The sequence below is a fragment of the Gobius niger genome (assembly GCF_951799975.1).
Source record: "Gobius niger genome assembly, chromosome: 17".
In the NCBI taxonomy this organism is placed as follows: Eukaryota; Metazoa; Chordata; class Actinopteri; order Gobiiformes; family Gobiidae; genus Gobius; species Gobius niger.
Genome location: NC_136868.1, coordinates 590,817 through 734,995, shown reverse-complemented (window position 1 = coordinate 734,995; position 144,179 = coordinate 590,817). Strand labels below are relative to the sequence as shown.

The 144,179-nt window shown below is 41.8% G+C and overlaps 3 protein-coding genes across 3 annotated transcripts in view; all 3 read right to left on the bottom strand.

The window, feature by feature from the left end:
* Positions 1-3,238: 3,238 nt before the first annotated feature.
* Positions 3,239-4,507, bottom strand: irx7 (iroquois homeobox 7). The gene is made up of 2 exons (XM_079575053.1): positions 4,291-4,507; positions 3,239-3,963 (listed from the first exon to the last, which is right to left on the bottom strand). The coding sequence occupies exons 1-2, from the start codon at positions 4,501-4,503 to the stop codon at positions 3,241-3,243; spliced, it is 936 nt and encodes a 311-aa protein (XP_079431179.1). The 5' UTR covers positions 4,504-4,507; the 3' UTR covers positions 3,239-3,240.
* Positions 4,508-27,794: 23,287 nt separating this feature from the next.
* On the bottom strand, positions 27,795-75,179 carry LOC306977263 (uncharacterized protein). The gene is made up of 16 exons (XM_079575468.1): positions 75,043-75,179; positions 62,193-62,254; positions 60,529-60,732; positions 50,456-50,512; positions 45,166-45,267; positions 44,643-44,708; positions 42,698-42,764; positions 41,120-41,331; positions 35,224-35,331; positions 34,854-35,057; positions 32,993-33,079; positions 31,488-31,490; positions 31,171-31,239; positions 31,013-31,085; positions 28,859-28,954; positions 27,795-27,981 (listed from the first exon to the last, which is right to left on the bottom strand). Exons 1-16 carry the CDS (start codon positions 75,173-75,175, stop codon positions 27,809-27,811), a joined length of 1,716 nt encoding a protein of 571 aa, XP_079431594.1. The 5' UTR covers positions 75,176-75,179; the 3' UTR covers positions 27,795-27,808.
* A 25,039-nt stretch (positions 75,180-100,218) lies between these two features.
* plekhg5b (pleckstrin homology domain containing, family G (with RhoGef domain) member 5b) overlaps positions 100,219-144,179 on the bottom strand; it is a gene marked incomplete at its 3' end in the record, with an annotated part of 209,891 nt that continues 165,930 nt past the window's right edge. Inside the window, exons 9-20 of the mRNA XM_079574864.1 lie at positions 121,040-121,237; positions 113,173-113,343; positions 109,863-109,958; positions 109,549-109,749; positions 108,036-108,146; positions 106,637-106,786; positions 105,524-105,661; positions 105,328-105,447; positions 103,260-103,392; positions 103,037-103,152; positions 102,798-102,949; positions 100,219-101,230 (exon numbers count right to left, since the gene is read on the bottom strand). Coding sequence (XP_079430990.1) covers positions 100,219-101,230; positions 102,798-102,949; positions 103,037-103,152; positions 103,260-103,392; positions 105,328-105,447; positions 105,524-105,661; positions 106,637-106,786; positions 108,036-108,146; positions 109,549-109,749; positions 109,863-109,958; positions 113,173-113,343; positions 121,040-121,237 — 2,598 coding nt within the window. The remainder of the gene's footprint in view (positions 101,231-102,797; positions 102,950-103,036; positions 103,153-103,259; positions 103,393-105,327; positions 105,448-105,523; positions 105,662-106,636; positions 106,787-108,035; positions 108,147-109,548; positions 109,750-109,862; positions 109,959-113,172; positions 113,344-121,039; positions 121,238-144,179) is intronic.

Sequence of the window (144,179 nt, the reverse complement as noted above, 5' to 3'; positions counted from 1 at the left end):
CAGATATCAATTTGAAACTGTTGCTGTCGATCACTGGCATAAATGTGAGAAAAAAATACATTGCAAGTTTTCTGTCATTTTATCTTTTCATATAAGAACAAGGTGTTTTATGCCTAAAAATGCCCCAAAATCTGAATAATGGACAGAGCTACATTCAAATTTATGGTTTCATTTTATTGATGAATGAGTTGCCAAGACTTTCTCAGAGGGGATTTTGGATTTCTTGTTTAGTTTTAAAATAAGCTGTTTTTGGAAAAATGTGTAAATTTTTTATTTTTGCCTCATTTTTTGACATTCAAAACTCAATAAATGGGGCTTAAGGGATTAAATAATAAAAAATCCCTCTGAAAAAATCTTCCGAATATTGTTCAGTCCGAGGCTGGAAAATGTGAAGTCTTTAGGTCCGACTGACGTGGACATAGTGTCGCCACAATGACAGAAACATGTGTTTTGAGGAAAAGGCCCTTGAAATTGCATTCTCCCATATAAGTCTATGGGGGAACATTGAATCAGCGCAATATTTAAACATGTTATTGTGAAGATTAGGCATATTTTCTGTTTCCGGGTGAAAGCTTGTATGTTCAGAGAGAGATTTGGCCCAAAACCTGAAAACTTTTGCCTGTAGTGTCTCCACTTAAGGGGCTAAAAATGTAGAATATCAAAGTATCAGCATTGGCAGTTTACAGTCAGTGCAGGTGGATTAGACATAAGTTTTTTTACAGTAGCCTATAGTTGCATTCATGGTTTAGAAATGCACTTACGTTAGGTGTTTTCTCTGGTTTACACCCAGGTTAGACTGGTGGTCCTTGGAAAGTCAAATGTTTTATGAGGAGATGCTTTGAACAGCGCTGCATCACAGGCTCCATGACCATCCAAGTGGCTCCATGTTTCTCACTTTTATTTTTTCATTGTGTCTCATTTAAGATACTTCATTTAAAATTGCTACTGTTTCAATGCAGTTTGAAAGAAAATGAGCAGAGTGATGTTCAATCTGATGATGCCTTTGTAAACTTTACATCAGTCTGTTGTTTTGTCTTTGTGTTTTCACATTACAATTATATCAGTACGAGAGTTCAAGATTTTGCAATGTGAAAAAGTTGAGCAGAATTAAGTTACGTTATTGTTAGTGTGGCCCTCTGGCTATTTAAGGTTACTCCTGTGTCCCTTTGTTAAAAAAAAATAAAAAATAACCCACCCCTGCACTAAGACTATGCTGAAGGAACATGTAGTCAAAGTAACTTATTCATTTTTTTGGTGTTGACGAAATTAGAACATTATTTGCAGTGTTAATGTCGTCGACTAAAATATTTAGTCTTAATTTTAGTCAAAGTGATATTTTTGTGACTAAAATTGGACTAAAACTAAATTAAAAGTTTCTCATGAGACTAAAACTGTGACTAAAATGTCCAGATATTTGAGTCGACTAAAATCAGACTAAATAAAAATGAAAAGGAGAGACTAAAATCATCCAAACTTGTATTGAGCGTCTGAAAGAGCCTCAGATCATGTTTAAAGGATCAGCTCTGAGCTTTGTTCATGTGGAGCAGAAACATGAAGCAGAGGAACAACATTAAACATGATTAGAATCAATATTATCAATGAAAGTCCACTAAATTAGTCTGACATTTAGTCGACTAAATCTCGACTAAAATTAAATTACATTTTAGTCAAAAGACTAAAACTAAAACTAAAATAAAATATGTTGTCATAATTAACACTGATCATTTGTACTAATTACGTTCACACTTGTGAAGGAGGCCGTCCTCAGTCACACCCTCTGCCTGGGCCTGAGCTGCTGGAGCTCCTTCAGCCGCGCTGCTGTTCGATTCCATCATGATTATTGCTGATGTAAACGTATTATGTTTTATATTTATACTTATATGACCTGTTCTAGTTTTTATCCTATATATTTTTATTGTTGCTGCACCTGTTGTTGTATTTCTGCTGCTTGTTGAACATGGGATGCCTCGTTTTTATTCTATTTAACTGTTTTTTCTCCCTCCTCCAGGAGCTTTTTGAACACAGGAAAAGTCAGTACAACCTCCGAGGAACTGCTATTTTCAAAAAGCAAAAGCTAAAAGGAACAAAAAGAGTGGATGTGTTTCTGTGAGAGGAGTTAATCTGTGGAAGATCAGTCAAAACTGTCCCAAACAGTCAAAGCTTCAAAAAGTTGTTTAAAGCTGCTAAAATTCAAGATTATATAAGATTAGGATGAATAAAGTAAGAAAAATATATAAAAATTAACAATGATGACATGATTTAGTTTCAACTAAATGAACTTAAAACAAATGTATGTAACATATTTGTTGGAATATTGAACTTCAATAACTAACTTCAGATACAGGATTATTTCTCTTCTATTTAACACTTGATATTGTTCGTTATTAATGTTTGTGTTTTGTTTTCTCTGGTGAAGTCTGTAAACTGGGTTATAAGTTTTCACTTCAGCCTAAACCCTTTCGGTCGTGTTGTTCACAAAGAATTGGAAATGTTTTTACATTTAAAGGAATGAACTGACCGAATAAACTACTACTATTACTGCTACTACTACTACTACTACTACTACTACTACTACTCCTCCTACTCCTACTACTACTACTATTACTGCTACTACTACTACTACTACTACTACTACTACTACTCCTACTCCTACTCCTACTACTACTACTACTTGCACATGTTCCTGTCTGTTTTTGCGCAACTCTGAGTGATCTTCTTGAACGCCGACTGTAACAAGTGAATTTCTCCTTTGTGAGATCAATAAAGGATTATCTTTTCTTATTTATATGTATTGTCTTTATCCAACTAATGGACTGAATTTCCCCTCACGAGGATTAATCTATCTTTCTAGAAGGTGGATACAGAACACTATAGATGTTGTAAAATAAATCAATAAAATCTTGCTTTGGAGATACTAAGCTGCAAACAATAATAAAAAAATATTCTACTCACTCTTAAAAGTCCACATGACCAGTTTCAATAAAGACTGAGACAAAGTTGCTCATTATTTTTGCAAGAAATATTATTTTATTCAAGACAAAAAAAAATACTTGTCAGACAAAAGATAATTTACAAAAGGCTGATGGAAAAATACATCTACATTTATTTACAATTCATCTTTGGCGCAAAGAAACGTCGGGATAAAGTTCCTTCCCTGAGCTTTTCATTATCATCGTTCTACATGTGGATAAAGTGCATCACGTGTGTTTTTAAAGAGTCTGTTCTGGCTCCGTGTCCGTGTCATAGGACCTCAGGAGCGGGGTACATGGTCGGCACGAAGAGGCCGCTCCTGGAGGCCCACTCTGCCCACAGCTTCCCCATGTGCGCGCTCTCCGCCGCCGGTTTACGCACCACCTCGGACGTGGCCGTCTCCGCTAACGACCAGATCTTGGGCTTCTGCGTGACGGCGCTGCCCTTGCTCTCTGTGGGGGTCCCGGGGGCGCTGCTCTCACTGTCCTTCCTCTCGGGCGATGCCTCCGCGCGCGGACGCTCCGTCTCCAAAACATCCACCGACAGCGCAGGCTTCTGCTCTGCCTCCCCGCGCCGATCCGCGTCCTCCTCGTCGGGGAGACTTTTCTCATCCGCGTCGCTCTCCCCTTCCTCCTCCTCCTCCTCCTCCTCCTCCTCGTCCTCGGACTTGCTCTTGGTGGCCCAGCTCACGCGGTTCTCCTTCTTGAGCCGCCTCCTCGCGTTGGCGAACCAGGTGGAGACCTGCGTGAGGCTCATCTTGGTGATGATGGCGAGCATGATCTTCTCGCCCTTGGTCGGGTACGGGTTCTTCAGGTGCTCGTTGAGCCAAGCCTTGAGCGCGCCCGTGCTCTCTCTGGTGGCGACCTTGGCCACTCGCGCGGAGTCCTCGGGAGTCCCGGGGCGGTACACGGTCTGGTAGTACGGGGCGGCGCGGGCCAGCATCGCGGGGTGGTACGGAGAGGCGGCGGCGGCCTTCAGGTCAAAGGCACTGCCCTGGAAACAACACGAGGGACGCGGTCAGACTGTTGTGCGTAAAACAAACACACGCACACACAAAACACACAGAGAACACACACACACACACACACACACACACACACACAGAACACACACAGAACACACACAGAGAACACACACACACACACACACAGTGAACTCACCATGTGCGTATAACAACACACACACACACACACACACACACACACACACACACACACACACACACACACACACACACACACACACACACACACACACACACACACACACACACACACACACACACACACACACACACACACACACACACAGTGAACTCACCATGTGCGTAACGGGCCTGGCGTGCGCGTACGGGATGAAGTTATATCCCTGGAGTCCGGAGAACGCGAGAGGAAACCCCGCAGCCATCGCCGCGAGCTGCTGCGGCTGCACCCCGGGAGGAGGGCACCCCAAAACGGGCATGTGGCTATATCCAGCGGGAGCCATGGCCCTCTCCACGAAAAAGTTTCCAAATCCAGTCTGCGACGCGGGCATGTTTCCCCACTGTGTCCCCTCTGGCTCATGTACTTCCTTTCCTGAGGGTGTGAAGAGTTTGACTGGTTCCTCGGGACGGTCCCGGGCGCGCTTTTATACCCAGCCCGCGGAGAGGAGGGGCGCGCGGGGGTGAAGGGGGGGGAGGAAGGACGGCCAGGGTCTTAGTGTTGATTGACAGCTTCGTTCAAAAGACCTGCTGCAGCTTTCACTCGGGGCAAATCCCATCAAAAGAGGCTCTCCGCTGTTCCTTTTTCCCTTTTTCCTTTTTCGGACCGCGGTTTGTTTCCGTGTCCTTCCTTAAACAAGTCCGCGGCCGATTTGCAATTAAAATAGGCTTTTATTTTCTACAGTAATCTGGTTAATTCACACTAAACATGCGATATAGATTTGATAAAATGTGCGCAAACTTCCAAGCAGCCGTGCGTAATCGTATAGAGCTCTTGGCACTTTTACGCACGCCTTTTTATTTATATGTCTTTCCTTTTCTCTTTTACGCACCCAACGCTGATTAAAAACGCGTTTATCTTTGTGTATTGGTTGAACAGAGCGCCCCCTTTAATCATCCTTTAACAAGCGCCTTGACACAAGTTTGATGTCGTTACACTGGCGAATGTAACACCTCGCGCGTCTAGCACTGATCCATCAATCCCCCTGGAGATGAAATGTCCTGCCACGGCCTCAACTCTTTAACACGTCTCTGTATGAACCAAATCTAAAAGCTTCTGGATCTTACAGCCTCTGGGCCGGAGCAACCCCGAATGTGTCATGTTTTAGTTCATGCTCACTTTTGCTCGTTGATTTTCTGTCGCTCTTTAGTCACGTTTTCGTTGCTCTTTTACCGCGTTTTTCTCACATTTTGGAAGTGTTTTTGTTGTTATGTCCTCGTTTTTTTTTTCGTCGTGTGTGTGTTTTTTTTTCCGCCTTTTCATTGTGTTATGGCCACTTTTTTTTTGCATTTTAGATTTGGGTAAAGCCCAGGGGCGGACTGGCCATATGTCCTGTATTCTGGAAGTGCACAGAAGGGCCACTGGCTCTAGGGCCGCCGGCCTCTCACTTTACCCTCACCCCCGGGCGTAACCGAGCTTTACCCAAATCTAAAAGCTTAACCTCTTAACTCCCGCCTGAACCGAGAGGATCTTTTTCCTCACGTCACACTTTTTTTTTTCATCTTTCATTCATTTCAATCTTTTTTTTGTTGGGTATTCAACTCATTTTAGTAACTCATTTTTTGTCTTTTTTTGTCAATTTTTTGTCAAATTTTTGTCACTTTTTTTTCATTTTTTTTTCATTTTTTTGTCAATTTTTTATCAAATTTTTGTCATTTTTTTGTCACTTTTTTGTCATTTCTTTTGCCATTTTTGTGACATTTTTGCCACTTTTTCATACATTTTTCGTCACTTTTTTGTCACATTTCCATCATTGTTTTCGTCTCAGTTGTGTCGCTCTTTTCACACCTTTTTTCCAGAAGTTTTTGGATTGGGGTAAAGCCAAACTGGAGAAAATGTGCTCGGTTCAGGCGGGAGTTAAGGGGTTAAAAGAAAAGCATCCAAAAACAAAAACGCGCTGGAAAAGCAACAAAACGTGACGACAAAGCGATGAAAAAAGCGATGAAAAAACAACAATAACATGGAAAAAAACCCGAAAAACAAGAGACGAAAATATAACGAAAAAGTGACAAAAAAGAGACGAAAACACGACAAAAAGCCACAAAAAAGTCATGAAAAAGCAACAAAAAAATGAGCCGTTACAGTGTTGCTCTCCAGTCACGAAGCCTTTAGATTTGGGCAAAGCCGAACTGGAGAAAATGCTCGGTTTAGGGTTTAAGGGTTTACATTTAATCGTCTTCTGTTGGGAAATGAAAGAAGAAGCTCATTTATCAGTTTGAGAATCGCTGTGGGCTAAAGTCAACAACTGCCCCTCGCACCTCTCCCTTGTCTCACTCTCCTCTTGTCAAAATAATGTCTCTGGAATGACCGCGGTCCGAGAGGGGGTGGACTCTCATTCTCATGCGTAAAAGACAAAACACACAGAAAAGAACTCTTCGGGTTATCATCTCTTTTTACGTGTTAATGCGCGCGCGAACCATAACAAACTGGCCTTTTGCGCATTGTTCAATGGCCCTAATTAAACGAGGTTAAGCGAAACAGGTGTTGACTAATGTATATGATAATTGTGAGATAACAGATGCTAATGCGCGTGGGGGGAGGGCGCAGATAAAGAGCGGGGCAGATTACACTTCTGATGCGCCCCTCGTGGCCTTCAAAGGGCGGACAATCCCGTCTTATCGCGCACACATTTAATAATGATATTAGAGGGGCTGCGGGCGGGCACGAGGCGATCAGGCTGCGCTGCTTTTGGGGTCGTTTTGGTGGAAGCGACGTAGACAGCGTGGGTGCGTAAGAAACGTAGACATGACACGTTAAAGTGTATTACAGGGATCACCGAGTGTTCCATTACGCACACTTTACGCACGGTCAAATGTGCGTTACACCCCTTAACCCCCGCCGTGTTTTCTCCAGATTCACCCATATTTAAAAGCTTCTTGACTGGAGTTTACAGACAGGCCTGTGAGTTGAAAGCTAAGACCTACAAGACTCATCTAAGCTTCATCCTTGTTATTTTTATCCTCATGTTCTTGATGCGTTTTTTTAATCATGTTTTCATTTTTTTTTTAATGCCACAATTTTATTCACAGTTTATAATTTCATTGCTTTCTTGTGCCATTTTTGCCGCATCATTGTCACTTTTTTTAAAATCACTTTTCAATGCTTTTTACAATCTTTTTTACATTTTAAAACATGTCAAAAAAGCCACAAAAAAATGACCAAAACATGTCAAAAAGCAACAAATAATGATCAAAAACATGTTAAAAAAAAGCCACAAAAAAGCAACAAAAACATGACCAAAAACATGTCAAAAAAGCCACAAAAACATGTCAAAAAAGCCACAAAAACATGATGAAAACAAAACCAAAAAGGACAAAAATGTGACAATCATAACGAGGAAGAAGCTGAGATGAGAATTGTCGGTCTTAGCTTTCAAATGAGGCCTTACTCTGGCCCATATAGGCTAAAGTCCAGTCAAACCCTTGAGACGACACATCTCGTTTGCAAGAGGGACCAAAACATAAAACAAATACAACACATCATTTCACAAACAAGTAACACAACACACAACATAATCCACATAATACAGACAAACACTAAACACAGGACACACAGCCCTCTCCTTTTCACAGTCATCTGAAAACAGAACTACAAGCAGTGTTGGGCAGTTACTAAATATGTATTTAGAGTTTGTATTTAGTATTTCTCCAAAATCATGGATGTGCAGCTGCAGTTTTATACTCGTGTTTATTTTTGTGTCTTTTTTCTGTTCAGTCCAGTGTCTGTGACTGTCATTGTTTTCTCGTCCCGTTTTAACCTTTTAAACCTTTTAAACTGTGTTTTTAAGCCCATAGAGACAAGTGCTGCACAAGGACAAGGACTACAATACACACATTAGACTTATGTTACAATTCTGTATCTGTCCCTATAAAATAAACAAAATAAAAAATAAAAATAATAATGCTCATTTGAGTAACTGGCAAAGTTCTGTTTTCATTTGTGAATATTTAGAATCGGAATCGTTACTTTCCAAATACATCTCTCATGAAACAGTATACGCCATATTTATACATAAATATAAGCACAATCAATTTGATAGTATTCAAAAAGTATTCAAAGTATTCAGAACAGTACTAGTAATGGAATACATCACTGAATACATTTTAAGGCAAGTATTCTGTATTCAGTAACTTAAAGCAGTACTAAGTAACTCCCGCCCCTAGAGGCCATAAGCGCAACTGCAGGTGTCGTAGCAAGTTACGATTTTTTAACTCATTAATTGTCTTGGAGAGAAAATCCTACGCTGACAGAAAAGGCAAAGGACAGAGGGATATTGTGCATCCAATTACACTATGGAAATATTTATTTTACTCAAACTTGGCTGTAAATACTGTTTAAAGTGACGCTAGCCCACAGTTAGCTTTGCCCGTTAGCCTGTTAGCTTCTTCTTCGTGATTCCATTAGTGTGTATTGGTGACTCCGGACCGGTGGCAGGAAAGGTGCAAACATGGTTTTCTGGAAAGACCCTTGAATCATCCCATAAACACTTGTATCACCCCCACAGGGACGACGGGGGGTTTATTAAGGTAAACACGTTACTTAGTGCTGCTTTAATACAATTTCAAAGTGTTCTCCCCAACACTGACCACATGTACATGGTGTTATGTCACAAACTGTCTGTCTGTTTTGAGGTTGGTGTGAGATAAACATGAAATACATTCCTACTTCATTTGTTTATATAATCATTAAGGTCTGTTGTATCTTTTTACTATAGGGACAGTTTTAGTTTGAAGACATGGGTCGCACCATCATTTTGCTATTTTACCTTTGAGAAACAGAAACTTGATGGACAATGAGAAGAGTAACTAGTTTTATCCTGTTTTAATATTGCTATAAAACCTTCTTATTGTAACAGATTAATCAGAACTCTCTCTATTTTAAGTCCGAGAATGAACAATATAAACCCACATCAACAGCAGTGTTAATGTCGTCGACTATAATATTTAGTCTTAATTTTATTCAAAGTGATATTTTTGTGACTAAAATTGGACTAAAACTAAATGAAAAGTTTCTCATGAGACTAAAACTGTGACTAAAATGTCCAGATATTTGAGTCGACTAAAATCAGACTAAATAAAAATGAAAAGGAGAGACTAAAATCATCCAAACTTGTATTGAGCGTCTGAAAGAGCCTCAGATCATGTTTAAAGGATCAGCTCTGAGCTTTGTTCATGTGGAGCAGAAACATGAAGCAGAGGAACAACATTAAACATGATTAGAATCAATATTATCAATGCAAAGTCCACTCAATTAGTCTGAAATTTAGTCGACTAAATTGACATGTAATTTTTAAAAAAATGACCAAAAATGTGACAAAAATGTGACAAAATAATTACAAAAAATTGATAAAAAATTGATAAAAAATGACAAAAAATGACAAAAAAATGACCAAAAAAACGACAAAAAACGACAAAAATGTGACAAAAAAATTATAAAAATTGATAAAAATTTGACAAAAAATGACCAAAAATGTGACAAAAATGTGGTAAAAATTTGAAAAAAAAACAACCCAAAAATGACCAAAAAATGACAAAATGTGACAAAAATGTTACAAAATAATTACAAAAAATTTATAAAAAATGGATAAAAAATGACAAAAAAATGACAAAAAAACCACAAAATGTGACAAAAATGTGACAAAAATGTGACAAAATAATTACAAAAAATTGATAAAAAATTGACCAAAAATTGACCAAAAATGACAAAAATTTGATGAAAATTAAAAAATAAAAAACAAAAAAAAAAGATAAAAAATGTGACAAAAATGTGACAAAAAAAATACATATACTTGCAATTTTAGTCGACTAAAACTAGACTAAAATTGAAACTTTTTTTTTGACTAAATCTCGACTAAAATTAAATTACATTTGAGTCAAAAGACTAAAATAAAACATGTTGACAAAAGTCACACTGATCAGCAGCGTGTCTCTTAACGTGACGTTCGCGGCAGTGGATTTGTGAATGAAAGGCCCTGCATTTGTTCACATACAAAAACATGAGGCCGTGATGTCGAGCGAGATAAAAAACTTCCTCTGGGACAGAAGAACCTGAGACGGTTTGTCAATGGCTTCACAATGGCCCCATTTGGCCCACACATAACATTAAGTCCGTTTCTCTCCTTTCACTTAAAGCAGACTTTTATTTTACCGTCTTTCTCCTCAACCGTTTAATCCACTCACAAAGTCCCGTTCTGCTGCGAGAAACCTTTAAGTCTGTAGATCATAGTTTATGCTGATTGTTCTTCCAAAGAGAGGGATGTTTATTACAAGTGTGAAAAGTTGTGTCCAGTGTGTTCTCATGCAAATTCTAACACTCAGATCAGTCAGACTCATTTGTGGGAAGGAGAATTCTTCCTTTTCATCAGTGTGGCAAACGTTTTGTGTTTTTATGCATAATTCTAAACTAATACAGTGCACGGGTTCATTAGTTTAAAGGAAGAACCTGCAGGTAAATCGTTTTTCCCCCAAACCTCCCGCCTTTGGGCCCAGGTGTGAAAATGTAAATCTCACCTGGAAACAAGATCATCAGACCAATCAGATCAATCATGTAGATTCATGTTGGAAACTGTCAATTCAAAAGGCTTTTTTTCCCTTCTCACGATAGAGATCAATCTCACAGCAGCGTTTGTCAGTCTTTAATCAACATATTTCAGATGTTTTGTTGAACCCGATTTCTTGCCTGATTTATCTGAGCGATTAACCCGAAAAGGAAACGTGCTGTTTGGTGAATGTTTGTCAGAAAGACAGAAATGTTTTGGATTAACGACAAATTTAATTTGAATGTGTTTAAATAACTTACTTGTTTATTTCAATATTTATTGTATTTTACTGTCTGGCAACTGGTCCTTTTGTTGTTGTTTTAAGTGTCTGATAAAGCCATAGGGGCGACAGTGTGCAATGTTCTAATGTTCTATTCATTCAATTCTATTTATTCAAGCTAAATCTTCTTCTTCTCCTCCTTTTTATTCTTCTACTTCTCCTCGTATTTTTTTTTCTTAATATTTCATGTTCTTTAAGAGCAAACGTTAGGAGCAAAGTGGAGTTTCTACATTCACAGAAAACATGACTTATTTAAATGGATAAAATCAGTTTTAAGAAGTATTATCATTTTACTTCAGTGAAGCAACAAATTAATGAAGAAATGTAGAGAAGAAACGTTATTTCTATTTGAATTTTTAAGTCATTGACCGGAAGTGACACAGATTAAGGTAAAGCAACGGTTAAAAAATAAGGCAGTGAAACTACAAACATTATAAAAATCAAAGTCAAACGAAAGAAAACGGGTTATTGTTTTTGTAAAATCTTAAATATAATTGTGTTCATGTTTTAGCATTTAATGTGTCAATGCACGTTTTCCTCTTACTCTGGGATTGTTTTGAATCTTATATAAGGAGCCTTTTGGATACATTAAACTGCATCGTTGTTACTGCCAAATAATCCAGTACAGTTTGATTAAATAGTAGTGAAAGTGGGACAGGTCATGTGACACGGCCATAGAGGAACAGACATGAACATCTATTATTATATATAGCCTAATATTAAAGGAGCTAAACCTGACTGGACAAAGAAACAGGGTCACTCAGATTTCACATTGATATTTTCTGGTCCAAACTCATCTCAATCTTTCCTAATGCATTTACAACGTCAACATTTTAGTTCAAACCAGGTTCCACAACTTTCAGGAGGAAAACTGTCACTTCACTGTGAAAAAAAAAGCCTACTAGCCTGACATTTATGGCTTTAAAACCAGTGTTTTTTGGATAAATGTCGGCTTTTACCATCAACTAAAGGACAAAACAATTTTAATCCAATAACAGAAAATTAAAAAATTCAAGGAGAGCTTCTATAAGTGTTTCCTTTAACATTTTGGTCAGAAATCACACAGATAGAAATAGGCCACAAATATACTAATCTGGGAAGTTAGGCACCAGTATTGTACATTTATCATTTTGAAAACAATGGAAACACTAGAGCAGGGGGAGGCAACATCAGGTCCTCCAGCACAGAACCTCTGGCCCACAAGGTGATTTTGAGAAATATTGCTTTACAAGTAAGACTTCAAGTACCTGTTTTAAAGTACTCTGAAATGTGGGAAATTCTGTCAGTATTTCTTAAGGGGAGACACTACAGGCAAAACTCAATGTTTCCAGTTTTCAGGTTTTGAGCCAAATCTGTCTCTGAACATACAAGCTTTCACCCGGAAACAGAAAATATGCCTAATCTTCACAATAACATGTTTAAATATTGCACTGATTCAATGTTCCCCCATAGACTTATATGGGAGAACGCAATTTCAAGGGCCTTTTTCTCAAAACACATGTTTCTGTCATTGTGGCGACACTATGTCCACGTCAGTCGGACCTAAAGACTTCACATTTTCCAGCCTTGGACTGAACAAGATTTGGAAGATTTTTTCAGAGGGATTTTTTATTATTTAATCCCTTAAGCCCCATTTATTGAGTTTTGAATGTCAAAAAATGAGGCGAAAATTACATTTTTACATTTTTTCCCCACTAAAAAACAGCTTATTTTAAAACTAAACAAGAAATCCTGAATCCCCTCTGAGAAAGTCTTGGCAACTCATTCATCAATAAAATCAAACCATACATTTGAATGTAGCTCTGTCCATTATTCAGATTTCGTCGCTGAAAAGATGGGAAATTTGGGGCATTTTTAGGCATAAAACACCTTGTTCTTATATGAAAAGATAAAATGACAGAAAACTTGCAATGTGTTTTTTTTCTCACATTTATGCCACTGATCGACAGCAACAGTTTCACATTGATATCTGTAAATATACATTTTTTCCCTGTTCACCTGCAGTGTCTCGCCTTCAGTTTCCTGGTTGAACATCCCATTATGTCGTATATAACGTAAAACATTGGCCTTTGCAGGAAATGGTTCTTTGCAGTGGTGAGGTTCGGCCCTTGGTGTTTTGGCAATGATGAAAAAGCAAACTTGCCCCTGCACTAGAGGAAGGAACATATCGGGCAAAATAATAGTGTAAAACGGACAAAATAAATACTGTATTTCAACAAAGCAGCAGCTGCTTTGGATGGTGGATGCACTGCAACAAGTATTTAACTAGATCAGTATAAACATCTCAATCTGAGCACAATAATCCACATTTTAGTTGTTTTGACTGGTTAAGAAGTTGTTGGGCATTTGTCCCGGATTATTTCACTTGTTCTGAGATGTTTCTGACTCGTTTCGATACATTTCGTCCTTATTTCAGGTCATTTTCTTTGCCAATGGGGAAAGAAAACTGGTCTTTTCTCATTGGCAATTTTACTTTCTTATTTCAAGCGAGATTTACCCTAGAACTGGTCTGAAATGTCCTCAAACAAGCAAAGCAAACTCGGTCCGATCAGGAAAAGTGTCTAAATGAGTGAAAACCGCTCAAAACAAGAAACATTTCCTCAGTTCAAGTCATTTAAGCCAGTGTTTGATATTGACTTTTTGCAGTGCCCTGTGTCCTTATGTAAATGTGGCTTCATAGAAAGAGTGGGACAGTGCGCTGAAAAGAGGGACAGGTGGTTCCTCCTGATTTCCACACATCAGTCGCTGAAGGGAGAGTGTTGTGGATGTCGTTGTCGCTCGAGGGGAATTCACTCGGGTGCGGTCGCCCTGAGCCTTTAGCCCCAGAGCAAATTTGTGCAGCGGCAACAATGGGCTGAGAGAGAGCAAAGAGCGAAGGGCTTAAGCCTCAGAGCTCGACACCTCTGCACAAACAGCTCAGGGCGGCGGCCATTGTTCCCCCTCAGTCCTGACGCTGTCCTGCTGCATTCTCCTTCCTCTCTGCTCCGACAACACAACACAGGTGTTGGTCCGGCCGCTGTTTGCTCTGAGGATGTCCACGGAGAAAAAAAAGTGGAAGAATGGATCGTTCCCCCAGAGATAAAAGCCAGATTAGACGCTGGTGCTGCAGGAACGGACCAGTCTCAGCGGGAAAAGACTGAAGATGTATCTCTGATAAATGTAGAGACAGCAGTGAAGTGTTCCTCGTCTGTTTTGGTGAACGTGTGGTGTTGTTTTGGTCAGACAGTGGGGCTGGAGATGTTTTACTGACATGTTTCGTATTCTGGATTATTAACCCCTTAACTCCCACCTGAACCGAGAGCATTTTCTCCAGTTTGGCTTTACCCCAATCCAAAAGCTTCTGGAAAAAAAGCTGTGAAAATAGCAACAAAACTGAGACGAAAACAATGACGGAAATGTGACAAAAAAGTGAGAAAACATTGATGAAAAAGTGGCAAAAATGTCACAAGAAATGGACAAAAAATGGACGAAAAAATGACAAAAAAATAACAAAAAAATGACAAAAAATTGATGACAAATTATGAAAAAATGACAAAAATGACAAAAATGTGACAAAAAATGGAAAAAAAATGGAAAAAAATGAAAAAAAATGGAAAAAAAATGGAAAAAAAATTACGAAAATGTGACAAAAAAATGACCAAAAAAATGACCAAAAAAATGACCAAAAAAATGACAAAAAACAACGAAAAAATGACAAAAATGTGATAAAAAATGACTAAATAAATTGACAAAAAAGAAGAAAAAAATGGATGAAAAAATCACGAAAATGTGAAAAAAATTGACAAAAAATGACCAAAAAAAATGACAAAATGTGACAAAAATGAGTTGAATACCCCCCCCAAAAAATGATGAAAAAAAATCTGATAAAAAAAAAAGATCCTCTGGGTTCAGGCGGGAGTTAAGAGGTTAAAGTTCTGGTCTGTAAGGGTTTTTCCTGTAACATGGACTTCAATAAAAATCCACTCCATGTTCAACATGGCCTTTATCAGAGTCTTTGTGTATAGACTTTGTGAGTTTTGTTGTATATATTTTTTATAACATTCAAAACATAGTAGTTTGAAATCCGTGCAGTAATCTTCACTTTACTGCGCGGATGCCAAACTACTCCTGGTATTATTACGCCTTACAATATAGTCCCCCCTTTTATCCGCTTAGAAAATCCACATTGTTTAATTGTGTGTAATTATACTTTGTAGTGGAACACTTCACGTAACCATATTTAAATAGGGAAAACGTGGAAGAGCTTGGTAGCTTCTATCTTGACCTGTTTTGGAGCTATAGAGGAGAGAGGGAGAGGCTAAATGCTAACGCCGTCTGCGCTGTGTTTACGTGACTGAAGATCAGACAGGTCCTAAAGAACTCGTCACAGCTCAGGTAAGAACATATCTCAGTGTGGAAAAACGCTGGCCTGTTCCTTTAAATCTAAATCAACCTAGAAGAGTTTAGTTTTCACAGACAGGAGGTGGTTTTGGCTGAGTTACAGTCGGTCTATTGTTCTGTATAATGAACCGGCCGGGACAATGGCTTCAGGTGTGACCTCTGTTTCCGGGCCGTCACCCGCCCGCCCGCCGGCCCGTCGGCCTCAGAGGCGCTGAGAGGAGCGAGTCATTAGGAGAGGTGTGAAAACACAACAAAACACAACACAAACATGAGGCGCGTTCGTTGACTTTAACTGAGGAACGGAGGAAACTGGTCTGACAGCGAAACATTCAGACATGATCTGAAACGGAACAAGATGAGCTGTGGTTTAAAAGTGGGCACATCCTGCATGATTGTTTTTCACTTTTTAGAATTAAACATTGAAATAGATACCGGCCGACGTTGCCTGGAGCCTAGAGCGCCCTCTGGAGGCAGGAGAGGGAACAACACATTATAAAACAAAAAAGAGCTTTGACTTCCACACTTTGAGCACAGGGTGTTTCTGGAGTTGGATCTAAATAAATCTAAAGTGTCACCGAACATTCTACATGACCCAGTTTTTAATCCCAGTTTATACCTTCACTTATTTGGTTTCAATCATTATGTCTTTATACATATTAACAAAAAATACCTCATCTCCACAGTTACATGTTTAATCATTGCACTGATTCAATGTTTCGCTATAGATTTATTTGGGAAATTGTCATTTTCTCAAAGTGCAAGAACAGAAGGATTTTTAAATATCTAATTCCTAAAACCTAATTTATTGAATTTCAAAATTTCAATTTGTTCTGATTTTTCTGTAAAAAAAAACTAAACTAAACAAGATATAACGATATATTGTAGAATTTGGGTCATTTTTTGGCCTGAAAATGACAGAAAACGTGCTGTATATTATTGCCTCACAGTCACGATCTACAGCAGGGGTTCGCAACGTGGGGGTCGGGACCCACTAGGGGGTCGCCAGAGCATATAGATAAAATATATGTTTTAATATTATTATGTGTTGTAGCAAACATGCTGTTTTACCAGGGTGCCATTATCTGTTCTAAATTTAATTCATTTTTGTTTTAGCCATTGTTTTTTCTTTGTTTTTTTAGAGTTGTAAAGGTTTAACCTCTTAACTCCCGCCTGAACCGAGAGGATCTTTATCCTCACGTCATCAGATTTGTTTTCCATCATTTTTTTGTTGCGTATTCAACTCATTTTTGTAGCTTTTTCATCATTTTTTCATCATTTTTTGTCACATTTTTGTCATTTTTTGTCACATTTTTTATCTTTTTTTTGTCACATTTTTGTCATTTTTTTAAGCACTTTTTTGGCAATTTTTTTATCACATTTTTGTCACATTTTTGTCATTTTTTGACATTTTTTATCACATTTTTTGTCATTTTTTTATCACATTTTTGTCATTTTTTGTCAATTTTTTTCCATTTTTTGTCAAATTTTTATCACATTTTTGTCAATTTCTTGTGACATTTTTGCCACTTTTTCATCACTTTTTCGTCACTTTTTGGTCACATTTCCATCATTGTTTTCGTCTCAGTTTTGTCGCTATTTTCTCACCTTTTTTCACAGAAGCTTTTGGATTGGGGTAAAGCCAAACTGGAGAAACTGTGCTCGGTTCAGGCGGGAGTTAAGGGGTTAATGTCCCTGTGTTTCCCATGGTCTGACCCGGGTGGGGGTCACGATCCTAATGAACTGTTATAATGGGGGTCGCGGCTCTAAAAGGTTGAGAACCACTGATCTACAGCAAAAGTTTCAACATCTCTCCTTTTAAAGAGTTTCCCTTCAGTATGACACTCACAAACCACACAATACTGTCCCACTCGAGCACCCTTACGTCCACACAGGTCCACACAAAGCTCCCCATCCTCCGGGAGTCCATTTGGGCCCTAATGGGATTCCCCTGCCCCCCCCCCCCCCCTCCTGACACCGCCCCCCCCCCCTCGCTCCACTCTTTGTGCTTTATCTCCGTGTTATCAGGCCCACTCCGTCACTCTTTCTAAACAGTAGTGGCGCAGAGAGCATTGCAAATGGGACAGTGCCTTTGTTTGGGTGTTTTGGGGCCCCCCCCCTGACCCCCCCCTCGTCCCGCAGAGAGGCCGTGATTGGCGGCCCTGGCTGGGTGATTGACAGGTACGACAGATGCTGCGGAGGGCGATGTGTTCGGGCGTCTCGTCACTCCCTCGTGCTGTCGGGAGATAAAACAAATCAATGAATCAGTCAGAGGGAGAAGTGTTTCCTCCTCCAGAGCAAACAGGAAGGTCTCAGGTTTGATTCCACTGGGTCAACTCTGCTATTGTGCATGTTTTGGATTCTGAGTGTTCATGTTGACGACAGCTTTAGTTTTAGTCTCATTTCAGGCACTACAATATGAACCTCTTAAAGGAACAGGCCACCGTTGTTCCACACTGAGATATGTTCTTCAGGTGGGAGTCAGTCACCAAGTCTCGAGTCAGGTCCAAGTCATGAAGGTCCAAGTCCCAGGCAAGTCCAAGTCAGTTGGTCATGGGGTCAAGTCAAGTCAAATCTTGCTCACCTCAAGTCACAAACGCCAGTGCTTTTCAAAATGTGTTTGATCTAGTTGAAAATAACAAGTGCTTTCTCAAGATATAGCACTTGAAGCTTTTTAAAATCGAATTCATATTTAATCGCCACAAAATTCAAAATCTATATATTTTAAATGCTCCAGTCTATGTACAAAATAACTGGAACAGCGTTTAAGGAGGGGCCTACTTAAAAAAAAAAAATGAAACAGAGTCTTTTAAGCTTGAGCTGCTTTTCCTGCTGTCTGAAAGATAAATATAAAATTTGTTGTTTATAAAACAAGCACATTGAAAAACCACAGATTTTTAAAGGAAATATGAGTTTATTTACTCAAATGTACCTCTTTAAATCAGTATTTCGCTGTTGTCCATGTTTTTCAATGTAAATAACACATTCTTTCCAATAGATCAGGGCCCTGGGAGGTTTATGGAACCATAAGGGTCCTGGACTTTGGGATTCTCAGTGGGGTTAAGTGTAGCAGCTGATCCATCTCATGCTCCCTGATCCGCTCTTTCACAACGTGAGCCTGATGAATCCTGACATATGCCCGTGCCATCAGGGAAGAAGAAACCCACTGATGGAATAACCTGGTCTTTCAGGATGTTCAGGTCGTCAGCTGACTCCATTGTTTGGGTGCAGAATGTTAGTAGTATTCAGTTACATTTACTCATGTACTACATGTACTTGAGTAACTTAGTAGTCTTACCATATGGTGCTTCAACGGAGTAATAAAAAAATAGTTACTGATTCCACAGTGAGAACATCTTTAAGTCACAAAAGTTTCATGTGACTCATAAAATAGATGTGTTTAATGTAAAGTCAGAATAACCTGTTCCAGCCATTTGCACTTCTCAATCCTGATTCTGATCATTTGTGTCACAACTGAATGACTCAAGCAGCATTTTTCATAGGAGTAACTATTTTAGTCACCACTTTTTTACTTGAGTAAGTATTTTAGCTACTCTACGCACCTCTGCTGAACCGAGACCGAACTTATTTCACTGAAAGCTTTTAAGTTCAGATTGAGAGCACTTGAGTCGACCTTTATATCGTAACTGTTTTTCATAACGTGTATGTTATTCTGTAACTGCATCTGTTGCTGCCTCTTGGCCGGGACTCCCTTAAAAAAGAGGTTTTTCATCTTTCCAGGTTAAATAAAGGTTTAATAAAATGATAAATAAATAGACCAGAACGACTGCAGCGACTCCAGATCAAAAGTTCATCCAATTTACAGCTTTTTTGGAGGACGGTGTAAGTTACTTAAAACCTCACTGCGGAACATTTGAGCCTGAGGAAGAGAAACTGAACTGGAACACATGAACAAACAACCCAGTGATGCCAGATTATAAAGATAAAGCTCAAAAGTAACACAACATTCAAAGCCGTGCAGCAACATCTCCACGTAAATCAGGTCTGGGCAGTGACGACTAAAATTGGACTAAAACTAAATTAAAAGTTTCTCATGAGACTAAAACTGTGACTAAAATGTCCAGATATTTGAGTCGACTAAAATAAGACTAAATAAAAATGAAAAGGAGAGACTAAAATCATCCAAACTTGTATTGAGCGTCTGAAAGAGCCTCAGATCATGTTTAAAGGATAAGCTCTGAGCTTTGTTCATGTGGAGCAGAAACATGAAGCAGAGGAACAACATTAAACATGATTAGAATCAATATTATCAATGCAAAGTCCACTCAATTAGTCTTACACTGCAAAAAGTATTTAACTAGATCAGTATAAACATCTCAATTTGAGCACAATAATCCACATTTTAGTTGTTTTGACTGGTTAAGAAGTTGTTGGGCATTTGTCCTGGATTATTTCACTTGTTCTGAGATGTTTCTGACTCGTTTCGATACATTTCGTCCTTATTTCAGGTCATTTTCTTTGCCAATGGGGAAAGAAAATTGGTCTTATCTCATTGGCGATTTTAATTTCTTATTTCAAGCGAGATTTACCCTAGAACTGGTCTGAAATGTCCTCAAACAAGCAAAGCAAACTCGGTCCGATCAGGAAAAGTGTCTAAATGAGTGAAAACCGCTCAAAACAAGAAACATTTCCTCAATTCAAGTCATTTAAGACAGTGCTTGATATTGACTTTTTGTAGTGTAGTTTTAGTCGACTAAAACGAGACTAAAATTGAAAAGATGATTCATGAAAAAGACGCTCTGAGGTTTTGAGGTGTTCGGCTTCACGTCTCGTCCCACCATCTGAAGCTCACGCCTCGCGGCCTCACATCGAGCGGCTAATGAGCCCGCGTGACGCATCTGTGACGCCACATCTACATTCGGGGCCTAATTTGTGAGACAATGGCGACAAGGAAACTCAGGGGGGGGACTCTGGCTGAGAAGACCCACGCTGCTCTGGGCCGCGGGAGGTGGGCCGGTATGGAAATGAGCAGCCAGGGCAACAATAACCCCCCCACACCACGCCTAATCTCTTCAGAGGGAGGCATCGGTTACAGCGAACACAGCGGCCAGCCCTTAACCAGCGCCTGCCTTCATTCACCCGGCCCAGCGTGCCCTCCTCCACAAGCCCCGCCCCCTCGCCCTCAAACACAGGGGCGCACTCTGGACAACAATACACAGCATCATTTTAACACAATCACAAACCCTCCCGTGTGAGTCAGTGGGTGATGGCTCTGTCTTATGTGGAGACGATTCCAGTGGAGGAAGCAACAAGTTAAAAGTAGAAAATAGGTCGACGTAAAGGCCTGGAAGTGCCCGAAATGGAGTTAAATTAGTTTTGTTCTACAGTTGAGTGTGAAATGTGCAGTGTTAATTTCGTCGACTAAAATCTTTAGTCTTAATTTTAGTCAAAGTGATATTTTTGTGACTAAAATTGGACTAAAACTAAATTAAAAGTTTCTCATGAGACTAAAACTGTGACTAAAATGTCCAGATATTTGAGTCGACTAAAATCAGACTAAATAAAAAGTAAAAGGAGAGACTGAAATCATCCAAACTTGTATTGAGCGTCTGAAAGAGCCTCAGATCATGTTTAAAGGATCAGCTCTGAGCTTTGTTCATGTGGAGCAGAAACATGAAGCAGAGGAACAACATTAAACATGATTAGAATCAATATTATCAATGCAAAGTCCACTCAATTAGTCTGAAATTTAGTCGACTAAATTTACTTGCAATTTTAGTCGACTAAAAATAGACTAAAATTGAAGATATTTTTTTGACTAAAACTCGACTAAAATCGAATTACATTTTCGTCAAAAGACTAAGACTAAAACTAAATTAAAATATGTTGTCAAAATTAACACTGGAAATGTGTTGGGAAAAGAGACATTTGTGTAGTTTGCATCAATCAAAGCCTTTTTATCGCGGCCTCTTAATCTAAAAGGCCAGCATAACTGCTCATTTGAAAGCTAAGACCTACAAGCCTCATCTAAAGGGATCTGTTTCCTCGCGTTGTTGTCACTTCTTGTACTTTTTTTTGCTGCATTTTCGTTGCTTCTTTTGTCACCTTTTTGTTGTGTTTTCGTCACTCTTCTGTTGCTCTTTTGTTGCTTTTTTGTATAACTTACTCGTCACATTTTTGTTTCTTTCCCGTCTAGTTTTTGTCGCTATTTTGACACTTTTTTCGAGAACTTCTGGGTGAAGCTGATGAAATGTGCTCGGTTTTGTTCACGTGCATTTATTGCTCGCCGTAGTGTGACTGTGAAAGCTGCAGTAATGATCGGAATCATCAGTTCCGTCTCGTGGGTTTGTCCCATTGTGTGTGTTTGTTATTTTGTTTCGTTTGCAATACCCACCAGCCAACAATAACCCTCCGATTCACGTATATGTTAATAATTATATCATTTACCTGCATCACCTGGTGGGAAGAAGGGAAGGGGCGTGGTCTTTGTCGGCCATTTTAAAATCTTAGGCTGGACCATGAGGCCGGGGGAAACTGGTTTAACTTTGCTTTGTGTTTCCTTTTGTATTTTGTCTTTGTTTTGATTTGAACACATCATTTCATTTGATGTAAAATGTGAATAACTTACCTGCTGAACCTTCATGTAGAACTTACCCATCGAGCTAATGGTTCTTTCTGGTGGGAGGTCCTTTCCCAGTAGGAGGAAGTATAAAACCTGACTGCTTCTAGTCATGGGGGCCATTTTGTATGTGACATGTTCACTGAGAAGTTTGAGTAATAAATGTCTGGTAAGAGCTGTATTTGTTGCCAGTCTGCCTGCACATTTCGACCCTCGTGGCCGGCTTCCTCTAACATTTAGTTCCTTCAGTTCAGTTTTTAAAGCGTGAAACTAATGAAGCCGAGGCGTTAATTCAACCTGGCAGACTAAGTTCAGCATCACCTCCAGCCCATGATCGCTTCCCTGAGGGCCACACCTCCACCTCAGCATCAGCGTAAGAGCCGCACCTCCATAGCCGTTCATCGCCCTCGGTTCCGCTTTTAGCTCCAGAAATCATGGTTCGTTCGCTTCCCAGCTCTGTTGCGACCCACCTCCACCCCATCTATCCACGGCTTCTCCTGCTGCAGCTTCACTGGTCTCCTACACCATCACCAGTGTCCAGGCTCCGGGGGAAACATCCCTAAGCAGTTCATCCACACTGACTTTCATACATCCATGTCTAACACCGGGGTCCGATCACTAAAACTGTCTGTCCCGTTTGAATCCAGGTTGAATTGTGTTCGTATTGTTGTTGAGGTCGATCTTTCCGCCGGTGCTTTGTGGTGACGCTTGTAGGTTGTTTTATCTGTATTTTATATTTTATATTTGGACTTTTGAAGAATCATCAGCTCCCTGTATAAACCTGCTGTCACTCTGGATGAAGATGAGTTTGTAGATACTGTATCGCTGTGAGGTCCCTGTAAAAAAAAAGATAGACATAAACATCAACATACTGCAGATCATTTTACTCAAATAAAGCCACTTATTTCAAGAAATAGTGTTTATTTATGTTTTAATTGGCCAGAGATTATGCTTTTCACTGAAAGTTGAATAATTCCACCAGATTAACCCTTTAATGTTACTACCCCCACAACCATAAAAACAAGTATTTTCTAACCATTTGGGAGAGCGGTCCAAACCAGTCTAAAACTGGTCTAAACCAATCTAAAAGTTGTCAAAAGAAGCATAAACCAGTCCAAACTTGATCTAAACCAGTCTTAACCTGTCCAAACCAGCACAAACCAGTCCAAACTAGTCCAACCCTTATCTAAACTGGATATTTTGAGTATTACAACACATGATTTAATAAAGTGTGCTCTACCAAACTAATAAAGGGTTAAAGGAAACTCTGAAACTGTAAATGAATACAGAGACAGAGCTGGTATTAAGGTTCCAAGCAAAGGGGAGGGGAACCATTAAACCTCTCTTAGCAAACATATAAATCATGTACTCAAATCAAGCTTTGTCCACCTTAAACTCTCATTCATGCATTTTATTTATTATTATTGCAGTTATTGTAATTCTGTGCCTTTTATTCCATTTTTTTTTATAGCATGTTAGCCTTTAGCTTCAAGACAAACCACCAATCCTCTATGATCACAGGCGTCTCCTCTGAACTCGCTACATCAACATTTGAACACAGCAAATGATCATCTACCGGAAACTCACTGCCCACAACATCATCTTTAGACAATATGATTATTATTCCAGGAAAAGAAAACAGACAGGAAGTACTGGCGCTCACAACTTCAGGTCAGAGGAACTAGCATAGCCACACCGCGCAACAAGCCAAAGCTTTTATCGGGATCTTTTTGGATGTTCGATTTTTCAAAAACTAACCAGCGCCCCCTGTGGATGTGTGACAACCAACCCGCGTGACAAACAGCCCCCAAACCAGGACTTACCCACAACTTAAAGAAAACAGAAGGTCCCACCAGAGCAGGCCCGGTTTGGGGGGGGGGGGGGGGGGATTAGAGTTAATGTGCCCTCCCTGGGTCTAATCTCTTCAGAGGGTACTTTGTTTGAGAGGCTTGGGGGCAGCATGATAAGTATCTATTACAGAAACTCCCCTCTTTATCCCCCCGACATCCCCTTCAGAAAAGCTTCAAAAAAAAAAAAAGAACCCGGAGGACAAAACCAGAAGAAACTGCCCCCCCCTCTGCGCCGTCTGATATCCAGGAGCCAAAAGCAAGTGCTGCCCTTTTCAGCTGAGCGGGTATTAGGCCGGCAGATCCGTATGGAGGGCGAGCGCGGCCATATTCAGCCCATCTGCGGCGCAAAGTCAGGTGGTTTAAAGGCACATCAAAGCAGGGCCGGGAAAGAAAGAGGAATTATCAGAGGTTTGAGAACAAGGGGGGAAGAAGCTGGGGCTGAGCAGCAAGTGGAGGGGGGGGACGGGTTTGTGAAGTGTAGTACTTTACAGCGCAGAGGAGAATGGATATACAACAAGCGGGGGTCAGATATTACTCCAATCAAAACAGATCTACCAAGAGAAAAGTACTTCAGAGCAGATCGACTGTGTGATTGTGTATTGAGGCTGAAAGAGACGACTCAAATGAATGATGCTTTTTAAATGAATGAAATCAATTGGAAGTGAACTGAAGTATTTGCTGTAGAAAATACTTTTAAGCGCATGTGACTTGTGGTTTTTGTGCTTTTGTAAATATGACTTATTTAGAGGAACATCAGTTGCTTAAGTGACATTTTATATCAGGGAAGCAGCCATTTTACTGAAGAAATGTTGGGCAGAACAGATAAGATAAGCCTTTATTGATCTCACAGAGGAGAAATGTACGTTCAGCTCTTAGAAACACTCAGGGTGTGCAAATAGGCAGGAAATGTGAGGAAAAAACAATTAAGTAAGTAGTAAATAGTGATATCTTAAAAACAAAGACTACCGAGGAGTTTGTGGGGACAAAAAGTATAAACAGTAAATAATAAGTAAACAGACAAGAACAATCACAGTGCGAGTGGTTGATAAAGTGACTTAGTGATTTAAGTGTTTAAATGTGATTTAAATACAGGGATTGTGTTGTTTTCTGCAAAGGCGTTACTGCACATGTTGCTTTACAGTCTTGTTGTTCAGTCTGACAGCAGTGGGGATGAAGGACCTGCTTCGTCCTGCACTGAGGGTGTCTCAGTCTGCCACTGAGAGAGCTGCTCAGCTCTTCTACAGTCCCGTGCAGTGGGTGGGAGGTGTCCTCCTGTCCCTCACCTCCTCCACAGAGTCCAGAGCTGGCCCTCAGCTTGTTCAGTCTGTTCTTGTCCCGCTCTGTGCGGCCCGGGGCCCAGCACACGGCAGCGTAGTGGAGAGCAGAGGCCACCACAGAGTCATAAAGAGTCCTGAGCAGAGGCCTGCTCACTCTGAAGAAGTTATTTTTATTAGAATTTTTAAGCTAATGACAGGAAATTGTAGTTTATTTGGTGGGGACAGTGCATGTGACAAACGGTTCATGTGGTCCGCGGGAACTCGGGCGAACGACTTCCCCAGTTGGGGAATAGGCTGCGTTCACGTGACATCACAACATTCTAAAGAGCCTATAGTTTAACATTGAGGTGGAGGTCAACTGAAAATGCATATTTTTATGTCTCTGTTTTTTGGCTCATATCTCTGTCATTACTGGAGGAATCCACATGAAACGTTGAAAGTTCATTATCTCCACTGTCAGCACATATGAAGTAATGTCCAATTATTTTCTCCGAAGAACGTCAAAAAGTGGTGACAATATGCAAAAACATGAGCGTGATGTTGTCCAATAGAAAGGACTTTCAGACACAAAAATAATATCACAGGTTTGTGAATCTAATCACGATCAAACACTGAAGAGGAAAAACATTTGTCAATTTTCGTTTTGGAGATTTCTTACAAAAACTGCATTTCTCCCATAGAGTTTCATTGGCCCTGCCCTCCATCTGACATTATGACATCATCACGTTCTAAATCGTGAACGCCGCCTATTCTCATGAACGCTCGCTCAAATGGGGAACATCATTCATCTATGTCACTTCCTGTTGGTGTCCAATAAGGAAGTGAAACTATAAACATCACAAAAATGGCCAGTCCATCATTCATTCATTTAATCCCACATTACAGTTACACTTGGATGATCTCCGTAGGGGAATTCGTTCTCTGCATTTGACCCACAGGAGCTGGGAGCAGTGTGTGAGCAGTGTGGGCCAGCACAGGGGAGCCATGTCTACATGTGGAGCGAGGCTAATGGTCACAAACACCTGGCTGGACGATTAACCTATTGTACATGTTTTAGTGGAGGAAACCTACACAGTCCACACAGGAAACAGTGCAGCTAAAGCATTATCCCCGTTATCCCCATCAGGCTATTCTCATCCTGACAGATTTCCACACGTCGTCGACTGGACTGGGTTTGTTCTTTTCACTCTCATTGTATAACATCGCTCTCGTAGTGACGCAGCGAGGCCAGTTCACATCCCCAGGGCACTAAAGAACAAAACATGCTTGCAAAACAGTTTAATATCAAAACATAAATAAATACTGTGCAAAGTGTTTTTTCTTTACAATAGTGTGATGTAAACAAAGGATTACATTTTTTTGTTTAGATTAAATTCCCTCTACAGAAAACACCGCCCTGAAAAGGTCAGTGACGGCGTCCATTTTAAGGCGGGTCCAATGAATTAACTGAGAGCGAAAACAAAGAGCGTAAATCACTGAAACAAAGTAAACGACACAGGAGCGAAAACAGCGGAAACATCGTAAAGAGCTCGTAACAGGTTTGAAAACACAATAAAAGGGGAAAGAGCGACAAAACAAAGAGAAAACACTGGAAATGGAGGTAAAATGAGCTGATTCCAGAACAGGATCTGTTAGTGAAGACCGCATTTTTTTGGTTCATACGCAGCAAATCTAGAGCCATAAACAGAACAATAACAGTAACTAATGTGTAATCTGGAATAAAACATAAAACATAATCTAAAAGTCTCAATAAAGACTTTTTGGTCCAAGAGAAGGCACTTTAAATAAAAATATGCAGAGCTTATGATTAATCTTACAAATAAAATAATAAAACATTCTGATAATATTGACCTTTACAGATTAAAGCAAAATCTGACACTTCTTATAAAGGTTATGAACAGATAAAGCTTATCAGGGCAATTCACAGAAAACTGAAGTGAAACCAAAATCATTCAACACTGATCAGGCAAAGCTGAAACTGAGAAACAAAAAAAGCGGCAGAAGGAAGTCGCGCAGTGAACAAACACCGTGTCTAATTTAACTGAATAGTTTTGAAATATTTTAAGATTTAAATCAGCAACAGGGGGCGATTTAAACCTGCTCCCAAGCTTACATGGTTATGTATTACACCTGTCATTGTAATTAACTTCATGGGAATATGATTAATCAAATACTTAACCCAGTTCCATCCCATAGGTTTGTTAAGCGGTGACGTCACAGCTCTGCTTCCGGGTCCATGTGCGAGAAACTACAAAAAAAACTCTTTATTTTGGCATAATCCATGTAATGACTTTTAATGCCTCTCCGAAACCCTGTAGATCTGCTTATGACTGTATTTGATTAAACTCAAGTGGTCACTATTCTTGCCATTGTTAAATTGAATGTTATTTCTCACAAACTCCATCCACACTTAATAAGAGGAGCAGATCGTTGTGGCTTCGATAACTTTTGGGAGAGTGCTGAGCATGACTGAGAATAAAAGCCACGTTTCCGTCCATCAGCTCAAAGGCGTGAAAAGTGTGGCTTCGAAAGTGGCTTTTTTAGGCATTTATGTCAATACAGAAATAGAGGTTTCAGGCACTTTCTAAACATCAACTTAAAATCATCATAAAAGTTTTTGGAAACACAAAGGACTGAGCGACGTCCCTTTAAAGTCTCATTCTAGTGCTTCTCTGCTTTAACACTTCCATTTGTCTCCATTGCAGGTGGACGTTCTTTGAGTTTTGTTTCTTGTTTTTTATCGGGAGAACTTGCGGGGCCTGAAGGGGGGCAGGTTCAGCTGCTGCGGCCCGGATCGCTCCTCCTCGATCGGGGCCAACTCTTCGGCCGAGCCCCACTTCTTCCTGGAGGAGAACAGAGACGCCAGCTTCCTGTTCCGGTGCCGCTCCGGGGCCTGGCTCACCACGTACTCTGGAGACGAGGAGGAAACAGTCAGTCTCTCCTGGTTAGACACACTTTAAATACATTGAGATGATGCGTGTTAATTTCGATTCATTAATTACACAGATTTTAGCGCAATCAATCGCATTTCCCCCGTTTTCCCCCTGAAGCCGGAACCTTTCTATTCGCATGTTTCTGGTACGCCCGTTTATCTGACGCACATCCGCCCACAACAGCAATGGACGGAGACGCTTCACTCGGCCCGTTGGGGACTCAGGTTTGTTTTAAAAAACGTCCTGATGGGACGATGGACGCTGCACTGCTGTGAGCAGGTCGTGTTAAAGAGAGTTCTTCTTCCATCGTAGCTACTCAAGTCTAAAACACCATCTCAATGTAGAACATGTTGAGACAAACACAGAGACGACCTCGATGGAGTAATTTGGCATCCGCGCAGTAAAGTGAAGATTACTGCGCGGATTTCGAACTACTCCTGGTATTATTACTCTTACAATATAGTCCCCCCTTTTATCCGCTTAGAAAATCCACATTGTTTATTTGTGTGTAATTATACTTTGTAGTGGAACACTTCACGTAACCATATTTAAATAGGGAAAACGTGGAAGAGCTTGGTAGCTTCTATCTTGACCTGTTTTGGAGCTATAGAGGAGAGAGGGAGAGGCTAAATGCTAACGCCGTCTGCGCTGTGTTTACGTGACTGAAGATCAGACAGGTCCTAAAGAACTCGTCAAAGCTCAGGTAAGAACATATCTCAGTGTGGAAAAACGCTGGCCTGTTCCTTTAAACTACAGGGTTAACAAATGTCACATATAAAAAGTTTGATGGATTGAAACCTAACCAGAGCTGGATACCTGTAGCCACTGTAGCTGTGAGAGTAAATGTGACTCACGGATGTCGCACTCCTCCTCCGCCACCTCCGGCTCCTTGGCGTTCAGGTAGTGACAGGCGAGCCGGCCGCTGTCGTCCCTCACGCTCTCCTTCGCTCCTGATAAGAGGAAAAGAAAACGTGAAATTCAACGCCCACGCGACCCCAGGAATGCGCTAATCTGCTTCGGAGATAACGCGAGCTTCAGGAAACAGCCACGAGTAAATAAAGCAACAGGAGAGTGGAGGCCGCAGAGCAAACAAGTCACATACAGTGCAGCTTAAGAGGGGGATAACCACGGAAAACAAAACCTCACTGAACAGTCTGAGCATCCTCCTCATTCAAATGGCTGCAAGTTTAGACTAGATTTCATTTTGGATACCACTTTATACCACAAATGTAGACCTGTGGGAATATTTCATTTCACACACTGCAAAAAGTAATTTACTAGATTAGTTTAGATTCTGAATTTGAGCAGAATAATCCACATTTTAGTTGTTTTCACTAGTTAAGAAGTTGTTGGGCATTTGTCCGAGATTATTCCACTTGTTCTGAGATGTTTCTGACTCGTTTCGATACATTTCGTCCTTATTTCAGGTCATTTTCTTTGCCAATGGGGAAAGAAAATTGGTCTCATCTCATTGGCAATTTTACTTTCTTATTTCAAGCGAGATTTACCCTAGAACTGGTCTGAAATGTCCTCAAACAAGCAAAATAGTCTTGGTCAGATCAGGAAAAAGGTCTGAATGAGTGAAAAAAGATATATTTCCTCAGTTCAAGTCACTTAAGCCAATGCTTGATATTCACCTTTTGTAAGACTTGCAAACATTCCATCAAACAATGAGGATGAACGTCTGTATCAAAAGGAAACAGGGGAAAACAGACAACTTCTGCAGTAGAAGTTTTATTTTCATGACATTTTGATTTAATGCCAGTTAAAGGAACAGGCCACCGTTTTTACTTATCGTTAGCCACATAGCCTAACTGCCTAAGTCATTTTGTATTGTTAAAATGGCAATAAGAGAAAAACAATGTGTTTCCTATAAAATGTCTTTTTACATGTTTTCCAAAATCAAAACAAAAATGAGTTCTTACCTTAGCTTATACAGGCAAACCCTCTCTACTCTCCAAGCAAAGGTATAGCTCCAAACTGGGGTGACGTTAGAAGCTACCAAGCTGTTCCACGGTGAGCAACTTGGTAATACAGGCTTGTAAAGTGCAATACAAGTCATTTTTATTGTTATTAGTCACGGATCTTTGAGTTTGAGAGGCTGTTCTTAGCACCAGCTCCCAAAAATCCTTTCATCGCGAGGTAAAAACACTGGTCATAGCTTCACTTCACTTCACTTCCCTCTTTATTGAAACAGCTGCACAGCCAATGAGAGCAAGAGGGGGCGGGGGGGTTTGGGGCTATTTTAGGATGATCAAGAAAGTGAAAATGTAGTTTCAGATGTTTAATGTCAATAGAGCTTATGCGTGTGATGGCTGTTGCTGCGTTCATGTGGTTGGAAAACATGAACCCTCAGTCCAGTGGGAAAAAACACTTCTGCACCTGAAATCATCTGCTCTTTTATCGTTTAATGTGGGCTTTTTAGTTCAGCTCTGCTTCTTTCTTGAGTTTCGTGTCTGTCGTCCTCAGAGACACACACAGTACAGGCCAAAGGTTTGGACACACTTTATGTGTCGGCTTTTCTTTATTTTCAACATGATTAACACATTGTGATTCTCACAGAAGGCGTTAAACTATGAATGAACACAAACTCCAATTTGTTTTATATTCTAAATTCTTCAAAATTGCTGCCCTTTATTCTTGGCCTTTTCTCCATGAGCTTCATAAGGTCGTCATCAACATGTTTGAGAAGAACAAACCATTTGTGGGACGACATCATGAAGCTCACTGAGAAAATGTTAAAAGTGTAAAGCAGAAATCAAAGCGACAGGTGTGTCTGTTTAAAAACACAATTCCTTCTGTATGTGTGGATTTGTCCCTGATTTTGCCGTCTGCATAACCTCTATACTGCATTTTCTAACCGAAGCCACTGATATAGAGAACTGGACATCTCTTCTTTAAGCTCAACTCAACCACCTGAGCCACGGCTGCCGCAAAAACGTGGGACTGAGACTAAAATAAAACTATTTTGTTGTGCTTCACAGTTGCTAAACTTTGAGCGTTCTCACCGTACGCCCCGACGAGCAGCTCCAGGATGTGCTGATGTCCGTGCAGAGCCGCGATGTGCAGAGGCGTGTACCCCTGAAAACAGCAGAACACTTTCAACATACACTTAACACGTGACATTAATGCACTGGCCAGAGAAGAGAAAGGAGTCCACGCTCACCCCCTTGAGTTTCCCAGGCCCGGGCGCAGCCAGTGAAAACACGGCGGAGAAAAGATACAAATTAGCCAAGGTTAAGACAACACCACATAATGATTACCAAAACATAATTGCGCGGCCAATTCGGTGAAAATTACTCCGTGTTTGAGGCCGAAGCGGTGTTTTGGGAAACAATTAAGATGACATGACATGATTTATTAGCAGCGCCCTGAAACACGTGCTGCTGTAATGCGTTTGCACAGCTGGAGCTTCAGAGGAGCTTCAGAGGAGCATTACGTCAGTGAGAGGAGCCCAGGACCAGGACCGGGGCCGGTACTTACATGCTGAAAGACACAAAACACAAAGACATGCAGGGATTTAGACACACAAATAAACAGATATATATTCAGAGAAAGATAAAGCTGAAGAGATACTGTATGTAAATGCCTGAGCAGCTTCTATAGTTAGTTTAGTTTGATTTCACATGACATTCTTGACAGATTAGTCTGGGTTTATACAGGTCTAGTTTAATACTGCCCAAATACTATGTTTTCAAAAGATTCCAAAGCATACACTGCAAAAAGTCAATATCAACCATTGGCTTAAATGACTTGAATTGAGGAAATGTTTCTTGTTTTGAGCGGTTTTCACTCATTTAGACACTTTTCCTGATCGGACCGAGTTTGCTTTGCTTGTTTGAGGACATTTCAGACCAGTTCTAGGGTAAATCTCACTTGAAATAAGAAAGTAAAATTGCCAATGAGATAAGAACAACTTTCTTTCCCCATTGGCAAAGAAAATGAGCTGAAATAAGGACGAAATGTATCGAAACGAGTCAGAAACATCTCAGAACAAGTGAAATAATCTGGGACAAATGCCCAACAACTTCTTAACCAGTCAAAACAACTAAAATGTGGATTATTGTGCTCAAACTGAGATGTTTATACTGATCTAGTTAAATACTTTTTGCAGTGTGTAAGAACAGAGGAATGTGGTACAACTTAAGAACAAAAAAGTTTGTTGAATTTCAGCCAAAATGACAGTTTTGATGAAGTCACGCAGTTATGATGTCGAGTTGCCTCACACATTCATTCACACATTTCTACATGATTTACATCCATGTGTCCTGCGGGTCCCTGAGACGATATAATCCAAATCCAGGTAGTTTTTCTTTCTCGGAGGAAGAGCACATTCACACACGGAACTAACATTTAATTCTGTTTCTCGTGTCTTGACTTAAAGCAGCACCAAGTAACGTGTTTACCTTAATAAATCCTCCCCGTAGTCCCTGTGGGGGTGATACAAGTGTTAAAGGGACGGTTGGTGTCTCTGGCCAGAAAACCGCGATTGCAACTTCCCTGCCTCTGGGTCGTACCACCAATACACACGAGTGGACTCACGTAAAAGAAGCTAACAGGCTAACGGGCAAAGCTAGCGCCACTTAAACAATATTTACAGTTTAAAGTTTGAGAGAAAAAATGATCTCTATTGTGTAACTGGATGAACAATATCCCTCTGTCCCTTTGTCTTTTCTGTCAGCGTAGGATTTACTCTCACGGACGATTAACGCAACTTGCTACGACTCCTGCAGTGGCGCTTATGGCCTCTAGGGGCAAGAGTTACGTAGTGCTGCTTTAAGAACTTTTAAAGGCTCAGCAGAAACGCCATGTCTGAATGTGCAGAAACACAGTACTTAAAACAGTAGTGTAGTGAATAGAGATGAATCATTTGTCAATATTCAGTGTCTTATCGACCATGTGGCTATTTGAAGTGTATCGTGCGTTGCCATGGCTACGACCTCCAGGTGAGGAACTATACTACATGTTAAAAAACACGGCGCTCTTACTGATTTGGTGTTGACGTCGGCTCCGGCTTCTGCCACTAACGTCGCCATGTCCTTGTTGCCGTGTTTGGCCGCCCAGTGCAGCGCCGTCTGAAAAACACAAAAAAACAACATATATTTATCAGTTTGTAAAAGCTTCATACATTACAGGTGAAAGTTACTCATTGAGTTAATCATTGAGCAGTGTTTTAAACAGTCTGGGGTCAAACAATGATTTGTCTAGAATGACTATGTTTAGTCAACAGTTCCAACCTGGCCTGTTGTACATGTTTTAGTTTGCACATGGGGGAAGCTGGAGGGACAACACAGGGTTTCCACAGGTGGCAGCAAGTCCAGCTTTTTAATGCCATTTTAACGCCTAAACCTTGGCATATTTCATTTGGCAAGTTTTGAAACATTCAATTAAACAGCTAAATTGGACACAACGGGAAACTTTTGAGCAAAAAATGGTGTGAAATTTCACTCAGAACTGCAGCTGAATGAGTTTTAGAGCGTAGGCTTTGTGTTTTTGACAAATGTGTGCAGTGAAAACAGTTGAGCAGTGTCAGTGTTGTGGGTTCTCTCTCTAAAGGAACATTATATTTTCTAAGAAGTTCAGATTTAAGGCCAGTTTGAATCCGATGTCACGCTTTACAATGACGTTTGAATGAATTAGTCCTATGGTATATTGTAACAGAAGACATTTGCGGAGAAAAGGCTTTTATATCGATTGTGAACCAGCCGGATCATTGTTGTGCTTTGTGCCTCATAAACTGATTCATGTGAAATTCTTCAGGAAAATTAGGAATGAATAGGAACCACAACTAACAATTTACATGTGTTTCCAATGACATCACGCATAGTTCCGGCCGCCATTTTGAATACCGAAGTAGAAGTAGCACTACAACATGGAACCATATCTCTGCTCAGGATGAAAATGAAAGACAGCTGAGCGACAGTGGCATTTTTTAGGTCCTCGTAATCTTTGCTCAAGTAAAAACACGGCCCCAGAGACGCACGTTTAGTAAGGGATAATGTATAGAACGCTGGTCATTATCGGGAAAATAAGCACCGACAGGGCGAACCGGACCCCGACACGAAGCGGAGGGGTCTTGTTTCGCCCTGAAGGTGCTTATTTTACTTATTTTACCAGCGTTCTATACATTATCCGCTTATTATTCGGCCATTTGCCAACTGAACACACACAACATAAACTTCGTACACTTTTATGAAGGTCGAAAGGTTTATTTAATGACTTCCGTGACAAATAGTTCCCAAAGTTTGCGCGTTGCTCGGCAATGTTTTGCTAGGCTAGAAGCAGCAAGGCTAACAGCTAGCCTAGCTACTTAGTTGAAGGCGCAGTTGGAGGAATGGTGGTGAATCTATGGGTAAGTTGAAAGTCAGACTCACGCTAACTTCACGAGCGATTCCCCGACTTCTCTCTCAGTGACGGGACAGATAGTGTCGCTGCTACGTACGTGAGGAGTGATATGAAAGCACAAACTCCGTTGCCATTGGCAGCGTCATTATGTTTTTCAGACGTCCTTTATCAGAAAATAATGACCGGGAGAACGTTGGGAAATCCCATTCAAATCAACGGAGCTTCTGCTTACGTTGTGAAGAGTCGTATAATAATGTGATATAACCTGCAGATGTGGCACAGACGTAGCAGCTCCGTCTGTCGAGCCACAGCAGGATGTACTAAAGATCTGCCTCACTCTGAAGACTACATTAACACATCAAAGAGGAAGCAGAAAACCAGTTTGACGTGTATCACCTGTTGTAAAATCTCCCTTTCTTCTCGTAATAACACCACGTAGTTTGAAACATTGGTCCCAGCCCTGCGTGTCGTCGTGTCAGACACTGAGCTCACATCTGCTCCCACCTGTTGACGGCTCATAATTGCGGCGTTTAAAGTGCAGGGGGCGCTCTGATCACAGCGGCGGCTCCTAATGGGCAGGTGGCTGTGGTTTGCCGCTTTATTCCAATGATCCCGGCTCGTTTTGAGTGTCTTCTCGCGGCCCTGTCCCCGGGTTTGTCCTGACGGGAGCTGACAGGGGGGGGCGGAGCTGTCGGGCGGGGCTCCCCTCTGAGGGTCACACCAACATCATCAATCTTTCAGGGCCGTGACAGGCGCCCGGCCGGGACCCCTCTCCGCGGCACAGGGCGGCGTTGTGTCGTAATTAGCCCCCGTTAGAGGCAGGAAACTCCGGCTCGGGGCAACAGGACCCTCCCCTGTGAGGCAGATGTTTGACCAATGACAAGATGACACACGGGGGCTGGTACGAGGGAGCGAGCTGGTGCAAGGGCCAACACTGGGGGGCGCTGTCCCGGATTGAAGGGCTGTCTGATCCGCCCCCGCTCTGGATCAGAAAAGGTAGCGGAGAAACAGTGATGAGCAAAGAGAAATGGACCATTCTCTGCATGCTTTTCAGTCATGTGACTTTTGTTGTTATGGCGGCCATTTTGAATACCGAAGTAGAATTATGCAGTACTACAACATTTAACAATCTCTACTCAGGATGAAAATGAAAGACAACTGATTGACAGTGGCAGTTTTATTTACTCGTAATCAGACTCCAAACCTCTAGCCTTGAACACAACATGTGACAGAGGTCAGAGGTCAGAGGTCAGAGGTCAGAGCTGTTACTGTAGTATTTCCTCAGTGTTCACAGATGTGAGACACACATGTGTTTATCGTGTTGAAGCCATTGACAGTTGATTGAATCAGCTGTCAATGGTTGACAGTTGCTAACCGGTAGCATGCTAACTGGTAGCATGCTAACTGGTAGCATGCTAACTGGTAGCATGCTAACGTCTGAGCAGCTTAACCTCTTAAGCACTAAAAGCCTAAAAGCACCACAATACCTATAGGCCTGTGTAACGCCTCATTTGAAAGCTAAGACTGGCAAAAATGATCGTAACTCTTTTGTCACGTTGTCGCCGCGTTTTATCACATTTTTAAGCGTTTTTATCACGTTTTGTGGCTTTTTAATCACTCTGTAGTCGTGTTTTTTTTGTCTCTTTTTCAATGTTTTTTTCGTTGCTTTCTTGAACAGGTTTTCTTTGCATTTTTGTCACTTTTTCATGGGTTTGTTGTCGGTTTTTGTCATGTCTTTTGTTGCTCTTAAGTCATGTTTTGATGCTTTTTTATCGGGTTTTTGTCCCTCTTCTGCCACTTTTCTTTATCACATTTTTAAAGCGTTTTTTTCTCTTTTTCCTCACTTTTTTGTCGCAATTTCGTGACTTTTTTATGGCTTTAGAGATGCTTTTTCTCTAAAGAAAAAGCATCTTTAGTCGTATTTTTGTCACTCTTTTGTCACAAGCTTTTAGATTTGGGTGAACTGGAGAAAATGCGCTCGGTTCAGGTGGGGTTTAATATTTGATTTTCTGACGGGCCTTTACATTTTTCCCTCTTGTCTGGGTGGGTTTGATGAATGTAGAGCGTTAGAGGATAACATTAAATCACTATTTATCACACTGGGTCAGGCTGTACAGTCGTACTATCTCTGTCATGGCCTTGACTGTGGAGCTCAGACTCTTGTGTATCAGTCTGACGCTCTGAGAGGATATTTATCCCTCTTCTGTGGAAGCTCAGAGAGACTTGAATGGCTGGACTAGGACAGTGTCTCGAGTTCATGTCTCCGGGTCCTGAGTCGATGGTAAATAAACTTCTCCTGCATAAAACATCCAGACTGCTGCCTGTTCTTCATCTCTCCTCTCGAACACCATTGTTCATTCTCTAACACACAGTAAACCACAACATTCCCACAGGCACAATTCTTTGTCTACAACATTTCTAACTACGCAAAATCTCATTACTGCAGCCGAATCAACACCTAATTCACCCCATTGTTAACCACGAACGCTTGAACTGGTAGTGGTTCATGGTAGTTTTGCGTCAGTGATTCAGAGATATTGATGATTCGAGTGAAGTCCAGGTTCATGCCAGAAATTGGGCTGAACACGATGAGCCCAGCGCTTGTTTCTCGATGTTTTGGCTTCACGAATGGGATTCATGAGTCCTGATCAGAGTGTTTTGAATCGCTCCGACACAAACCAGTGCTTTGTCACCATTATTCAGTGGTTTGGGCGTCTCACATTCAGCTGAAATGGACTCGGAAATGCTCGTTGATTGTCGCGAGCACAATGGAAATCAATGGGCTCGGACAGAGTTTGTCTGAAGATAATGAGACCTGCAGCCTGCGCGGTCAGTCCAATCGGGAAACCAGACACAGCCCTATACACAGAGCAAAATCACAATAGGGCAAACTATTGTCTTTTTGCAAAATTGTATTAATGAATGAATGATAAACAGAATGGCATCAGAGCCAGGGGTGAAGTTTGCCAACGGGGTGACTTGAATATTGACCTTAGAACCAGTGAGAAATGTCCTCAAAGGAGCAAAGTCAACTTGTTCTGATCACGAGAAACCACTCAAAACAAGATTATTATCCTCAATTCAAGTCACTTCAACACATGCTTGATATGTTGTTTTCGTAGTGCGTCGCCATTTGCTCAAGATGGAACAAATATGGAGAATTGGCTGCGAGATTTAAGTCCGTAAGAAGCAAAACGCAACAGCTGCTCCTCAAACATGTCTGTGTTATGTTGAATTTCATAGATAAAGCAGAAATCAATCAAACGTATGCAATATTTGTGACAAAAATGGCATTTACAAATCAAATGTGTTCAGTTTTGGAGTGTTTTGCCCCTTCACCCGGCTCCGCCCGGCCATCACACGACCGATCCGTCTTCCAGGAGTGACAGGGCCGGACAAAAGAGCAGAGCCTCGTCCCACAGACAGTATCTTTCTCCCACTTCCTCACACAGTCACCGCGCAGCCTTCTGTGACGAGCCGCTGGACAGGATCGTGCCGCGCTGTCGCGAGTGGTGTCACGACCTCCCATTGTGCCGACACAAACGCACTGGAGTCCATTGGAAAGTGGAGATAAAACGGTTTGGCGCCTCATCATTCAGCGCTGGGCAATAGCAGAGCATTATGGGTGAAGCATGTATGGGAACGGGTCGTTTTTTTGTTTGGCACGTCGAATTTGAGCAGGTTTTGACTCTTAATACCCGCTCTGGAAACAACCATCAGTGCTGTATATGTTAAGCAGTTATTATTTCAGTGCGTCATGTGTTTAAAGGTCCTATATCATGCAGAATCAACTTTTCGGAGATTTTAGCCATGTTGTAATGCTACTTCTTTATTCTTTATTCTTTATTCTTTATTCTTTATTAGGATCCCCATTAGCGCCCACAAGTGGTTGCTAGTCTTCCTGGGGTCCTGACACAATATAAAATTACAAAACAATTAAAATAGAATACATGAATGTTACACATTTCATATAATCATACAACCTTATAGGACACATATAACACACGGTGACTATGCTCACATGTACTGAGCTCATTGACTTTTTACCTTCAGCTTAAAGTGTGGTTTACTCTTAGTATTTCTGATGTTAAAAGGAAACGCGTTCCAGGCGTTTGCTCCTCTGTACAGAACAGTTCTTTTCATTGAGTTACTTTTGGGTCTGGGAACAACCACAGAGTTTGTCGTCACTTGGCGAGTCACAAATCTGTGACCAAACCCGCTGAATAAGAGTTTGTTGAACAAAAAACTGGGCTGTTTGTCCATCACAACTTTGTGCAAACTTCCTTATCAAAAAAATGAATTCACGCAGTTCTCAGCGATCCTCCTGAATCCTGCTCTCTGATCAGCTGTTCCGCCCTCTGCTGGAAACCACTGACTTGTGACACTCTCATCATAGTGTCAAACAGGAAGAGCCTGACGTCTGTAATGTAATGCTTTACGGCCTGATTTTAATTTGTTAAATAGCTTTTTCATTGTTTCTGTTGTGTAAAGAAAAATAGTAATAAAAAGGTCAGCGCTGCCCCTGCGGACAAAACAAATGCACCCCCTGAGTGTCTGAACAGATGCTCTTTCTAACCTACTCTGGACACCTGTTCTTTTTTCTTACCTAACGCTAATGTCATGACAAAAACACGCGTTTGGCTACGAGAGGACAGACTTTATTCAACCTTCCCAAAGAAGAGGCCACTCGCCAGAAGTTGGAATTCCGTTGGATTCAGTGACTATGAGCTGATATAGTGTTTTTCTGTGACTGTCTCTTGGTGGATGAATGTAAATACCCGATGAAGCGGCCAGGACAGAGCAGTGAGTCCATCAAAACGCGTGCTAGCTTGTGTGCTAGCCATTTATGAAGCTGCGTTGCAGATGTCAACTCCTTAAAATACATACATTTCTCACAAAAATGAGTACTCCATTGTCGTAGAGGTACAATATATCATATGAATGCCTATAGCAGGGGTGCCAAAACTTTGTGTCACATTTTTGTCATTTTTTTGTCATTTTTTGTCAAACTTTTATCACATTTTTGAGACATTTTTGTCACATTTCCATCATTGTTTTCGTCTCAGTTTTGTCGCTATTTTCACACCTTTTTTCCAGAAGCTAAGGATAAAGCCAAACTGGAGAAAATGTGCTCGGTTCAAGTGGGAGTTAAGGGGTTAAAACAAATGGTAACTATGGCAAAAGCCTAGTTTTAGTTAAACAAAATCAACAATTGTAGCAATTTAGTGCAAAAAAAACAACCACCTGTATCTACGGCACCAACAGTAACTTTACCTCATTCGTTAACTCAAAGAAAATGCCACATTATTAGATTATTTTGAAAGTGTCAGTTGAGCATCAATTAAAGTACATTTTTTAACATGCCGGTATACAGTAAAAGTTGGAAAACTGTGAAAGTTGATGCTACAACGCTCTGTAATTGATAAACACCAAGACACCACAACAGTGTTTCCTTAACTTTGTGAAAGGAGTGAAACAGCGCCCCCAATTTGACGCTGGTGGTGAAAAAGTGTACTGCATCCATATTTACCATGGAGAATGAATGGAAGAGGGTTAGTATTAACCACACTCAGCGCAAAAGCAGGTCACTCTCTGGCGGGCCAAATTCGGCCCGCGGGCCCCACTTTGGGCACCCCTGGCCTATAGTTTACTTTGGGATGGCTAAAATAGCAGGATACGGATCGTTTAAAATGAACAAATGTTAGATCTTTTAAAAATATCTTAACTCTGATGGCGACAGCACTCACACAAAGACAGTAATGGAGAGAAACTGTATCAGACTTCCAGCGCTTGTCACCCAGTAAGACAGATAGCCATGTGGACGTCTGAGTGGCGGCTCGGGTGACGGACGAGACAGGGCAGGATGCGTCTCGTTTCAGTTTGTGCCCCCCTCCCGTCTGCCCCGTCCCATCCGTCAGGGGCCGCAGTGTCCCCGCCGCCCGCCCCGGCTGAGAGGGAGGGCGGCCGGTACAAAGCCCCGGACCGTGAGGAGAGAGTGATGGGGCGGCGGATGTACTTACAAACTGAGGCGCAGAGGAAGCACGTCACAGCGGGGGCGGCGGCGGCGGCAGCACCGGCAGAAACACACAGGGAGAAGGACGAGACATTTGTCAAACATCGAGGAACTGGACTGTCACAGTGGTTTGTCTGTTCATGGAGTCATTGGTTAATCCTCATTAAGACACACAGAGTACAAAGCCCTACATTCACCTGAGCACTGATGACACATATGAGCAGGAAAGGCGAGAAAATATGTTTTTAAAAGGGAATTTTATTTGTACACTGCAAAAAGTAAATATCAAGCATTGGCTTAAATGACTTGAATTGAGGAAATGTTTCTTGTTTTGAGCGGTTTTCTCTCATTTAGACACTTTTCCTGATCGGACCGAGTTTGCTTTGCTTGTTTGAGGACATTTCACACCAGTTCTAGGGTAAATCTCGCTTGAAATAAGAAAGTAAAATTGCCAATGAGATAAGACCAGTTTTCTTTCCCCGTTGGCAAAGAAAATGACCTGAAATAAGGACGAAACGTATCGAAACGAGTCAGAAACATCTCAGAACAAGTGAAATAATCCAGGACAAATGCCCAACAACTTCTTAACCAGTCAAAACAACTAAAATGTGGATTATTGTGCTCAGATTGAGATGTTTATACTGATCTAGTTAATTACTTTTTGCAGTGTAGAGCACTTCATAAATTACCTAAAGCACTTTACAGTAAAATAATACGGCTGGACATGCCTTGACTTGGATCTTGGATAAGTGTTTACCATCCAGGGGTATGGGGACCCCAGAGGGTACAGGGACCCCAGAGGGTACGGGGACCCCAGAGGGTATGGGGACCCCAGAGGGTATGGGGACTCCAGAGGGTACGGGGACCCCAGACGGTATGGGGACCCCAGAGGGTATGGGGACCCCAGAGGGTATGGGGACCCCAGAGGGTATGGGGACCCCAGAGGGTACGGGGACCCCAGACGGTACGCTGAGCAGGGGGGATATAACAGTGTTTAAATATTATTTTTAAAGAAAACCTCTTTTCAATGACAACTTGCAGTAACGGGTTTGAATTTCAGCTGCAATTCATGGAAATATCTGGGGCCACTTCAACCACCCACCTGCACCAAGAGGAGTAGTAGTAAAAGTAGTAGTAGTAGTAGTAGTAGTAGAAGTAGTAGAAGTCGTAGAAGTAGTAGAAGTAGTAGTAGAAGTCGTAGAAGTCGTAGAAGTCGTAGAAGTAGTAGTAGAAGTAGTAGTAGAAGAAGTAGTGGTAGAAGTCGTAGAAGTAGTAGAAGTAGTAGTAGAAGTAGTAGTAGAAGAAGTAGTGGTAGAAGTCGTAGAAGTAGTAGTAGAAGTAGTAGAAGTAGTAGTAGAAGTCGTAGAAGTCGTAGAAGTCGTAGAAGTAGTAGTAGAAGTAGTAGTAGAAGAAGTAGTGGTAGAAGTCGTAGAAGTCGTAGAAGTAGTAGTAGAAGTAGTAGTAGAAGAAGTAGTGGTAGAAGTCGTAGAAGTCGTAGAAGTAGTAGTAGAAGTAGTAGTAGAAGAAGTAGTGGTAGAAGTCGTAGAAGTAGTAGTAGAAGTAGTAGAAGTAGTAGTAGAAGTAGTAGAAGTAGAAGTAGTAGAAGTAGTAGTAGAAGAAGTAGTAGTAGAAGAAGTAGTAGTAGAAGTAGTAGTAGAAGTAGTAGTAGTAGAAGTAGTAGTAGAAGAGGTAGTAGTAGTAGAAGTCGTAGAAGTAGTAGTAGAGCAGACGAAGAAGCAGAAGAAGAAGAAGAAGAAGAAGAAGAAGAAACGGGAGAAGAAGAACAACAACAACAAGGGGGAGAAGAGGAAGGGAAGAAGAAGGTTGGAGAAGAAGAAGAAGATGTTCTTTGGCAGGCTAAGTCAGCCAACACATCCACTTCACTCACAATATGTTCAAAAGGCTCCAAATGAAAGACCTGTATCTAAGCATTTCCTATGGTATAACCTGGTGTGTTGAAGAGTGTCCAGGGCGGAGCAGGACTCTTACCACGGCCACAGACAGGCTTAGAACCACAGAACACCTGACTTTAATGCTTCAAAGTGTGGGATCCACTGCCTTCTGAGTTAACCTTAAATCGTTCCCAATCCGACCCTCCGTGATAAAGGTTTGGCCCCGGCGCTGCTGTGGGCCGTCCCTCTCTCATCTCCCCTGAGAGCCAGTGTTGAAACATCCAGATCACGCATTTCAAAGGTCCACTATCAAAAGGATTATGAGCAGATAGCTTTTTAGCTCCTGCGCCCCTTGACAACCCAAATCCTTTTCTTCGTCTCCCTGTGCGCTTAAGAGATTTGAGCCCATGTTTGTTGTCCCCTCCTCGGTCACCGTTTCTCACACTGTCCCCCCTTGGCTAGCGCCGGACCACCTTCTAAGAGCCAACCTAAGCCCCCGCCTTCCCCGCCCTGACAAGATAGCACGGCGGCCCATTGAAGTGCAAGGGAGATGGGGAGGGATTAAGAAAGTGCCTTTAGATTTTACCCACTTAAAGATAATCTGAAAGTAATAGAGCAGCTGGGATTAATTGGAGAACAATGCGGCTTGTGTCCCTGGGAAGGTGCTAAGTCTTTCTGCGGGACGCTTTGATGTTGTTCCCCCTTTTTGATGCTGGAGATCGTGAAGATACGACACGCCGTGCACAGGAAGAGCAGGCCACGTCCGTGAGAAGGAACTTTCGAGACACGATATCTGAGCAGATGACTTCCACGTATAAGAATAACAAAATAACATCTGCAAACTTCATTATGGAATATTGAGAGCACAGACGATCAAAGCTTATATTAGACCAGTGGTTCCCAAAGTGAGGGTCGTGAGCATTGAGCTTAGGGCTGCATTAGAGCAGAGTCTGGTCAGCGCAGCGTTACATACGTAAGTAAACAGGAAGTGGAGTAAACCAATCAGCGAAGGGCGTCTGCCGCTGATGCGGTGTTACTCGCGGTTTGCTCTCTCTCTGCGGCGTTCGTAGGTTGGTATTGAGGGACTAACGCTTCCCATGAGTGACGCTGCTCGTGAACGATACGTGACGCAAATTAACAAATCTGCACAGGTTCATTATGATTTTACTGATGCCGCCAACGGGGGCGGGAAGTCCAGACTCTTCCCCCTCTGTATAAAAAATATATAGAGGAGAATCATTCTGGTCTCACCAGGTGAGGAAGAAATACGATGTCGGGTGTTATCGATTCCAAATATCTGATACTGAACCGACTAAATCTAAGTGAATATGGGCTCACTGTGAAGCTCTGGACCTGGACAATTAGCTTTAAAGTCCACAGACGTACTTTTGATCGCCACTCAAAAAGCTAATGCTGTGTGTCGTTCAATGAAGGTCCTTGAGTCGTCTTCTGTAGTGTCGAACGTTTCGCCTCATCCAAAAGGCTTCGTCAGTGACACTAAAGTTTAATCTCAGCCCGCAGACTAGATATAGACCACTGGGAAGAGCTTGGCTCAGTCCCTCTGCTCTATTAACGGCTACTCTCAGCTGTGGGTGAACCACATCTGTGTAGTTCTAGCGACCTGACTCACACCTGAGCTTCAGTCTGAACAGCTCTAATCACAGCTGATCACTGCTAATGACCTGCCTATGGATCTGTCCTGGGCTGAGTCTCAGCCTCATTAGCATTAGCATTAGCATTAGCATGACAGAGCTCTCCAGGCCTGGGTCGCAGGAGGCTGCTGTACAGGGGAGAAAATTACAATTTGAACTTCCCCGTCCTCAAAGGAGGGTCAGCTTTGAGGCGACGGTGAACAGCAGACAGAGGGAAGCTCGTACGGTGAACAGCAGACTGAGGGAAGCTCGTGCTTTCCCTGCGGTGTTGATAAAGCCTCTTCTGTAGATTTTGTGCAGCGACAGAAACTATGATTGAATCACTTCAAGTCACTGCAGGTGTGGCCAAGTGTTTGTACTTTAGTTTATGAAATGATGTCGTTGGAACATCTTGTTTGCCTGAGAAAATAAGACTTTCTTGGTCTCACAATAAAGAAAAGAGAACCCTTCACTGTTTTAGTCACAGCAGCCACTTTTAAGAAAGTCTGTTGGTGTCGGTTAATATCGGATATCGGCAGATACTCAAACCCCCAGTATCGGTATCGGAAGCTAAAAGAATCGGTGCATCTCTAACTGAACTGAGAGATGATTTCAAGATATAATCCTTGTAAACAATAGACATTTCTATTACAAAACATGTTTTTGTTTCATTCACTCACCCCCTGTGAGGACGGCCATGTTCAGCAGTGAGGCGGACGGAGAGAAAGAGACAAAAAAACAACAACATTATTTGTACGAATGGCCATAATAAGTTCCTGGATGCAATGATGTAAAAATAGAAATGACTCACTGAGGTGAAGTCCTGGACACAGAGAAACAGAGGAATAAAAGAGCAGAGTGATTAAAGTGATATGAACAGTTCTCACGACATCTGCTTCATCGTCAAAGCAAAGTCCACAAACCCAGAGATATGTTCCATTCACGATGAGACACTGAATATTCTGCCAAGTTTGAGCTGTTTTATTGCCTGAAGTCTTAAAGCTATGAAGGTTTTTGGCAATTTGAACACAGGATGAATTGTTCGTCTTCAGTAACACTTGTTAAATTACGATTTATTCGCATTTCTTCCAAACGGCTGGTTGTCCTTCAGCTTAGGCTGGTCAGGATAACGTTTGATGTTACTGAGACCGTTTAATGCAGCAGAAACTAACTCTAACGCTAAAAAATGACTTTGTTTGCTTAAAATATCAATAATCATGAAATACAATACTACAACCTCCTTAGAGCTTAAGCTTAAGCTTTCTGGAAGCCAGAGCTACCTTCTTGTTGGCCAGTGTGGGGTCCTGTCTGAGCAGCTGGGACAGGTCTGGGACTCTGGCTCCGGCCGCAGAGTACATCCACTCCTTCTCCGCTGGGTCCAACTGTGGAGCAGGAGAAAAGATTAAAAAACTGTCTGACTGTCATGTGATAACTGTGTTATGAACTCAACTTATGAGTACAGCTGTAAAAAAAAATCATAATTAACCCTTAATTAATTAAGGGATAATGTATAGAACGCTGGTCATGAAAATAAGTACAGAAACCGGTGAGGGCGAACCGGACCCTGACGCGAAGGGGAGGGGTCTTGCTTATTTTCCCCATAATGACCAGCGTGTTATACATTATCCTGCTTTTATACGGCCATTTGCAACTGAACACACACAACAGAATAATAATAATAATGGCAAGGCAAGGCAAGTTTATTTGTAGAGCACAATTCATGATATGATACATAATGATATGTAATGATACATTGTTTTTATATAGCGCTTTTCTGGACACTCAAAGATGCTTTACATTGCATTATTCATTATTATTCATTCACTCCATACCCGGTGGTGGTAAGTTACTATTGTAGCCACAGCTGCCCTGGGGTAGACTGACGAGGCAACCAGTCTGCGCCATCGGCCCCTCCGACCCCCACCAACCACTCACTCACGCACTACATTCCCCAGGCTTCCTGGTGTTACTAAACGGTCTCCCATCCAAGTCCTGCCAGAACCTTCCCTGCTTAGCGTCCAAGGTCTGACGGGACTGGGCAGAGCAAAGGGGGTGTGGCCCCTACTTCTTGCTAGCCTAGCTACTTAGTTGAAGGTGCAGTTGGAGGAATGGCAGTGAATTTCTGGATAAGTTGAAAGTCGGACTCACGATTCCCGCAACTTCTCTCGCAGGAACCAGGACACAGTGTCCTCGACTACGACGTGTGAGTGATACCAAAGGCCTGTATTACAAGCACCAACTCAGAGATCCGCTATCAGGAAATAATGACCGTTAAAGCGTTGGAAAATCCCACTCAAGTCAAAGGAGAGTTCTACTTGCTTTGTGAAGAGCCGTATAATTGTGATTAATCATATTCTATGTTTTGACATATTCCTGTATCTGAGCCTCACATGACCTGAAAGAGAAGGCCCTTGTTTCAGCCTGGGCTCTCCAACCTTTTCACATGAGGAGGTACTTTTATGTAACAAAAGCGACAGAGAGCGAATACTGCTTCAAAGAGTCTTGTTTAATTATGCTTCAACTAAAATGACTTGAATTGTGTCCTTTTCCTCTTTATGAACCTAAATGTATCTAAAGTGTGATGAAGTGCATATGTTGAAAGCCTTGGGCGAGCGAGATCCTCATTATAAGCAGTTGGGCTTTTCCCATAGAATTAAAAAAACTAAATATTTAGTCAATGAAATGTGAGAAAATGCTTTAGTGTTTTATGTCGGCCAAGCATTAATAATGAATCTAAAAATGAACCGTGATTATTCGCTATTAATCAAAATCCACAAGTGCGATTAATCGTGACTGACAGCATTAATTATGAGTGAGTTAAAGCGTCAAAACGAAGGCACTAATCCATGTCCTCCTGACGTCTGAGTCCCAGTCTGTCCTCAGTGATGTCTGTGTGAGGAGGCGTTTACAGCGACAAGGGACGTTTACATGACCGGAGTGAATAACAAGAGTACAGGCATCTGTCCAGCAAACAGGAGGCACAAACACAAGACCTGCTTCATCTTTGTAATATCGAGATCACATAACTGCATCATGTTTTGGATCCAGGTTAATATAAAGTAGAACAAAACAAACTAATCTGACATGAATGAAGTCTAAATGGTTCTGTACGGGACCGTTCAGTGGTCCGTGTACCCCCACCTCAAGGGTGTTGTAGTTTATTCTTCACAGCAGATTGTTAGTAATTAGTTAATTTACTCATTTTCATTTCCTGAGTAAAGTAGGCGACACTTTTAAGAGAAGTTTTATCAAAATTGAACAGAAGCCCTTTTATGCCATGTATTGTCATTTGCATTGCCCTGTCCTTCATAGACAGAGCTCATGTCCAAAAGCTCCTCAGTGCTTGTGCTTTATTTATCTATTTTTATTTAACAATAGTATTGAGATGTTACTTATTACTGCATCTAAATGGTCTCTTTTCACCTTTACTGCAGCTCTGTGTGGATTTTCTCGTGTGTTTGTAGTAACTTAGCGAGAAGCTACAGCGTTTTCATTGTTCTGCTGCAGCTCATTTTGGCTCAATATAAACATGCTGTGTCTCTGTATTTTGGATTTTCTGAGGACTTTTTAGTCGCTGGGTTTGTTTCAGATAAATAAGCCCCTGGGCATAAAGCGGCGTAGAATCGCCAGAACTGTTAGCCGCGAGTTAGCAACATTAGCCTCTATCTTGTAAACTTGCAAACACTGCGGCACTAACAACATTTATCTCTGGTTAAATCCAGCTCAGACTCTGGTTTAGGGAGCGTCGTCTGTAATAAAGTCAGAATGTGGAACATTGTATTTACACTAAACAATTCTCCAGTTTGTTGCTCTTCCCTCTCCTCAGCGGAGAGGAGCGTCCTGTAGGAGCATGAATGAGTATGTGGTATCAGCCCGATACCCGATACCCGATACCCAATACTAGTATCGGTATGGGTGCATCCCAAGTTGCGTTCAAAATAAACCTTAAAGTCTCCCAAAACTACACATTTTACTACAAAATGTGGCTCTTCCTGTCAGTTTCCTTGTTCAGTTTCCCCTTTTTCCCATGTCTGAAATCTGAAAGCACAATGTTACACTGATAAACCTGAGCAGATTAGATGAATAAAAACATGGCCGTGTCTTTATACATTATCACTAACATTTAATAGGTTGTGTTCAAGTGACATCGAAGAACAGCCTATAGTTTAAAATGGAGTTGGTGCAGCTGAGAATCCTTTTGTGGTAACTATGGTAACTGTCAAAATACTGAACGTTCAACTTTTCCCGACAGATGAAAGGACGTGATGATGAAGATGAATGTGAATGAGGTCCGAGTTAATGATCTGGAGTTGATGGAGTCGTGAGACACGTATGACATTCTCAAAGTTTCATTTGGAGCCGGAGCTTTTACAACTCAAAGGGAGAGACACAAGTTTGGACAGAAATCTCCAAACAGACAATCCAAATGTTTTCCCTGAATCATTATTTGGAAGTTTTCACAAACCTGCCACATTCAGCTTATGGCTGAAAGTCTTTCATGTGACCAACATCAAGCTCATCATCGTGAAAACTGTCCCACTTTAGGACGCCTTTGTGAGTCAGTTCATACAGAGGGAGAAGACGCTGAAGTTTGTGACACTTATTAGAAATCTGCTTTCCGTTCCACATAGACAACACATTTTATATTCCACATTTTTATACTCTGTCCTATTTATTTATTTTATTATTTATACTTTTTGACCCTTGAAACGTTTTATTCATTGTATAGAAGTGAATGTCTCCATTGTGAGATCAATAAACCCTCACTGGTTCCACTTTACGGCCCGGTAGCTCCTACACCCTGGTATTACAGAGGTAATTACCAGGTACTACAGAGGTAATTACCAGGTACTACAGTGGTACGTTTAGGTACTTACAGTGGTACTTTAAAGTGAACTTCTGTAGTCATTCCTAAATACTTCAAGTGGTGGTTTCTATGTAATAACAGTGTAAGTACTAGATATGTACTGGTCAGTAATGGGTACTTAGAATTGAACCACATACCTACAGTGGTGCTACTTTAGTGATATGTAGTAAGAACTGGCATAAAAGTGGGTTATAGGAGCTGGTACTGATATGATATGACTTTATAAAACAAAAAAAACACATGAGCCTCTTTATTTTGATGTCAGTGTTTTCCTTGTGCTTGAAATGTGTTTTGAAATGGTCTGTTTTGCTACAGTCTTTCTGTGCTGCTTATTCCATATTAATAATAAAGAAACTTGTTTCCTTCATGTTGTTTTATAGTCATACAATCTTAAAAAAAATCATCATTTCTAGAAACTACCTCTGAATGTATCTAGAAGAACCACATTAAGACCTAAATGCTGCTGTCGTGTCCTTGAATTACTACAATAAGTACCATAGATGCACCACATAAATACTAGTAATTACCACATTTATTAAGTGATTATAAGTGATAAGTTTATCTTAAAATGTGTAAAACAGTCACGTGTCCGAAGTGTAGAAACCAAAGGCCCGTTGACATTTATTGAAGTGTTAAAATTGAAAAATGCACCAAATGTAACAAAGGAGAAAACAAAGGAGTTTTCCAATAATAAAAAGTATTTAAAGTATTGTGATACTTGATAAAGTATCGATACTTGGTATTGCAGCACAGAGTATTATGATCGAAATCCGATCAGATATTTTATCCCAGCCCTAGTATGTACTTAAAAGTACCACTAATATTACTTAAGATGTACTACATAGTAATGACTGTAAGTACCACAGATGTACAGGCCTTTATATCTATTAACTAACACTGTATGTACCTAAAAGGGCATCACTTTATTTTACACGACCCTTGATAAAACTAACTAAATCTAGTACAATGTAATGAGCTCTGTAACTATGTGTAATAACATGTACCTATGGGTTAGATACACAATGGAATAATATGTATTAGTAGTTTGTAGGTACATAATGTAATTAGACATAATTGTAAGCCTAACCCTAACCTTAAAGGGGCGAGATGCAAGTTGGCCATTTTATACTCACTACTGCCACCTCAGGTCATATGTGTAACTGCAGCTTCTATATTAAGCTCGTGCATGACGGCACTTCAGACCCGAACACCTTTCTGAGCAGGATTGTAGAGGCAGCTGTGGTGAACAGGTCTGAGCTCATTCTATTTGAACATTGTTGAAGCATGTAGGGGAAGGAAAATACTTTGATTTTTAACATTTTTAAACTCCTCATAGTCCCTTTAAGCCCTAATCCTAAGGATCTCGTGTCCTATTACATTATGTACCTACAAAGTACTAATACAAGTTATTACTCACTCATTGTGTATCGAACCCACAGGTACATGTTATTACACATTGTTACAGAGCTCATTACACTGTACTAGATTCAGTTTGGTTCAATGCATCACAGTGTAAAATGAAGTGATGCCCCTGAAAGTATCACTGTAATTACTTGATGTACTGAAGATGTACTACAGTAATTACCACAGTAAGTACCACGGACTCACCAGGCTGTATTCTAAAGTCTTATGTGTTCATGTAAAAGGCCGATATAATCCCAGCACATTAGTGAAAGCTGCTCCAGGGAGTGAGTGTAACTTACAGCCACGGCGGCGGAGCCCAGGCTGCCGGTCGACTCCTCGTCCTGCTCCGACTCGGACTGAAAAACAAACACCGAAGCATGAGCCGTGACAACACCAGTTTCAGACATGATTCACCTCCACCAGGCCTTTCCACTCCTTCAGCCCGACGCTTTCACGGGCACACGCCGGCCCTCGCACGGCGCTGACGTTCCCCACGCAGGCGAGCGGCGTCAGACTCATCCCGCTAATGAAAACGCCAGAGGTGGCCACTTCACACGCGAGAGCCGACCCACTAACAATCCAATTAACAATCAGCCCAAAAACACACTCCGGCTCTTGTTCTGGTGTGTTTTGACGCCACCTCGCGAGCTGCCAGAACACGAGGCGGCAGCTTTTCCAAGAGTCAATAAAAGTGTCACTCGGGCCGATCCACGTGAAAGAGAAGACTGTTCCCTCTCTCTCTTTTCCCCATGATTTTGCTAATTGTTCTCAGATCATTCCGAGACGTGATGATGTTAAAACAGAAAAGCCCTTTCAAGTGGACGACAGGAACTGGCACGCGTCACACGGCGGACGTGAAAAGTGGAGTGTTTACCCCGACACTGGCACATTCTCATGAACCGGAGTCAAGGGGGTTTAATAATAACCGGGTGGAAAACAGAGCCGGGCAGAAAGGAAAGTCTGGACTCGCTGTTCTGGGTCCAAGTATCTCAAAGATGTTTTTCTTTCATGCGGAGACGACATTACATCAAAACATGGAGTTTGCTCCCATCAGTCTCTGTGAGTCTTCAGGCCTCGGGAGCGTTGGGGGCGGCAGGTCGGATCACAGACGAGCCCTCTCGCCCTGGACCATCTGCCCCGTTAATATAGAGACTGCAGCTACGCGTATGACCTGAGGTGGCAGTAGTGAGCATAAAACGGCTAACTTGCGTCTAGCCCCTTTAAAACTATAAAAGGTTATTAACAAACTCGATTGAAACAGTTGAGATTTTGACGTTAGTTTTTAAATGGTCAGAATCGGTCCAAGCACGACTAAGAAACATCCTGTTAAAGTCTTCAATCTGAGAACCAGGCTGTTTAAAAGCCATAATGAGCAAAAGCCATCGATGACACGCAGTGTTTTAACCAGTGTTCATCTCGTCGACTAAAACATTTAGTCTTAATTTTAGTCAAAGTGATTTTTTTGACGACTACAATTGGACTAAAACTAAAAGAAAAGTTTCTCATGAGACTAAAACTGTGACTAAAATGTCCAGATATTTGAGTCGACTAAAATCAGACTAAATAAAAATGTAAAGGAGAGACTAAAATCATCCAAACTTGTATTGAGCGTCTGAAAGAGCCTCAGATCATGTTTAAAGGATCAGCTCTGAGCTTTGTTCATGTGGAGCAGAAACATGAAGCAGAGGAACAACATTAAATATGATTATAATTAATATTATCAATGCAAAGTCCACTCAATTAGTCTGACATTTAGTCGACTAAAACTAGACTAAAATTAAATTAAATTTTAGTCAAAAGACTAAAACTAAAATAAAATTAACACTGGTTTCAACGTGTCAACAATGTTGTCGTTGAAAATTGACTTGAAACAAACATATTGAGGCATTTGCCTCTTCCTAACGTTATAACGAGAGGAGGAGGAGTTAATCCTTGATAAAAACAATAATTATCTCAGAACAGCACTTAATTGTAAATGAGTATTTTCAGGATCACTTTGGTCTGATGTGATGGATTGGGGGAACAGGCCAAAACATTTGCCGGATCACTCTCATTAGACACCGTTATATCACATACATTTTTTGCCGGATCCTCCAAAATATTTCCCGGAAACTTTACCCTGAAAAATGTAATTGGGGGAATGTGTTTCCCAAACGGGGGATCAAATTATGCACCGTCTCAGAATCTAGAAACATTTGATCTAATTTAGCCTCTGTTTAGCTTCTCAGGAACCGAGGCCGGTAGAATTAAACCGTTTTCACCTCCGGAGTTTCATTTTCAAACGAGCCACAGCCTGTGCCCATGGCTATGACAGAGAACACGCTGCTGCTACAAATATCATGTAAAAGGTCTGGATCGTTGGCGGCTAAATCCCCAAACAGCGCAGCCTCAGTGTGTTAAGTGTTCGGAGAAAAGGGGCGGGCCCAGTTCACGGCTGCCCCACATGGACCTCCGGAATAAGGAGAAGAGTTGGACGGAGAGCATTTTTCATTGCTGACACTCACTATTGTCCTGAGACGGAGAAACCCTCCTGTAGGCTGTAACTCTTTCCTTTATCTGACTTGATAGAAAACCTTTCAAATTCCCAATAGGTCTCCCTCCATTTGCCAGTGTGAGCAGAGCCTTTTGACGCTGGGGAAGTGTGAACAGCACAGTCAGGTTTGTGTATTACCACCTTCCAACAGACACTTTGACACATTTAGGGAGATTCTAATTCTGTGATCGCTCTTCAATTTACCCTCTGGCAAAGGACTGAATAAACTAAATGATTAATGGACGCCATAAACTTAACTTGCAATTCCTACAACCCCCTTTAACAAAAAACATGTGCTGTAAGATGTTAAAAAGAAATAAAACAATCCATCTGGTACCGACTAATTGTTAATTGTTATTCTTGATGGCAACTATCCTCCTTTTCCTCTTGAGACCCCAGAGAGTCCACTCTTTTTAGCCATTTTCTGGTGGAATTTTTTGTCACGTTTTTTGTTGGTCTTTTGTGGGGTTTTTAGTCCATCTTTTGTTGCTCTTTAGTCACTTTCTTTTTGCGTTTTTGTCTCTATTTCAACGCTTTTTTTGTCACAGTTTTGGCAACCTTTTCATCTCTTTTATTGTCAGTTGTTTGTCATGTCTTTGTTGGTCTTTTGTGTTTTTTTGGTCTATCTTATGTTGCTCTTGAGTCACTTTTTTGTTGCGTTTTTGACACTCTTTGGTAACCTTTTCATCACTTTTTTTTTGTCACTTTTTCATCACTTTTTTGTCATGTTTTTGCTGAACTTTATCCACTTCCTATCCACGTTTTTTGTCACTGTTTTGACGATTTTTGGAAGAAGCCAAACTCAGGCTTTGTCACGTATTTTGTTGGTCTTTTGTGGGTTTTTTAGTCACTTTCTTTTTGCGTTTTTGTCTCTATTTCATCGCTTTTTTTGTCACAGTTTTGGCAACCTTTTCATCTCTTTTATTCTCACTTTTTTGTTGCGTTTTTGACACTTTTTGGTAACCTTTTCATCACTTTTTTTGTCACTTTTTCATCACTTTTTTGCTGATCTTTTGTGTTTTTTAGTCTATCTTTTGTTGCTCTTTAGTCACTTTCTTTTTGCGTTTTTGTCTCTATTTCAACGCTTTTTTTGTCACAGTTTTAGCAACCTTTTCATCTCTTTTATTGTCACTTTTTTTGTCATGCTTTTGTTGGTCTTTTGTGTTTTTTTGGTCGATCTTTTGTTGCTCTCGAGTCACTTTTTTGTTGTGTTTTTGACACTTTTTGGTAACCTTTTCATCACTCTTTTTCATCACTTTTTCATCATGTTTTTGCTGAACTTTATCCACTTCATATCCACGTTTTTTGTCACTGTTTTGACGTTTTTTGGTTTTAGATTTGTGTAAAGCCAAACTCAGGCTTTGTCACGTTTTTTGTTGGTCTTTTGTGGGTTTTTTAGTCATTTTCTTTTTGCGTTTTTGTCTCTATTTCATCGCTTTTTTTGTCACAGTTTTGGCAACCTTTTCATCTCTTTTATTCTCACTTTTTTGTTGCGTTTTTGACACTTTTTGGTAACCTTTTCATCACTTTTTTTGTCACTTTTTCATCACTTTTTTGCTGATCTTTTGTGTTTTTTAGTCTATCTTTTGTTGCTCTTTAGTCACTTTCTTTTTGCGTTTTTGTCTCTATTTCAACGCTTTTTTTGTCACAGTTTTAGCAACCTTTTCATCTCTTTTATTGTCACTTTTTTTGTCATGCTTTTGTTGGTCTTTTGTGTTTTTTTGGTCGATCTTTTGTTGCTCTCGAGTCACTTTTTTGTTGTGTTTTTGACACTTTTTGGTAACCTTTTCATCACTCTTTTTCATCACTTTTTCATCATGTTTTTGCTGAACTTTATCCACTTCATATCCACGTTTTTTGTCACTGTTTTGACGTTTTTTGGTTTTAGATTTGTGTAAAGCCAAACTCAGGCTTTGTCACGTTTTTTGTTGGTCTTTTGTGGGTTTTTTAGTCATTTTCTTTTTGCGTTTTTGTCTCTATTTCATCGCTTTTTTGTCACAGTTTTGGTCATATTTTTGTTGGTCTTTTGTGTTTTTTTGGTCGATCTTTTGTTGCTCTTGAGTCACTTTTTTGTTGCGTTTTTGACACTTTTTGGTAACCTTTTCATCACTTTTTTTTTGTCACTTTTTCATCACTTTTTTGCTGATCTTTTGTGTTTTTTTGGTCGATCTTTTGTTGCTCTTGAGTCACTTTTTTGTTGCGTTTATAACACTTTTTGGTAACCTTTTCATCACTTTTTTTCATCAACTTTTCATCACTTTTTCATCATGTTTTTGCTGATCTTTATCCGCTTTATCGTTGCGTTTTTTGTCACCGTTTTGACGTTTTTTGGAAGAAGCTTTTAGATTTGTGTAAAGCCAAACTCGGGCTGATGGACCCAAAGTCATATCCCAATATATTCAGGTTGAAAATCAATACACGATAAATATATCCCGATGCTTTTCTGCAGAGTGAGAGATGTGAAATGAAATGTTAAGTCAAAGCCAAATACAAGTAGTTTTAAACTCACATAAGGTGGACGTTTAAATAAAAAAATATCTTAAATAAAAATAGCCTATGAAATAAAATAGGTCAATTTACTTCTGAGGGCAGCATTTCTACATAAAGAGATAAGAAAATACAGTTTAATACTTTAATAAATACCTTTTTATATTGACGCTTTATTGACTTTATCTGCCTTGCTGTAGTTTTATGTAACTGTGGAGCACTTTAAACGACCTTGTGTATGAATTGTCCACTACAAATAAACTCGTATTAGATTCTTATTCCATGCACGTATTTCAGAGCGTTTCTCGAGGGTTAAGAGGCTTTTCCACGTAGCGTTTCCACAGCACATTATCTCATCTCCAGAGCCTTTTTTATTTGCTAATTGTGATTTCGACTGACGTGGGCGGGAGCAGAGTCGCCACACGCTGTTGCCTTTGGCGGGATGAAACCAAAACTATTTAACTATTTACAAATGATTATTATCTTTCTAATGAGAACCTACATGCTGCGGCTTAACATAAGAACAGGAGGCTCGATTTGAATGCAGATGCCCTCCCACCCTCCACACGAGCTCCACTGTGGGCCTCAGCAGCAGCAGCAGCAGCAGCAGCAGCAGCAGCAGCAGCAGCAGCAGCACTGAGAGGCCACAGGGCAGAGCTCCACCTGCTGGGGAACACGGGGACAGCCAGGGCAGGACACACGCACTCACGTGTTTAACCTCTTAACCCCCACCTGGACTGAGCACATTCTGTCCAGTTTGGCTTTACCCAAATCTAAAAGCTTCTTGGAAAAAGGTGTGACAATAGTAACAAAAATGAGATGGAAACGAGAAATTGAAAAAATCATAAGAGCGACAATAAAGTGACAGAACAGAGATGAAAACGTGACAAAAAGGGACAAACGCATCATTTTTTTAACGCAAAAAAGCAATTAAAGGTGACAAAAAGTGGCATAAATTGTCAAAAAAGCAACAAATACATGAGAAAAAGAACCAAAAAAGACAAATATGTGACAAAAAAGCGTCAAAAAGCGTCAATTTCTTTTTACAAAAAGCATCAAAAAAAGAGTCAAAAAACTCTCACAAAACTCTCAAAAAAGCGTCAAATTTTAGTGTAAAAAAAGCATTAAAAAATATTTAAAAAGTGTCAAAAAAAACTTTAAAAACTGTCAAAAAATTGACAAAAATGTATCAAAGAAAAGTAAAAAAAAAAAAGCGACACAAAAGTGTCAAAAAAGTGACACAAATATTTCCAAAAAGTGACAACGCAGCAACAAAAAGAAACATTTAAAAAAAAATGAGGCATCAGGCAAGGGAAGTTTATTTGTAGTGCACAAGGCAAGTGCTTCACAGATGCATAAAACTACAAGAAAACAAAAAAAACAAAAAAAAACATCAACATAAAAGTTATCCTCTTAACCCCCACCTGGACTGAGCACATTTTGTCCAGTTTGGCTTTACCCAAATCTAAAAGCTTCTTGGAAAAAGGTGTGAAAATAGCAACAAAACTGAGACGAAAACAATGATGGAAATGTGACAAAACGTGACGAAAAATTTATGAAAAAGTGACAAAAATGTCACAAGAAATTGACAAAAAATTTACGAAAAATTACAAAAAACGACAAAAAATTGATAAAAATTTGACCAAAAAAATGACAAAAAGTTACAAAAATGAGTTGAATACCAAACAAAAAAATGATGGAAAAAAAATCTGATGACACGAGGGAAAAGATCGGTTCAGGCGGGAGTTAAGAGGTTAATCAATGACAGTAAAAGGAAAGAGTGCAGATAAAATACTTTCAGTCATATGGACGGGTACAAACAACTGTTTTCAGCCTGGATGTCAACATTGTCAGCCTGCACTACACAGGAAACTACTGAGCAAAAATATGTTAAAATTCATCCAAAACTGCACCTGAATATGTTTTATTTAGAGCATTATTTTGGTATTTTCGATTAACTTTTACAGTAAAATTGTTGAGCGACGTCAAAATGTTCCAAGAAATTTAGATTCAATGCCAGTTTTAATTCAATTTAATGCAACCTCTTAACCCCCACCTGACCCGAGCACACTGAAGAGCATTTATAACGTTCATCCCTGTGGAGTTTTCCTATATTTGTCCTCACAGTCCAAACATAAACCTGTCCCAGCGTGACTTTGTTCCTCTGTGACGGTGCAGTTTCCTCCTGGGGGGTCAACAACAAACCAGCAGCTCACGCGGACATTCACCTCTCAAACGCTGAAGTTTACTGCATGACCGAGTACTTCAGAGGAGTACTTCAGAGGAGTACTTCAGGAGTACTTCAGGAGTACTTCAGAGGATTACTGCGTGTGGGTCCTGTCCTGAGGGAAAGTGCATGTGTGCATTAGCGTAAGCGCTGCATGACCTTCAGAGTGTCGGCCATTTTAAACTGGACATGTGTGATTACTGTGCGGGAAAGACCTGCTCCTCTAAGCTCCTTGTTCTAGGCTTTGACTGAAGGATCCATGTAAGAAAGAAAACACAAGCCTTCATATTTAGCTGAGCTGTTCCTTCAGCAGTGAATTCATTGGACGTTTGGATGATTTTAGTCTCTCCTTAACATTTTTATTTACTCATATTTTAGTCGACGAAAACATCTGGACATAGACATAGTTTTAGTCTCATAAACGACGTTGAATTTAGTCTAATTCCAGTCAGCAAAAATATGACTTTGACTAAAATGATGGTGATTTATCATAGTCTAATTAACACGGCACCAAATGTAAATAATTTAGTTCAAATTTAGCCTGGTTTAGTCTTTGTTTAGTCAGTGTTCTTGATATAAGAGACAGTTCTTGTCCTTGATCTGAGAGTCTATTTTAAAGAAATCTGTCCTTGGGGCGAGATATTATCACTTAAATTAAGATATAGTATATAGATATAGTAGTACTGTATATAAAAACTGTTCCTCATCCTCCGCGGGCGTCTCTTCTTCCTCCTGCTCGGGTCCTCTCCCGTCGGCCTGGGAGCCTGAGGGTTCAGTATCTTTTCTGGACCGAGAGTCTGATGTATTTCCTGGGATCTGCTGGAGCCGCTCCTCCAGTTTGGGGGTCACTGCCCCGAGTGCCCCAACGACCACGGGCACCACTGATGCTTCACCCTCCAGGTTTTCTCCAGCTCTTCTCTGAGCCCCTGGTGTTTCTCTAGTTTCTCCTGTTCCTTTTTCCTGATGTTGAAGTCGTGGTGATGTTTCCTCTGCTCTTTGTCACCACCACAATGTCCGGTTGGTTCATCACCTTCTGCCCGTCTGGATCTGGACGTCCCACAGGATCATCATCATTCTCCACCACCTTTGGAGGCGTTTCCCACTTTGACCTTGGGGTTTCCAGCCCATACTCTGCACTTAAAGGGATGTTTCAGGATGTTTGACACAGGGCCTCATGTCCCAGTTATCCAGAGTGTTGCTGATTTCTGGAGATATTTTTTTGTAATTCATGCAGTTCTTTTGTTTGAAGAGTTTCGTGGCGCTAGGCTAATGCAAGGCTAGTGCATGTCTATGGTATCAGCTAGCCTGCATTAAAAACAGTGTGACCCGCTCCACAGAGCACCTGAGGCAAATCACTGATAACACCAGACTAACCATATACATAGAGTAATGTGATTTCGACCCGGCAATGACAACTGAAATAAAATCGACTGTTCAGTACAAGTCCAATGATTGTTTATTGATTCTACAAAAGGAGATTTCTGAGTCACTATTTGTTAAGAATCTGCGCGAAATCCCTGCCAGATCTTGTCAAGTTAAAACAAGACAACTGGACTTATCTGTACACATCTGGTCGATCACCATGAGGAAGCTTCAGTGAACACATGTCTGTGCATTTCCCCCAGTGGTGAAGGCAAGTCAATGGGGTTCTGTTGGGCAGCGTTCTTTTCTAATTGGAATATTGCGTTGCTGCTTCATTCTAGTGAAAGCCATTAGCCCTGGCCTGGTCATTCTGCCGCTCCAGTTCGACAGTGTTCCTCTGTGGCTGTAAATAAACGCCACACAGAGGTCCGTGAACGCTGACACCAGCTGAACAGACCCAGACTGTGTTGCATAAACGCAGCGCTCACACTGAAAACAATCGAGAATCTGTGGCAGAAGCAACAAAAGCCTCACTGGGATTCGGAAACTGTGGATTTGCATGTTAGCATTTATAAAGGGTTCATGTTTCCAACCCCTTAACCCCCACCTAAACCCAGCATTTTCTCCAGTTCAACATTATCCAAATCTTAAAGCTGCTGGACCTGAGAGTTTACAGCCTACAGGCCAATACATGGATCATTTGAAAGCTAAGGTCTACCAAACTCACCCAAGCTTCTTCCTTCTTTTTGTTGTCAAGTTTTAGTCGTTTTTGCCACATTTTTGTCATGTTTTTGTGGTGTTTAGGAAACGCAACAAAGACGTGACAAAATGTGACAAAAAACGGGACGAGAATGTGACAAAAACAACAAAAATGTGAGGAGAAAGCAACGAAACTACGGCTGCAACTAACCATTATTTTCACGATTAATCGCTTGGCCATCAATGGTGTATGAAAATGTAATTTTTTTCATAACATAAAGACTTGAGGACGTGTTGATGGAGGAAACTAAAGTGAGGGTTTGTTGGAGGCTCTTGGCACTAACTCTGCTTCTGATTGGACGAGACACAGACAGATATTTAAGAAATGTTCGATGTAAAAAACACTACAGACCCTCACTTTAAAAACAAAAGGTTTTCATAAAAAATATCATGTAATTTTTGCTCTATTTGAGTCTGTGTTTACTAGAAAACCATTAATCCATTACTAAAATAGTTGTCGACTATTTCAATAGTTGGTTAGTTGGCGATTAATCAATTAGTTGTTTCAGCCCTAGAAAAAAACGCGACAAAAATGTGACAAAAATGTGACAAAAACAACAAAAAACGTGACGAGAAAGCAACGAAAATGTGACAAAAACGTGATGAAAATTTGACAAAAAATTTGACGAAAACGAAACAAAAAACGTAACGAGGATGTGATGAACAAACGCGTGAGGAAAACGAATGATGAAAATGACAGAAGAAATGAAAGAGCTTCGGTCTTAGCTTTCAAATGAGGCGCGACACTGGCCCATTGACTGTAAAACCCCCAGGTCGAGAAGCTTTCAGATTTGGGTAATGCCGTACTGGAGAAAACGCACTGAGTTAAGGTAAGAGTCTAAAGCACGAGGGTGAGGAAAAACAACATGGCTTCAAAAGGAGCTCAGTTTTTAATATCAGAGGAGTTCTAGCACCAAAGGAAGCCCTATTGTACATGTTTTAGCGGCATATCGGAGAAGCGGGAGCGAACCCCACACTCCACATAAGACCAGTTTAAAGTTTACCTCTGGGTCTTTCGACTCTGTGGCGGCGCTCTCCGACTCCCCACACTCCATGGGCTGGTCCTGGGCCGACCCCCCGGTGTCGGGGGCGTCCCACGGGGCCGCGTGGGCCGAGGCCGAGGGTCCGTCCTGGTCTCCCTGAGGTTTGGAGTCTCGCTCCTGCAGCAGCTGCCGGTACTTTTTCTTTAAGACGAGATACTTCTCACCCTGAAAAGGAATTCATGCTTTAATATCAAATGAATCAATAATTGTGCATAAACTACAATCCAGGAGGAGATTTAGTGAAATCTGTAGAATATCGATCACAGTGACTTTCTAAAAGTGCCGGGACAGGCCTGAACTGTGCTCATGTGTTGAAAGAATATCAGTATCTTCATGTTGGCTGCTCTTGGACTTCTGTGGTCACCAGAGCTGTTTCTTCACGGCTTTTTAAAGGGGCCCAAAGCTAAAATATGGGAAACTCCCACATCCAAATGTAGCATCACAATGAAACATGAACTAACATAACACTAACTCACAAGGAGGAGAAATCTGAACTTTACTGTCAGAAGAACGATTACAACAACTGGCCTGAAAGTTCACAGTCAGTATAAAGACTTGGATGCACAGAACACAAAGGTCAGGGATGTGAGTGATGTGAGTGAGAAGCCACAGATCAGAGCAGCTCAGGGGTTAAACCTGTGACCGTCAGGCTGAGCAGCAGCAGCAGAGACGGATCTGCGGCGTGTGAATGATGGAGCATCAGAGTGATAATAACTTTACACTTGTAATGCTGTGATCAGCCTGTGTTACCAAGCACTACTGTTACAGCCACAGCTGCCCTGGGGTCGACTGACAGAAGCGAGGCAACTAATCTATGCCATCGGCCCCTCCGACCACAACCAGCTACTATATATATATATATAGGGCTGTGCAATAAATCAAAATTCGATTACAATTTTGATTATTACACTAAACAATCACAAAATGAGCATAATTGGAAAAAAAACAAACCTTTTTTTTTATTATTCAATTTTTTCTTTTTTTTTTGCAAAGTAGACTTGCTTTATTTCATGGCGAGAATACAGGATGTGACGGGACTGGGCAGAGCAAAGGCGGGATGGCCTCAAATGGGATCGGGCTGGTGGTGGTTCCAGATGTGTGGATCCAGATGCATCATGGTGGTAATAGTTAAAACAAAAGCCACTGTTTTGTATTTTTAGAATGATAATATTATTGTGTTTTGCATTTTGCACTTGGTGCATCTGATTATTAAGTATTTTTAATGGTCCGTGTGAGTTAGAAATGAGTTTGGAGCTTTTCACTGTTTAATGAACCAGGAAGTGCCTAATGTACATGTTTAATAGGAAACGACACACCCTGTGCCTCTTTAGCTTAAACCTTTACAGAACTTCCTCTCTGCGTCCCCCATTGTGACGCTTCCTCTGTAACAAAATAATGCCTTTTAGACTTTAGAGAAACAATTACTGTAAAAGATCTGGATTTGTGATCAACATTGTGGCTGGAATGTTTCAAAAATTCCACAGTTACTGCCGAGCCCTGGGACAAACAGACACTTCACTCATTTGTTTTTCATCTCTTCAATCTGAACTGTGACGATCAGAACGTTTCAAATGACGAGTGCTTCCTGTGAGTGTCCATAAAAGGCAAAGAGCTGAAACACTCACGTTCTCCGACTTCACCACAGCCAGGCGGTCGATGACGAGCTTGAACTCTTCCCTGTATTTAGCTGTGAGGAAACAAAAGTCCAGGTAAAACGTGTAAATAAGGAGAGCAGCCATTATTAACATGTGAGAAGCCGCAGCTTACAGTAAAGTGTGGTTTTTAACCCCTTACAGTTCGGCTTTACCCAAATCTTAAAGCGTCAAAATGGCAACGAAAACGAGGAGAAATAGCAACAAAAGAGCGTCAAAAACATGCTGGAAAAACAACAATAACGCAATTAAAAAAGAGGCAAAGAAGAAGCAAAAAAGAGGCAGAAAAGCAACAAAAAAGAGGCAAAAAAGAGGCAAAAAAGAGGCAGAAAAGAGGCAGAAAAGAGGCAAAAAAGAGGCAAAAAAGAGGCAAAGAAGAGGCAAAAAAAGAAGCAGAAAAGCAACAAAAAAGAGGCAAAAAAGAGGCAAAAAAGAGGCAGAAAAGAGGCAGAAAAGAGGCAAAAAAGAGGCAAAAAAGAGGCAAAAAAGAGGCAAAAAAGAGGCAGAAAAGAGGCAAAAAAGAGGCAAAAAAAAGAGGCAGAAAAGAGGCAGAAAAGAGGCAGAAAAGAGGCAGAAAAGAGGCAGAAAAGAGGCAAAAAAGAGGCAGAAAAGAGGCAAAAAAGAGGCAAAAAAGAGGCAAAAAAGAGGCAAAAAAGAGGCAGAAAAGAGGCAAAAAAGAGGCAAAAAAGAGGCAAAAAAGAGGCAAAAAAGAGGCAAAAAAGAGGCAGAAAAGAGGCAAAAAAGAGGCAAAAAAGAGGCAGAAAAGAGGCAAAAAAGAGGCAAAAAAGAGGCAAAAAAAGAGGCAGAAAAGAGGCAAAAAAGAGGCAGAAAAGAGGCAGAAAAGAGGCAGAAAAGAGGCAAAAAAGAGTCAAAAAAGAGGCAAAAAAGAGGCAAAAAAGAGGCAGAAAAGAGGCAGAAAAGCAACAAAAATGTGACAAACGTGACGAGGATGTGATGAACAAACGCGTGAGGAAAACGAATGACGAAAATGACGAACATGTGATCACAAAAACGTGGAAAGAGCTTCGGTCTTAGCTTTCAAATGAGGCGCGACACTGGCCCATTGGCTGCAAAACCCCATGACACCAAGGCGACAAAAACGCAACAAAAGCGCGACATAAAACATGCCCGGAAAAAAAGTGACAAAATCAGGACTAAAAAGCGACGATATACATAAAAGGTGACACAAAAGAAAAAGAAAAAGCGCTGATAAAGGAACAAAAACTCTTCGTAAATGTGACGACAAAGCGACGACAAAGCGACACAAAGTTACAATTACTCTCATTGGTCTTAGCTTTCAAATGAGGCGTTAAGAGGCTGTAAGGAGAAACGCACTCGGTGAAGGCGAGGGGTAAGAGGTTAAAACTTTGGGTTTTTGGAAGAAATACACGAACGCTGTACTAACTTCAGCCACAAGGGGTCAGTAAAGGAGCCAAACAGATTTTGCCGTATGAGTTGAGCGGGTCATGAAAGCTCTTAAACAATGTCTTTCTCCGCTGTAGTGGGTGTTCTGTGATCCTGATCCCGAACACGGAGCTGGATCCTCTCGGTGGGAACCAGAACGCCAGATAAAGCTATCAGTGTTTACGTTTGCAGATCTGCTGAAAGCCTGAAATCCGGAGATAGGGTAGAGCACCAGAGAGGACATCACCACGGCAACCGACAGGAACTGACCTCCAGCCCGGCAGAGAGACGCCGCCTGTGTGCGCCATGCAAGCAGAAACTACACTCGGTTTTGTTCATTAATATGGGAAATAAATAATTATGGGTAACCTGTGATATATTTTTTCCCGTACTGGTACTTTAACGATACTTGTTTTTTGATATCGATACCTGAGCGATACTTTTTCCGATGCCTTTACTAAAATATATGTCATCTAGGACCAGAAAACAGAACAATAATGCACATTTACAATGTAAAAATAAGGAAAAACTGTGTAAAGAAAAATGGGGCAAATAAAAGGGAAAAGGGGAATAAATAGGGCAAAAAAATAAATTAATAAATGGTTCAAAAAGTGGGGAAAAAATTGAGAAAACAATACAAAATTTGAGCAATAAAAAAAGAAAGAAATTGGGAAAAATTGGGTAAACATTAGGAGAACAAAAATAATAAAACTGGGCAAAACTTTGGACCAACAGCATAAAAACTTGATGACTTGATGACAGCACGCATTCACAGTGGCACTTATAACACCAGACTAACCATATAAATGTCTGTGTCCATAGAATCATTTAAAAGACCTTATATTTGAGCAGCTTCAGCTTCGTGGTTGTATAAGCTACGCGGCGGCGGAGTGATCTGCTAGAAAATAGTCCCTCAAAATGTGCTGCAGGTCAGTTATATTCCAAACATGACTCTATGGACACAGACATGTATATGGTTAGTCTGGTGTTATCAGTGATTTGCCTCAGGTGCTCTGTGGAGCGGGTCACACTGTTTTTAATGCAGGCTAGCTGATACCATAGACATGCACTAGCTTTGCACTAGCCTAGCGCCACGAAACTCTTCAAACAGAAGAACAGCAACACTCTGGATAACGAGGGAATGAGGCCCTGTGTCAAACATCCTGAAACATCCCTTTAATGCTGTATCTGGACCCAACAAGCATCAAACCTTGGTCTGTAATGTATTGTATTTGTTTTCCGCGCTTCCACCTCTTGCAAATCTTCCCTGATTGAGACATTTCATTTTTAAAGCTTCAACTTTTAACTTTTTATCCCAGAATTGTCCTCTTGTTGTATAATTTAGAAATCACCTTATACTTAAGTAAGGGGCGGACTGGCCATATGTCCACTCTGGAAGAGCACAGAGGGGCCACTGGTGCCGCCTCAACCGAGCTTTACCCAAATCTAAACGCTAAAAAGAAAAGCATCAAAATGGCGAGAAAAAGAGGATGAAAACATGAGAAAAACACAACAAAAAATGATTCAACAAAAATTCAACAAAAATGTGACAAAAATGTGACAAAAATTCAACAAAAATTCGACAAAAATTCGACAAAAATTCAACAAAAATGTGACAAAAATTCAACAAAAACTCGACAAAAATTCGACAAAAATGTGACAAAAATTCAACAAAAACTCGACAAAAATTCAACAAAAATGTGACAAAAATTCAACAAAAACTCGACAAAAATTCAACAAAAATGTGACAAAAATTCAACAAAAACTCGACAAAAATTCAACAAAAATGTGACAAAAATTCAACAAAAATTCAACAAAAATTCAACAAAAACTCGAAAAAAATGTGACAAAAATTCAACAAATATTCAACAAAAATTCAACAAAAATTCAACAAATATTCAACAAATATTCAACAAAAATGTGACAAAAATTCAACAAAAAATCAACAAAAAATCAACAAAAATTCAACAAAAAGTGACAAAAAATAAAAAGAAGGGGAAAAAACATACAACAACGCGAGGAAGAAGGTCAGTTTTGTGGGTCTTAGCTTTCAAATGAGGTGTTCCACAGCCAAAAGAGGACAGACTGCGTTTGGTTTAGGCGGGGGGTAAGAGGTTAAAATATGTATTTTGGGCCAGGCTGGTCAGAGTCCAGGGCTGTTTTTCAGTCCGAGTCCGGCCCGTGACTACAGTAAGTTACGGCACCACATTCTGCCACAGCAGTTGAGATGCTGTGACCACTGTTCTACTCACATCTCACCGGCTACACAGGCCCGGACCCTGTGCAGTATTTTAAAGTTCCATAAAGGAAGTTCCAGCCACAGCCGTCCCGGTCCTCCCGAGGCGAGCCGGGGGAGAGAAACACTGCTTCCTGTCAGTGTTAACCTGATAGTCCTGAATTTAACAACAGGAAACCCAGAGGAAGAGGCTCCTCACATCTGCCCTGACAACAGCATTCCCCTGGAAGTCAGCATAGCTCTGTGTGTGGTTAAACATCTGCCACACTGTCAAACACACACCGGTTTGTGCACCAGCTCAGAAACAAACGATAAACATGCCCACGTTTTGTTTACAGAATGATTTAACCTCACGCTTCTACATGATGCATAAAACAACTGAAGTCAGAATCTCTAGTTTCATACAATGTTTGGGTAACGCTTTATATTAAGATGTGCTTGTGAAGTATGAATAAGGCACTAGTAAGCGTTAATAATATGCTTGTGAAGTATAATAAGGCACTAATAATCTAATTTATCTGTTAACACGCAGCTTATACAGAGCCAAACCTAAACCTAACCCTGACCTTAACCCTGACCCTTGGGCCTTACCCTAAAATGATCACTAAAGCTTATTATACTCAATGAGCACACCTTCATCTAAAGCGATACCAATATTTGTAGTGTTTGTACTCTTAAAGGGATGTTTCAGGATGTTTGACACAGGGCCTCATTTCCTAGTTATCCGGAGTGTTGCTGGTGCCTGGTATATTTGTTTGTAATTCATGCAGTTCTTATATTTGAAGAGTTTCGTGGCGCTAGGCTAATGCAAGGCTAGTGCATGTCTATGGTATCAGCTAGCCTGCATTAAAAACAGTGTGACCCGCTCCACAGAGCACCTGAGGCAAATCACTGATAACACCAGACTAGCGGCGGAGTGATCTGCTAGAAAATAGTCCCTCAAAATGTGATCGTTCATGTGATGCAGGTCAGTTATATTCCAGACATGACTCTATGGACACAGACATGTATATGGTTAGTCTGGTGTTATCAGTGACTCAGGTGCTCTGTGGAGCGGGTCACACTGTTTTTAATGCAGGCTAGCTGATACCATAGACATGCACTAGCCTTGCATTAGCCTAGCGCCACGAAACTCTTCAAATATAAGAACTGCATGAATTACAAAAGAAATATCTCCATAAATCAGCAACACTCTGGATAACTAGGAAATGAGGCCCTATGTCAAACATCCTGAAACATCCCTTTAACTAATAGGTCTAATTTTCTGTGTGTCAAGGACTATCAACAAACTGTGGCAACACGTCCTCCCACCAACAACATTCATTCCCTGAAAGTGTGTTGCCCGACGACATAATGACAGTCTGCATCTGTGGGATCAGGAACAGTCATGATGAGCTCAGCCCGTGACCCCCCGACCCTCGAGCTCAATCAAAACAGTTTAGTTTATTTGGTTAATCATATCACAAAGGCTGCTTCATACAAGGTAAACAACTTAAAGGGACTATAAGGAGTTTAAAAATGTTAAAATTAAGTATTTTCCACCACCTACATGTTCCAGCCATGTCCTAATGTGTAGAATGAGCTCAGACCTGTTCACCACAACTGCCTCTTAAAATCCTGTACGGTCACTCAAAAATGTATCACTTCGGCCCGAATTGCCGTCATGCACGAGCTTAATATAGAAGGTGCAGTTACATATATGGCCAGAGGTGGCAGTAGTGAGTATAAAATGGCCAACTTGCTTCCAGCCCCTTTAATATTCAGCCTCCAGAGAGATTTATGATGTATAAAATCAGCAGACCAGCGGTTCTCAGCTTTGGGCTGGGACGAAATACCGGATACTTGCAATACTTGTGTTTGGAGGCATTTTTATCCGGCTCTCCTCTGTTTTCCAGTAACAGCCCTAACTGTGTTAATGCACTTAAAAGGAACAGGCCACCACTTTTACATATGAGATATGTTCTCGCCTGAGCTTAGACGAGTTGATGTGTATCTGTCTGGTCTTTACACGTGCGCTCAGTCACGCAAAAACGACCAAAGGTATTGTTAGCATTTGGCCTCTCCCAATGTATTCCTATGGCTCCAAACGGGGTGAAGTTGGAAGCGACCAAGCTCTTCCACGTTTTCCCTATTTAAATATGGTTACGTGAAGTGTTCCACTGCAAAGTATAATTACACAAAATTATCCGCACAGTAAAGTGAAGATTACTGCGCGGATTTCGAACTACTCCTGGTATTATTTAGTCTCGCCAACCAGACCCCGCTTCTTTACAGAAGAGGGTCTGGCAACGCTCCATTGCGCGCTTGCAAAGGAAGTGACGCAGCGATATGGAGCCTACCGACCAATCAGAGCAGCTCCCTGAACGGGCGTCACGTTGTTGCGCGTTTGTTTTGTAGTTTTTCAACACAAGCAACGACTTCACGTTATGCTCCGATATTCTTGTATTCTTAAGTTTTTCTGACATTAAGGTCAGCACACACTACACGACTTTTCCAGTCGTAAAAGATTTTATATAGAATGGGGGGTCCACACTACACGACTGGATTCAGTGCGATTTTCGAACGTCTGGGGTTCACACTTAGCGACTGAGAATCGTAAGAGCGAACACACTACACGATTCTGACAAACAGCTGATGTTTTATAACACAGCGCGTCTGTCCTCTACGGCTTCGAAAACTGACCCCAAATCCGCAAAGATAGGTCTGTGTTTGTGAGCGTGGGATAACGTGTGCGGGTACCGATTGGTCAACGGTGTCAACAATGTCACAACACTGCAGCGCTAGGCTAACGCTACTACGAAGCCTTCAACTTGGCTATAGTTCTGTCAAATGGAGATAAAAGTTGGCGAGAGGAAGAAGCGGGACGTATTTCAGTGGATTTAATAAGAAAAGGAGACGGGCGTCAATCTCAGGATGGAGGAGATAACGGAGGAGACGGAGGAGAAAGCGGGGAGGTGAAGCTAAACAGTTCGTCTCCAAACACAGTAAGTGCCGCTAAACTCTGTTCGTGGTTGAAATGTAGCTGGAAAGGGTGGCTGTCGTGAACTTTTGGTGATATAAAGTTGTGCTGTTTCGTGTTTGGGGCTGTGGCCATGAAATGAGTTGTTTGTGCCGCTGGTTTAACAGAGAAGTGAAAAAAGGAGGCGCGGCGGTGTTTTCCTGTCTTTATATCACTCTGTCATTCACATTTGGGGTAAAATCACCCACGTTTCTCCCGTGCGTCCAAAATCGGGCTTAAAAATCAAACATGTTTGATTACCTACGACTGAAGTCTAGTCACGTCTTTCTACCGCCCAAACTACACGATTTGAACAGTCCAGTCGTGACCCCCCCCACACTACACGACCCAACTCTGTGTGACTGCCTTCGACTAGACGCGACTCGAGAAGACTCGGCACGACTGAGAAGAGCGAAATCGGGCATAAAAGTCGTGTAGTGTGTGGTGACAGAAGTCATTTACTGAACTCTGTGTGGCAGGGAGCGCCATTATTAATGTCCGAATGACTACAACTTTCTTGTGACTGTTTCTGTCGTCACATCCGCTATGTTCTCATTGGCTGCTATGCGCTTCGGTTGTCCCACATTAGTCCCGCCTCAAGCAGTAGCTTTTCTACGACAGGGTCGCCAGACTAGTCTCCTGTTTATTAATTAATAAACATCGGAGATTAGTCTGGATGCCAGGCTAGGTATTATTACGCCTTACAATATAGTTCCCCCTTTTATCCGCATAGAAAATCCACATTGTTTAATTGTGTGTAATTATACTTTGTAGTGGAACACTTCACGTAACCATATTTAAATAGGGAAAACGTGGAAGAGCTTGGTAGCTTCTATCTTGACCTGTTTTGGAGCTATAGAGGAGAGAGGGAGAGGCTAAATGCTAACGCCGTCTGCGCTGTGTTTACGTGACTGAAGATCAGACAGGTCCTAAAGAACTCGTCACAGCTCAGGTAAGAACATATCTCAGTATGGAAAAACGCCGGCCTGTTCCTTTAAGGTAAATATATGACTTATCATGTTTACTGACTGCATGTCCCTGTATAAGTGTCATGTTGATTTTACAGTGACCCTCAGCTTCTGTGCAACAATAGTTCTATTTGAACATTTAAGCCTGATGCCCTGCTGGTCCCGCAGTCATGAGTGGGCAGTGTTTGCAAAGGGCAGTTATTCATTAGCCACTAACAAACATGGACTAGTTTGCCTGTGCCTCTCTGGGGGCAAACGCAGCGTCCTGCCCCAGTTTGATTGTCTGTCTGCACGAAACCCCGCCCCCTTTTGCAGCCGGTTTAGTCAAATGTGCATCTGCTCTTAATTATGATTAATATGAGCGGAAAAGCCTCGGCCACATGCTCCCAGAGACTTTACAAACGCCAGCAGCACTTCTCTAATTGGAGAACCGTGTCAGATGTTAAACAACTGCACGGACACGATCACATCTGCCTCCACGCCGGCGTCAGGGTGACTTTGGATCAGCTTTCCGGGGCAATGGGATCCTGCGAGTTCCTCCTGTAGGACTGCACCATGTGAAGCGCAATATCCATGGTCATCTTCAATATTCAACACAAACATGATGAGGAATGTGTTTTTCACCAGACTTCAGTGATTATGCCATTATAAAAACATTCTGGTGATATATTACAACGCCAGTATCATTGTTATATTGTGCAGCAACACGTCCGATGTAGTGAACAGGTATTACACGTTTATTATCAGTGGACAGTTGGGATTTCACAATGGTACTAGTTTACAAGTGTTATCATGTTATTGTATAGACTTTTTTAGCACTTTATGATTTGTCACATGCCAACATTGCACCTTCTAACTTGCACTTTGTATTTGTTTATTGCCTGTGATATGTCATTTTGTTATGTACAGATGGAAATGAGCACAGTGCTCAATCTGGTGCAGCATCTTTTTAATGTAACTGCACTACACTGTCCTTTCAATAAACTAAACTAAACTAAACTATTGACTGGTCTGATTAAAAACAACAAAGCAAATCATATCATAATTGGGTTATATATTAAAGTGGGGTGGGGGTATTGTGCTTTTGTCAGCCCCATAGCACCAGTCTATATCTCACTACAATGATGACAAACCTTCTGTTGGTCTGTAAATGCAGTAAATTAGAATAACTGCCTTGTATAAAATGTCTCTCTCAAAATGGCTGTAGTGAATGTCTTGAAATCGGCCTCTGTCTCTTTAAGAACCTCTGAGCCTTTAGACACGCCCCCTCCACACGCTGTCTGGGGCATCAGTGGGGAGGGGGTTCTGCTGAGGAGCAGTGGTTGGTTACTCGGCTGGTGACCAAAGCTCGGAGGCGTCTCCAGGAGGTGGGGGCGTTCCTAGGAGGACTCAGGCAAACCTATCCCTAAAATGGCCGCCATCAGAGTTTTTACAGATTACTCAGAAATACGTGAATGTGCCAAGGCAACACTTCAGCCATGTTTTTAATGAGGGAGTGACAGAATAACAGAATGGAAAGCTGGAAAAAGTCGAGTTTGCAGAATACCCCCCCTTTAAACTAGGCAGAAAATGAATAAAAGATTTGACTTCAGTAGTTTTGTTCAATGGCCATCCCTAATTTATTTTGCTATTTTGTGGATGTGCTGCATCTGATTTCCATCCATCCATTTTCTTCTCTTTATCCGGGGCCGGGTCGCGGGGGCAGCGTCTCAGCAGAGACGCCCAGACTTCCCGATCCACACACACCTCCTCCAGCTGTTCTGACCCCGAGGCCACACCTCCTCCAGCTGTTCTGACCCCGAGGCCACACCTCCTCCAGCTGTTCTGACCCCGAGGCCACACCTCCTCCAGCTGTTCTGACCCCGAGGCCACACCTCCTCCAGCTGTTCTGACCCCGAGGCCACACCTCCTCCAGCTGTTCTGACCCCGAGGCCACACCTCCTCCAGCTGTTCTGACCCCGAGGCCACACCTCCTCCAGCTGTTCTGGGGGGGGGGCACCAGGCCAGCTCGGAGACATAGTCCCACCAGCGTGTCCTGGGTCCACGAGGCCTTGTCCCACTAGGACATGCCTGGAACACCTCCCGCGGGAGGCGACCAGGAGGTATCCGGAACAGATGCCCGAGCCACCTCAGCTGTGAATGAGCAGTGACTCTACTCCGAGCTCCTCCCGGGTAACTGAGCTCCTCCAGCCACCCTGCGAAGGAAACTCATGTCGGCCGCTTGTATTCGCGATCTCGTCCTTTCGGTCATGACCCAAATCACATGACCATAGGTGAGGATCACATGACCATAGGTGAGGATCACATGACCATAGGTGAGGATCACATGACCATAGGTGAGGATCACATGACCATAGGTGAGGATCACATGACCATAGGTGAGGATCACATGACCATAGGTGAGGATCACATGACCATAGGTGAGGGTCACATGACCATAGGTGAGGATCACATGACCATAGGTGAGGGTCACATGATCATAGGTGAGGATCACATGATCATAGGTGAGGGCGGGAACGTAGATCGATCGGTAAATCGAGAGCTTTGCCCCGACTCAGCTCCCTCTTCATCTGCATTTGATTTAACTTTAGAAATGACGTGTATAACAGTAATAGGGAATATAATCTAATGTAATATCTAATCTAATATAAATGTATTAATAACAAACTTATAGCACTTTTCTACCTCCATTAGGCCCAAAGGAACCGCTCACCCATTCACACTCTTATTCACACACCAATGTACGCAGACACTGGAGGCAAGATGGAAGAAGTGTCTTGCCCAAGGACACAATGACAGTGTGCATCTGCAGAGGCGGGGCTTCAAACCCGCGACCCTCCGATCATGAGACGACCCGCTCAGCCAACTGCACCATGATGCCCCCCTTTAGAGTAAAACTGATCCCCTCACATTTTAAATGAGATCATGTGATGAAGAGTGGTGCACTGAATGGTGCTGCTGCCGGATGCTCTCTCATCGAATGCAATTTCTCCATCTGTGAGATCAATAAAGTACCATCTTATCTTATCTTAAGACAGGCAGGACTGTAAAGCAAACATCGTGGGAATCTCACTTTATTTGATTAATGATCTCGTTGTCCTGGTAAGAGAAGAAAACGAGATGATTTGATGATTTAATCGCACTGATGACGTCATGTGGTTTGATAAAGTGACCATGGCCTCCTGCTGCTGATTCTGTCACCCACTGTTTCTTAAACATTACGTTAAAACTGAGCAAATGCAAATAATAAGCTCAGATTTACATTTGTATTAATGTGAGAAGAGTCTTGGTATTGAGGAGTTCACGCTCTGAATAAGTCGTTCTCCTCTCAGACTTTACGCACGAGTTTTAACACATTTCTGTTGCAAAAGTCGTGTCCGTGACTCTGTTCAAATCATGTTTAGTTTAGATCCATTTATCTGCAATCTCACATTTTCCTAACATACATAATATGCAGCTTCTATATAGACTATGTAAATGTCTTTAAAAAAAATGGACGACATCATCGTCCATCACGATGGTTCACTGTAAACATCGTCAATGGCCAATTAAGGGACATCGGTCCAACCCCAGCCCTCAGACCAATTTTTGGTGGACCTCGGCCTTCTCGCTGAATACACCATCAGAGATAATCCTTTTTATCCATCCATCCATCCATCCATTTTCTTCCACTTGTCCGTTGCCGGGTCGTGGGGGCAGCTGTTGGAGCTGCCCGAATCACATTGCACCAGCCCTTTATGGCTCCTCCTGCAGGTGGTGGGTCCACGGAAGGACGGCCTCATGATTCAATCCAGGCCTGTTGGTCTCTCATAAGGGGCTTCTGACCCGCTCTTTGTCTGACCCGTCACCTTGGACCTGTTTGCCATGGGAGACCCTACCAGGGGCACGAAGCCCCCGACAAAAGAGCTCCCAGGATCATTCGGGCGCTCAAACCCTCCACCACGTTAAGGTGGCGGTTCATGGAGGGGTCCTTTTTATTTGAAATGTAATAATTCTACACAATTCTATCAAAAACTAACATGTTATATCATGTGACAGACGGGCATGAAGGTAGAAATGGGAAGTACTGAGCGCTGTCCTCTTCTTCTCACTGCAGACTTTGTTTTATCATGATACAATATTTAATTTATCTGTAGTCTGTTCATCACTATTCACATGGTGTCTCCTGTCCCCCCCCCCCCTCGGGAGTGCCTGTCTAGATCGAACGGAGGAACCTGCATTCTGGAATCCGAGGACTGGACAGTCTGTGATCTTGGCCCGTCTGCTGAGGGATCCTTCGGCCCTGGGTCTCTATAGCCTGTCCGTCCATGGGAGTGGATCTCTCCTTCTGTGGTTCTCCCCAAGGTTTCTCTTTCCTCCTGCCGGGTTTGTGAGTTTTTCCTCGCCGTGCTGGAGAGTCTAAGGACGGGGGACGCCCACGCCGCTCGTCGCCGCCTCCTATTGGACATTATATTTGCCTGGATTCACCTGAACTTTTAATCGTCATATTTATTGCTCTGTTTTATTGCCTTAATGTTCGGTGCAGCTGTGAGGAACTTCTGTTGTGATATTGGGCTTTACAAAACCATTACACTTAAAACTTTTAAGCATAAATAAAGGTATTGGGCACAATTTAATCCTCTGCTGGTCAAAGGTTTCGCGGCACTAACACTGATCTATGGCCCTTCACCATAGATGGTCTATTTATGGAGTTGTGAAATGCCTGTCCAAGGATTTCTTTCCCAATCCTTCCAGCAAAAAACTTACCAAAAATAGCCAGTATTGATTGAGAGGGATTACATAAGCTCTTCTGCAGTGGGAGGATCAGCCCTGATGAAACTGCAGTGGAATCAATGCACTAAAAGTAGATCTGGTGACAGCACTGGCCTGTCACGTCCGACCTCTGGTACCAGATGTGGGAGGGGGCAAGGAAATGACACGATTCCTGCTAAAACGGCCGATCTTTTCAGGGACATTTAACCCAAAGCAGATGTCGAAACACTGAGTAAAGCACATCTTCTACACCGAGTTTCTTTTATGCCCAGTCACGGGTTGGTTGTTCTTCACGGTGTGTGGTTTGGTTCACACGCGCCAGCTCTCGGAGAAGTCGCGGTCAAGCGGGTGCGTTCTGGTTGTTTGGATAAGACACGACAATGGCGCGCGTAAAACAGTGATAAATGACATTGCGCGCGGTTTGGACGCGGTTCATGGCACCAGAGAGAACAGGCAGACACTCACCTCGTAACTGCAAGTCACTGTGGCCAATGAAAGGCTTGTAGGTCTTCAGGATCTCTGCGTTTTTGACTCTGCCCGCGCTGCCCCCGAGGTTGTAGAAATAATCCAGCAGCGCCTCTTCACTCACGTCACCCATCGTGTCTGTCAAACAGGCTTCTCTCCTGGTGTTTCCTTCTTATGCCGCCGTGATGAAGCTCCACTGTGCCATTACGCGCAGCTCTTCGTGGCTAATTTGTCATAGTAAAAGTCTAAACTTCACTCCACCCAGTGCGCGCAGGCTGACCACGGCTCCTCCTGCGCCGTTAACCCTTTCCTGCCAAGTGGCTAAAAAACATGAAAACCTGGGACTGACAGTGAGCTGCACGTGGCTGTTCATGAAGTTAGAAAGTTATTATGTCCCCGTTGTGCAAGCCCCACATTTAGGCTGACTCTGGGACTGGAAAACAGCCCTGGACTCTGAGCAGCCTGGCCCAAATTAGCGTAGATGTGACACTTCCACAAATACATATGTGAACCTCTGACCCCCCGCCTGAACCAAACGCTTTCTGTCCTCTTTTGGCTGTGGAACACCTCATTTGAAAGCTAAGACCCACAAAACTGAGCTTTTTCCCCACGTGGTTGCTGTGTTGTGTCACCTTTTGTATGTTTTTTTCTTTCTTTTTGTCACATTTTTGTTGAATTTTTGTTGAATTTTTGTCACATTTTTGTTGAATTTTTCTCATTTTTTTGTTGAATTTTTCTCATTTTTTTTGTTGAATTTTTGTTGAATTTTTGTTGAATTTTTGTCATTTTTTTGTTGAATTTTGTTGATTTTTTGTCACATTTTTGTTGAATTTTTGTTGAATTTTTGTCACATTTTTGTTGAATTTTTGTTGAATTTTTGTTGAATTTTTGTTGAATTTTTGTTGAATTTTTGTCACATTTTTGTTGAATTTTTCTCACATTTTTGTTGAATTTTTGTCACATTTTTGTTGAATTTTTCTCATTTTTTTGTTGAATTTTTGTTGATTTTTTGTTGATTTTTGTCACATTTTTGTTGAATTTTTGTCACATTTTTGTTGAATTTTTCTCATTTTTTTGTTGAATTTTTGTTGATTTTTTGTTGATTTTTGTCACATTTTTGTTGAATTTTTGTCACATTTTTGTTGAATTTTTGTCACATTTTTGTCACATTTTTGTTGAATTTTTCTCATTTTTTTGTTGAGTTTTTGTCACATCTTTGTTTTTCTCGCTATGTTGATGCTTTTCTTTTTAGCTTTTAGATTTGGTAAAAGCGCGGTTGAGGCGGGACCGGTGGCCCTCGAGCCAGTGGCCCCTCTGTGCTCTTCCAGAATGGACATATGGCCAGTCCGCCCCTGGGCTTACTCGTTATATCTGTAATAAATAACTTTAGTTTATAACAACAAAATCATCAGTGACATTTTTCATTGGCTAGTTTCTCCACTGTTACCATGGAGATCCGCCATCTTTGCAGCTGTTAGCACACATTTACATGGACTAACATGAGCTGAAACCAAGGCCGTGGGAACCCAGGGTGCTGAGGGCGCTGCAGCACCCCCTGGTGGATAGTTTGTGAACTGCAGGCAATATTAACCCCTTAACTCCCACCTGAACCGAGCACGTTTTCTCCAGCTTTACCCCAATCCAAAAGCTTCTGGAAAAAAGGTGTGAAAATAGCAACAAAACTGAGATGAAAACAAAGATGAAAATGTGAAAAAAGTGACAAAAAATTTACGAAAAATGTACAAAAAAATCACAAAAATTGACAAAAATTGGACAAAAAATTGACAAAAAAAACGAAAAAATTGACGGAAAAGTGAGAAAAAATTGATGAAAAATTGAGCAAAAACGGATGAAAAAGTGACCAAAAAATTACAAAAAAAAATCGAAAACATTCACGAAAAAGTGACAAAAAATTTACAAAAAAATGACAAAAAGAATTTGACAAAAAAAATGTGAATAATTTGACGAAAAAGTGACAAAAAAGTCACGGAAATGTGACAAAAATGAGACGGCTGCCTGACAAAAAAAGTGATGATAAAAAATCTGACGTGAGGAAAAAGATCATTTAGTTTTGTAGGTCTTTCACATGAGGCGTTACACTGGCCTACAGGATTTGAGTAAAGCTGAACTGGAGAAAATGCTCTCGGTTCAGGCGGGAGTTAAGAGGTTAATAAATAGGATTTATGCACAGAAAAAGTATTTTGGGGGTACATTTTGTCCCTCAGCGCCCCCTAACTAAAACATCTTCCCACGGCTCTGGCTAAAACAGTATAAAAAGTGGAGAAAACAGCCGTGGAACAGCTCCGTTACTGCTGAGTCACTGCTGGTAAAAAACATCTAACTCACTGTGTTTTAATGTGAACAATAACTCCAGTGTTTTAACTTCTAAAATCTCCATTAGTTTACAATGGCTGCTAATCCCATAATGCACCAGGGCCAAGACCATGAAAGGGCTTTTGGCTCCTGAAATGGTTTGTCATTCAGCTTCAACTGGCTTTTTGCTTTCTGCTTTTTGCTTTTTGCTTTTTGCTTTTTGTTGGCTTTTTGGCGGGAGGCCGGTCACTGTTTGCTTGCACGGCTTCCACTGGGACACTGAGGTGGGGATGATTCCCAGACAATATTTGTTGAATTCACAACATTGAGTTTGATGTATTTCAGTTTTTTTTAGTGAGTTTAGCCGAGTTTGTTCCCGCTGTCGCACAGACCTCACGGCCGCCCAGGCTTTCGCAGGTGCCGAGTGTGACCGAGTTCAGGCTGGAGAGAGAGCGTTTTGTATTTTCATTTTGTTAAATGGAGATAAGTATTTATATTTATCTGAGGTTCGAGAGCCGGACCACACCTCCTATACGCCTCTTCCGCCCGCCGGCCTCTTTAAGCCCCCGACTACTAACCTCGTCCTCTCGTTCGGAGTTTCCGGCCCCTCCCTCCCTTCTACTAATATTTTTCTGCTATTTCTACAGGTAGGGGACGAGAGCCCGTGAGCTTCCCCCTCTGAAGCCCCAAAACGACAACGCCAACGTTCTAAAATAAACATCTTTTCATACATCATACCTGAGGTTGTGGTTCTTGTGAGCGAAATTATGGAATAGTACAAAAACACGAGAAGACGGCGGGAAACGGGGCGTATATATAGAAAAGTGCAGTTCTAGTAACTGCAAAGATACTGAGCAGAACCTCAAGCTCCCAGGCCTCCGGGAGAGGATCCGAGCTCATAGGAAAAAGAGACCGCGGAGGATGAGGAAGAGGTTTATTTAATATATATATATGTGTATATATAAGTGAAATAAAAAACCCAGCACGACAGAGTGGAGCTACAAACATTAACTGAAAACATTCTCCTTGTTGATAGTGCAGACTGCAAAGCACCACCACATCCTCCATAAGCCTGTGTGGGATCGCTAAAGCGAAGGGGAGGCTCTCGGACTGGCCTCCTCAAGCTGAAGCCAATGACCAGCTACTTCAGGACTCTCCACTTCATTGAAACAATGGCAGATCGCTGGCACTGGGTGGTTGTCATTGGATTTATTAAGGTGAAGAATTGTCGGATTGTGATGAAATGTCATTACCACAAAGTAAAAGGAGCGTGTACTTTTTTAACCCAGTTTCTCTGCATAGTTTGACTCAGAAATTCTTATAAATCTTTACAATGTTTACATTTTATATTAATTCACACAGTTCTTGTTGGGTGCACTAAACCACACTCAGTAGAAGGTCATACACAACACGTTTCCTTTAAGCCTCAGACCTGTGTTGTAACTTTGTTGGGGGCCGCACATTGCCGGCTGTTCTCCATACTTTATGTTGGAAGTTACACAGGGAGAGTGCTTTGGTTTCTCTTTTCTTTCGTAGTTTTCTGCCCCATAGAAGCCAAAGTGTACCTTGAACACACAATAACGTCCCCAACACTTCGACACTTGACTTTTTGAACCACTTACGGCCACTTTTCGATGCGAATACAGCACAATAACATGGCTCAAAGCTCGAAAAAGTCCATTCTAAAGAGCCTTAAACCCCCCCCCGCCGTCGGGCAGGTATTGGGCGCAGAACACACGTCGTCAGATTAATTGCTTTGTAAATATTAAACGTGTCGGACTTACATGATGTTAATCCCTCCGTCCTCTGTCAATCCCCGACTCCATTTAGAAATGACCAGTTTCTGTTCCAGACCTGAGGAGAAGACAATATTGTAATTACTATAAGCTCCTTACGCACTGATACAATTACTGAGGCGAGCGGTTTACATGGAAGAGGGACCTGACGCTCTTTTCATTTAGGAAACAACTGCACTTTTACCGGGATAAAGACACTTACCCATAAACATATGCCCGGTCTCTATGTAATGAATTACAGACGGCAGCTGGCGGTGCATTACAGTATTATCACCTGCTGCAGGGAGAGGCGCAGACAACGGCACAAAAACTCACTCCCAAACAGCAGCTTTTAATCTGTGATGGAAGGTTTGATTTAAGTCTTAACCTCTTTCTGGCCTGTGTTGATGCCACATGTCTGAGCAGAGGTTTCCCGTCCACACAGACTGAAATGAGGGAAGGAGAGATACATTCATACACTGCCTGACCAAAAAAAGACACCACCTTCAGCTTTGATCACAGCTGTAGCGTTGTTAGCGTCTGCAATGTCAGAAGATTCATTTCTCGGTGCAGCCAGGGGCCGGAGGCCATGGCTGTATCTACCATTGAGGTCACCGAGGTCCGGACCTCGGTAAAATTTTAGCTTTTCTTTTTTTTTTTTTTTTTTTACACATTGAATCCTGCGCAAATGAATGTTGTAAACACGCGCTTCTACAGGCGGAAGAGCCTCTAGTTCAGACGTGGATGAGCTTGTTCTGAACCTAAACGTGTCCACTCTGAAACCGGACCTCATGAGCCGCTTTGGACCCGAGTGCGTAAAACTCGGCGGAGGTGCGGCTGAGGCTGTGAGTCAGCCTCACTACAACAGCAGCGCATGAACCGCGCCAAAGTTTGATTCAATTTTCATTTAATATTTCAGTATTTATTTAGGACAAGACCTTCTTATTGCCTCTCACTCAGGCGAGTAAAACTGTTTGGAAAACCTGCTTCACAGTAATAATGGATGAAGATATTAAATAGATATTTTGTTTTGTGATATTCATCATGTCAAAGTATGGGGTACGTGACTCGTCACCTAACACTTCAGGGGGTTCACGGCTGCACCCACTGCCCTTGGATAGACTGATGGAAGCGAGGCCAGTCTGCTCCATCTGCATGTCCGACCACCGTCCACTCACTCACACATTCACTCAGGCTCCTGGTCCCAAACGGTGCAACAAAAAGCAATTTTTGAAAATGGCTCAAGGATGAGACAAAAGTGTTTTTGATCACTTAAAATACAGGAAATTATATCTGAATCTTTAAAAAATTCCTGGGGGAGGAGCCCCGGACCCCCCGGTTTAAAGAATTATCCGGACCTCACTGTTTTTTAAATCCTGGCTACGGCCCTGCCGGAGGGCGTCCGGTCTGGGAGCCTCAGAGTCTCATCTCTGCTGTTTGCGGATGATGTTGTTCTGTTGGACCTTCAGCTGCCCTGGGGCGGTTTGCAGCCGAGTGTGTAGCGGCCGGGATGAGGATCAGCACCTCCACATCTGAGGCCATGGTTCTCCTTCCCCTCTACAGGTCGGTGGGGAGTCCTTACCTCAAGTGGAGGAGTTCAAGTATCTCAGGTCTTGTTCTCAGTGAGGGACGGATGGAGCGTGAGATGGACAGACGGATCAGTGCGGCGTCAGCAGTGATGCGGTCGCTGTATCGGTCTGTCGACCCCGCCCTCACCTATGGTCATGTGACCCTCACCTATGGTCATGTGACCCTCACCTATGGTCATGTGATCCTCACCTATGGTCATGAGATCCTCACCTATGGTCATGTGATCCTCACCTATGGTCATGTGATCCTCACCTATGGTCATGTGATCCTCACCTATGGTCATGTGATCCTCACTATGGTCATGTGATCCTCACCTATGGTCATGTGATCCTCACCTATGGTCATGTGATCCTCACCTATGGTCATGTGATCCTCACCTATGGTCATGTGATCCTCACCTATGGTCATGTGATCCTCACCTATGGTCATGTGATCCTCACCTATGGTCATGTGATCCTCACCTATGGTCATGTGATTTGGGTCATGACCGAAAGGACGAGATCGCGAATACAAGCGGCCGAAATGAGTTTCCTTCGCAGGGTGTCTGGGGGGGAGGAGCTCAGTTACCCGGGAGGAGCTCGGAGTAGAGTCGCTGCTCCTTCACGTGGAAAGGAGCAGCTGAGGAGGCTCGGGCATCTGTTCCGGATACCTCCTGGTCGCCTCCCGTGGGAGGTGTTCCAGGCATGTCCTAGTGGGACAAGGCCTCGTGGACCCAGGACACGCTGGTGGGACTATGTCTCCGAGCTGGCCTGGTGTGGCCTCGGGGTCAGAACAGCTGGAGGAGGTGTGGCCTCGGGGTCAGAACAGCTGGAGGAGGTGTGGCCTCGGGGTCAGAACAGCTGGAGGAGGTGTGGCCTCGGGGTCAGAACAGCTGGAGGAGGTGTGTGTGGATCAGGCTGCTGCCCCCGCGACCCGGCCCCGGATGAAGCGGAAGAAAATGGATGGATCTTGTATTGGTGATGGGCGAGTGTGACCCCTGTGCAAAGCTGTTCTTCAGCACATCCCAAAGATTCTCAATGGGGTTCAGGTTCAGATCCGGACTCTGTGTGTGAAAGTCTCATGTGCCCTGAGCCTCTTTCACAATGTGAGCCTGAGGAAACGTTGACATGCCAGTGTTTTTACAGACTGAGATATGTTCGTACCTGAGCTTAGACGAGTTGATGTGTACCTGGTCTTTATACGTACGCTCAGATGTTGTTAGCATTTAGCCTCTCCTCCTCTCCTCTGTGGGGCCAAGCTCGTTTTCCCTGTTTAAATAAGGTACAGGAGCAGTTACACAAAACGAACATGGCGACTGAAAGTGCTCTTCAGGTGTTCATTAACCTTACAATACAGCACCCCTTTTTATCCGCTTAGAACATCACTCTTTCAGCCATCTTGTGATTGGGCTAATGCTAATAGCAATTAGCAAGTCATATTGACCCTTTAATTGTTTGGCAGGAAGCTAGATTCCTGTCTATTTCCATTGCAGCTGTTGTCATGGTAGCGATAAACAAATGTTGTTGGAAACACGTCTCATGTCATTCCTCTTGTTCTTGCACCTTAAAGGATCAGGCCCCCATGTTTACACACTGGGACATGTTCTTAGACGACTTATGGTGCCCTCAGTGTTTCGTATGCAGGGGTTCACTTACTTATTCCGTGCTTGTTGTGAAGGTCTCAGGTCTTTCTGCAAATATTTTGATAAACTTGTGAATGAATGTTTCTATTGATGATCGCACGTTGTCCAGCCTCACACCAGGGTCCTCCTGCTCCAGACTTCACAGAGGGGAGAGGGTTTTGGTGTTGACGTGCTGTTCCATTGGTCCTCATCTCCAATGTTCATTTTGACAACACATCTTCTTTTAGTTTTAGTTTTAGTCGAGATTTAGTCAAAAAAAAGTTTGACTAATTGAGTGGACTTTGCATTGATAATATGTATTATAATCATGTTTAATGTTGTTCCTCTGCTTCATGGAGCTGCTCCACATGAACAAAGCTCAGAGCTGATCCTTAAACAGAGAATTTACATGATCTGCACTACAAAAAGTAAATATCAAGCATTGGCTTAAATGACCTGAATTGAGGAAATGTTTCTTGTTTTGAGCGGTTTTCACTCATTTAGACACTTTTCCTGATCGGACCGAGTTTCCTTTGCTTGTTTGAGGACATTTCAGACCAGTTCTAGGGTAAATCTCGCTTGAAATAAGAAAGTAAAGTTGCCAATGAGATAAGACCAACTTTCTTTCCCCATTGGCAAAGAAAATGACCTGAAATAAGGACGACATGTATCGAAACGAGTCAGAAACATCTCAGAACAAGTGAAATAATCCAGGACAAATGCCCAACAACTTCTTAACCAGTCAAAACAACTAAAATGTGGATTATTGTGCTCAGATTGAGATGTTTATACTGATCTAGTTAAACACTTTTTGCTGTGTGAGGCTCTTTCAGTAGAAGTTTGGATGATTTTAGTCTCTCCTTTTCATTTTTATTTAGTCTGATTTTAGTCGACTCAAACATCTGGACATTTTAGTCACAGTTTTAGTCTCATGAGAAACTTTTCATTTAGTTTTAGTCCAATTTTAGTCACAAAAATATCACTTTGACTAAAATTAAGACTAAATATTTTAGTCGACGACATTAACACTGGCCATCTCATGACCATGACATTGTGTGTTCCTCCCAAACTATTCAACTTTGGTTTGCAAAGAGCTCTTGGATGCTCCACAGCACCACTGGAAACAAACTTGAAGGAACAAAGTCATGTGTGGAGGAAACAGCAGGGGTGCACTTACTTTTTCTTCCTACTGTACAGTTTATTGTTTGCAATGAGCTTTGTATTGCCTGGATAATGTAAACTTATATTTTGACACTTCTATAGATTTGAGATTGTAGTACTTATATACATTTGAATATGAAAGTAGAAGTGGTGAAGTACAGTAATGTGGTCACATGTTTGTGAGCAGTGAAGGTCAGAGTCCGCGGCCGCCCGGATCAGGCCCAGATGTTGCCGGGTTATGGCTCCATATGGCTGCAGCTCGTCCCGGGACCTTTTCACAGCGCCGCTCTTGTAAACACGCTTTAGTTTGCTGTTGTCTTCTAGCCCTCCTGTAAAACATGTCCTAAATCCCATCACCTCCCGCCGGAGCAGGGCTGATGCTGATGAAGGCTGTGCTGGTCCCATAAGCCCCCGGTGAGATTACACAGCCCGGCCGGAGCGGGGAAACGGCTTAAAGAGGGATTGTTTCGATGGACAATGGTGTCTACCTGCTTTTAATCCGCTCCAGAAGAGGACAGCGGCTCGGCAGAGTTTAATAAAGGAAAGTGCTCCGGTAATCGGGATTTGCTAAAGTGCCCCTTTGTGTTAATCTGACATTTTTACAGCATGGTTTTTGACATCTGCTGCAGAGGCTGGTGTGACTGTGAGCTGGAGGCGGATGTTACTGTGATGTTCGCCGGGACACGGGTTCACAGGCTCACTTTGAGTATTGCTCCGTCTCTTCTGCACCAAAAAGGGGATTCTAAGCAAGTAAAAAATGTCTTACTTTAAGAGACAAGTTCAGATTTTTTCCCTAAAAAGTAATAATGTTTTGCCGAGCAAAGTTTTCTTGAGAAGAAAAATCTTATTTTAGGAAATAAAATCTAGCCATTTCTTCTTCAGATATATTTGCTAAAAACATGTTATTTTTTCTTGTAACAAGAAAGAAAAACTTTTTGAATCTTCTTCAGCTTAACTCCCGCCTGAACCGAGAGGATCTTTTTCCTCCATCACTTTTTTTTTTCATCATTTTTTTGTTGGGTTTTCAACTCATTTTTGTCATTTTTTTGTCACATTTTTGCCACTTTTCCATCCTTGTTTTCGTCTCAGTTTTGTTACTTTTTCACAGCTTTTTTCCAGAAGCTTTTGGATTGGGGTAAAGCCAAACTGGAGGAAATGTGCTCGGTTCAGGCGGGAGTTAAGGGGTTAAGAAAAACTCAGATCAACAACTCTTAATGTAAGAACTGCTTCTCACAGAGAGATAAAACATTCCATTCTTTACAGTGGGTGGCTCGGTGGCACAGCGGTTAGAGCCTCAGCTTCACAGCTCGAAGGTCCCGGGTTCGATTCCCACCAGGACGGGGCCTTTCTGTGTGGAGCATGTTCTCCCCGTGTCTGCCACTAAAAACATGTACAATAGGTGAATCCTCCAGCAGGTGATTCTGACCATCAGCCTGGCTCCACATCATGGAGGCGGGTCTCCGGGCGCAGCAATACTTTCCTTAAATATTAGTATTTATTAAGAACATTTTACTCAAGCAACATTTAAGTCAAATATCCACAATTTTTCACTAAATAAGAATGTTTTCCTTAAATTATTCCATTTCCTGAGGACATTTTGCTTAATTCTATTTATTTGCTTAAATTTAGTGTTTCTTTCTTGTTTTATGATGAGAAAAAATATTCTAGAAATAAGAATTCTTAGCAAGAAAAAAATGCCGACCCCATTGGCAGAATTTATTCCTTAAAACAAGACAAAACGTCTTATTTTAAGATTGTTTTTCCTTGTTTTTAGGACGGCACTTTTTGCAGTGTGGAGCCTTTAAACCGCAAGAAACAAGTCAAATGTTGGGCAAAGGCAGGGAAAGTTTATTTGTAGAGCACAACTCATACACAAGGCGACTCAAAGCGATTCACATGAAGACAGATCCAGAAAACATCCGCTGAATCATGAATGAATCACATTCAAAGTGAAGAGAGCAGATAAATCACCTTCAGTGTCAGAGTCACGGCTAAAAAGAACAGTTCCAGCCTTCGATGTGAACATGGTCAGAGCTGAGGCCGGGCTCTGTGGCTGAAACAGTGAAATAACTAAGTGATCATCTGTCTGTGGCTCAGGACAATCGTCCACTCTGAAAGAAGAACGAGCTCCAACTCTTGTTTCCAGATCAGTTTAAACCAGTTTGGAAATAAACATAAAAGAAAAGAACTCTCTCTCACCTCCTGCTCCCGATAAAACACCCCAGCAGTGCCATGTGGCCTCCACTCGTTACAGAGACGAGATGCAAGCTGGTCTTTCTATGCTCACTACTGCCCCCCCAGGTCTTACACGTAACTGCAGTCTCTATGTTAGAGACTCTGAGTGACCGTACAGGATTTTAGAGGCAGTTGTGGTGAACAGGTCTGAGCTCAGTCGACACATTAGGACATGGAGGAACATGTAGGGGGAGGAAAACATTATTAAACTCTGTATAGTCCCTTTAAAGCTCGGTGGCTGAACTCTGGAGGTTCTTAGCTTTCAAATGAGGAATTGAAAGAATAAAATTTTCATGCACAAGCCGAGCTATTAATTGTAAGAAAGAAGAAAAAATGGTTCTTACGGCTCTAACATGTCAGAGACTTTGGTGGAGCGACTGTTTTAAAATCTATTCTCTGAGACCGGAGCACTGGACTAATATGGTCGTGTTTCCTGGTTCTCGTCAGGACGTGAGCAGCAGCGTTCTGGATGTTCTGCAGCTCTGACCAAGGCCGGATTCATGCAGGGGCTTTCAGGGGCTGAGTCCAGGGGCCCAGCAGGTTCGAGGGCCCCTGGGCATAAATCTGAGACTGTATTAATCTCTGTAGAGAAATGAGTTCTCTGCATTTGACCCGTCCTCAGTGTCACATGGGAGCTCCAGCCTGGGCCGGCGCTCGAGGACCCGTCTCCATGATGTGGAGCCAGGCTGGGGGTCAGAAACACCAGGCTGGAGGATTCACCTATTACATGTTTTTTATAACCTACCACTAACCTACGCAGACACGGGGAGAACATGCAAACTCCACACAGAAAGGCCAGGTGGGAATCGAACCTGGGACCTTCGAGCCTTCGAGCTGTGTGGCACGAGCACTAACCGCTGCGCCACCGTGCAGACTCCCTCACATTTGTACCTGAACCAGGACTAAACCAGGACTAAACAAGGTCTAAACAAGGTCTGAGCCATTTTCATTGAGTTGACATTGGGAAAAAGCATGTACCTATTGGTCTGTTAAAATGCACAAAATGCACTATTAAAATAAAAAAAATTAGTGGGAGGACATCCAGACCCCCCTTTTAAATATGTCCCCCCACCAGTCTGGCAGTAGCAACGGTTCCTCCGCGAGGGCCACCGAGCTCAAATCAGGGTCATCATGTTTAACTGTTTTTTTTTTTCTTCACAAATTCGTCTTTTTACTAGTACTATGTAGCGCAGCGGTTAGTGCTCTCGCTTCACAGCTAGAAGGTCCGGGTTCGATTCCCACCTGCACGGGGCCTTTCTGTGGAGTTTGCATGTTCTCCCCGTGTCTGCGTATGTTTCCTCCGGTTTCCCCTACCACTAAAAACATGCACAATAGGCCAGGATGAATGATGTGTGAGTGAATGTATGGTGGTGTCAGAGGGTCCGTTGGCGCAGACGTGTGTAGTCGCGAATGCGCCTCTGTCAGTCTCCCCCAGGGGGCGCTGAAGCTACAAACGTAGTTTACACCGAGTATGGAGTGAATGTTCAAGTGTCTCATGTAAAGCGCTTTGTGACCATGTCTGTGAAAGGCGCTATATAAATAAAGATCTTCTTCTTCTTCTTATGTTTAAGAAGCTACTTCCGCATGTTCAAATAAAAAAAAAGAAAGAAATTCATTTAACTTTTCATTGTAGAGAGACAGACGGACATACAGTATATGGGGGGCCCTGAAAAAACTTTAGCCCCGGGGCCCATTTGACTGAAATGCGGCCCTGTCTCTGCCTGCTTGTTCAGAGAGGCCAGTGAGCAGCCGTCGCAATAATGCAATAAAAAAGAACAGAACATGAATGTAAAGAAAGACATTGTTGTTTTGTATGTGCTTCTTCTCTGCTTTTATCCTACAGCTGTGCCTTTGTGCTCTTGAGCCTGACACTTTGCCTTGCCTTCATCTGGATACTTGTGCTTGTGTGAATTCCTGAATGGTTCCTTGCTATGTAGGACTGATTAAAGCTGCATGAATCGTCCGTGTCCTCCTGCACAGAGCCCCCCCCCAGAGCCCCCCCCCCCCCCCCCCCCCCCCCGGTCCCACAGCTGTCCCACTAATAGGACATGTGTAATTACTGCTGAAACAGAAAGCTGCATTTATTAATTAAAGTCCGGCGCTGGAGCATGATAAAATAGTTCTGAAATGGAGGATTACACGGGTAAATCCTGACGGTGCAGATGTGCGGGGGGGCGGGAGGGGGGGAGGGAGGGAGGGGGGGGCTGCTGCGTTCTGGGCCAGATTAATGTGAAAATCCCACGGGACGGCGCCGCCTCTGCCCCGTGTGGAGCTGTGTCGGTGCAACAGCTGTAATCCTGCGATTAGCTGATAAAAGCACCTGTGAGTGAAGCCCGCCCCCCCCTGCCCCCCCCGGCCCCGCCCTCTGCCCCCCCTGCCCCCCCCAGGCTGCGGTTTGGACGGGAAACACCGGCAGCTGGACGTGACATGTGATACGTTCAGATTAAAACACAGACTCATCTGGTTAAATCACCAAAAAGGCCAGAATGTGGGAACTGAGGCTCACGATGTTCTCCCTGCTCCCTCACCACGTTCTCCCTGCTCCCTCACCACGTTCTCCCTCCTCCCTCACCACGTTCTCCCTGCTCCCTCACCACGTTCTCCCTGCTCCCTCACCACGTTCTCCCTGCTCCCTCACCACGTTCTCCCTCCTCCCTCACCACGTTCTCCCTCCTCCCTCACCACGTTCTCCCTGCTCCCTCACCACGTTCTCCCTGCTCCCTCACCACGTTCTCCCTGCTCCCTCACCACGTTCTCTCTGCTCCCTCACCGCGTTCTCCCTGCTCCCTCACCACGTTCTCCCTGCTCCCTCACCACGTTCTCTCTGCTCCCTCACCGCGTTCTCCCTGCTCCCTCACCACGTTCTCCCTGCTCCCTCACCACGTTCTCCCTGCTCCCTCACCACGTTCTCCCTGCTCCCTCATGACGTTCTCCCTGCTCCCTCACCACGTTCTCCCTGCTCCCTCACCACGTTCTCCCTGCTCCCTCACCACGTTCTCCCTGCTCCCTCACCACGTTCTCCCTGCTCCCTCACCACGTTCTCCCTGCTCCCTCACCACGTTCTCGACTGTTTCAGTGGAGCCGATGGGAAGAAACCTCCATGATCATTATTATCTATGTCTATGAATGTCTTTAAGTATTTTTGAACAGACCTTTAAAGAGATTAGTTGGTCATTTTATGCTCACTGCTGCCCCCTCAGGTCGTAACCGTAACTGCAGTCTCTATGACGGCACTTCGGACCCGAATTAACAACGTTTTGAGTGACAGGATTTCAGGGCTTTAGTTTTGTTTAATTTTATTTGAGCAACGACATGTTCCTGATTTACAAACTCACATGAACCCGTCACAGACGCTCAAAGGAGTCGCTGAAGCTTCTCCACATTCAACATTTCATTTTTTCATTTTTTTATTTATTTCATTCATTTAAAAATGCAACAACAGCATTTAGCATGAATGAAAAGGAGCAGAAAGAAGTAAAAACGTATAAGGTCTGCCCCTAATCAACACAAAATCATTTACAGTTCCAGTTCATTTAAGTGTTAAACTGTCTCATGCAGTCGTCTTAACATAATAAACGTTTACCATTTACAGAAATACGTGAGGACTGTCTCCACAACCAGGAGAAGTCTGCACATAAAAGGAAATGAGATACATGAGAGGAACACATGGAGAAAATTAATGTGTTCGATTTTCCAAACCCAGGCACAACAACTGTGTTTAAGATTTACATTTATGCTACTGCAAACATCAACATGAGAATTATGATCATACAAACAGATGCATTTGTTATTATTATTAATATTATGAATGTTTTTACCATCATTACAATTATTTGTTTTATTATTTTTTATGACATCCTAGACATTGCGAATGTAATATTACAATATTATACTATTATACTATTATACAGGCACGTTTAATATTCAGAGATTAAATGGAGTCTTGTTTACAGACACAGAGATCCTGATAAAACATTTATTTTTTGCCCTGTATAGTGCGGTGCATGAAACAGCCAGGGTTTGGAGTGGGCCAGTGAGGAGGGGGCATTTTTAAACTCCGTATAGTCGCCTTTAACACAAGCATTATTATTATTTCATGCTGCTTATTTTGTAATGTTTTTATTCAGTAATTGCACCTTATAATTGTCGTACAGCACTGTTTTTAAATATGCTATAGAAATAAAGTTGACATAGAACTATATGATCCAGCCATTACAGAGATATTAGCCACAAACCAAGTCCCAATTTTGGCATTTTGACGGTTGCCATAGTTACCACCATAGGTTTCTCATCTGCACCAACTCAACTTTAAAAAAAGTCTGTTTCTAAAGTTGTGACGTCATGACTGAAGGACAGCAGTGTTAATGTCGACTAAAATATTTAGTCTTAATTTTAGTCAAAGTGATATTTTTGTGACTAAAATTGGACTAAAACTAAATTAAAAGTTTCTCATGAGACTAAAACTGTGACTAAAATGTCCAGATATTTGAGTCGACTAAAATCAGACTAAATAAAAATGAAAAGGAGAGACTAAAATCATCCAAACTTGTATTGAGCGTCTGAAAGAGCCTCAGATCATGTTTAAAGGATCAGCTCTGAGCTTTGTTCATGTGGAGCAGAAACATGAAGCAGAGGAACAACATTAAACATGATTAGAATCAATATTATCAATGCAAAGGCGACTAAATTAGTCTTAAATTTAGTCGACTAAAACTAGACTAAAATCGAAAAGTTTTTTTGACTAAATCTCAACTAAAATTAAACTACATTTTAGTCAAAAGACTAAAACTAAAATAAAACATGTTGTCAAATGAACCCTGAAGGACACTGACAGCATCTGGCTGCCAAAGGCTCTGCTTCCCTCCCTCTGCTGCCCCCTGTTGGGCACACATGTTAACTCTGCATGTGCTTTGAGGGCGATACAATCGGCAATAAAGAAAACTGTAACATCCAGATGTTCTGCAGACTAAAAACACAGGCTTGTGATGGACAAACTCCTAAAGTACAATTTAACTTCTATTTATTAAAAGGTTATACAGTAGGTGTTATAGTTTGCCCTGCTATAGTACTAGTTATAGTTTATTGTTATAGTTTTCTCTGCTATAGTACTAGTTATAGTTGATAGTTAGTTTATTGTTACAGTTTTCTCTGCTATAGTACTAGTTATAGTTGATAGTTAGTTTATTGTTACAGTTTTCTCTGCTATAGTACTAGTTATAGTTGATAGTCAGTTGATTGTTGTAGTTTCTCTGCTATAGTACTAGTTATAGTTGATAGTTAGTTTATTGTTACAGTTTTCTCTGCTATAGTACTAGTTATAGTTGATTGTTAGTTGATTGTTATAGTTTTCTCTGCTATAGTACTAGTTATAGTTGATAGTTAGTTGATTGTTGTAGTTTTCTCTGCTGCAATGCTCGGGCCACACTGGAGTCCAGATCTCTGCTGATATAAAAAGGTCGTGCCCCAGTTGTGACTCCCCCTGCCCCGGAGTGGCCTCCTGTCACAGCTGCTGCCGTCGGTTTAACAAAGAGCCTCGGGCAGAACAATAATGACCCGTGTGGCTTTAATGCAACACCATAAAGGCTGGTCTTTACAGATTACACTGGATTACAGCATTAGAGCCAGACTTACAGATGTTCTGCACTTTGTAAACTCAGGCTCTGCATGAGGCTGAACTCAGACTGGTCTCATGTTCTGTTGCTTCTTACCTTGTTTTTCCCCAGTTATTTTCCAGGTATCCGGGCTTTACCCAAATCTAAAAGCTTCCTGTAAAAAGCGATGAGAAACGGGACATGAATGAGGATGAAAACACAAAACAAGGAACAATCTTAGATCAGTTTAGTCGGTCTTAGCTTTCAAATGAGACGTTACACTGGCCTGTAGGCTGTGAAAAGTTTTTAGATTTGGGTAAAGCTGAACCTGTGAAAATGTGCTCCATTAAAGTGGGGGTCAAGAGGTTCCCATGATAAGCTGCATAATGTCCCTTTAAATCAGGCATGGCTTTTTCTATAAAAAAACAACAGTGGTCGAAGCAGAGATGCTACGAGTCACTGAACTAAAGCTTCTCACAAATACTTAATAATAAGATACTAATAGAAAGTAGAAAGTGTGAAAATGGTCATGTATTTGAAGCTAAGGTTGCGTTTCTAGATACAGACGCATCTCGTCATAGAAGGGGGCGTGGCCTCACCAGGGGGGGAAATAGAACCTTTTGGAAAACACAATATTTCACTCTTTTCAGACATTTTCTGGTGGAATAAACGTATCACACACAAATAAAGTCAAGCCTAAATCAGGTCCATATGGATGTTTATTCACAGCAGAAAAAAAACTGCAGTCGTAGCTAGGGTTAGCTAGCGTTAGCATTCTCCGTTTTCTCTGTATTTATGGGCTGTTGAACCACTTTGCTCCTCTCATGTCTTTGTATCTTTATTTGGCTCATTCATGCTTCACAAGACGCAAGAACTTCTTGTTCTTGCGTCTTGTGAAGCATGAATGAGCCTTAGTAGAAACTATATTCATAATTCAGCGTTTGTTAAAGTAGTTTTTGAATAATTAGAGAAAGTTTACATTTTTCTCCAAATTGTTTCTCCCCATAACTCTTTTCAAACATGACCATATTCACCTCATTCCGCCCCGCCCACTTTTGCCACTTTTTGCGTTGTCTCGGCGCCTCGTTTTCCAGACACTTCCGGTCGAGCGCGAAGCCCGTTCATTTTAACGGAGAACGAGGGGAAATATTCTCCGCTCAAATCTGATGTTTAGTCGATTGATTTGTGTAAAATGTCCGATGTTCATTTGCACCGACATGTCGACACTGCAGCGTTTCTCTGTCGGCCTGAAAACGGCTTTGTTTTACTGTAGAGACTGATTTTATGTGGATTCTCCAGCCCCAGGTTAAAGGAATAGGCCACCGTTTTTACACACTGAGATATGCTCTTACCTCACTTTAGTCTAGTTAATATATCCCCGTCTGGTCTTTGTCCGTGCGCTCACACATACGCAGCCTCTCCCACATGTCACATAGCTCCAAAAAAGCTCACGATAGAAGCTACCAAGCTCTTCCACGTGTTCCCTATTTAAATAAAGTTACGTGAAGTGTTTTCATGCGAAGTATATTTACACAGAAATGTAGCATGTGGATTTTATAAGCAGATAAAAAGGGGGACTATATTGTGAGGCGTAATGATACGAGGAGTAAAATGTCTGCGCAGTAACTCCTAAAGACTTCCCCGCTCACTTCCGTCAATAACCTTTAGGAGTTACTGCACGGACGCTGTGCTCCTGTATCATCACCCTTTTTATCTGCTTATAAAATCCACATGCTACATTTCTGTGTAAATATACTTCGCATGAAAACACTTCACGTAACTTTATTTAAATAGGGAACACGTGGAAGAGCTTGGTAGCTTCTATCGTGAGCTTTTTCGGAGCTATGTGACATGTGGGAGAGGCTGCGTATGTGTGAGCGCACGGACAAAGACCAGACGGGGATATATTAACACGTCTAAAGTGAGGTAAGAACATATCTCAGTGTGTAAAAACGGTGGCCTATTCCTTTAACACATAGGAGAAAAGGGGTGGGGCACAATTCATGGCGACGCCCACGCGAACCTCCGGAATAAGGTGAATATGGGCGACTCCAGTGAGTCAGGGGCATTTGACACTGACAGAACATCTGCACAGCGCCACCTAATGTTCTGGAGTGGCATTATTAGGCTTTTGAAATGACAAAACACATGGACAAATTCACTTTTCAATTTGGAGCTTCATGTAGAAAGTAAAAGTCTAGTCCAAAGTATTTATCTAATGTAGTGTGAACAAACAAATACAAGAAAATGTACTTTGACAATGACATTAATAATCTTTGCATCGTCAGCTTCAAAGAGATCATTAAAAACACAATCTTACATTTTATATTTTTTTATTCGTGTAAGACACTTTTTGATTCAAAGTCGTTCCCAACAAAAGGAACAAATGAATGTTTTGGTTTGGAGCACGTTGGTGCCCAGGCGAGACAAAATTAAGACTACATCCACAAAAACATGTACAAATCATATTATAAACAATATCTTATATATAAAACAGAGCAGGCGTAATAAATACACAGACAAATGAAAAGTAAACTGACGGTTATCCACAAACATCACCCACTCTCTTTGCAAACTCGTGAAATGTGCTCCATGGCAGACGTTTTGTTTTAACACAGCAGAAAACAAAGAGGACGAACTGCATGACTGAGGAAGGCTCGAAGTCAGAATATTAAGGCTCATTTGTTTCTCGACCGTTTGTTCAAAATCTTCCGCCAGTGGAGAGAAAACCGCAGAAAGAAAAACAATCCTTACTCCACTGGAAATGTCCCCAGAAAGAAAACAGATGGAACCCAGTCAGAAAGATCTCAAACTCATAAATCAAAGCTGCCGTACCCAGTTCTTCTCCATTTTGAAACCGCAACAGAGCAAAAAAAAAGTCTCATCTAAATTGTTCTTCTTCAGCCTTTTCTTCTTCCTTTCACAACTTCCCCATTTCAAAGTTTGCAATCACAGCAAAACCAACATTTCTCAGATCCAGATCCACGATTCAAAAACATGCCGGGCTCTCACTTTCTCACACACTAGAAGAAAGAAATATTGGGTACAGGAGCTTTAAAGTGGACATATCACTGTACATAACATTAGGTGTGTTTAAGATGAGCGAGGCGCTGCAGGCGCTGCAGGCGAGCGGTGCATGCTGGTCAGAATCGCTCTGACGCCACCTGTGCGACGGTGCTCGTGTTCTCGTGAGACCGAGGCGGCTGGAGCGCCTTGGGGAGGCGAGCGAAGTTGCTTTTCTCCGCCTCGCTCGGCTGGCTGAACTACAAAAGCCAAAGGGATTGTGGGAAATGAAGTGCCGTAAACACGTTTGCTGACAGAGGACTGACAGATGATTGGATATGAGTTGTGTTTAGATCAGAAACGTGTTGCCCTGACGCTCCGCAGCTCCTGCCTCATTTTTCTCACCACAGAGATCTACTTAAATCTGCAGAAATGCTTCAGAGTCTTCATTTATGACAGAAAGTGCCGTGTGTTCAACATATGGCCTACATTTAAATAAGCATAAGTTTATTATTCTAATCCTAAACTGTAAGTGGAGAGTCTGTTATTTTAGCTGTAGTGATGGGTCTGTCTGGTGTGTGGGAGAAGCAGAAATGTGTTCACAAACTTTTAAAATAGTTTTATTCCCAAACTCTTTCTAACAAACGCGAGACGCTGCGTGATCTGAGGCTCCTCTCTGTTCTCGGGGCTGAGATGTGTCTGCCTTGATTAGAGGCGCCTTTCTCCGCCCTCTGACGCCACCGCCTGGTCTCGTCTGGAATCGAGGCGAGGCGCCTCGCATCTTAAACACACCTAATGTCTATGCTGGGCCTTCATTTTGTGAAGTTGTAGCGCCCTCTGCTGACCACACTGGGAATAATCAGCGCTGCATGTTCGCAAATGGATGGCGCCGTGATAAATAAAGGGTTGTATCGATGACGAACTCTAGGAAATGCTGAATCGAAGCCGTTCTGCAGTTGCCTGAGCAGCCTGTTCTTTACAAAGACGTGTGTCCGGGATCAGGTGTGATTGACAAGCGTTTAAACCAATCAGAGAAGGCATGGGCGGAGTTTGTGTACGAGGAAGTTAGTGGTTTTTACGATGCATCAGCCAGAAGAGCGGAGACAAATGTGAATGAAACGTCATTTTTGCCCTCTGCCTTCTTGCTGAATCGGGACACGTCATCAGAGAGAGTCCTTTTTATTTGAAATGTAATAATTCTACACAATTCTAACCAAACAACTACGCTTTTACTGTGAGACAGAGCTGCATGAAGGTTTTGAGCATAAATAAAGGTGTAGGGAGCCATTTAAACCTCTGCTAGTCAAAGGTTTTGCGGCACTAACCACCCATTTATGGCCCTTCACCCTGTGTACGCTTCAGTATGCGGCCCCCCAGGAAAAAAGTTTGGACACCCCTGACTTAAAGGGACTATACAGAGTTTAAAAATGTTATGTTTTCCTCCCCTACATGTTCCTCCATGTCCTGATGTGTAGAATGAGCTCAGACCTGTTCAACACAACTGCCTCTACAATCCTGCACTGTCGCTCAGAAAGTGTTACTTCGGGTCTGAACTCATGCACGAGCTCAATATAGAAGCTGCAGTTACACGTGTGACCTGAGGTGGCAGTAGTGAGTGTAAATGACCAACTTGCTTCTCGTCTTTTTAAGGAAAGAATTGAGTCAAATTGGTTCAAATTTTAACCTAGAAAAACCGAGCGCATTTTCTCAAGTTGGGCCGACCTTACCCAAATCTAGAAGCTTCTTGACTAAAGAGCTGTAGTGTAAGGTCTCAGATTTTTCTATTAGTGGTTCCTTTGGTGACAATGTGGTCTGTGATTGGATCAATATGTTGTTCGCAGACTGTCCTGGTTTACCAAGAGTTTGCTCATGTGCAAATGTAGAAGCACAGTCATTGTGGATTATACTCGCACAGCATCCTTATACTTCATACTGTCATACACATTATTTCAAATGTGAAAGGACCTATAGATACAGACGGCATCTCGTCATAGAAGGGGGCGTGGCTTTGCCGAGGGGGAAAATAGAATCTTTAGAGAAACACAATTTTTCCCTCTTTTTTGCCATTTTCTGGTAGCCTGGCTAACACCAGACTAAAATCACAAGTGATATTTAGTCTGGGGACACCAATTCATTTTCTCGTAGGAGAGGTGTGGTTTACGATCGTCCATAGTCGTTTATTGGGCGATACAAAAAAAAAAAAAAAGTCTCATGCGTCTGCACGTAGCCATGGCCAATCGTATCATCGTATGAGATGACGTATGACGTACCCGCTGTAAACTTTTGAGCTAAATTATTTAGAACAAGGTCTAAAGCTTGATCAAAAAATACCATCGTGTCTGCTGCTTCATGTTGGATCCGTAAATAAACTTTTTTTTTATTATCCGTAAATAAACTACAAGCTTCCGTATATCGAATAGTGCGTCATCGTCTTGCCGTCCCTCCTCGCTCTGTGATTGGTTCCCAAATCCACCGGAGATTTGGCCATGGTCCCCAGGCTGTTGTGCAGTTCGAAATAATTCGAGCGCTCACAGCAGCCTGGAGTTAGCCAGGTTAACTTTCTGGTGGAATATGAACTTATTTATCACATAAATAAAGTCCAGTATAAATAGGGTCCATATGGATATTTTCTCACAGCAGATTGTTCAGTAGAAGTGAAAAAACGGCAGTTGTAGCAAGCGCTAGCTAACCGTTAGCATTAGCCCGATGCTAACATGTAGCATCAAGTTAGCATTCTCCGTTATTCATGTATTTATGGGCTGTTGAACCACTTTGCTCCTCTCCATGTCTTTGTATCATTACTTAGTAGAAACTATATTCATAATTCAGCGTTTGTTACAGTAGTTTTTGAATAATTAGAAAAAATATAATTTTTTTCAAAATTGTTTTCCCCCTTAACTGTTTTCAAAAATGACCATATTTGGGCGATTCCAGAGATGCCGTCTGTATCTATATGACGTGAGTTTTGAAAATATGACTTGAAGCAGCAACTTTAAAGAGACTATACGGAGTCCAAACATGTTAAAATGATGTATTTTTCCTACATGTTCCATCGATGTCCTCTGCTGCAGTTACACACGAGACCTGAGGTGGCAGCAGTGAGTATAAAAATTACTTGCATCTAGTCCCTTTAATGAAGATAAGATTATTTTGAAGCTGCTGACAGGAAGTGACATAGAGGTAGAGTTCATCGCAGCTCGACTCATTTCCCATTGAGATAACACGGTCGGCACGGCAACAGTTTAAAACGGTTTGCCTCCATCTACGTCACTTCCTGTCGGTGTCCAATAAGGAAGTGAAACTAAACATCACAAAAAAGACCAAACTAAAGAAACCTGGGTCCTCAGACAGTCGATATGTCCCCTTTAAAGCACACAGAACCTCGTCAGACCGGCTCATGTGTGTTAATATTCTGAATTCAAGCCTTCAGAGCTACATCTGTGCCGTTTCGTTTGTGCACACGTGATACAAAGGGTGAGTTCAAGCACGATGACAGAAACGTTTAGTGCAGAGAATCAAGGGAAAAACTGCTTTTGAAATGTCGAGACGTCGCCCTCCTCGATCTAACGTGACCGGAGGGAGGAGGAGTCGCTCGTGGCGTTTGACTTTTGGTTTTTCCTCAGTCTTTGGGCGTCACAGCGATTCACAGGAACATTATTTGGTTCAGTCAAAACGCGCGTTCATATAAACAAACATCTGTTTTTTCTTTTCTTTTGCGACTACAGTTCAAAAACAAGTGTGCAATAATTATTTCTGTTAAGCAAAGTCAGGAGTAGCACAAACCCTGCGGACGTCCTGGGGGCTGGTTTTAACCGAGAGCTGGAGAAACTTCCTCATTTTGTACTTGTACTTTCTCCCCCAGATAGAGTTTGTAAAGTCCCAGCTCCGTTATGCTACTTCAAAGTGCAAGCAGTTGGTGTCTCCCCGCCTCTCTCTCGTTTTCAGTTCAACGGCAAGAAAATAAAAGTCTGTTCAAAACGCACAAAAGATCAAGTTTGTCGTCCCATAACCGTGAAGGAGAGAGGGCGGCGAGAGAGAGTGCATTCTTCAGTCCATCCATGGTCCGCGTCAGGCCTGGAAGCGGCCGCCGGCGAGTGGTTATACCTCCCTGGGGAGAGAGATGAGGTTAGTTCAGAGAGAACACGTGAGGGTATGTGATTCATCTCTTAAAGGGACTATACGGAGTAAAACTAAGTGTGTTCTTCCACCGACATGTTCCAGCTGTGTCGGACAAGCTTAATATAGAAGGTGCAGTTACACGTATGGCCTGAGGTGGCAGTAGTGAGTGTAACTTGCATCATCTCCGTTTAACCCCCAAATGCATTTTGTCCAGTTCAGCTTTACTCAAATCTAACAGGTTACAGTCTATAGGCCAAACTCATAGATCTTTTTCCTTTTTTTTCCTTTTTTGTCTTTGTCATTTTTTGTGACTTTTTTTTCCACTTTTTTGTAGTTTTTTTGTAACTTTTTTGTAGTTTTTTTGTCACTTTTTTGTAGTTTTTTTGTCACTTTTTTGTAGTTTTTTGTCACTTTTTTGTAGTTTTTTTTGTCACTTTTTTGTAGTTTTTTGTCACTTTTTTGTAGTTTTTTGTAACTTTTTTGTAGTTTTTTTTGTAACTTTTTTGTAGTTTTTTGTCACTTTTTTGTAGTTTTTTGTAACTTTTTTGTAGTTTTTTTTGTAACTTTTTTGTAGTTTTTTGTCACTTTTTTGTAGTTTTTTTGTAACTTTTTTGTAGTTTTTTTGTAACTTTTTTGTAGTTTTTTTGTCACTTTTTTGTAGTTTTTTTGTCACTTTTTTGTAGTTTTTTGTCACTTTTTTGTAGTTTTTTTCCCCACTTTTTTGTCGTTTTTTGTCACTTTTTTGTAGTTTTTTTTTCACTTTTTTGTCGTTTTTTTGTCACTTTTTGGTCACATTTTCGGCGCTTTTCTGTTTATTTTTTTGCTGCATTTTCGCTAATTGTTTTGTCACTTTTTTGTCACTTTTTCATCCTCATTTGTGTCTCGTTTTTATCACTATTTTCACACTTTTCCCCCAGATGCTTTTAGATTTGTGTAAAGCCAAACTGTGCTCCATTCAGGTGGGGGTTAAGAGGTCAACCTCCTTAACCAGGGCCCCTTTCCTCCAGTGCAGCTTTACCCAAATCTAAAAGCTTCTGTGATAAAAAGGCTCAATATAGCTAGAATATAACGAGGGTGAAAACACAACAAAAAGCGTGTCAGAAAAGCAACAATAAAACAACGAAAAAGCAACAAAAACGGGGCAAAACACAACAAAAAAGTGACGGAAAAAGCAACATAAAGCCACAAAAAAGTTACAAAAAGGTCGACATAAAAAGTGACACATCAAAGTAGGGCTGCTCGATTATTGAAAAAAGAAAAAATGCCGTTTATTTGTTGCCTTAAAAAAAAGTCTTTATTTTATTTATATATGTATTAATAAAAAAACGATGCTGAATATTTTCTGTTTTCTGATCAGTCATAAAAGTACAAATGATTTCAAGTTTGCCTCGATTAATTTTGTAATCGTTTAGTGTAATAATCGAAATTGTAATCGAATTTCGATTAATTGCACAGCCTTACGCCAAACAACAAAAAAGTTAGGATCAGTTTTGAAGGCCTTAGCTTTCAAATGAGGCATAACACTGTTGCTCTCTCCAGTCGAGAAGCTTTTAGATTTGGGTAGAGTCGAACTGGAGTAAATGCACTCAGGTAACAGAGGTGAACAGTGCAATAGAAGCAAAACGAACAAACATGATGATAATAATGTCCTTCCTATAACTTTGGGCCTGTGTTTCTTTTTCTTTTCTCTTCTTCAACATGCCTGAGTGAACCTGTCAGGAGCAGCGCCCAGGCGTCTCCTCAGGGTAATCTGTCTAATTCTAACATTTTATTAATAAATCTGAAACACTTACGAGGCGGTGAGCGTGGAGTTGAGGACCATGGTGGTGCGTATCCTGTAGAGCTGCGCCAGCGTCAGCTTCTTGTGCTGCTGGACGGGCGACCTCCTCTTCTTCACCGACTCCCCTGTGGCGGGGGAGGGGGCGCTCTCGCGTGTCCTCTCTCCCCCGGTCTCCACGTCCCCGTCGGAGCAGCTCCTCTGCGCCGCCCCCCTCTCCCCGCCCCCGCCCAGCGCCCGCTGCATGTGCCTGGCCTCCGCCCGCCTCAGCGTGGCGCACAGCTTCTCCGACGCCGCGCTCACGCTCGCGCCATCGTCCGACGCCTGGTCCAGGAGCTCGTTGGCGAGGAGCTCGGCGTAGCTTTGGCCCAGCTCCGTCAGGCTGCGGCTGTGTGGGAGGAGCTCCGCGTCCGAGCGCTGCTCTCCGGTTTTGCTGTTGAGCGAGCGCGAGTGCGAGACGCTGGGCTTGGTCTGGACCTTCTGCAGGAGGTTGTCCTCTGAGCGGGAGAACGTGGAGAGTCTCTGCAGACAGTGGAGTCTGCTCTGCACGTGAGGCCTCCTGCGCGGCTTGGACGACTGGACGACGGAGAGCTGGGACCCGAGCGACGCCGCGTCCTCGTCCTCGTCCTCCTCGCACGCCGCCTCCGCCGCCGCCTCCCCGTTCTCCAGCCGCTCCAGCTCCTCCTCCTCCGTCTCCTCCCCCTCGCTGCCCCCCCGCTGAGGCTGCAGCTCCTTCAGCAGGGACTCGGGGGAGAGCGTCCCGTAGGCGCTGTCCATGGAGAGCGACCTGCACTGGGGGTCCAGCTTGTCCTCCGCCTCCCCCTCCAGGTCGGGCTCGGAGTAGATGGTGGAGAGGACGCGCTGCAGGCTGGTGGGCAGAGAGCGGGGGGCGGGGACGCCGGGAACACGAGGGCTTTCCTGATGCGCGGCGGCGAAGTCTACGCTCGGCGGACAGGGCGGGAGCGGCGCCGGCGACTCATCGATGTCCATCACCGACAGCGTCTCCGTGGAGCCGTCTGATTGGCTGAGAGGAGAACAGAAGAAGAATGCTGTAACTTTACCGACTATATAAAGTAAAAACAGCTGAATTCAGGGGCAGGGGGGGCCACAGGTGGTACGTGAGTTATTATAATGATTTCAGATCAAAAAGAAGAGGAGCCTGAATTGTATTTCAATAGATTATAAAAACTTGTATTGCTTTGAAAACAACGCACTACTAAAGACTGACACAGGGTTTGCTCAGGGACAAGCAAGTCCAGTTAATGCTTATTAATTGGTGTATTTGGTGGGGGACAGTGCATGTTAATGAACATACATGGGTCTCATCCATGTTCAGTAAACACGCCACACTCTCAAACACACTCTCGTTCATCCTGGACTATTGTACATGTTTTTAGTGGTAGGGGAAACCGGAGTACCCGGAGGAAACCTACGCAGACACGGGGAGAACCTGCGAACTCCACACAGAAAGACCCCGTCCAGGTGGGAATCGAACCCGGGACTAGCTGTGATGCACGAGCGCTAAGTAAGTAAATAATCTTTATTTCTACAGCACCTTTCACAGACAAAGGCCACAAAGTGCTTCACAACAACAGTAAAAGCAGAAATTACATACAATATAAAAAGGGTCAAGACAGCACAGAAATCATACCAACCCAAAAGTAGCTCATTAAAGGCTTGAACAAATAAATGTGTCTTAAGTTCGCTTTTGAAAGAATCAACAGAGTCAATAGAGCAAAGAGGGCGGAAGATCATTCCAGAGCCTGGAAGGATCGGTCGCCTCTAGTAATGCCTTTTTTAAAGCCCAAATGCTACATCTAATGCCACAAACCCAGACAAAAAGGACCGCACATTACATTTCTTTACAACAGAGGCAACTTTTCCACCAAAACATTTGGTCAATTTTACCATCATTTTGTTTTCAATGGACTTTTACAGTAAAAGTATACAATAAATGTAGATTTAATGCCAGTTTTTTATGCTTTTGAAGGACATTTCACTTACACACAACAAGTATTATTCTGCTTAAAATGTGAGAAATGAACTTGTTCACTCAAAATAAAACAAAAGCACTTGAAATAAGACAAAAAAGTCAAAATCAAGCTTGGTCTATTGACGATGAGACCAAATCTACTCAAAATCAAAGAGAGCATTTATTCCAGTGTTCAGTTGATCATGTTACAAATCAGTGTTTTTCAACCATAAAGTCCTGTAATTGGTGTGTGTGCAGGAGTGTGCACGTTAATGCTTTGGAATGAATGAAGTGTGTGTTGATTTTAATGCTGTTTTTGGGGAAATGTTTTATTCTGTATTAGTATTTTTATGACTTTGTTGACATCAGTGCCCCGGGACACAAGTGCTATGACCTGGTACAGCGTCTCTCCCTTTGAGGTGAATGTATATTGTGCACTGTCCCTGCTCAAATAAATAAATAAACTAAACTAAACTAACCACTGTGCCACGAGTGCCGTGAGATACTGTCTGGTCTAAAAAAACCCTTGTAATGAAAGTCGTGTGGAGCCTGCGGGACAACACAGGCTGGACACTGTTTGTTTTTTAAAACCCTGAACACACAGGCTGAGGTTTGGTACCTTTGGCTCTGTTTGTGCCTGAGGCCGGGGGAACTGGCCGCAGAGTTGCTGCTCTCGTCTCCCTCCTCCTCCTCGTCCTCCCCCGCCGTGGTCCTCCTCACGTTGTTCTGCTGCCGGACCTTCTCCTCACTGCGAAGCCTCTGCAGCTGGTTCTGTCAAACACACCCAGACCCGTCACTTTGCTTCACTCGTGCTTTACAAAGGAGGAGAGTCGGAATCAGATGAAGCAGTTCTCTCACCTGGACGTTGCAGATTGCATCGATCCAGCTCCTCCCCTGGGCGGCGCTGTTGGCTTGGAAAGTGTAAGCGGCCACTGCGTTCTTGAACTCGTTGAGGTAGACGAGGATGAACGAGCCTGAAGATGCAAAAAACACAACAGTGTGAGCGGCAAAACTGGCATCTTTTCCATCATGAATCCCACATTATGAGGGTTTCCCCGACCGTCCTTCAGCTCGGACTCACCGGGGTCTTTCAGCTCCTTGCAGACCACTTTGTGCACGAGGAGCGGCTGCCGGATGATCTTCACTTTCTCCACTCGCTTCACAGACTTGGTGATGAGGAGCAGGTCCGTGAACAGGAAGCAGTACACGTCCATCTGAAAAGGCAGAAACTCCGGCGTTAATACGAGGTGTCGCTGCATAACGGGGGAGGTGTGGGCGACTGAACATGTGACACTATTTCTGTGCTTTTGAACCTGCAGACTCTTGAACTATAAAAGTAGAAGCTTTACTACTCGGACTGAATGTCCCACGGTGTTCTTATAAAGTCCAACACTACTTATTAACTTTGTACGATTCTCACTGAAGACGTTAAACTATGAAGGAACACACTGCAAAGAGTCATACCTAGATAAAGTCAAATTACTTGAATTAAGAACATTTTATCCTAATTTGAGTTAAGTAAGTAAGAACACTGCAAAAAGTAATGAACTAGATCAGTATAAACATCTCAATGACTAGTTAAGAAGTTGTTGGGCATTTGTCCCAGATTATTTCACTTGTTCTGAGATGTTTCTGACTCGTTTCGATACATTTCGTCCTTATTTCAGGTCATTTTCTTTGCCAATGGGGAAAGAAAATTGGTCTTATCTCATTGGCAGTTTTACTTTCTTATTTCAAGCGAGATTTACCCTAGAACTGGTCTGAAATGTCCTCAAACAAGCAAAGGAAACTCGGTCCGATCAGGAAAAATGTCGAAATGAGTGAAAACCGCTCAAAACAAGAGACATTTCCTCAATTCAAGTCATTGAAGCCAATGCTTGAAATTCACTTTTTGTAGTGTATGTATGCATTTAAAACAAGAAAAAGCATATATTTCCAAAAAAATTACTTTTAAGAGAAATACGATTTGTTTTTCTTGTTTTATGTGCAAGAATGTTCCATTGGCAAATCATTTTACTGACGCTCTCAAATCAAGGGAAAATATACTAATTAAATCAAGTAAATTTGTCCTATTTTTAGATTAGAAAAGGGTGAAACAACTCAAAACAAGTTTTATATTTTTAATTCTTCAAAATTGTCACTATTTATTTTTGGCATTTCCTCAATGAGCTTCATAAAGCCTCTCCTGAAACAGTTTAACGACTTCGTGAAGCTCATTGAGAAAATGTCTAAAGTGCAAAGCAGTGATCAAAGCAAAATGCAAAGGAATCTATCTGAACTTCTTTTTGTCTAAAACAAGATTCCATATGTGTTCCATCCATCCATCCATCCATTTTCTTCCGCTTTATCCGGGGCCGGGTCGCGGGGGCAGCAGTCTCAGCAGAGATGCCCAAACTTCCCGATCCACACACACTTCCTCCAGCTGTTCTGACCCCGAGGCGACACCTCCTCCAGCTCGGAGACATAGTCCCACCACCGTGTCCTGGGTCCACGAGGCCTTGTCCCACTAGGACATGCCTGGAACACCTCCCGCGGGAGGCGACCAGGATATGACCATATGTGTTCATTCATAACAAATATATTTCTATATCTATAAATATATCTCTCTATCTCTATATATCTATCTATAAATATATAAAAAGCATCTCCAATCTTTTGATGGGTCCTGCAGCTCTACAAACCCTCAGGTGCTCTGAAAGTGAAATGCCTTGTGCCCTATCGTCTTCAAACCGGAACAAAGTTCACTACAGTCCAGATTCCACACTTTCCTATTACAAAAATAGCTAAAAATAGATCATAAAATTACAAACATTTGTGAATAAAATGCACTGGCAGGAAAAACAATCTCAGTCTCCCACGAGAAAAATGTGATTTTAAGTTTAGAGACTTTTCAGAACCGGTTTAGTCCTGATTTGATCTTGATCTAGGCCTGACAGTGCTTTATGAAAGGTCAAATCATTTATGAAATGTGTGGAAGTTTCAGAAGCACAGAGCTGGATGGGCTTTGTTTAGTGTTTATTTACTGTACAATCTCCACACACCCTGCAGGGATCTATTGCCTCATCTTAAACATGTGAATGCAGATTGGACATGGCCTGACTCCTGTTTTTTCCTGCTCAGAACCTGTGACGTTTGTTCATGGTTCTTACCCGACTGTAGTTGCCCTCCTTCATCCTCAGAGCCCCCTCCAGATGCAGCTGCCTGGTCTCCCCCGCACAGATGCCTCTCATGGGAGCCATCAGGTCGAAGTGGCTGAACTCTTTGAGGATCTGAAGCAGAAACGCCAAAGTTAAACACTGCCTTTTACAGCTGGGGGGTAAGAAACGGTGTAAAGCTCAGGCTCACCTTCTCCACCTCCTCGCTGCTGCCCTCTACTGCCTCGTACGAGTCGATGCGCGCAGAGATGGTGGCCAGTTTCTGCTGGTCCTGCCGCTGCCGCATCTGCGAGTCCACACTGTTGATGAAGCCTTCCACTGTGGCCACCTGGGAACGGGTTTGAGACTGAGTCATGTGGAGACTTTTTATGTGAGAGGAAAGAAAAGGTTGATATTTGTGCCTGATAGTGACCCGGTGTGAGTGGTCAACCTGTACCTTCGATCACGGAGGCTCTACAACGCTCCAGGGTCATTATTTAGAAGGTTTTCACTGCTGTCTCACCAGAAAACCAACAACACGGCTGATCCTGGGGCGTTGTAGAGCCACTGTGATGGAAAGTAAAGGCGCCCTGCTGACCACTCACAGCTGCTGGGTCACGACAAGCTCAAACACACACAAATATCAACTTCTTTCTCCACATAAAAAGCACCATAATGCACCTTTAAGTTAAAACTGCAGGTCGACACAATAGAAACAGGAAACAGAGCCAAAAATGAGATCACTGGCTTAAAATTGCTTGAATTTTAGGGAATTTATATTAAATTTGAACAGGTGTGGACTATTCTCAGATGAGTTTGTCAAAGTAATGTTTTGCTGTTTGGACACTGGAAAAAATGAAATCTTATCTTAGACAAAAATGACTTAAAGTGCTCAAAAGTGCTTGAATTATCAGATATTTATTACAGTAGGTTTCGACTCGTCTTGAAACAAAATTGCCAAAGGAACTAGACAGATTTTTCTTGTCTTTTTGTCTCATTTCAAGTGAAATTCTCTTCTCATTTCAAGTGTTTTTGTCTTCTTTTAAGTGCACAAGTTCATTTCTCTCATTCTAAGCGAATTGATGCTTATTCCACTGGCTTATTTCAAGACAGTCCAAACCTCCCTAGTGTAAAAGTATTTCCCCCCCTCCCTTAAGTTGAATAATACAATACATGTTCCATCTTATTTCAAGACAAACCTTCTCTAACATAAAGATGTGAGTCTGTCTCCTCGTGTGAGCTGCTCGTCTCTGCAGCGTGCTGAGTTCTCGCTGCAGTGGATGTTCTACACAGATAAATGCCTGCAGTCTAACCCCCCCCTCACCATGTGGTTGACGGCGTCCCGGGCCGTGGGCTCGTCCGTCCTCTTCAGGATGCTCTTCAGGAGCAGCGGGTACTTGGTCAGTCTCTGGTGAGGCTTGGCCAACATGTCGGTCAGCTTCAGACGGTTGCACTGTTCATTAGTCTCCGCCCACTGCAGGAAACAACACACATTTCAGTCATTATGTCATTATGTCCATTTGCCTTTGTGTGTTTCTGAACTAACACGTCTCACAGGTTCAGAGGAAAAGAAAGTCACACACAAACAGCAACACACTCATATATAGAATGATATTGATCATGTCTTAGTGAGCATATTACTCTTCAACTTCAGCTCGAGCTAATCTAAGATGACAAAGACATGCTAATGCCAATGGAACAAGCATCAATACATATGTTATTCACCTGAAATTATACAGAATAATCTGAAAAATGTACTTGTTCCATTTATCTCATGAGACCAAATCCACTCCTTTATCTCAGTGACTGCCAATGACGTGTATAGACGTTTCAATGGGAACAGCTGCAGCACAGCCTGGAGCATGTCAGGTGTTACAATCTTAGTTGTGCCGCCTAATGCTGCCACCTAGTGACTCAATAAAAGAACTACAAGTTATTTTATTGAGTCACTAGGTTTCGTTTTCTCAGCTTTTTGGTCAGAAAACAGCATTCTGGGTGATTTCACCTATTTTCTTCATGGTTACTAAAGAATGGAAAGATGTTTTGAGATGAAAGAAGAGAGACTAATCTTTGTTTTGGCGGGTTTGTGTTGACATAGACCTAAACTTTCTGTGGGTCTTGAAAAAACATTCAAAATCCTGAAAAACCTCTGGCAGTGGGAGCTCTCTGACTGGCTGGCAGTCAATGAGTTAAAGGAAAACTTACCCTCAAATCCACTTTAATTGCTGATGATAAATGAGTGTTCAATTGTGTTTTCTACATCATTTCTACATATTTTTTGCAATTTGGTGCAAAATAGATGAGCTTTCGGACTAAAAACGCAGGTGTGGCGCCTCTACAGATGAAATGTCTGTGCTGCGTTTGATTTTTGCGCCACTGTTGGAGCAGGTCAATGAAAATGGTCAAATGGACTCAACTTGTATCGCACTTTTGTACCTTTATCAGTCGCCCCCCCAAAAAAAACACTCCCACACATGGCCCTGGCCCCGCCTCCAGCAGTGAGGAGGGAGCGGGGGAGGGAGAGGGCTGTTTACCTGTGAGGTGACCCAGGCCTGTCAATCACTGACCCAGAGCACCCCCACCCCTCCCCCCAGGGTGCTCCTTAGTCCTCCAGGAACACCTCTTTCTCTCCAGCTCTCAGGCTGAGGCTCACACATTTACATACATGTACACGTGTGTCTGATTCTCTTTCCAGTGTTCTAGTGTAAAATAACCAGACTCACGTGGATGTACGTCCTGAAGAGCTCGTTGTCCCGGAGCAGCGTCCTCATGTTCTCCATACAGGCCTCCTCCTCCATGCAGTAACGGATGTACGGCTGGAACCTCGAGCCGAACTGAAAACAAAACACGTTTATTTAGAATCTTCCACATTCGAGAAAATCAACACACACTTTCCCCGATCGTCACATTCAAGACTGAACGACATCAGCGCACAGTTCCTAACACTGTCGCCACGTTCAGACGCCTTTATGACACAGTGTTTTAATCGTGCATCATGTTTGCTGCAGGAAGAGACGTTGAACTTGTGAACTTGTGTGACACTATATCGATTTTGTTGGACAATACTTTTTATTCTGACATTGATACTTTTGATGACATCATGCATATTAATGAGGCAGCAGCGTCACAGTCAACAGAAGGTAATAACAGTCAGAACAGTAGGGGGCAGCACTAACACTGTCACACAGATATATTATTTCTAATTATAGTTTTCACTATTATAAATGAGGGTAACGGTGACCCCTGGGTTAGATACACAAAGGAATAATATGTATTTGTACTTTGTAGGTACATAATGTAATAAGACATAACTCTATCCCTAACCTTAAAGGAACAGGCCACCGTTTTGGCATCCGCACAGTAAAGTGAAGATTACTGCGTGGATTTCGAACTACTCCTGGTATTATTACGCCTTACAATATAGTTCCCCCTTTAATCCGCTTAGAAAATCCACATTGATTAATTGTGTGTAATTATACTTTGTAGAGAAACACTTCACGTAACCATATTTAAATAGGGAAAACGTGGAAGAGCTTGGTAGCTTCTATCTTGACCTGTTTTGGAGCTATAGAGGAGAGAGGGAGAGGCTAAATGCTAACGCCGTCTGCGCTGTGTTTACGTGACTGAAGATCAGACAGGTCCTAAAGAACTCGTCACAGCTCAGGTAAGAACATATCTCAGTGTGGAAAAACGCTGGACTGTTCCTTTAAGCCCTAATCCTAAGGGTCTCATGTTCTATTACATTATGTACTTACAAAGTACTAATACAAGTTATTACAGATTGTTACAGAGCACATTACATTGTACTAGATTTATCTACAATGTATGAAGGTAAAACAAAGTGATGCCTAAATAAGATTAATCTGTGGTTGATTTATTCCTTTTGGAACCATAACTTTCTATGTAAATGTAAATGAAGTGATGCCACTGACAGATCAATGACCCATTGTCAGTGTATAAGTCAAGGATCATTTATTTACTTGCTTATTTAAAGGCACACCGCGTAACATTTTGGACTATACAAAACATGCTCCTGAGGACTGTCTCGATGCTGTTACTGCAGTGGGTAATCAAAGAATGGATTTGTTTGAGGACCTCATGGAGACGAGCTGGAGACGTACCCGTCCCAGTAAGGCTACAGTCATGAGATCGTCGTTATCGTGAGCCATGTATCATCGTGAGGCGCCCAGGCGTTCCCACCCCCAAACCCACCCCACTGGGACTAACTCCTCTCACCGTCCTGAAGCCGTCGTGCAGCTCCGTGGGGTCCAGCAGGGCGCGGTTCTGTCGGGCCTTCTCCAGGACGGGCACCATGACCTGGCTCCAGAGGGCGCTGTGGAGGCGCACGATCTCCTGGATGTTGCTGAACAGCTTGGTGGGCTCCACCTCCGTCAGCAGCCCGCTCTCCTGGAGGTTCAGCAGCCCGCACAGGAACAGCTACGGGAAACCTCATGTTCATTACTGACGTCTAAACACCTGAACCCTCACGTCCATGAGTCTCCTCTGGGGTCACTAAACGTTTCACAATCTTCACACGGCTTCAAACTTACGTCGGTGATGACCCGGAGTTTCTTTATGTACGTGGCCTCTGTGTGCAGCAGCTCCCATATCGCCTCCTGCTGGTGGAACTGCCGCCTCGTCAACACCTGCGAACACAAGACGACTTTAATACTTATGATCCACTTCACTTCTGATCCAGGAGCACCGACATCTGAGAAAAAGTCAAACACGAACTGACAAATAACGACAAGGTTCATCAACGCCAGCGGGAAAAGAGACGGCCTCGAGAAGCAACACATTGTTAAAGGCTTCTTGACAAGAAAAGTGATGGCAACTTTTTATCGCCGCATTTTTGTCATGTTTTCGTCACTTTTTTGTCACTTTTTCGCTGCGTTTTTGTTGTTTGGTGTTGTGTTTTTGTCTCGTTTTTTTTTTTTTCATGTTTTTTTTGTATTTCATCGCTTTTTTCATCGCTTTGTCGTCAAGTTTCCGTCACATTTCGTTGTGTTTTTGTCACTTTTTTGTTGCTTTTTACGGCACATTTTTGTTCCGTTTTCATCCTCGTTTTTTGGATGCTTTTATTTTAAGCGTTTAGATTTGGGTAAAGCCCGATTACGGCAGGGTGTGAGAGGTTAGGGAGAAAAGTGAGAGGCCAGACCGGTGGCCCTAGAGCCAGCGGCCCTTCTGTGCTTTTCCAGAATACAGGACATACGGTCAGTGTATAAACAAGCGTATATAAAAACATACATGATTAATTGTGAATAATTTATGATTAACACACTAAATATTCTTTCATTTAATCGTGAGTTAAAGCTGTAACTTTGACAGCCCTAATATTATTAAATTCTGTTTAATGTTTCATTTTATTTTATCACCAAAACCTTGTTGGTGCCTCAGGTCATCACGAAACCCCGGGGGTCCAGATCCTAATACAAACCCAATACATTCTTACTAATCTACATCTGCAACCATTAAAACTGCAACTCAGGTTCATTTACCTCCAGTGGTGCAGCAGTGACTGACCTCTGCTGCAGAAACGTGTTTTCATTTCACATGAAGCTTTTTAAAAGTAAACGTACAGAAAGCCATGCTCCCCATGTCCCCCACTGCAAAAAGTATTTAACTAGATCAGTATAAACATCTCAATTTGAGCACAATAATCCACATTTTAGTTGTTTTGACTGGTTAAGAGGTTCTTGGGCATTTGTCACAGATTATTTCACTTGTTCTGAGATGTTTCTGACTCGTTTCGATACATTTCGTCCTTATTTCAGGTCATTTTCTTTGCCAATGGGGAAAGAAAATTGGTCTTATCTCATTGGCAGTTTTACTTTCTTATTTCAAGCGAGATTTACCCTAGAACTGGTGTGAAATGTCCTCAAACAAGCAAAGCAAACTCGGTCCGATCAGGAAAAGTGTCTAAATGAGTGAAAACCGCTCAAAACAAGAAACATTTCCTCAATTCAAGTCATTTAAGACAATGCTTGATATTTACTTTTTGTAGTGTGACTAAAAAGTAAAAAAAAAAAATGACCACAAAAACTACAAAAATATGACAAAAAAATGCAAAAATATGACAAAAAAAATGCAAAAATATGACAAAAAACTACAAAAATATGACAAAAAATACAAAAATGACAAAAAAAACTACAAAAATATGACAAAAACTACAAAAATATGACAAAAAACTGCAAAAACATGCACTGCAAAAAGTATTTAACTAGATCAGTATAAACATCTCAGTTTGAGCACAATAATCCAAATGTTAGTTGTTTTGACGAGTTAAGAAGTTGTTGGGCATTTGTCCTGGATTATTTCACTTGTTCTGAGATGTTTCTGACTCGTTTCGATACGTTTCGTCCTTATTTCAGGTCATTTTCTTTGCCAATGGGGAAAGAAAATTGGTCTTATCTCATTGGCAATTTTACTTTCTTATTTCAAGTGAGATTTACCCTAGAACTGGTGTGAAATGTCCTCAAACAAGCAAAGGAAACTCGGTCCGATCAGGAAAAGTGTCTAAACGAGTGAAAACCGCTCAAAACAAGAAACATTTCCTCAATTCAAGTCATTTAAGCCAATAATGGATATTTACTTTTTGTAGTGCCCATGTCCCCCTCCTTATGTCACACGGCTGTTATCTAAGCACGAGCTGTGAAAGTGTCGGACAGTCATAAACGGCGTTCTCGATTCTCTGGAAGAGCGATAATCTACTCTGGAAGAGCGATAATCTACAGTACACAGGAATTTACGAGCCTCAGCAGCCGCGCGCCGTCAAGCTCTGAGCAAACGGCATTCTGGGAAATCAGGCGGTTGGGGAGAGAGAGGAATAAGGAAGTGAATGAAAAGTGCTGAGTAAAAAGCTGGATGTCATTGCACTGTGGATTCATAGGCGTAGTGTCGAAATCAGAGTCTTTTACAACTTCTGACTTACTGGAAAGCGTTTTTTAGACTATTATGGTCTGACGAAAGAGTTATCTCGAATTTCTGTCTGATCATAGACATAAAAATGCAATCTCTTACTCACTTTCCTTTACACTGTATACAAATAATATATCTGTAGAGCCAGAAATGTGCCTTAAAACCACTAAAATTATAAGTAGTGGGACAAATATAATAAACAATTTCACAGTTTTACATAATGAGGCTTTATGTGGGCTTTTACTTTATGGCCCCGTGGGCTTAAAAATAGTGTTTAAGTGGTGTTAGCCCGCAGTTAGCTTTGCCCGTTAGCCTGAGCTTCTTCTTCGTGATTCTATTAGTGTGTATTGGTGGCTCTGGTCCGGTGGCAGTCAAGTTACAAGTGTGGTTTTCTGGCCAGAGACACCAGGGGGCGATGAAAGACCCTCCAATCATCCCATAAACACTTGTATCACCCCCACAGGGACTACGGGGAGGGTTTATTAAGATAAACACGTTACTTAGTGCTGCTTTAAGTGTTGGTCACACTTTAATGAGTTGAAGTATTAGTGTTAATTCATCATTTATTAAAGCTAAAGAAGGTGTAGTTATGATAAAGTGTTACCAATTCATTTATACAACACGCCAGCAGAGGGCGCACAAACCACTCCTCCTGCTGCAGTGATTACATTTGAAGAAATGGGATGCGGGCTGGCGTTTTGAGTGCAGAAGAGGAACACAAACTAAAAATGCAGGAATACTGGAACAAAACACCACTTTATAAAGGTTTTTATAGAGACCTAACATTCCAACATGGTTAAGAGGTAGAAAAGTCGTTTTTCGTACTGATATAGACCCTTAAAGATGTAAAACATAAAGGTGTTACGGCTGAACAGTGTGACGTGTTGAGTGCAGAGACAGCTGACTTGAACTCTTTGTGGTGTGCTTGTCGGCGTGTCGTACCTCCGGGTGATCGAGCAGCAGTGTCCAGCTGTCCTCCAGGTTCAGGTTGGCCTCCTCCTCCTCCTCCTCCCACGAGTCATGGTGGAAGGAGAGCTGTCGCGGGACTTTGGGCAAACCGAACGCCGAGTACGAGAGCAGCTTGTTCTGGAGCTGGTCCACGCGGTCCACCTCCTGCAACACAAACAGGACGCCTATGAGACTGATGCGCTGTTAGTTACTCCAGGCTTTCTCCAGGGAAATGTGGGGTTTGAAGTCAAAGTTCATGTTGTTCTGTAGACCCGAGAGTGCAGGACTTTGGAGAAATTGAACTGGTGCTGATTGGTTGAAACAAAAGAAGACGATCTTTATTTATATAGCACCTTTCACAGACACATAGTCACAAAGCGCTTTACATGAGACAATTGAAAAGAGCCAGACTTTAAAATGCTTCTGTCATTTGCGGTTTTCAAAATGTTGTAATCCATATCAAACGGATTAAAATTTAATTCATGCATTCTGGAAGCTCAACTTGTGCTTTCGTAATAAATTAATTTGGGGTAAAATGTCGCAGTTTGTCCAAGTGTTTGTATTTTAGTTTAAGAAATAACTGATCAAACATATTTGTAATGCTCAAATCACTTCATGTGAGTTGTTTCTTCACATTTTGTTGTGTTTTTGTCACTTTTTTCTTGCTTTTACGGCACATTTTTGTTCCGTTTTCATCCTCGTTTTTTGGATGCTTTTATTTTAAGCTTTTAGATTTGGGTAAAGCTCGATTACGGCAGGGTGTGAGAGGTTAAGGAGAAAACTGAGGGGCCAGACCGGTGGCCCTAGAGCCAGCGGCCCTTCTGTGCTTTTCCAGAATGGACAGACATGGGGAAAGAAAACTGGTCTTATCTCATTGGCAATTTTACTTTCTTATTTCAAGTGAGATTTACCCTAGAACTGGTCTGAAATGTCCTCAAACAAGCAAAGGAAACTTGGTCCGATCAGGAAAAGTGTCTAAATGAGTGAAAACCGCTCAAAACAAGAAACATTTCCTCAATTCAGGTCATTTAAGACAATGCTTGATGTTTACTTTTTGTTTCAATGCAGCAAAAACTGAAAGCCTTTCATTCCTGTTGTCCATAAGCCTGCAGACACGATCATAAGAACATGTGAACCATGAAGGCTGCGACACTGAGACTCTGAGACTCTGATCTACTTAAAAACTCAGACGGGCTTTGTCTGTAAACGGAGGAGCATCACTCTTACATTTGCACGTAAACCTCGTTGGCGCCTAAAACATTGAATCCGCCGCTAAGTGCTGTTCATGCTTTTATTAAGCGTGGCAGGCTTTACGCGGTTATGAAAATGAGCTTTGTGCTTTGGGGCCGCGGGAACAATGGGAGGGCCGGGAGTGGGGGAAGCAAACACATAATGGGCGACAGACAAAAAGACAGACTCACATCGGGACAGTTTAAACAAAAAACAAACATCCAAAAGGTTTAAATCTTACTATGTGAGATTTAGTGGTTCATGGCACTGCAGAAAAGCTTCTAATTCATCTTTAAGTTTAGTGGAGTCATGACCGCTTTTCCAAAGATCAATCAATTGACAAAACAATGCGTTAAAGGGACAGAAGCTTAGTATGTATATTACTTATATGTAGTAAGTGTTCTTCATAGTATTGTGTTGTCAGTGATGTTACTATTTAAAGGCACTATACTTCATTTCTTTTAGATAGAGGAGGAACGGACACACACGACAAAAAGTAAATATCAAAGCATTGGCTTAAATGACTTGAATGGAGGAAATATATCTTGTTTTGAGCGGTTTTCACTCATTCAGACCTTTTTCCTGATCTGATGGTTCTATGGTAAATATCGCTTGAAATAATAAAGTAAAACTGCCAATGAGACCATTTTCTTACCCCATTGGCAGAAACTTACTTTAAATAACGGCGAAATGTATTGAAATGAGTCAGAAACATCTCAGAACAAGTGGAATAAACGAGGTCAAATGCCCGACTACATCTCAACTAAAATGTGGATTATTCTGCTCAAATTGAGACATTTAAACTAATCTAGTAAATTACTTTTCTCAGTGCATTAGACACATTTTTTGCTAAATTATAGTTAGAACAATTATATTTAAGCTTTTACTTTCTGTAATATGACATTTTTTGCGATGTTTGTAGCTTCACTTCCTTATTGATTATGTCACTTACAAAACAGCTCATCTGCACTTTAATCTGCCCCTCCCTTAGTGTATTGTGAGCTCAGATATTTAACACTGTGCATCTAATTAAAGCATTTGCATCAGTGTCTTGTGAACGTGACCTGGATGTTCGGAAAGTTAGGATAGAGTTTGGACCAAAGCTAAGTTTTAATTTGGTGGCTTCCACTTTCATTGTTTGTAATAGGAAAAAACAGGGCCTTTATGAGCAAGACTAACCACAACACAACTGTAATTTTGAAGGTTGTAGTTTGTAAATCAAAGGTTGCAGTTATAAAGGTAGCACAAGGTTCTTTTTAAAGGGGGGGTATTCTGCAAAATGTACTTTTTCAAGCTTTCCATCATGTTATTCTGTCACTCCCTCATTAAAAACATGGCTGAAGTGTTGCCTTGGCACATTCACGTATTTCTGAGTAATCTGTAAAAACTCTGATGGCGGCCATTTTAGGGATAGGTTTGCCTGAGTCCTCCTAGGAACGCCCCCACCTCCTGGAGACGCCTCCGAGCTTTGGTCACCAGCCGAGTAACCAACCACTGCTCCTCAGCAGAACCCCCTCCCCACTGATGCCACAGACAGCGTGTGGAGGGGGCGTGTCTAAAGGCTCAGAGGTTCTTAAAGAGACAGAGGCCTATTTCAAGACATTCACTACAGCCATTTTGAGAGAGACATTTTATACAAGGCAGTTATTCTAATTTACTGCATTTACAGACCAACAGAAGGTTTGTCATCATTGTAGTGTGATATAGACTGGTGCTATGGGACTGACAAAAAGCAGAACACCCCCCGCTTTAAAGCAGAACACCCCCCGCTTTAAAGCAGAACACCCCCCGCTTTAAAGCAGGGGTGTCCAAAAATGTTTTCACTGAAGGGCCACATACAGGCAAAACATACAAAAGCTGGGCCGCACTCTGTAGAGGTCAGATGTATAACTTCACCTCTATTGTATTAAAGTCAGCAAGTCCAATAAAATGTTAACTATGCTTTTTAATTGAATATGCACAAGTAAAAAAAGAAATCATATTTTTTGAATTTGCAACGGTCCAATTAAAAGTGGGCTGCAGTTGGCCCGCCGGCCGTCGTTTGGACACCTCTGCTTTAAAGCAACAAAACATTGCGTCTCCTGAATCTTGCTTTTAAAACAAATTGCAGATCCGATCCCCCTCGAGCTGCTGGGACAGGGTTGAGCTGCGGGGTGGAGGTCCCGGTGGCAGTGCCCCGGGGTGGAGGTCCCGTTGGCCGGGGCACTGCCAACGGGACCTCCACCCCGACACAGACACAGAGCTTCACTGACAGCTGACGGACGTGCGCCGCCTCCATGGGACATCTGCCGCCGCCCGGGCCGGGACCTCACCGCGGGGAGCACAAAGGGCGCGTGTGTGAGGCTGTCAGTTAACACGCTCCGCTATTGAACACCGAGGGGGGGGGTAATGTATTCCCCGTAGATTAGGCACAAGAGACGAAGAGGGGCAGCTCTTTTGGGTTAGTCATCGTTTAGAAACACTTTAGTTCAGACCTGATCCAGCCACGTTTAGACCTGGAGCCGTGACGAGTCTAACATATTCAATTAGAGTTAGTTCCATTAGTTTAGAATTTGTTGGGGCTTTAACTCGGATTATTTCTCTTGTTTTGAGATATTTCTGACTTGTTTCAATACATTTTGTCTTTATTCCAGGTTCATTTCTTTGCTAATAGGGAAAGGAAATGGCACTTTTCCCATTGGCAGTTTCTTATTTCAAGCGAGATTATTTTAGAACCCGTGAGAAATGTCCTCAAACTTGGTCCGATCAGTAAAATAAGTGAGTGAAAACTGCTCCAAACAAGATTAACTTTCTCCATTCAAGTTACTTTAAACCCAGGCATGATAATTACGTTTTATGGTGTAGCTTTTAGGACAAGGGCATCCAAACTTTTTTGAGTTGAAACCTTGAACTTTGAACACAATTCATATACAAGGTCATTCAAAGTGCTTCACAGTTACATAACATTACACGGTGGCAGATACAAGCCAAAAGTGCAGATGAAGTACTCTCAGTTGTCATGTGTGCGTCGTATATTTTCCAGCCTGGGTTTGAACATGGTCAGAGTTGAGGCCTGTCTCACATCCTCATAAACATTTTAGCCGCATGAAACTGAAACGCAGCCTCACCGTGTTTATTCCCGACTCTGCGAACCACCAGGAGACCCCTCCCCCCTCCCTGAAGTTTCATACGGCTCTAACGTGTCAGAGATTTGCTTTGGTTTTAAATCCTATTCTCTGAGCCTTTGTTTAGGCTTGGAACCGTAGTGCCAGCTCTGTCTCTAAAGTTAGAATCTTTTGCGCTGCATATGGTTAATCTTAAATCTCTTCCATTCATTCTCAATGGTAAATATGGATGCAGTACACCTTTTGGCCACCAGCTTCAAAATGGGGGCGCTGTTTCACTCCTTTGGCAAAGTGAAGGAAACACTGTTGTGTCTCGGTGTTTATCACAGAGCGTTGTAGCATCAACTTTCCCAGTTTTCCATCTTTTATTGCAAAAGTTGTTTACGTAGAAAAAGTACGAGTTAAAAATTGACTTATAAAAGAATTGATGCTGAACTGACACTTTCAAAATGATCTAATGTGGCATTTTCTTAGAGTTAAACAAATGAATGAGGTAAAGTCACTGTAGGTGCTGCAGATACAGGTGGTGTTGTTTACATTTTGCACTATATTGCTACAATAATGTATTTTGTTCTACTAAACCTAGGCTTTTGCCATAGTTAACATTTGTTTTAGTATTTCACACTTGACATCGCCGTGTTTGGCCCTCGACCCAAAGGCACTTTTTCATCTTGGCCCTCGGAGACAAAACGTTTGGGCCCCCCTGCTCTAAACCTTTCAACCACAACGTAGTAGCTTTGGCAATGTGTGCAAACCCAGCAAGAAGCCTGAAGACCAACTAAAATCGGTTTGAGGGCCACATTTTACCCGCACTTTGGGCACCCCCTGCTCTAGGACATTCATTTGATACTTTAAAAAAAAAAAAAAGCTATTGAAAATGGAAAATTCGGGAAATGCCCTGGAGAAGACGGCTATACCTATGAATTTTATAAAGACTACAAATACCTTATTGTACCAGTTTTACATAGAGTGTTTAACGAGGTGTTACAAACAGGAAAATGCCCGGACACTTGGAAACATGCAATAATAACATTTGATACTTTTTTACTTGCATGTAACATTTGTGAGTAAAACCAGTGTCTTTTCCTAAATCCTCTTTGGAAGAGATTTACTGTGTCAATTTAAAAAAAGGTTGTTTACTGTATTGTATTTATTGATTAGATTAATTTAACTTAGGATGAGATCCACATTCCCTATAGTGGTTACACTGTCCTTTAGTTAATCCAACTACACTGGAAAAAGCACATTCTGCCGCCTTAACATCTTCAGTTCAGTGTGGTGGAAACGTTGCACGGAGTAAAAGGCCAGCGGTGACACGGACGGCCCGACATTTCACGTAAACGTGGGGAATTTGGCGTCAGTGCATTCAAACGTAGCTGCAGGACTTTGCTCCTCCTGCTTAGTCGCTGAGAGAATGGAAAGTATGTGATCCGACAGGTCAGGAGACTCTGTAGGGAAATTACCTCAGCGCTGCTCTGGGACCAGGGCTTTCCTGACTCCCCCTCGTCCCCCCCTCCCCCGCTGCTACCACGGTGTTTGTCTTTTCATGTAAGAGTGTTAATGTGAGGCGAGCCTGGGCAGAAACACCTCCTTACAGACGCCATTCTCACACGGCTTCACTCGCACTGGGTTAGACATCGGGTTTTGTTAGATTTAGAGTTTTCTAATCTCAAAGTTCAGTCACTTTCATGTATTATTAACCTAAGTAAACACGGCCTCCGTATCAGTCTAAGCTCACTGCAGCGGTTTCAATCATTAAGACCTAGTTTCACCTTAGTTTGCAAAGTTTAGATCGGATTTGTTCAGGTTTAATACTGTCCTCTTTGAGAACCAGCCAGCAGTTCTTCCATAGACGTAACAAAGTCCTGTGTGAATCTAAGTTTACTCTGATGATGCTTTTAGTGACTTTTAAGGTCTTCATTTTGGCTTAACCAAGCACATTTTCTCCAGTTCGGCTTTACCCAAATCTAAAAGCTTCTCGACTGGAGCTCACAGACTACAGGTCAGTGTTACACCTCATGACCTACAAAACTCATCGCATTTGTCATTACGTCACATTATTTCTGTCTCTTTTTGTGGATTTGTTTCAATCGCTTTGTCATTGTGATGTTTTGTTGCTTTTCTCGCATGTTTTTGTCATTCTTTTGTTGTTTCTTTGTTGCTTTTTAGTTGTGTTTTCGTCGCTTTTTCCTCGTCTTTTGCAATTTTGTTTTCTTCTCCATTTTGATGCTTTTTTCAAGAAGCTTTTAGATTTTAGAACACTTGCTCGGATCAGGTGTAGGTTAAAGGAACAGGCCGCCGTTCTTCCACACTGAGATGTGTTCTTGCCTGAGCTTAGACGAGTTGATGTGTACCTGTGTCCTCAGTCACGCAAAACGACCAAAGATGTCGCTAGCATTTGGCCTCTCCCAGCATATCCCTATAGCTCCAAAAAGGAAGGTAAATTTGGAAGCGACCAGGCTCTTCCACAGGCACAAAGACCAGACAGGCACACATCAACTCGTCTAAGCTCCGGTAAGAACACATCTCAGCATGGAAAACTGGTGAGCTATTTTTTTTAGTTTAGTTTATTTCTAACAATTTAAAAACAATGATAATACAAGTAATGGATACAAACACAGCAATTGTTCAAAAGGAGTGGGTTGAAGTGCGACCTTATTTAGTCCCGCCCCCTTTTCTACTTGATATTTTTACAGGAGCAAAAGAAGCTTCTTTTACAACAACTCAATATTTACAACAATTGTTTTACAAACTATGAATGTCTTTCCACAATATACACATCACGGCCATAGAAATGCAGCCACAATAATGTTACTGATTGTTTAAATAATTAACATCCAGCTCTATAGTTTGTGAAGACCATGTTTTTATACATAGATTTAAATCGGCAAAACTGTGGCACATTTCTTGAGTGACACATTCAAGCTGTTCCATAGTTTTACGCCGCAAACAGCAAGAAACTCCCCCTAGTGGATCAAACCTGGTGGAGTTTTGAACTTCATGTGACCCTTAATCTAAACCCTTCCTCCTGTTGTCGAAAGAAATCCTGAACACTGGCGGGTAATAGATCATTTTTAGCTTTAAACATCATTATTGCGGTGAAATAATTGATTAGATCCTTGAGTTTAAGTAGATTTGACTTCAGGAAAAGAGGGTGAGTGTGATCTCATGATGAGCTATTCCTTTAACTCTCTGCATAACTTCAAATCATTAACAACGCCACCCAAGGAGTGACTTCCTGTTTCGATCCAGCACGCCAAAATAAAAGCCCACAGCTCGTCTTATTAATGAGTTTAGCAGGTACTTGCAACATTACAAGAATATAAGTGTTTTGTCTGTTAAAAGTTAGGCAGAAAGAAACATGAACTAATGAATAAGATGGTGCTTTTATTTTGGCGTGCTGGATCGAAACAGGAAGTCACTTCTTGGGTGGCGTTGTTGTGATTTGAAGGTGCACAGATTATGATTTTTTGAGTGGTTTTATCCCCAGTTCGGTGCTGTTGGTCCTTGTTTGTAGCCGAGCTCACCTTTCCGTAAGCGCCGGCTCCGGTGCTGGAGCTGAAGAAGCCGCTGAATCGAGAGGCCGCGCGGTTCTTCCAGGTGTCGGGACCGGCCGGGACGCTGGGCAGGGACCCCCCTCCCACCTGCCCCACCAGGGCGTCCGGGGTCGGGATGTTGGCCTCCCCCAAGAACTCCGTCATGTTCTTCCTCCTCCGCGCCTGACCCTGCGACAGAAGAAAGACACACGAGTCACGAGGTGTGGATCTACGTTTGGCTCCTGTGACATCGAGAACGAAAGAGAAGGTTTGTCACTGCAGGGAAACGGCCGGGACGGTTCTCAGCCTGACGGATGGAACCACCAGAGGAGCGTGTTTTCGGCAGACGTGACAAACAGGAAATCTGGGGGAATTCGACACAAGCGGTGACATCAGCAGCTTTTTAAAAACAGAGGAGGGAAGAGGCTGCGCTTCCTCACATAAACCACCATGACATCAGCGGGGCACCGGGGGCAAACCATTAAAGAGATACAGCCCATCTCTGGCCTATTGTTCCAGGTCACTGCTGCTTTAACAGCCGTGAACTCACACGTCACCAGAGGAAAAGAGTTAAGATACATTTGATTCAGATGGACATTATTAACTTAAATATGGTGCTCTGCAAAATGAACACGAATGTTGAAAAAGCCCTTGGATATTCCCCTTTTCCCCATGCCTTTGTCTACCTTTATTTCACTATATTTACACCACTGAACACTACATGAAACCCAATAATAGGTTTAGGAATCGTTTGAATGAATTAAAGCTTTTTGACGATGGTTTTTGCAGGTATTGCTTGTAATACAACCCCCTTTAACGAGAGACACTGCAGGCAAAACTCTTGTTTTATGTGCAGATATATATATACCGTACCCGTGCTTTGTTGGAGAAAACAAAAATAGTGGGAATGTGTGTATATATATGTGTAGAAACTTATATGTGTGTAATATCTGCTTATACAGGAGGTTGCAAAATTCACACTGCTGACACAAATTAAGACTTTTATTATCTTATTATTATTTTAGTTATTTTACGCTATTGATTTAACTATTTATTTATCTGTTTTGCCGCTGTTTTCTCCTTCTTTGTTTCTGTTTTTTCTGTTTATTGTTATTGATAAAAACCAAACTCAGAGACAGTGGAATATTTATGGATTAATACGAGTCAGAAACGTTTTTACTTCACATGGATTTTACGTGAATGACTTGGATTATTCGAGAGGAAGCTGTCGGTCATTTAACAGCTCCAGCTAAAGGTTAGCAGCTAACGTTAGCATGAAGCTGTCGGTCATTTAACAGCTCAAGCATTGTGGTCTATATTGACCCGTTTAGTGACCAGCGATGCTCACTACTTTTCCAGATGCATTGTGGGAAATTTCGAGTGCACTACTTTTTTCTCTCTGGACATTCGGACACCCCTACAACATGTGACCACTATATAGTGACTCTATAGGGAATAGTGTGGACATTCGGATACAGCCTGGGTGTGGCCACCGCAGACACACCTGTGCTAAGCTACCTCATCAATGCACCAGAAACAGTCTCAACTCCTGTCTTAGCGCCATCTAGTACAAACTAAAGAATTACAACCAAATCAACATAACAAAAGCAAAACATTGAGAAGAAAACACAGGAGGACGACAATTAGAGTTTAACCAAACAAAGACAATCCCAAAACTGTAGCACAAACATTTGCCATGTTGCCCCGTCTTTAACCCTTTGTCCCGTGTGTTTTTGTGTACGCTCTCAGCAGACCCCCCCCCCCTCTCCAGCCGCTTTACGAGGCACGGGCCGAGCAAACAAACAGGGGCCCGTGTGGTATCTGAGGAAACAGTTGTTTTTACCATCACGAGCGTCACACACACACAGAGACACACACTCTGCTGGGGGGCCGCTGACCCCAAACTCAAGGACCGGCATTCCAGCACAATGACACGAGAAAGGTCGAGCTTCAACAACACTCCCTCAGGCGACCACGCGACGAAAAACGCAGACGGCACATGAAAACAAAGCAGAAGAAACAATCGGAAAGTCTTCTGCCGCCGCCGGACTCGTCTCGTGAACAGAGCGGGCGAAATGAGATTAATGACAGGACGATCGCGCTGACAGGACGGACGACACTGGGCTCGAACATTCCTGTAGGCACGACCCCTTCCACGCGGTGATGTAACACGCAGACGTCAATGAAAACAAACACCGAGCACTCTGGAAAGTATGGCCCTGTCTCAGAGCCATGATCCGGATGACGAGGCAACATCCCACTGTCCTGCAAAGGGACTACACAGAGTTTAAAAACATGTTCCAAATCCTGCACTGTCACTCAGAAAGGTGTTATTCGGGTCTGAAGTGCCGTCATGCACGAGCTTAATATAGAAGGTGCAGTTACGCTTAAGACCTGAGGTGGCAGTAATGAGTATAAAATGGCTAACTTGCATCTAGCCCCTTTAATACATGACCATATTATGGACAGTCAAAAACAAACAAAAACACTTGATCTAAACAGCGATACTGGCTCCTGCATCTCCTGCTATTTTTCTTGTTTTTTTTGTCTTTTTGTTGCTTTTTCTGCACAGTTTTGTTCCATTTTCTTAAGCTTTTAGATTTGAGTAAAGCCAAGCTGGAGAAAATGCACTCGGTTAAGGCCTAAGAGGTTAAGCTTCCATTTCTCTTCACCCCCGTCTTAACCAGCCTACAGGCCCATGTAACAACTCATTTGAAAGCTAAGACCCACAAAACTGATCTAACCTGGTCTTTTTTCTCGTCTTTTCGTCACTTTTTCTGTGTCTTGCTTTTTTGTCGTGTTTGTCACATTTTGACTACATTTAAATCGCTTTCTGTCACTTTTTGTTGAGTTTTTGTCATTATTCTGTTTCTTTTCTTCACTTTTTTTGTCACATTTTCATTGTTATTCGTTTGTGGCTTTTTTCTTTTTGGCATTTTCGTTGATTTTTGTCACTTTTTTGTTGCCCTTTTGTGACGTTTTTGTGACGCAAATTGGTTCAACAGCCCATAAATACATAAGTAACGGAGAACGCTAACATGATGCTACATGTTGTTTAATTTTTTCCGCTTCTACTGAACAATCTGATAAATAAGTTCATGTTCCACCAGAAAACGAGTGTAAAATTGTGTTTCGCTAAAGATTCTGTTTCCCCCCTCGGCGAAGCCACGCCCCCTTCTCTGACGTGATGTCGTCTGTACAGGCTCTTTAAAATGAAGTGATGTCATGTGAACGCAACCTATTCCTGGATATGTAGGACGTCAGGACAAGCTTTTTTGGAGCGGCCGATGAAGACACAAAGATGTGCTAGCCGCTCGAAAAAACAGCTCCAGGTCTGCTTTTACTGAAACAACAACATTGTAAATGGCAAAAAGCTCTTAAAAAGTGAATGTAAAGTGAAAGTAAATCTGAAACACCCCAAGGGGTCCCTGTACCCATGGTTGGGAACCACTGTCCTCGACACAAAATGGCAGCCATCAGTCTAACCCAGTGCAGCAGTGTTCATTTTGACAACATATTTTAATTTAGTTTTACTCTTAGTCTTTTGATGAAAATGTAATTCGATTTTAGTTGAGTTTTAGTCCAAAAAATATCTTTATCTTTAAATTTCAGACTAATTGAGTGGACTTTGCATTGATAATATTGATTCTAATCATATTTAATGTTGTTCCTCTGCTTCATGTTTCTGCTCCACATGAACAAAGCTCAGAGCTGATCCTTTAAACATGATCTGAGGCTCTTTCAGACGCTCAATACAAGTTTGGATGATTTTAGTCTCTCCTTTTCAGTTTTATTTAGTCTGATTTTAGTCGACTCAAATATCTGGACATTTTAGTCACAGTTTTAGTCTCATGAGAAACTTTTAATTTAGTTTTAGTCCAATTTTAGTCATAAAAAATATCACTTTGACTAAAATTAAGACTAAATATTGTAGTCGACGACATTAACACTGCAGTGCAGCTTTGTCGCTTTCTAACACAACCGCAGATGGAGTGAAAAGAATCCTGTGTGAAACTGTAAAGCAGCTTCAAGCGTCTGGAAAAGGACTTTCATCCCGTTATTGCATTACGACCATCAAACCAAGCCAAACACACCTCCCCGAAAGCCGAAACGAAGACGGATTCACCACGAAACGCCCGTGTCAGAGGGCGATCCGATAACAGGCCGCAGGAATGCTCGTGTAACCGCTAACCCTTACGCCGTCAAATGTAAACACGGTGCACAGCTGTGAGAAGAAAGAGCCGCCGCCACCGTTCCCATTTATGGAAGCACATTCGCCGGCCCCATTGTGAGCGAGCGGAGATAAAAGACCCAAAGGCGCAGACGAGTGGCCTAAACAGCGTTACATAACCACACTGTAAATCTGTCCCCGTGTCAGCCTCCTCCTGAAGAACGGCCGCCAGGAGAGGGACTGCACTGCTAATAGACCCAAACACTGAAGAGGGCAGTGGATTAACGGGGCATTTCCACTCGTGTAGGGCTGCTTCGGTCAAAGGGGGAAACGAGGCGGGTTTGAATGGGGTTTGTTTTATGGGATTTGGAGGCGGGACGTTCTGGGCTGAGCGGGTCAAGGACGCAGGTGTGAGGATGGAAGCAAACGTGGACAAACAAGGAGACATCGGCCTCTGCGTAAATCAAAGCGGCTTTTTTTTCCAAATGAAGCTGAAGTTAAACAAACACACTACAAAAAGTGAATATCAAGCATTGTCTTAAATGACTTGAATTGAGGAAATGTTTCTTGTTTTGAGAGGTTTTCTCTCATTTAGACACTTTTCCTGATCGGACTTTGCTTGTTTGAGGACATTTCAGACCAGTTCTAGGGTAAATCTCGCTTGAAATAAGAAAGTAAAATTGCCAATGAGATAAGAACAATTTTCTTGCCCCATTGGCAAAGAAAATGACCTGAAATAAGGACGAAACGTATCGAAACGAGTCAGAAACATCTCAGAACAAGTGAAATAATCCAGGACAAATGCCCAACAACTTCTTAACCAGTCAAAACAACTAAAATTTTGATTATTGTGCTCAAATTGAGATGTTTATACTGATCTAGTTAATTACTTTTTGCAGTGCATGTTTTTGCATTTTTTTTGGTCATTTTTTTGTAGTTTTTTTTTGTCATTTTTGCAGTTTTTTGTCATTTTTGCAGTTTTTTGTCATATTTTTGTAGTTTTTTGTCATATTTTTGTAGTTTTTTGTCATATTTTTGTAGTTTTTTTTTTGTCATTTTTGCAGTTTTTTGTCATTTTTGCAGTTTTTTGTCATATTTTTGTAGTTTTTTGTCATATTTTTGTAGTTTTTTGTCATATTTTTGTAGGTTTTTGTCATATTTTTGTAGTTTTTTGTCATATTTTTGTAGGTTTTTGTCATATTTTTGTAGTTTTTTGTCATATTTTTGCAGTTTTTGTCATATTTTTGTAGTTTTTTGTCATATTTTTGTAGGTTTTTGTCATATTTTTGTAGGTTTTTTTGGTCATTTTTGCAGTTTTTTGTCATTTTTTTTTTTACTTTTTAGTCACACTACAAAAAGTAAATATCAAGCGTTGGCTTAAATGACTTGAATTGAGGAAATGTTTCTTGTTTTGAGCGGTTTTCACTCATTTAGACACTTTTCCTGATCAGACTTTGCTTGTTTGAGGACATTTCAGACCAGTTCTAGGGTAAATCTCGCTTGAAATAAGAAAGTAAAATTACCAATGAGATAAGACCAGTTTTCTTTCCCCATTGGCAAAGAAAATGAGCTGAAATAAGGACGAAATGTATCGAAACGAGTCAGAAACATCTCAGAACAAGTGAAATAATCCAGGACAAATGCCCAACAACTTCTTAACTGGTCAAAACAACAAAAATTTTGATTATTGTGCTCAAATTGAGATGTTTATACTGATCTAGTTTAATACTTTTTTGAGGCTTGAGTCGAGAGCTTGATCTGACTTTGTTTTCCGAGCAAAACGACATCGTGACAAAGGCTTTCCAGAGAGGGCTGTATGTCAATCCAAGTCCTCAAACCATGGAGGAAAACAGGGCTGAGGAAGCTTCTTGGATGAGATAAACAATGGTTCATTCTCCCCAAACACACGTTTATCCTTTGAGAACTAGAAACACACATTTCCAATATAAATTTTAAAGGATTATACAAGGAAGTGAGCACTTCTAAAAACAAACAAATATGTTTCATGACTGATAGATTGTTGCTTGATGTTGCTTGAAAAAATATTCTATTCATTTTAACTACAGATCCTTTAATCCATGCTTTAGTAATGCATTACATTAGTTTTCTTCTGGTTTAAACTCACTTTAACAATAATGAGCCTGTGTTACCAACTTTCATTATTCATTCACTCCATACTTGGTGGTGATAAACTGCTAATGTAGCCACAGCTGCCTTGGGGTAGATAGATGGAAGTGAGGCAGCCAGTTTCCGGCCACCACCATTCACTCACACACATTCATTCTGGCCTATTGTACATGTTTTGGAGTGGCCGGGGGAATCTGGAGGAAACCTACACAGACACGGGACAGGGCCGGACTGGGACTGAGACAGGGCCTGGACTCTGACCGGCCCGGCCCAAACTGAGCGGAAATGCAGCACTTCCACAAAGACACGTGTGAACCTCTGACCTCCCGTCTTAACCCAGTGCATTTCCTCCAGTTCGGTTTTACCCAAATCTAAAAGCTTCTCCACTGGAGAGCAACAGTATAAACGCCTCATTTGAAAGCTAAGACTTACAAGTGATTGGCCCCTTTTGTCACATTGTTGCAGCTTGTTTTTGTTGTTTTTTCATTACTTTTTTGTGGCTTTTTGTTGTGTTTTCGTCTGTTTTTTGTCGGTTTTTCGTTGCTTATTTCGTTGCTTTGTCGTCATGTTTTCGTCACGTCTTAGTCACATTTTTGTCACATTTTTGTTGCTTTTCTGGCTCACTTGTTGCTATTTTGATGCTTTGCTTTTAAGCTCTTAGATTTGGGTAAAGCTCGGTTAAGGCGGGGGTTTAAGAGGTTAGACTGGTGGCCCAAGAGCCAGTGGCCCCTCTGTGCTCTTCCAGAATGGCCAGTCCACCCCTGCACGGGGACAACATGCAAACTCCACTGAAGGGCCGCCCGGGGCCTGGGTCCGACCCGGGATCTTCTGGCTGTGAAGTACAGACCCCGGGACTATCACGCTGCCCGGACTTTAGACAACATTCTGTTCCACTTATGTCTATTTTAAAGGGACTAGATGCAAGTTGGTCATTTGTATACTCACTACTGCCACCTCTGGTCTTGTGCGTAGCTACAGCCTCTATATTAAGCTTGTGCATGACGGCACTTCAGACCCAAAATAACACTTTTCTGAGTGACAGTGCAGGATTTTACAGGCAGTTGTGGTGAACAGGTCTGAGCTCTAACATGTTTAAACTCTGTATAGTCCCTTTAAGACTTTACTTTAGACCCACAGTGTGACCTGACGTCCCAGCTGACCCAGGACAGTCCCAGTTTTGAGCAATCTGTCCTTTGTCCCTGTTCTAAAAAACAAACCAAAGCAGCATTTTGTCAAGAGACTTAATGACGTTCAGTTTCCATGACAACTGAACCAATTAATCAGCTCAAAAGTCTGTCACCTCAATGCAAATCGGTTTATTCAATTACATGAGACTTTGACAAACAACATGGAGGAGAGCAACGATTTGAACCCCCCACAAATGTCCACTTCTGTCCCGGTCACCTTCACTACAGCCCCGGTTTGACCTCAGCCTGGGGTTTTATGAGCTGGTGCTTGGAGGAGAAAGGTTTGAGAACCACTGACCAACTGGGGATTAAAATACACCAACGTCTGCCTCCTTACATCAGGAAATAACACCTCTATAACGACAGTCAGGTGCTATTTAGCAAACAGTCAATGAGGCCGTTTCTGTGCTTTTGTCCTTATAATCCACAAAATCTGCCAGTATGACATTAGCATCCGACAAGAGAGTAAACAAATCCACTCTGAGTCAATCACTCAGCTTATAAATGTTTTAAATAGCTGCCAACCAAAGCCAGAACACAGAGCACTGGGTAAAAGCAAACATTTAAAGTCCCGTCCCCCCCGGGTTTAGACTTCGCTCCGTTACATAAGCGGCCGCACATTTGGAGAATGCCCGATTGGACGCAGGTGTCTAAAGAGTTTTCCAAGTGTCGGATATCAAAACGCCTCGTCAGGTCCAAGTCTCGTTACGGCAAATGAAAAGAAACATCCTGAAGCGGCTTGATGGAGAGCCAGGTTCTCACAGACGCGCAGACTAAACACGCGAGCTGAAACTGCGGGGGAAAGACAGCTGTGGGTTTGGACGCGAGGCAGACTTTGGCCATTTTAGGCTAATTACCGACGCCTATGCCAATGCTCTTTTACAGGAATACACAGGAGGAGGAGGAGGAATCTGATCACACAGGGTGGATTTAGCAGCAGCTCTTTCCACATGGCAGTATTTCTGATTTATACAACGACAAAAGTAGGAAACGACTACATCAGGAAAATCATAACTTGGCTTTTCTTGTGCACAGGAAAAAGAATCTTAAGGAAGAAATGACATACAGGAAATTCAAGCTAAAGTTTGAGTAGGTTTGGTCAAGTCTTGGATTGAGATAAAACCTCTCATTGCCGATGGAACAAGCACATTTCTCTTACACCTCTTAACCAGCACCAAAAGGTTCTTTAAGTGTCAGAATAGCAGCGAAAATGAGGCGAGAATGAGGCGACGAAGTGACCAAAGAATAACAGAAATGTGACAAAGATGTGGTTGGACGAAAAAGCAACAAAAACGCTGCAAAAGATCAACGGAAAAGTGGAAAAAAAGGGATGAAAACGCCACAAAAAAGGAAAAAAGATCAGTTTTGTAGGTCTTAGCTTTCAAATGAGGCGTTACACTGGCCAATAGGAGAAAATGCACTCAGTTAAGAGGTTAATTCAGATGATTTTGCATCATTTCAAGCAAAGAAATACATATTTAAATGTAAAAGTGAACTTGTTCCATTGGCATTTTCATCTGATCTTAGATTAGTTCAAACCCACTCAAACGTAAAGAAGTGATTTTAAGTCATTTATCTCATTTAAGATGTTCCTTTTTCCAGTGAAAGCTCTTCAGACAGATGGAAGAGCCTATGCTTTCCTTTATAAGTATTATATTAAACAATTGAGCAAATAATTGACTTTTTGAATCAGTAAAGTTGTTCTAAGTGTGTCTAAGCTCATGAAATGCAATATTTCAAGAGATTTGTTTTGCTCAGAGCTAAAATGACATCGTTACTACTTACTCAGTGGCTTCACTGCAAAAAGTTATTTACTAGATGAGTTTAAATGTCTCAATATGAACATAATAATCCTAATTTGAGTGGTTTTCATTAGTTTAGATGTAGTCGGGCATTTGACTTAGTTTATTTCACTTGTTCTCAGAGGTTTCTGACTCGTTTCAATACATTTCGCCGTTATTTCAAGTCCGTTTCTCTGCCAATGGTGTAAGAAAAATGGTCTTGTCCCATGGGCAGTTTTACTTTCTTATTCCAAGCGAGATTTACATTAGAACTGGTCTGAAATGTCCTCAAACAAGCAAAGTAATCAGGAAAAAGGTCTGAATGAGTGAAAACCGCTCAAAACAAGAAACATTTCCTCAATTCAAGTCATTTAAACCAATGCTTGACATTCACTTTTTGTAGTTTCTTTAGGCAAACACTTTCCTTTTTGAGTCCGTGAGGTAGTTTAAGTCATCAGCTGGGACAAAGGTGCTTACCACTGACGCCATGGGCACGTCTAAATTCACAAAAACCATCCTAATCCCTCAGTCGTCTTCACGCATTGTCAGTCCAGTATCCTCTCCTCTGTCGGCCTCTCAGCTCATCCGCTCCACGTTTGTGTTATCCAAAAAAACACCACCACAGTAATAAGAGACAATCCTGTGAACGGGCTGGTGTGGCGGCGCCGTCCCGTTTGTCCAAACACTCAGCGGCGGGATGAGGCGCAGGACACGCTCGCAATCCTCCCCGGACTCTGGTCTCTTGTCATAGCAACCGGGAGGATCTCGGCCCCATTGTGTGTTTGGCTTCGGGGCAGGAAGGAAGGAAGGAAGGGGCGGAGCCAAGGAGGGGCCAAGAGGAGCATTTGAATATTAAGAGGCGGAGTTAAAGGAGGCTTCTGGAGAGGAGGCCACATGCGAGAGAGAGAGAGAGAGAGAGAGAGAGAGAGAGAGAGAGAGAGAGAGAGAGGGAGAGAGAGAGAGAGAGAGAGAGAGAGAGAGAGATAGAGAGATACATAGATAGATAGATAGATAGATGGATAGATGGATAGATAGATGGATAGATGGATAGATAGATAGATAGATAGATAGATAGATAGATACATAGATAGATAGATACATAGATAGATGGATAGATAGATAGATAGATAGATAGATAGATAGATAGATAGATAGATAGATACATAGATACATAGATAGATAGATAGATAGATAGATACATAGATAGATAGATAGATACATAGATAGATAGATACATAGATAGATGGATAGATAGATAGATAGATAGATAGATAGATAGATAGATAGATAGATAGATAGATAGATAGATACATAGATACATAGATAGATAGATAGATAGATAGATAGATACATAGATAGATGGATAGATAGATAGATAGATAGATAGATAGATAGATACATAGATACATAGATAGATAGATAGATAGATAGATACATAGATAGATAGATAGATAGATAGATAGATAGATAGATAGATACATAGATACATAGATAGATAGATAGATAGATAGATAGATACATAGATAGATAGATAGATAGATAGATAGATAGATAGATAGATAGATAGATAGATAGATAGATAGTACTGAGTAACTGTTTGCCATAAGTTGTGTGAAAGTTGTGATATTCCAAAGAAAATTCAAAGAAAATGGTTGAAAATACAGAAAAATCTATTAATTAAGGATAAAGTGCACGAGATGATCCACATCTAAAGATCAAAATGAAGAATTTGCCAGTTAAATATTTACTCACAGTGGAAAAAGTACTGTATGATACAACTACTCTAAGAAGTACAATTTCTTGACTAATATCCTAAAGAAGTATCTGAAGTATATGAAGTAAGTTACATAAGTTTCAACTCGCTACTTGTGCATCTTTTTCTTCAGAAATATATATTCTTAATACATTTTTGAGGGATTTTCTTTGGAAATATTAGTATTTTCAACATTAGTGGAAGTTTTGTTTCTCATAATGAATGTCAACTGCAGTGTTAATTTTGACATATATTATTTTAGTTTTAGTCTTTTGACTAAAATGTAATTTAATTTTAGTTGAGATTTAGTCTAAAAAACTTTTAAATTTTAGTCTAGTTTTAGTCGACTAAAATTTAATGTCAATTTAGTCGAGTAAATTTAAGACTAATGTAGTGGACTTTGCATTGATAATATTGATTCTAATCATATTTAATGTTGTTCCTCTGCTTCATGTTTCTGCTCCACATGAACAAAGCTCAGAGCTGATCCTTTAAACATGATCTGAGGCTCTTTCAGACGCTCAATACAAGTGTGGATGATTTTAGTCTCTCCTTTTCATTTTTATTTAGTCTGATTTTAGTCGACTCAAACATCTGGACATTTTAGTCACAGTTTTAGTCTCATGAGAAACTTTTAATTTAGTTTTAGTCCAATTTTAGTCACAAAAATATCACTTTGACTCAAATTAAGACTAAATATTTTAGTCGACGAACTTAACACTGGTGTGACTGAAACATAAATCACTGAGTATTCTTTTGGGTCACTACTTTTTACTTGTACTTGAGTAAGATGATTTCAAAGTAATGTTACTCTCACTTGAGTAAAAATACCCGCCTCTGGATAAATGTAAAATCCATAACAGAGCTTCACAAGACGAGAAAAAACTGCAATGTTAGATTATTACACCAAATTCTGTCCGAACAAGACAAAAACGAGGCTCCAAAGACAAAACGAGAAACAAAACTAGAAGAAAACTACATTTCTAACTGGAACAAATACTTAAAACCAGGCTAAATTAACAAGTGTTTTTGCTACAGGTTGTTTTGGTAAAAATAAATCTCAGTCAGTGATTGCGCTACACTCTACATTGTGGCTTTTTCCCGTGTAACAGCCCTGGCAGCTCGTACTTTCTGTTTCAGTCTGTTTTCAGAATTTCCCAAGGTTTCCCCGTTTCCTACAGCAGAGTGACTGTAAACAGAGGCCTGCCCGTCTGCTTCTACTTTTATCTGAAAATCACTGCATTTCCTGATAACCTTCACACAATGCCCGGCCTGTTGGCACAAAAACACGGAAAAGAAACGTCGTATTAGCCAGAAGGGAAACTCGCTTTGTTTACAAGTTACAGCACGTTTCAGGCACAGCTTCAGCCTGATAAGATTCAAAACCTCTGGGAGAATAAAGACGTGATTAGGTTTTAATGCAGGCGCTGATTATGTTGAGTCTGACTGAATGTGCGAAAGCTGTCAGTCAGAAACAGGAGAGGAATAAAAACGGTCAAAGTTACCTCCAAACCACCACATTTACTCTTGTTCAGAATGTGTAAATAATCAAAGAAATCACAGACAGGCCTTTAGCTTCCTGAGCCTGGACCCGATTTACATTGAAAGTCCCATCCCAATACAAATGAATAGGGAAGCCAGGCACAACACTAAAGCATGGAGCGGTTTGTTTTGTCCGTTTCATGGCATTTATATCATTTCTGTGGTTTCTTTATCATCAACATCTTGTATGATGATGTTTAGTGGCCATTGGAAGTGTATCTGACCCCACTGAAAGCACAAACCTGACTGAATTTGAGTTAGCATTTAGCTCAGAGGACACTTTTGGAGGCTTATGTGTATCTTAAAGGGGGGGGTATTCTGCAAAATGTACTTTTTTTCAAGCTTTCCATCATGTTATTCTGTCACTCCCTCATTAAAAACATGGCTGAAGTGTTGCCTTGGCACATTCACGTATTTCTGAGTAATCTGTAAAAACTCTGATGGCGGCCATTTTAGGGATAGGTTTGCCTGAGTCCTCCTAGGAACGCCCCCACCTCCTGGAGACGCCTCCGAGCTTTGGTCACCAGCCGAGTAACCAACCACTGCTCCTCAGCAGAACCCCCTCCCCACTGATGCCACAGACAGCGTGTGGAGGGGGCGTGTCTAAAGGCTCAGAGGTTCTTAAAGAGACAGAGGCCTATTTCAAGACATTCACTACAGCCATTTTGAGAGAGACATTTTATACAAGGCAGTTATTCTAATTTACTGCATTTACAGACCAGCAGAAGGTTTGTCATCATTGTAGTGTGATATAGACTGGTGCTATGGGACTGAAAAAAGCAGAACACCCCCTCTTTAAAGCAGAACACCCCCTCTTTAAAGCAGAACACCCCCTCTTTAAAGCAGAACACCCCCTCTTTAAAGCAGAACACCCCCTCTTTAAAGCAGAACACCCCCTCTTTAAAGCAGAACACCCCCTCTTTAAAGCAGAACACCCCCTCTTTAAAGCAGAACACCCCCTCTTTAAGTAAAATCTCCAAAGGTCTGTACATTCATTAATGATTTCAAACTAGACTTTGAGCTTCCCATATGTGGTCGATGGGTTGACAACAGTTGAAAAATACATTGGGCAGGCTAATGATGACGGCTATAGCAGGGGTCACCAACATGGTGCCCGCGGGCCCCCAGGGGCCCTTTGGGGCATGTCCAGTAGCCCTTGGGACTTTTTCTAAAGTGTAAAACACTTCATTTTCTTGAATCTAATTCTTAAAATTACAGTTATTTCGGTTCTTGTGACTCGGTATGAGTTTAAAATAAAGCTATTTTAATACAATATGGGGTCAATATCCTATAAGTGAACCGTGTACGTTTAAGTCTTTAGGATTTGTTTTTAACTGGTCGCCCTCGAACAACTTAATGCTCTTAAAGTCGCCCTCAGCTGAAATAAGGCTGGTGACCCCTGGGCTATAGGAAAAATACATTGAGCAGGCTAATGCTAACAGCTATAGGAAAAATACATTGGGCAGGCTAATGCTAACGGCTATAGGAAAAATACATTGGGCAGGCTAATGCTAACGGCTATAGGAAAAATACATTGGGCAGGCTAATGCTAACAGCTATAGGAAAAATACATTGGGCAGGCTAATGCTAACGGCTATAGGAAAAATACATTGGGCAGGCTAATGCTAACGGCTGTAGGAAAAATACATTGGGCAGGCTAATGCTAACGGCTATACGAAAAATACACTGAGCAGGCTAATGCTAAGGGACTCTGAAAAGTCTCATCCTGACCTAATCCACTGTTACTGTAAAATCCAAACATATTAAGTCTGAATCCTGCACTAAATCCATGAACAACAATAGATCGTGTAAAAACCTCAGCTTCATCATTAAGACAAAAAGTCAAACTGAATTATTGGCGGAGATTTCCTTTCATTTTCCTCCAGCCACAGCACTCTCTCTGCAGAATAACTTCACACACTGAGACTGTGGAGATCTGCTTATCGACTCACGCATGGGAAACCTGCATGTTTAACCGTATCGAGCTGTGTGTGTGTGTCCACTCAGGCCTTATCTTATCACCGCAGCGTTAACCTTGGCCTGGAACGAGGTAAAAACTTTAAAACCGCACGATTGTTTGAAAACAGGCAAAAGTGTCACAGCTACTGCACTGCAAAAAAGCAAAAACAAGTATCGGCTAAACCGTGTTGGAGAAAATGGGTTTGAACATCAATATAATAAGTGTTTTGAAGCAGCGATTTAAAGCACAAAAGCACATCTTCTAGATCGCTCACTAAACTTTTCAACTTACACCAAGACAGAGCAGGTGACTTGGAACAATGAATGAAGTTTTAGATTATCCCTTTGAAATGTTTTGCTTTGCAGAAATGTAACAAAGAGTGATGAAAACACAAGAAATCCACAAAAGAACGTCAAAAAAGGTGACAAAACGCAATGAAATAGTGAACAAAACACGACATAGAAACGCTTAAAAATGCGACAAACGCGACAAAAAAAGCCAAGATTAGTTTTGTTGTAGGTCTTAGCTTTCAAATGAGGTGTAAAGGCTGCATGTTCCAGTCAAAAACCTTTTAGATTTGGGTAAAAACGAACAAAATTGCTTGTTTTAAGGGGAGACACTACAGGCAAAACTCAATTTTTTCAGTTTTCATGTTTTGGGCCTAATCTGTCTCTGAACATACAAGCTTTCACCCGGAAACAGAAAATATGCCTAATCTTCACAGTAACATGTTTAAATATTGCACTGATTCAATGTTCCCCCATAGACTTATATGGGAGAACGCAATTTCAAGGGCCTTTTTCTCAAAACACATGTTTCTGTCATTGTGGCGACACTATGTCCACGTCAGTCGGACCTAAAGACTTCACATTTTCCAGCCTTGGACTGAGCAATATTAGGAAGATTTTTTCAGAGGGATTTTTTATTATTTAATCCCTTAAACCTCATTTATTGAGCTTTGAATGTCAAAAAATAAGGCGAAAATTACATTTTTACAAATTTTTCCACTAAAAAACAGCTTATTTTAAAACTAAACAAGAAATCCTAAATCCCCTCTGAGAAAGTCTTGGCAACTCATTCATCAATAAAATGAAAACATACATTTGAATGTAGCTCTGTCCATTATTCAGATTTCGTCGCCGAAAAGATGGGAAATTTGGGGCATTTTTAGGCATAAAACACCTTGTTCTTATATGAAAAGATAAAATGACAGAAAACTTGCCATGTGTTTTTTCCTCACATTTATGCCAGTGATCGACAGCAACAGTTTCAAATTGAAATCTGTAAATTTAAATTTTTTCCCTGTTCGCCTGCAGTGTCTCGCCTTAAGTGGCTAAAGCTGGCACAAGATGAATTGCAGAGGTGATTTTGCAAACACTGATTATCATTGAAGAATAAAACAAACAAACAAAATTTAAAAGAAATAGTCTTTGATGGAATAAATGCACATTATTGCTCTGCTTCTTGGTTCTAGATGCCAAATATTTTAGTATAGAAAAAACAATGTAGTTTCATCCAGGTTCCATATCTTCTGCAGGGGCTGCTGCATCTTACACTCCGGAGCGACTAAGGATTTTTGTTTTAATTCAAATATATAATTCCACATGCCGCTAGAGGGCACTGCAGGCTGAGCTTGAACAACGTGCTGCCGGGAGAGGCTTGTCGACGGTGCAGTTACGCCTCCGTGCCCGGGTCGTTGCCACGGCGACTGATCAGAAGTGACACCGAGGATGAAGATTTCAATAGATTTATGTGATCTGGAGTGAGATCGAGAGCTTGGTGTGTTCTTTATACCAGGGGTTCTCAACGTGGGGGTCGGGCCCCACTTGGGGGTCGCGAGACAAATTTGGGGGGTCGTCAGAGCATATAGATAAAATGTATATTTTAATATTATTATTATGGTGTCGTAGCAAACATGCTATTTTACCAGGGTGCCATTATTTCTAAATTTAATTCATTTTTGTTTTAGCCATTGTTTTTTCTTTGTTTTTTAAGAGTTGTATGTGTTAACCTCTTAACTCCCGCCTGAACCGAGAGGATCTTTTTCCTCACGTCATCAGATTTTTTTTCCATCATTTATTTGTTGGGCATTCAACTCATTTTTGTCACATTTTTGTTAATTTTTTATCACATTTTGTCACATTTTTTTCATTTTTTTTGTCCAATTTTTTTCATTTTTTTGGTCAATTTTTTTAATCAATTTTTTGTCATTTTTTGGATCATTTTTTTTATCACATTTTTGTAATTTTTTTGTCACATTTTGTCAATTTCTTGTGACATTTTTGCCTCTTTTTCATACATTTTTTGTCACTTTTTTGTGGATTGGGGTAAAGCCAAACTGGAGAAAATGTGCTCGGTTCAGGCGGGAGTTAAGGGGTTAATGTCCCTGTTTTTCCCATGGTCTGTCCCGGGTGGGGGTCACGATCCTAATGAACTGTTATAATGGGGGTCGCGGCTCTAAAGGGTTGAGAACCACGGCTTTATACTATAGTTTTCTGAACTGTTTATGTGACGTTAACAAACCAGACGACTATTTAGTTTATGCTTCGTGTAGCTAACCGCCAGTGTGCTACGTTAGCATACCGCACGCCTACTGCTGTTTTTTTCTTCATTAGGCACATTTTGGCTGGTGCGTCTTATAGTATAGTACACTGCAGAAAGTATTTAACTAGACTAGTCTAAACATCTCAGTTTGAGCACAATAATCCAAATTTTAGTTGCTTTGACTGGTTAAGAAGTTGTTGGGCATTTGTCCCAGATTATTTCACTTGTTCTGAGATGTTTCTGACTCGTTTCGATACATTTCGTCCTTATTTCAGGTCATTTTCTTTGCCAATGGGGAAAGAAAATTGGTCTTGTCTCATTGGCAATTTTACTTTCTTATTTCATGCGAGATTTACCCTAGAACTGGTCTGAAATGTCCTCAAACAAGCAAAGCAAACTCGGTCCGATCAGGAAAAGTGTCTAAATGAGTGAAAACCGCTCAAAACAAGAAACATTTCCTCAATTCAAGTCATTTAAGCCAATGCTTGATATTTACTTTTTGTAGTGTGCTCTAAAATGTGGAAAATACTGTCAATATTTTCACATTTCCTGGAACAACACCCCATTAGGTCATGCATGATTTGTAAAAGTTATGTTTGTAGAAAAAAAAGTGCTATATTTTGGGCTACAATTGTTAGTTTCGGACCCTCCACCAAACAAACTTGCCCTGCCCTGTGAGATAATAAGTATTTTGAAAAAACGGCCTCCCATTTTAGGGGGAAATGTAGCTTATTGTGTTTCCAGGTGAAACATCTGGCCCCCCCATGCTTCTGCCTCTAACTCTTCCAGGTATTGCTCTTTTGCAGTGTCCGTCTGAGGAGCAGGGTTCAGCCGCTGCCCCCGCGCTCTGACAGCAGCTCTCCTTGATCAGGTTAAGCTTGATTAACGATGGGAAACAGCGTAACCTTCCTGCTCGCACACACGGGTCTGTCACATCACAACCAGGAAGAAGAAACCGAGAGAGAAACCCCCGCATGTGTCATCAGCCGAGCGATGAGGACGATTATCTGTCGGCAAAGCTGATGACATGTGTGTTGTCCATGTGAGGAACTCGCGGTGACACCATTAGGGAATTAAGACACCACTTGCATCGACAAAATGAAGGTATTGAATCTTTAAAGGGACTATACGGAGTTTAAAAATTTAAAATTATGTATTTTCCTCCTCCTACATGTTCCTCCATGTCCTCATGTGTTGAGCTCAGACCTGTTCACCACAACTGCCTCTAAAATCCTGCTCTGTCACTCAGAAAGGCCGTCATGCACGAGCTTCATATAGAAGTTTGTACGTTTTTGATCCAGGATTTGTTACAATTGCTTTATATTCAAGGGCAAAGTACACTTTTTTGATTTTTTTTATATCTACATTTCCTTTAGAACAGCAGAGGGTGTGCAGATGATTCAGAGCTAAAATGGAAAGACTTGGATAAACAGAAAACATCGGGTCTCAGTTATCCAGAGTGTTGCTGATTTCTGGAGATATTTTTCTGTTTTGATTCATGCAGTTCTTATATGTGAAGGGTTTAGTGGTGCTAGGCTAGTGCTAGGCTAGTGCTAGGCTAGTGCGAGGCTAGAGCATGTCTATGGTAACTCGTAGCCTGCATTAACAACTTCTTCAAAATCATGGGCTCGTCCTCCAAACGTTGCCATATCTGATTTGTAGAAGCTCCTTTGTGAATTCCACGTGTAGTAATGGCGGCCGCAGGTAAACAAACTCCTGTAGATCACTCCGCCGCTGCGTAGCTACAACCATGAAGCTGATGCTGCTCAAATGTAAGTTATTTTAAATACAAAATGGTTATATTTCAAAAATTATCCAGTCGACACAGACATTTATATGGTTAGTCTGGTGTTATGAGGTGCTCTGTGCTCGGGCCACACTGTTTTTAATGCAGGCTACTAGTTACCATAGACATGCACTAGCCTAGCACTAGCCTAGCACTAGCCTAGCGCCACTAAACTCTTCTAATCTAAGGACTGCATGAATGAAAAAAATATATCTCCAGAAATCAACAACACTCTGGATGACGAGGAAATGAGGCCCTATGTCAAAAATCCTGAAACATCCCTTTAAGTTTCCTTTAAGCTGCTAATGTCTTTTTGTTCTGTCTATACATGTGTGTTGTGTTTTTGGCTGTACTTTCTTCAGTGTAATACCAGCCACATTACTTTGAGGTCTGTATTTTCCTACTCCATAAAAAGGCAATAAGAATCATCACTAAAGCAGATTTCTATCTTTGTAGAGCTGAGCCTCCTGAAAATCCATGATCTTGTTGATCTAAATACATTAGTAATAGTTTACAAAGCATTTAACAATCTTCTCCCTCCTCCCATCCAGGAGCTTTTTGAACACAGGAAAAGTCAGTAAAACCTCCGAGGAACTGCTATTTTCAAAAAAGCAAAAGCTAAAAAGAATAAAAAGAGTGGATGTGTTTCTGTGAGAGGAGTTAATCTGTGGAAGATCAGTTAAAACTGTCCCAAACAGTCAAAGCTTTCAAAAGGTGGTTTAGAGCTTCTAAAATTCAAGAATATATAAGCTTAGGATGAATAAAGTAAGAAAAATAAATAAAAATAATAATGATGACATGATTTAGTTTCAACTAAATTAACTTAAAACAAATGTGTGTAACATATTTGTTGGAATATTGAAATGTATGTTACTAACTCCAGATACAGGATTATTTCTCTTCTGTTTAACACTTGATATTGTTCATTATTAATGTTTGTGTTTTCTCTGGTGAAGTCTGTAAACTGGGTTCGGGCGTAATAAGTTTTCACTTCAGCCTAAACCCTTTCGGTCGTGTTGTTCACAAAGAATTGGAAATGTTTTTACGTTTAAAGGAATGAACTGACCGAATAAACTACTAAACTAAAAATGAACTGTTAGATGCGTAGACTGTAGGGCACTATGTATCCATGTATGTATCCATGTTGTATCGTGTGTAATGTTGTCTAATTCAGCGAGCATCTGTCAGCCCGAGACAAACTTCCCGCAAGAGACAATAAAGTTTCATCTAATCTAATGATGTCACAGCAGGACAACAGAAGCCAAACGAGTGTCGACTTTGAGTTTTGAAATTGTTTTGTCCCCAGAACACTTTCCTCTCCCTTCACTACAAAAAGTGAATATCAAGCATTGGATTAAATGACTTGAACTGAGGAAATGTTTCTTGTTTTGAGCGGTTTTCACTCATTTAGACACTTTTCCTGATCGGACCGAGTTTGCTTTGCTTGTTTGAGGACATTTCACACCAGTTCTAGGGTAAATCTCGCTTGAAATAAGAAAGTAAAATTGCCAATGAGATACAGACCAATTTTCTTTCCCCATTGGCAAAGAAAATGACCTGAAATAAGGACGAAACGTATCGAAACGAGTCAGAAACATCTCAGAACAAGTGAAATAATCTGGGACAAATGCCCAACAACTTCTTAACTAGTCACAACAACTAAAATGTGGATTATTGAGCTCAAATTGAGATGTTTATACTGATCTAGTTAAATACTTTTCGCAGTGACACCGACAAAAGCCTGGATCGCAGAAGCCGTTTACTTTTACACGTGTGCACCGAAGCAGCGACCGCCCGAGGTCACGTGACCCGCTCCGGCTCCTCACCTGAGAGTCCACCAGGGTAACGCTCTCCACAGAGGGAGACTCCGGGATCTCCGGCTCCAGCTGCAGCAAATCCCAGCTGTGCCAAGACGTGAGGCGGCCGAAGCGAACCATCTTCCTCACGCAGGGGTCGAAACGGTCAGAAAAAAAGTTACGAGGAGGGGGGAGAGTCCATCCGAAAAGAGGAGAAGACGAGCCGCATCACAGAGATGTATGTCCAAACCAAGACAGAAGCTGCATTAGTGAATATAACGAATAAATTATAAAAGAAACTCTAAAAGAAATTGTGTGTGAAGATGAACAAGTCCAGGTTTTCCAGGCAAAAAAGCAAGAAAAAGTCGATTCGATATTACAGGAAAGTGGTTCAGATCAATCCATTCCGAGCTGAGACTCTGAGCCCGTCTGTCTCTAGACGGGCCAACGGTCACAAGGGCATTACCAAGGTGTGTCGGGGAAGTACTTTGCTCACAGTCACACTCACACCTACTCTACCTGCTCCGTCCCGGCCCCTCCCCCGCCGTCTGCCCCACGCGGGAATCACCAACAGTCCCAGCGCGACTCCGGGTGTTAAGTGAATTAGAGAAGGTCCCAGTGGGGAAGGGGTGTGCTCGGAGATTACAGCTGGGACTCAGAAGAACCTGGAGCCTTTCTGAAGAAACGTTTGAATATTTATGTACAGAAAAGCATCAGTTAACCTCTTAACCCCCACCTTAACTGAGGGCGTTTTCTAAAGGTTAGCGCTAGATCGTCTGCTCCGGAGGGACGGTCTGCTGTGAGTTTGTATAGATATGAGTTGGTTTGTCTAAAAATACAAATAATCCTAATCCTAACCCTAAATTTTAAGGTTAACCCCTTAACTCCCGCCTGAACCGAGCACATTTTCTCCAGTTTGGCTTTACCCCAATCCAAAAGCTTCTGGAAAAAAACTGTGAAAATAGCAATAAAACAATGATGGAAATGTGATAAAAAAAAAGTGAGAAAACATTGACAAAAAAGTGACGAAAAATGTATGAAAAAGTGGCAAAAATGTCACAAAAATGTCACAAGAAATTGACAAAAAAATGTCAAAAATGTGACAAAAAAATTACAAAAAAGTGACAAAAAACGTGACAAAAAATGTTATTAAAAATTGACGAAAAATGACAAAAATGTGATGAAAAATTACAAAAAAGTTACAAAAATGAGTTGAATACCCAACAAAAAAATGTTGGGAAAAAAATGTGATGACGTGAGGAAAAAGATCCTCTGGGTTCAGGCGGGAGTTAAGAGGTTAACCGCGTCATGATATCTCACGTTTTCACAGCAGACTGTCCCTCCGGAGCAGACGATCTAGCACTAACCTTTTCTAAATGTTCTAAAAAATCTAAAAGTTTCTTAGTATAACGCTTCATTGGAAAGGCAAGAACTACAAAACTGACCAAACTTGATCCTCGTGTTCTCATTTTGCTCACTATTATGTTTGTCTTTTCTTGCTTAAGTGTGGCTTCTTTTTCTTGCTTTTTATCCTATTTTGCCACTTTTTTCTTGCATTTTTGTTTTGCTTTTTGTCGCTCTTTTGTCACTCGCTCTTTAGGGGGGTTTGGGTGCTTTTGTGTTGTGTTTTCATCTTGTTTTTGTCGCTATTTTAGCTCTTTTTTTCCCAAGAAGCTTTTCGATTCGAGTAATGCCAAACTGGAGAAACTCGGCTCAAGTGCCGAACTAAAAAGCTTCGTGAAAAAAGCGTCAAAATAGCAACAAAATCGCACCGAAAAAGCAACAATTACGCAGGAAAAAAGTGACAAAAGGTTAAAATGACTTATCTGACCGTTTTGATCATGATTTCAGCTTCTTTTGCTTATTTGATGCTTCTTCAACAACCATTTTTGAGGATGTTTTACGTTATATTTAAAAAGTCTGCGTCGTATTTAGGTCCCAACGTCAAGCCAGGTGAAAACCACTGATCTAAGACTATAGTTTTGGGCTTTTAGTGCTAAAAGTGCAAGAGAGAATGAATATAGTTGAGCAGCTTAGGCCTATAAAACATCTGGCAATTGGATACAACTTTAAAGGGATATTTCAGGATTTTTGACATAGGTGATAGTGATTTGCCTCACTGTTTTTAATGCAGGCTAGCCGATACCATAGAAATGCACTAGCCTAGCACCACTTAACTCTTCAATTATAAGAACTGCATGAATTACCAAAACAAATATCTCCAGAAATCAACTACACTCCCTATGTCAAAAATCCTGAAACATCCCTTTAAGATGGGCCTATTCAACTCTGCATATTATTCACTGAATGTCGCTTTATTCAGCGACCGACTAACATCTGGGCTCGAAGACATTATCACCTCAACGACCGATACTTCTCACCCCGTTAACAGTCTATATGTTTCAGATGAATTAGCTTACACTGACACCACCATTAGCTTTCACTTCTCTGCAACAAACACAAAGGACTGACACCTGGCAAAAC

Coding starts and splice junctions, on each gene's coding strand:
- LOC306977263 (XM_079575468.1), bottom strand. CDS start 75,175: ATGGGTGACGTGAGTGAAGAGGCGCTGCTGGATTATTTCTACAACCTC. Junction 44,709..45,165: donor CCACACTGGCCAACAAGAAG/GTAGCTCTGGCT, acceptor CTCTGTGTCCAG/GACTTCACCTCAGTGAGTCA. Junction 35,332..41,119: donor GGTCCCCATACCCCTGGATG/GTAAACACTTAT, acceptor TTTCTGATCCAG/AGCGGGGGCGGATCAGACAG.
- irx7 (XM_079575053.1), bottom strand. CDS start 4,503: ATGCCCGCGTCGCAGACTGGATTTGGAAACTTTTTCGTGGAGAGGGCC. Junction 3,964..4,290: donor CCAGGCCCGTTACGCACATG/GTGAGTTCACTG, acceptor TGTTGTTTCCAG/GGCAGTGCCTTTGACCTGAA.